Source organism: Myzus persicae, unplaced genomic scaffold, assembly GCF_001856785.1.
Source record: "Myzus persicae strain clone G006 unplaced genomic scaffold, MPER_G0061.0, whole genome shotgun sequence".
Classification (NCBI taxonomy): domain Eukaryota; kingdom Metazoa; phylum Arthropoda; class Insecta; order Hemiptera; family Aphididae; genus Myzus; species Myzus persicae.
In genome coordinates, this window is record NW_019103602.1 from 268,256 (window position 1) to 395,195 (window position 126,940).

The window sequence follows — 126,940 nt, forward strand, 5'->3', positions numbered from 1 at the left end:
ATACCCATAAATCATGATGTAAAATTGTATTTTTTTTTCACTTGTACAGCCCTTAGTTTTTAGCAATTACAGTAATAATATTCGATAACTACAAATCGAACACATAATATTATATTATCGTTATAATACTGATATAAGATATAACACCAATAAGGATGTACACAAGCAGAGGGTTAGTGAATAGATTTTGAATAGCTGTAGGCTAAATGAAATCATGAACAATATCCTAAACACCAATAGTGATGACCGGTAGCTACTAAATGTTGTGTTTATGGGATATTTTTTTTTAACACAATATAGATAAAATCATAAATCGGATCAACGATTATAATTTCCTTTGCCACTATTACCCTAGAGTCTTGTGAAAAACTATTACTAGATTGTTCTTTATTGTTTACGAGAACAACGATTTACGATTTATGAAAATTAATTTATTAATTATATATTTATGTAAATGGTACATTTTTTTAAAAAATTCAGATTTCTTAAACGTAGTTTACGTAGTCTGAGCACATATTTGTATAATATAACAAGCAATGTATCAAATTTTAAATTTTTATTATTTTAACATTATTTTATATTTATAGTGATATGTTGTAGTTTGATACATTAGATGCCGCTCATTAGACTCACTATGGTACCAAAGCATATTTGAGTCAATAACGTAAAAGTTTCAATAATAAAAACATATATATATATATTCTTATATACACTGTAATAAAATATAAAATACGATTTGGCAATGTACCTACTTATAAATATTCATTATTATATATTTCATAATATGTATTTTGTCATTCATTAAGGTAAAATAAGTTAAAAAAAAAATTGCAAAAATACATTTTTTTTCAAAAATGTTGTTTCGTAATGAATTTAAGTTATTTTAAAAAAAATGTTTAAAACCGTTTATACTCTTCGATGTGATGAGTGAGGAAATTGTATATCGTACAAATATATTCGTAAAATTGGGAAATATGCCTTTAAAAATACACACTGACACTAACCGGTGTGGTAAGTTTAATGGGCGAATGTTTTTCTGTGTGTTAATCGAGACCAGCCTACCGTTTGAATCCAATATGCGAATGAGTCAATTAATCGTGTTCCCATTAAGAGGCGTCCATAGTACCTAATTGTATTCATATTTTCAAAAATAAATGAATTAAAGATTAGTATTCGTAATGATTTGCAGTAAAAAATGCTATTATTTCATTTTTATGCAATATTGTATTAATGAACTGCGAACTAAAACTATTATTTTCGCGTGTTGTACCAGTACCTACATTCTTATTTTTATCATAATTATGAATATTAAAATAATAACCGGTTATTGCTGCACCGTACTCTGTGTATCAGACATCTCCATTTGTATGACATTAGCTTATCTCACAGACAGAGATATACCCGGTTATCGTACCAAAATGTAAACAATATTATTCAGAAAGTGTAAAAAAAGTATTTTGAAAAAAAATGGAGATATATCTCAAATATATTTCAGCTTGCACAGGATCCTTTAATTCGAGGATTTTCCTCTTCATCTTTATTCTATTCAGAAGAAGTTGCAAGTACTTGGTTAAATTTGGAAAAGATGAGACAAAATTGCAATTTGTGTTCAATTAGTTCCTTTAAAAATGACATATACAATGTACAATTTATTGTTTATGACTTTATGAGGGTATTATTTTTAAATGTACGTATTTTAATTATTATTTAATATTCATTGTCATTAATAAGGATTTACTATATATATTAATGTTTTAATAGAACTTGGGGTATAATCTCCCCTATATCTTTATCCGTTGATGCTCTTCAATATTAAACTGGCGAGGGAGGTACAGATAGTTTGCATTGCGAGTGAATTTTAAATGGTAATTTATTTTACTCCAACTTCGAGTTCGGCAATCGTGAAAATTATTTTTGCTTCGATATCGAGTTAGGTAACCATGGATATAGTTGCTCGATTTTTAAAAACGAGAAAGTAAAAATGTCGGCTTACATCGCGTGCATTTTTCGTATCATTAAGATACTCGTTTTAAATAAAATATATTATATACCTACATCCAATTATACATTTTTTTCGCCGATTCTTTTATCGTGACCTCGAGAATAAATTATTGATCACTATATATTTATTCTTAAAATCGAAGAGAAATCATTGAGAACAAGCGTTTTACTGAATTACTTCGATTGGGTAAAAAAAATAATATACGCGTCCATCTGTCGTTTTACTCGTAATTTAATATATTGATATACTTAATAAAAATGACCGATATTGGGCAGGATAAAATTTACGATGTACGTTCTCTATATTATGTTCATTTACCAAAAATGAATGTAGTTTAGAACAGTTTGTTCTCGTTGAGTAGGTTAAGACTGTATGGACAATATGGTTGGATGTCAATACATATATTATATTAAAAATGGTTAAATTAAATTAAAAAATACTATTTTCTGTATCGATAAATAATTCCCATGGTAAAATTGTTATTCCTGCTTGGCTGCTTGTAATAAATTATTGAATCTGATATTTATTTTATTACGCATACGCTCAATAGTGCGTGGTGCACAGTTATTTATGTGCATTTGAAATTATTATTCTACGTTTTAGAAAAGTTGACAAATTATTTTAATTATAATATTATCGATATTATATTATAGTGACATGTTCCTAATACATTTCTTAAAATATTATGCTTTAAACTAACGCATAATTTTTAAACCACTTTTATATGACACGACGTACGTTGTCGATTATCTTTTCAATAAAAATTACAATTAATCAGCATTTCCGATCATCGTAGCGTAGTAATGTAGCTTATTTAAAATTCGAAAGTCGTTTGAATGTAATTAATTATTACGCTTTATAAATATATTTTAAATTTCAAACTGATGACACGGACGATTAACAAAAAAAACAAACTAAAACACTTTTTATCAAGAAAATATTAATTTTACTATAAACTCTGATAGTTAATCTAGCTTTTAAAAGGTTTGTAAATCGAACAGCACTATCCTCGTAATATACCAATTAGTATTAAATGTAAAAAATGAAATCCTTATGTATACTCGTTATATGTTTGGATCAAAAATCCGTACAATAATTGTATTTTTTTTACTTACTGTATTTAGCAGTGCACCTAGGTACCGAGTAGGTATACTGTGGATATTTTCTACCTAACAGTTATTTTCTTTGTTGGAAATAGACGAATACATAGTCGATGTTTAGAAATTGAGCGTAAAACGAATAGTTATTTTTTCGCAGTAATTTTGAATTTTTTTCTCTCAGATTTTTCGGAATGCCATTTGCGATGTGTATACAAAAGATACAATTTTTATAACAACTGAGGTTGACAGACCACTGGAAATTTGCATATGTGCGATTGTACATCTAACATAAACAATACCTATTCGTAATAAATCAAAGAGATCGACGTTTCACTAATTACTATCGTTTTGTATCACTATACACAATAGCTGGTTATAGGTATATAATACTATGGTCATAGGTACCATTGCAGCTATCGTACATTCGTACCTATAGGTACAAGACAATTGCATAGGTTATGCGTACCGCATAATTACTACACTGCGATAATATGCAGTATTGCATGTGTAAATATGTAGGTATTGTATTTCTAACATATATATATATATATTATAAACGTACCTACTAATCGTAATACACCAATACGTATAATTAATTTCACACCGTCCATCGTTGTCGCGACACACGGGACACGCGTAACTATTGCCTATTGGCCATTATATTATTATATGCGGGTACTCGCGTCTATATGCATAATAATATAGTAATAGGTATGCGGAATGCGAAAAACAGAAACTTTGTGCGCAAGACACGATGAAGAATACTGCCGGGAAAATGCACGTTCTTACGTTTTGTTGCTTTTTTTTTTTTACTACATATCATTTCCTCTCTTGACTCGCGCTCATCGCTGCGGGACGTTGCTAATAACGCGGCCTCATGCACTATCCCTTTCGCGATTCGCAATAAATTAAAACGTATCCGTATAAACTATATACGTCATGTACGATATCGATAGGTAACTAAATAGATCGGTACATTACACGGCAAACCGAATCTCTCCTCTCGCCGCCACCGCTTCGACATTTATTCGCCGTCGTGATCTAGCGGGCGGCCTCGGGCATTGCCTCGTAGCCGCCGCCGCCGCCGCCGCCGATGACGACGACCACCGCGACGCGCGCCCGCGAGCCGGTGACCGGCATCGCCGCCGCCGCAGCCGCGAGGCTACCCTCCACACCGCCACCGCTCGCACACCGCAGTCTCGTTATACTCCCACCACCGCCGGCATCGTCGCCACCACCAACGGCCACCGCCACCACCACCACCACCACCACCACTGCCGCCGCCGCCACCACTACTACTACGACTACTACTACTATTTACTACACACTATTCTACTACCAGAAGCACTGCGCCGCTCCGGGCTCTGATACTCCCGCCGCTTTTTGCCCGTGGTCAGACGTTTGCCGCCGCCACCGCCGCCGCTGTGCCTCTAGCAAGAGCCGTCCTGCCCGGCAGTGTATCACCACTTTTCACTAGTAGTAGGCGGTAGTCGTAGTGCACAGTTGTCATTGCCGCCGTGGTCGTGTGTCGTGTATGTTTTCCGATCGCGCGTGTGACAGACGAAAAACCGACTCGGTTTTATTTTTGCGTCGTTGATTTTTGTTTTTTCATATAACCCGAGAAGGTTGTCGATATATTGCCAATTGTTTTTTATCGTTTTCTCGAATCGGGCGAAATAATAATTTTTCGCTTCGTCGTCCCTGCAGACGACGTGCAGCATCGGTGCTCGTATATAACATTTCTCCTTTTTTTTTGTCGAGTTTTTAATTCTGTGCGCCGCGAAATCACGAAAAGTTTTTAGTGTACCGAACGAAACGTACAATATTGAACAAATACGGTAAAAAGCCACAAAACGTTTCTACCGAATATTAATTATTAACGTCATTCCGCCGCCGGCCGCCGCCGCCGCCGCCGCATGTGGAGGTTACACATGCGGCGGAATCGGCGACCGCCGCAGAGGAGCCCACCGGCGGGACGGCGATCTCTTCGTTGCCGTTGACACGCTCGTCGATTATCCGCTGCACCGCCGACGGGCACCACTGGCGCCCGAAGCAGACGCCACAGCCGCTATGGCCATCACCGCCGCCACGATCACCGCTGCCAGCAGCAGCAAATGGGTATGGCGGCCAAGATGGACCGGGTGGACGACGACTTCGCGGTGTCTTCCAACATTCTGCCATTGCGAGGGTCACGATGACTGCGAAACCGACGACTCACCACCCGCCGGCCATCCACGGCCGGTGCGCCGACGTACAAGGCAGCAGTCATCGTTCGGGCTGTCCAAGTTCGCGCTTGCCATCATCACTATGTTGATGATATTGGCCACTGCGATCGAGGTAAAGTGTAATTTTTTTTTAGAAATATTTTCTCACTACTCATATTGTAATAATTATACCGATATCGGCCGTGGAGTTGTCGTAATGTTAATTAATTATACATACGCACACTGCGATAAACCACGATGCAAACGTGATCAGAAAATTGATTTCAGCGAAAAAAATATCCCGAGATTTCAATTCAAATATAAATAGTATACTATTCTACAAACGCGCCGGCAAGAATAAAATACCATTCGGAACAAAATTCAAATTCAATAGACAAATGAAGTACTATATCATTTTGTTGATTTCGTTATACCTAAATACCTATAATCTCTATTATTCTATTAATAGTAGCATATTACATCATATTGTAACAATCTTTTATTCCAGAATTTTTTATTTACCATATGATATGCCATATATCATTAGATTACACAAGTTACAAAATTCCAATGGTCTATTTAGTCTTCCCTCCCCCCTTCAACAGGCGCCTTTGTAATTGTTTCATTTCAAGTCCGTTTCCGAATTTTATCCCGACCATTTTACTCATCTATATAGTACCTACGAAGCAATATAATCGTTTTTCCGACGCTTGTCGTGTCGTGGTAATGAATCCGTATAGGGACACCAATAATAATAATTATACTACACATATACATTATATGGAGGAGAGTACACGGCAATATAACAATAACGGCTGTACATTATTTTAGTATCGCATATGTATATTGTGTATTTACGACGACGACCGTCGGATATGAACTTTGCTCGTGACGACTTTTTTCGACACATTTAATTCCATTATTATTTTTTTTTTTTTTAATTTTATTGCTACGATAATCGAGCGTTATATTATTATTATATACCTATAATGCACGGCGTTTGTGACGTGTTTGACGCCGTGTAAATGACGTACGCGATATGTGCGCGGTTTATGTGGCACGCATTTACACGCGCGGTACCTATATATATACCTATAATATATATTTATATAAAAAAACTTATTTTTTTATAGTTCTCGTCGAATTGCAGACGCTATCCACGATTGCAATATATATCGTGTTTATGGGGGCGACGGGGTGGGGGGGCACGGCAAGTATATGTATACACTGGTCGTTTGACGACGGGTTCCCACGACTGTCGCCAGCCGTGTGTATTTAAATTAAACTAAATTAATATTTGTCGTAAATATCAATTACTGCTATCTCTATAGTTAGACATAATAATACAACGTGTATATTAGTATTATAATAGTGCGTACAAATAATAACAACAACAACAATAATAATTATAATATTTATAATAGGTAATAAGTATTTTGTTTCATGTAATACAATACATGTATTAGGTTTATACAAATATTATAGTGATAAATAATAATAGTACTTGTCTTAGTATTTACCACTCATATAGGCTGAAATAACTATGAATGGCGAATTTGGATGCTTGAGATACTCATAATATTGTTTATTTTATTGTTTTTCATATTATCTCCATATCTTAACGGTTGTCCTACTTTTTTTTTCAATTTCGATTTATCATTGTACTTAGGTATAATTATTGACTCTTGTAGACACAGTTCGGCGGCTCGATGACAGAACGAGGCGGCTACACACACAGATAATGTCTTTCGCCGCTGTCAACATTGTAGAGTGTGATTAGGTATACGCGTACACCCTGTTGTTATAATATTATAGATATCTGACGGGTGCGGTGGTGTGCAGTTTTCAGGGAGTGGCAGATCGATGTACATATAATGTGGATACGTGGGATCGGGCGGCTTGGTAGCCGATAGCTCTTTATAATATCATGGCTTATCTGTTTGTTTTAAAAATCAATGGTATAAGTAATCTGTGGTGTGTGACACCTGCACCGCCGGGGCCGAACGAGTATAATAATATGATGTGTGGCGGGTGTTTTTTTGTTTGCGTGTGTGCATTAAATAGTGTTGAGCGCCGTCGGCTGTAAGTAGATATGATTCTCGTACGTCCAATAATGTTGTTGTGCAGGCGTAATATTTTTCATTCATAATATTATAGGTATATTATGACTGTTACAAATTGTGAACATTTTTTTTTTTAAAAGTTTATTAAATTATATGTAAACATTGTCTTCCTACGTGGAATTTTAAAAAGTGAGATAAATATTGTTTTTCATAACAGTCTTATTGAAAGTCATCCGTACTGCACCGTATTTACGCATCTTTTCTTATTTAACCATCAGCAATTATTACAAAACAACTAGTTCGTAATTTTTATTTATTAATTCAAAAACTATTGTGTGTTATAATATAGTAACATAATGCATATAATTGATAATATATATATATTAAAGCATTTGTGTATGTATTAATAATGAGGGGTTGAGTTGAAACTGTCAATGGAGGGGTTTCGATAAGTAAGCCGCGATGCATGTTTGGGTGGTATTACATTTTTTTTAGAGCTCGTTTGAATGACATTTGACAACCTGTTTGAGTAACGAACCCATCGAAAGATGGGATAATAAGAAACCCTCTTAAAATTAATTTGTTTTTATAAGTTATCTACGTAAGTGCTTAAACTTTTTTCTCACTTGAAAATAATTTTGTATATATTAACTGGTTTGATTATAAATAGTAATATTATGATAGCTTTTTATTTTACCAATTACTAATATTTGAATAGAACTAGAGGTCTAAAAGTAGTTTAAATAAACCGATTATATTTTATTGGTATACAATTTTTGGTTATAACAGGTAGTTTTTACTAGTTTTAAAAACATTCAAATGTTGTGTACATATTATCAAAAAGGTGAATTAGGTAAATAAATCATAATTTCTCAAATTTTTAAGGTCTTATAATAATTTGTTTCATTCTTATACTTCGGTTAGTTTTTTTCACGTTCTTCAAGTGTAATTTATGACGATGCTAACCGTGCTTTTGTTGTCTCCGTCTTACAAACGTATGATACAAACAATTTTCGTTCACTATAGTTTCACTTGTGTGCTGATGTTACTTGTTTGTTTTAATATTAGAGTAAAACTTAAAGGTAAGAAGTTTAAGCGTTGGCTTTTATTTAATGTTTCAATTTTCAAGCGAGATATAATTATTTTTAAAATTTGAGATTTCACATATTCATATTTTGCTTGCAAATTAAAATATTAAAAAATCACTGATGAAGTTCTGAAAAATAAACGTTAATCTTAATTTATATATTTCAAGAGTTTTGATTTTTTTATTGTTTATTGTACATAATTGTTACACAATGGTTAAATAGTTGAATCACTTATGCAATATGATGGAATATGCTTATCACATTTTTTCTATTAGAAAATTAACATTATGCTATATGCATAATAGAAAAAAAAATGATAACAGATATACATAATTTTTATTTACATGAATAATTTTAGGAAGAGGGCATCCAGTAATGAAACCCAAACTTTTCACCTTAACCGTGAACTTTTATTGAAATTGTTAAACAATATAGTTTTGACATTTTATTATCGGTTGTTGGTTATGTTTTTCATCTCAAATATTATTTTTTGAAATCAGTCTGCTTGATTTATTAATATATCATAATATTACCTCAATGGTGAATTGGGCTGAACAATATAAAATTGTATTTATTTTTGTATTAATTTATTAATATTGCACAATATGTAATGTAATTAATTATTCTTGAATTTTTTTTTGGCCAATAAATATTATCTTACCTTTTATTATAAAAATAAATATATAATAAACTAATACTTAATTATTAAAATAAATATTGATTTTTCATGGAATTTTATCATTTTTTATGAATTCAATTTCGTGAGTACTATATTGTTAAAATATATTTACTTAGTGATTTTATTATTTTATTGAAAATAAAATGTCTAATCTCATTTTATACTATCAGTCTGGTATATTGATACCATTATAACTATAGGTCCGGGGGTAATCACATTTTTCCGGATTCTATTTACTGTTCATTGAAGCGCGCATACGATTAGTTGAGCTTATAATTTTATATTAATTTTTGTCAATTTTCTGTTAAATAATTATCTGATTATTGAAATTAGTAAACAACTGTACAGCCTGTATAAAGAAGTGTTGTGTATCTGGTTATAGTGTATATATTATCCTACTATAGAATTCATATTTATACATTTTATACATAATATATTATATTTAAAATTGAGATTACAATATACTTGGGTAAAGAAAAATCGTTTTTGTTGAACATACGTCTTCGTTACCTAACGTAAATAAAATATAGGTAATTTATTAGTGTTTACTATATTTCCCATTTTATTGGTACCTAACTCGAAGAAAAACTTTTAACTATTGCTGATTTATTTTGGTAGGTAGGTGACTATTTTAAGTGTATAGATCTTGGATATATTTTCCTACTTCGATATGTTTTTGAACTTTAGAGTGTGAAAATATTAACGGGAATAGTTAGAATGTTATAGATGGACAGGGAACGTATTGTTTTACAAATGCTGAGTGGACAAATTTGAATTTATCTGTTAGATTAACGTTTATTAATCTGCGTTTCCAAAGTATCTGCGGCTCTAAAATTTAGGAAGTTCTTTAAATCTGGAAGTAGTGAGCGAAATATATATAATTTCTGTGTTAGTATAACTCTAGTATAGCCAGTATAGGTGCTGTATAATAATATATTATCGCCCCTCTTTGGACCTGAATGGTGTTTGGTCGCTATATTTTTGTTAAAACTTGTATCGTGGGGTCAACCGGACGTTTTTCCCGAACATCGTCTGGAGGACTATATACTCGTATTATAATATACCGCCGTGTAAGTCGTGTTTGGCCGCGTCACATAACATATTATAGTCGACCCATTCGTATAGAGGTATATTATTAATTTATACCTATTTATATACGTCGCTGCCTCCGATACTTGAGTTTTTTTTCTTCAAAAGTTTCGGTTATTATTATACACGCACACGGCGATAGCGACTTGATACGCAAAACAGTGTACCTAAATCTCGCGTGAATTTCATCCCGAACAGCCGCTGTATATAATTACGCGCACTGGCTGTGCGTGTTGTTTTTTTTTTGCGCGAAACAAATTCGTGTGTATAATAATAATTATTATTTCGGTCGATAAAACGTTTACACATACACACACATACACACGCACACACTAACTCATACACACACACACTTAAACATGCACGCACACACACACTCGTACAAACACACTCGCGCACATGCACACACGCTTAACCGTACTTGCGTACCGGTTCAGTCAGGTGGCAGTATTTTCCCGCGATCGTTTAATAAATTTCTATACAACCGTCGACCACGTACCTTCTCTCACTGTATGATAATAGGTAGGTACCCATAGCAGCAGCAGCAGCATCATCATCAGCGACAGCGGTTCCCGCAAACTAGGTTTCTATCTAGTCCCCGTTGGCTCGTTATAACAATGTAGAGTGAATAAATTTATATTTTATAACAAACGGCGTATATATAGATACCTATATACCTATACGTGTACCCAATGGGTACAGTTGTAGTGCACTCACCGGTGGCGTAACTAGACGTTGATATATATACCTACCCGTGATGGCTAAACATTTAGATGCTCCCTGCTCCCCTCCCCCCGACCCCATCGATCACCGCCGTGAAGTATAAAAAGGTATCCTGTTAGCGTATATGGATCATGGACATTAGAGTACTCTATTAGAACACTATTGTGTTCGCGGCAAAGATATGTGTACAGATACAGACGCATAAATATATATAGATTAGTTACATTGCGGGCTGCTGCGATGGATGTTATCTCTGCGTGTGCCGACCGTCGCGACACGATCGTCGTGAAAGATATACAAAAGAGATTTCTTAAATAACCCGTTCATATATGTATAGTATATTATTACGTTACACGCGTATGATAATACTTCAACAAATACACCCTATGCAAAACCGAAACGTATATTTCGTATATTTTTCAGTGGGTACCTTTATTATATTACGTGAATTGTTTCAACTAACAATATAATAATCATTGTAAATCCACATCAAACGCGGATAGTCAAAAAAAAAAAAAATAAAGTAAAAAAACCTAAAACGGATCTTGCGGTTGGGCCCTATAGGTCTTCAGGGCCTAGTAAAAGCGTCGCGCCAGTCATGCACTCGTGCCACCCTAAATGTACTATTGTGTTACAGCACTGGTACATGCGCGCGATGTTTCGTCAGGACACGTGTAAATATATTATATTATATCACGGCAGGGGAACGACGAAGACCCTCCTCGGCCGTCGGCATACGATTTCAGGATCCACAATAATATCGAGTATAAATGTATATTGTATAGTCAACTCAATAGTGTTATAATCTACGAGCGATAATATAACAATTGTCGACGGCTGTTGTTTTTCTTTCTCGCCGTCGGGATCGCTGAAAACTTTCGGCAAAACTTTAAGTTTCATCACTGGAACATATAACTAACATTGTATTTTATTATACAGTTTAGTGCGCGGTGTAAAATAAAGTAAATTCAAAGTTTGCAAATCACGCGATACGTTAAAAACGCTCTTCACGCTCGCGCCGCGCGCTTTGCCGGCGAAAGACGGTTGCAACAGGGTGGGATGACGCACGCGCGCTGTCCGCTGTCAACGGCCGCGGTGGCCGTCGACGCGGTTGCGGGGGGAGTGACTTTCGTTCTGTCGTCTCACGGCCAGCGCTGTAACTTTTCGCCAGGCCGCGTCCGCGGTATACGCGCATCGTCACGCCGCCCAAGCCCCGCCCAGACGCGGTGGTACCGTCGAAATGTTCGTGTACCGCAGCGGTGTTAAGCCCGGCCCTCTTCCCCGCCGCCTCGATACTCCGGCCGTGTTTTACGCGCAGTCGCCGTGTATATATCGCGTTATTATTATTATTATTATTATTATTAGGTACCTTATTATATACCTTCTATTATTCTAAAAAAAATGTATTCCATTTATTTCTGTTCTATTCTCACGTCGTCGACTCAGAAGCGGTGAGTGGGGTGGTGGGTGGAGGGCGGCGTATTTATTCGTCTCGCCTATTACACACGTCATTGCGTTTCGCCCGTACCTATGCAACCCCACTCACGGCCAGACCATCGCTCCCGCCGTTCGTTTTGCCGCTTTTTACATTATACTTTGGACGGACACGCATAGTTATATTCTCCGATTTTCCACGGTCCGCCGCCGTCCTCGAAAATCATTCGTAATACTCGCTACTGCACGCGCGTGTACATAATATATATGCACGCATTGTAGAGTGTACCAAGACGACGACGGTATATTATGTATAATATTATAAATAATGATATCGAGAACGCGAATCGTCGTTCCTATATGCATAATATATAGCTCTATACCACGGTATATGTCCACTCTTGCAATGTGTACGCATACCTACGACGTCCACGTACAAACGCAGCGAAATTCGGTTAAACGTCGTGTATACGACGACATCGTTTTCTATATAATGCAATGTATAAAAATATATAATAACACGGTATAATAATATATTATATTATATCGCTGTGATGTGCGCGCAAGTTTCCTGCCGAGTCGTGACGAATAATAATATACGAGTCGCGCGGGGGACGGTGAGGAGAAGGAGGTGGAGGTGGAGGAGGTGTACGCAGCAGCAGCGGAGAGATGGATTGCCGAGCGAGAGCTTGTGAATATACCTATACAAGCGCGAGCGCGCGCGCGCGCGTCTACACGCGTTACGTGGGCGGCGGACGTGGTGGCACGCACGCCGGGACCGCGTGGCAGCCGCCGCAACGCGGCTGACCGGCCGGCACGCAACCCGTTGTCGTCGTCGTCGTCGTCGTCGTCGTCGTGTATAGGCCATGTCTTCGTGCGCCAACACCAGACACACTGCGCTCACACACACACGCACACGACTTCATACACAAAACCCCTCACGACGAAGTGCATTTTTTTCCTATACCACGCAAAAACGTAATAATAATAATAATAATAATAATAATAACGCGATTAATATGGCGGTCTAGCTTGCGTGTTCATAGGTTAGGATGATTGTTTGAACGACGGCAAAGGAGAGGTTCACGCGATTGTCGGCGGAAAATATATTTTATAGTTATACTCACGGAGACATATTTTTACGTTTTATTTAATATACATATTAGATATAATATAATAAATATAGTTACGAACACCACATATATATGATATATGTATAGTTATATTATTATAATTAGTGCATTACGAGCGTATTTTATACCTACAAAAAACTGGATGACATTTCGCAGCAACAAATTTTTTTTTTACTCGAAAACGCCATCATTGTCGTCGTCACGCCGCGCAAATATTGTATCCAGTAATAGATCGCGTGTGATTTCCCGCACAGACACGCGCGGGCTGGGTAGGTACCATGGTACCTACAGAGGAGAGATCTGGTCGTGCGGGGCGATATTTTTTTCCATTGCCTCCCCGACCACCCCGCTTATCATGGCAGTGAGAATTTACGTGTAACAAATGGCTAGCACGTCGCACACACTATATACATATATATATATATATATTATGCATGACGTTGATGATGATGATGATGACGACGACGTCGATCCGTTTAGCGTGCGTCGGTGATCGACAACGACGAGACAAATCACTCGATCATTTATCATTTTAATTTTCATTATTATCGCGCGTGAGTGTATTTGTGTGAGCTCGTTCGTCGCGTCGTCACGTATAACAATCGTTTTCGTGCCCCCCCTGTCCGCGTCCTGCCACCGATGACCCGAAATAAAGTATCTGACAATGGACATGCACTTAGTTATTGTGTTCGCGCGCGCGCTTCGTTGTATTTATGTGCAGAGGCCTGCAGGTAGTGTCGGACGACCTTATAAGCGATAATTAGTTATATTATATTGTAATGGTGTGGTATTGAGTTCGTTTTATGCACAGTTTAAATAGGAACCTACCTATAATATATGTAGTAGCAGGGACCGGATACCGTAAGCATATTGTAACTGATGACATACCTGTCCACTATAATTAGAATTATTCCTGAATAAACAAACACGAAAGGACCAAAAAGTGTTTTTACGAGTGTACGACCGCGAGTGTTATATAGTATTATAAGTATTGTAACAATAAGTGATTGAAGCGACTTTTAATTAGCACAGTTTAATATATAATAATGGCTCTAGCCTGCGGATTTTCTATTGAAAATATAATGTATTTTTGATCACCTATTCTTCGTCTATTTATTTTTGACAAAGATAATTTACATGGAATTTCTGAATTAAGGACAGGAAATGTGCCTAGTATATTTGTGTACACTGCAGAACTTAAATGAGTATCTACAGTAGAAAATGCGGATGCCTATGAAGGCAGTATAGGTATTGTTGATGATATAAACAATATACTTTCCAGCTTTTTGTACATAAATACAAAAAGATCCAAAAGATATAATGGCAATTAAAAGGTTATCATTTATATTAATTACCAATTTGCTGTATAATATAAACAATTATATTCTATTTGAAGTGTTTATTAATGTTCTTTTGATCACACACATTCTCAAACCGATTGTATTCATGAAATGTAGTGCGCCAGAATAACGCACACAGAGTACAATCTATTAGGCAGTTAAATATCGTTGTATACCTTCATAGTTAAATTTAGTTCTATTAATTAAAGTATAGTTATACATATTATCTCGTGTCATGTTTATATTTTAATTATTTTTAAATCAGTCGGCTAATAACCTAACATCTTACAAATTGACGTTTAATCCGTGTGAATATGTGTGCGGTGTTAACATAATATAATAAAAACCCAAAACATAAAATCTTAATTAACACTTTACCTAACTGCCGTCTGCCACAAAAAGGTACTCCTGCACCACCTACCTCGTCATTAGCGTAACAATATGGAGTTTCATGAGAAACTATTTCGGCGCCGCCGCCGCCATACAGCGCATTATTAATCATCTCTGTCTTCGTGTCGTACGGCTCACACGTATATGGCTATATGCGCGGTGGCGAAACGCCGATTATTCGAATTATCGGAGCCGCCGCCCCGACGGGCTAACGGATTTGATGCCCGCGGGGATATGCGGCGGAAACGATATAATTATACCACCCCCACCCGTTACCATCATCAACGAAAGATGAGAATTTAGAGTCCGAAGGAGGTGCAGGTTGATGTATGTGCGTGCACCTTATTACATATAATATAAGTTTATAAAACATAATGTTCAGCAGTGCTCTCAATTCAAAATATTACATATACCTATACGCCGTGTCCTACGTGACGCGGATGATGACATGAAAAACAAAACAACTTTATATTCGTTCGTTCGCGCGACAAACAGCATAGTCAGAACAGAATTTGATCGCGTTCGCCGCGTTCACCGAGTTCAAGCAGGACATAACAATAAGGTTACATGTTGCATACGGTATCTCTTTAAAAAAAAATCTCCTTCAATCTGTTTAGGCGTAATACAAATTATTTTCCTTGCACTGCGTCTGCCATGTGCCCTTTTATAGTATTCTGATTGGCCGTTGCAATCATGGCATAATTCATTAAACACTCTCTACATTCAATTTCTAGAGTTGCGGGGAGAGCTCAACTTTTGGACACGACACGACATCTAACTTGACTCGGCTTACATACTAATTTGAATAGCGATTTTTGTTCTCCGAAGTATTACCACTAAACCACGATATCAACCGTATATACATACACAAGCACACGTACATACATAGATACATTATTACTGTCGTTGTTTTCTCACATATTATAATAGACTTTCACAATAGTTGCTAGATAGTCGAATTGCATAATCATGGTATACAGGGTACAATTGACACCAGGATGATACGATCGACCGAATATTATACTTAACTGGCTACACCGATACGACTATTATTGTTATTAGAGTTTAGAACGGATTAAAAAGATGACGTTTGATGGTCATAACAATGACGTATATTGTTATATTCGTATAAACGTATAGTACGACCGACTGTACCATTACCACCTACCTACTTATAGGGACGTATGACGGCTGATCGAGCGAACTGATTGGTAAGTCCGTTGTCGGTTGCCGTCCCCGCGTTGCCCTCTATGTCTTGTTATTGTTGTTGTTATTGTTGTTGTTATTGTTGTTGTTATTATTGCTGTTAAATTATACAACTTATATGACGTATATTATAATCATGGAACATACTAATACCTGTATCACATTAAAATATGGTAAATGATTGATTTTCTTAACGTTTTACACGCATTCAGGATGTTCGGGCACTGGGATTTTTTGAGCTGCAAATACTGGAGATCGAAAATTACCGCGGCCAACTGGCCACGGGAGAGTGTTGTGGCAGCGATTCCTCGTCGTCCACCCAACAGCAATCGTCATCGGCACAGCGCAACACGTTGCAGTGTACCGGTGCACCGCAGTGCAACACACTATTCCAAGTGTGCTTGCGCGAGTACCAGAGCCGACAACAGCAGCAGCAGCCAGCGGGTGGGTCGTCCTCGTCCGCGTTGGCCGGTGGCAGGGTGGTCATCGGGGAAGACGATTCGTCAGCCGCGGGTTCCAATCACCACCAAACTCCCAACTCGCACCTACACCACTGCTCCTTCGGTAATGTCACCAGCCCCGTGCTCGGCGGAAACTCGTTTACGCTTGGCGGTGACGCTGCGGCTGCAGTTCCGGACACCAATTCACCCGCAGACGTCAGCAATCGTGGCGCTGCCGGCGGAAACCTGGCATTACAGTTTACCTTCAGCTGGACGGTCAGTATTTTTATACTTTTTATATTTGTTTGTTATATTTATTTGTTTGTTTATAATTCATAGTGTTATTATTATTATTTTCGGGGCTTGTAAGTCCGTGTCAATCTCGCCAAGTTAGCGGTAAACCCGAAATATACATAGTATATAGTGTATAGTATATACCTTATACCTATAGGCTATAATTAAATTAACGTAATTTTATTTTGACTATTTATGCATTTTACCGAAATGCTATTGTCTTATTTCTTAGGAATTTTCCTGCATACCTCAAAACAGTCTTTTAAAGTACCAACATCTACTAGATTTGAAAACAAAGTGAAAAAGTACATAATTCAACTTTAAATTGATACTTTTGTATTTAAATTAATTCTACTTATTATCCCATTGATTTGAATATTACACATGGTTGAGTGTTGAGTCGAAGGAACATGCATTATTTTAAAATCTGTCATTATAAAACAAGATTTTTGAAAAAAAAAATAATTTTTTTTTTCTTTTTTTTACTCACAACATACAACTATAATTCCTTGTTCTAAAGCAAAACATTTTTTGGAATACTTCAATGTATAACAATCAAGTTTAGGAAGAATGTTTTATTACTTATAAGTATTTAAAGTTTAGACGAGAGCAGTAGATTGGTGTAGGGGTTGATCCACTACTCCGCTCATCAAACTTTAAATACTTATAAGTTATAAAACATTCTTCCCAATATCGATTATTTTATACATCGAAGTACTTCGAAGTACTCTAAATAATATTTGTATTTGGTATATGAGATTAAAAAGACGTATATTAATATTCAAAAAGTAAAAACGTTAATAGTTTTTAAATAATGAGTGTTCTTTAATAAAAAAAAAACATCACCTGCTAGTATGGTATAGACTTTAGTAACGCAAGTACAATTTAATCGGCTTATTTCGATATTATATTTTTATGTTAGCACGCTGTAATAATGTATCGGTACATTTATCGAAGATGTGGATCCGTCTAATGTGGCCCTAATGATACGTTGTATACCAGCTATAAAGCATATACATTTATTTCGAAACTCGAATAGAAACGCATTAATATTAATTGGTTTTTTATATTATTCACAAAATATACAGACGGGCGATTTCCCGGAAATACTCGAGCTTTGTAGGTGGTGAAATCGATATCTGACCTCACAAATTGGTTTTATTTATGATCTTATAACATAATAATATTATATATTACTGTCGTATAGAACGGTATTGGTGGTATTATTTCTTTACCTACATCGCGCGGTTTCTTAACGAGCATACTACTAGAGCCTTTCAGTTTTAACGGATATGGCACACCTATTTGCGCTTATTTTACACATTATAATAATAAAGAAATATTATTACTATGTATTTTCTGTGCATTGACCACCCCGTATAATATAATCATCGACTTATCGTATATATGAGATAATGATATGTGCCCCATTTAAGTCCCGAGATTATAATATATTGCAATAATGGCTGATTATAAAATTTCTATTTGGCACTTAGCCAACGATATAATAATATAACATATAGGCAGGAACCCATACATCGGACATTCGGGATCTAATGGACATAACTGCCGACTTGTTGTTAAATTGTTGCACAATAATACAGTGTCGGTCGCGTGCAAGCACCGCGCTAGGTATTATTATAATACAATATAATATATATAACACTGTATGGCATTGTGTGGATATAATATAATATATATATCTCAAGCAGTCAAGCCTATATTATATATAAATAAATATATATATCGCGAAGCCACTACCGAACTACCGATGCCTTTTTATAATATATAATATCGTTGTGTATATAATATTATGTACTCGCTTCCGGGCATAATATACTTTAATACATCGTTCCCGATAATTTTCATATTATAATATAGCGTGTGCGGTGTTATTAAATTTTAATAATATTATTGATATTATACGCGAGGGTTATACATATTATTTACTATTATAGACGCGCCGGCGATAACGACGGCAAAACGTTTTTTTTTTTTATTCGGCAGTGGCTTATACCCCACACACAAATACACAATATTATTATTGCCGCTGCAGCTCAAGCGCCGATCTATTATAATGACCGCGCGGCCACCGTTGTGGTGCCCGTCCGTCCGTCCGTCGAACGGGTCGTCCGAGCGTGTGCACGCACCGCGGCCGCGGCACAGCACACGCACACGCGCACGCAAGTACACGCGCAAGTAAAACGACCGAGTCGGCGGCGGCGGGATCGACAAGACCACCGTCCACAAAACTCGTTTAATTCCCGGAACGCATTTAAATATATATAATAAACGTACCTGTGTATGTATGTATGTATGTATGTATGTATGTATGTATGTATGTATATGTGTGTTATATACCCGACTTCCCCCTCACCCACTACCTCCCCGACAACCCATCGCCGCCGCGCCGTCCATCTCGTCGACGTTCATATCTAACCGGCGTACCGTTTCTCGTTTCTTAACCCCTCGTCCGCCCGCCGCCGCACTACCACGTATTATAAATACCTATATATTAGGTATATAATATTATATTATCGTACCCATACGGAATAATATATTTTCGTTCGTCCATGCACACAGGCGGTTTTTCAAGAAAACGAATTATAATTATTCATCGTCGTTTACGCGTATAATATATAATATTATAATATACGTCTTCTTCGCCGCGTTTAACTCGGTCATCGCCGCCGCCGCCGCCGCCGCGAATCGTCAGCAGCAGTTATAATAATATATTATTGTAATAGGCATATTATTATTTAGTAATATACGCCGGCGGCGGCCTAGTCCAGGCGTAAATGGTAAACGGACGGGGTTTACCCCGTCAAACGATTGAGTGTACGTTTCGTCTACGACACGTATTAAGATGTAGGAAATTAGGCTTAGTACCCGGGAATTTAGTTAGCCGTACGACATGTTCGGCCCCTTTGGTTTTGATATACAAGGTGTAACCTGACGAATGCTAAATGAAAAATTGATGCTAGTTAAACGTATGAAAACATAAGTACGAATATTACACCTAATTTAAGATTTACACATCAGAACATTTCCAAAAAAAATATTGATACTTTAAAAATCGAAAAAAATAAGCCACGTACTTCACTTAAATAAAAGTCTGTACCGTGAACATTGATTGTTTTGAATTAAATTTTTCCAAAAAAAAATTCAGTAACATTTAAAACTATTGAAAAATAAAAAACAATTATTTTACACTGAGCTTGTAGCGAGAGTTAGTTTATAGTTTACTATCTAGAAACTAAACATAAAAAAAATATTGATTAGTACAAAAGTTATTTTATTTATCAGATCATTACTCATTCTGTTACACTTTGTATACCAAGGTATCTGAAAATCCCGGTTTGGAATTTAATGGAATAACATCTATTAGAATTGAAAGATCTAGCTCACATACATGTCTACCTACACCACGTCAAATTGTTATTATATTAGCACATTTTTAAAACATTTAATTTATGACTCATACGATTATATATTAAAATAAATTTAAAAAAAACCCAATTTGACCAAGTAAATTAAAAAATAATGAATTAATTTCCAAACTTTACATTATTATTATCATCTTACTTTTTAAATATTACTGAAGAAATTAATAAAAATAATGATTTATAATTTCCCGGAGACCCGAGTTTTATAATCAATATATGCTGAAGACAAAATATCCTATTTTAATATTTGTTGATGACGAAACGTACTTAAACTTATTTTTTTGAAACGAACGAGAGGTCCGAGATTTGTTGTAAATATTATACAGGCTGGCCGCCGGATTAGGAGGGTTTGATTCTCCCTAAGCCATTTTATTTCCTTTGTTGCATGTTGGGCTCGACTCTAGAGTCTTACAGTATGCATTTTTGGAGCATATACCTATTAAACAGCAGCAGAAAACAATACATAATATCGTACACGCACTACATTATCGACAACGGCCGTCACCGTTACGCGAAAGCGCCGTTTACCCGATCGTGGTTTTTACCTTTTCCTCCACTGCCTCCGTCGCGTGCGTTTTCTGCGTTTTTAATTAAAAAAAAAATCGAGCACGACCGTAGCTGTCGCGTGTGTGCAGTCGCCGAGTTTTCGCGGCCTATGTCGTAGTTTTTTTCCTCCGTCTCATAGGGTACTGTACTTGTGTTGTGGCTGTTAATTGTATAGATCTTTCTTCTACGTACAACGTTTGTCGTGTCGTTGTCGTCATCGTCGTCGTACAATACTCGTAGCGAGCATATTATAATAGTAATATATTATTTTTTCCTATCGAAATTTTCTCTTCCGGCACCGTCGGGGGGCCACCGGCGAGCACCGTGCTTTATACCGTACACGGCTCGTGCCGTGTATCCTATATACATATACACAATACATTATATACCCACATCAAATGCGCAGAGGGGCAACAGGGTTTTCGTGTCTAAAACGCGCCCCGCTAACTCGCAGATCCGCGAGTGACTGAGAGAAAAAACTGGGGTCACGATCTCCGTATTTATTATATTATGTACTTATAAGTACATATAATATATAGATGCCGCCGCCGTGCGTAATCCGCTCGCCACGACCGGACGCTCATTTATTGACCAACGACGATCGATACACCTCGATCGATACGATAACGACGACGACGACGACGACGATTATAACAATTGTAATAAATAATAACAATAATAATAATAGCCCGTCGTGTACCGTACATAATACCTATGTAGTATATGTATATATAAATATATATAATACATAATATTATATATTTTATTATAATAATATAATATCATAGTCGACCGACTGCGGCGGATTGTTTTAACCGGCGGCGGACCGCTTGACACATAAATACACGTGGCGCGCACAAAGAACTTTCCGAGAACCGTCAATATATTATAATAATATAATATATTACTACGACGATATTTTCGTGTCAATGATATTATACGCATTATATGACGTGTGTGTTTTGAGCTGCTGCAAGTCAGGTATACCCCGCTGCTGTTCCGCTGCCGATGTGACTGCGCTCGCTCGCGCGTGATTTGAATATTCAAATGTCCCATAATAGTATAATATAATACTATTGGAATTTATACATATCGAATACATAATAATAATAATAATAATAATAATAATAATATTATAATGTATAATATCATAGTACCATTCGAATTTATATAAATAATGCGTGTGTGAGTGTGTGAGTGTGTGTGTGTGTGTATACCACCGCGACGTACCTAATAACAAACGCAGCATTTCTAAAAAATGTATAAATTTATTTCGGTTTTTTATTTTATTTTCAATGACCGCCTGTACACACCTGTCGCCGCCACTACAATGCCGGCGACGACGACTATACGACGACAACGATTTATCGTACGATTCGATTCGATTTCGGTATTTCTCGTCTCGTTTTTTTTTATTTTTTAATAATACTCGTAGTCTTGGTCGCCGCCGAGGTATTTCTTCCGATTATATTTTTCGTTAATTGGCTCGGGTCTCATGCCGCGCGCGTTAGTCGTCGGCGGCGGCGAAACGAGCTGGCAGACCGGTTGCCGCCGTCGTCCTCTCTTCCGTTCGCGGTCTCTTTCCTTGTCCATCTCACTGTTTCTCACTTACTGTCTCTCTCCCTCTCGTACACACACTATCTGACCGCCGCGGTCTAGCCGTTTTTAATTTATATACACACGCACTGGTGCAGGCGGCGACGACGATATACGGCGGGGTAATACCACCGTGGTCGCCGTCGTACGGCAGCAGCAGTCGATTAAAAGCCCACCCTTAATTAAAAAAAAAACGAAAAACACGATCCCGCTGAAACGTCTCCTCGACCTATAGGACGCCTGTCACGTGTGTCCGGTGCACACCGGTCACCGATAGCAGTGCTGATGGTGGGGCGTGTGCGGGCAAGAGAGAGTCACCTGCGACGACGGCGACGATCGTATAAATAATATAATGTATATAGATATAGGAAGGCAGTAGTGTAATAATAATAAAATTATCCAATTTTTGTCGTTTATGCGGCGGTGAAGGTTGTCGGGTCAATCCGATCGCCGTCGCAGCCGCCCCGAATTAAAAACATTAAGTTTTAATGACCTGGAACGCGTATGTAGTCGCGTTTACTCGTCATTGTCTGGTTGGTTTTTTTACTGGTGGCGGCGGTTGTGATGATGATGGATACAAATATTTTTGTCGCCGCCGACGTCCACACATGCCGCACTGCCGCCGTTAATTGGGTTTTTTCTCGCGCGCGCGTGCGCTAGGCGGCTGTAGTCAGCAGCGGCAGCCACAGCAGCAGCAACGCATGAGAGACGAGACGACACCGCCGCGCTGCATACCTGTTCCGCTGTTGGTGATGCGGTGTTGTGCAGGTTATAATAATATGGAGGGCAGTCGGAATTCCGCTGGTGGTGGTGGTGGCGTGCACAGTAAAAAACCATCGCAGTATTTTCCGATTAATTAGTGAATACCACAACGACGACGACGACGACGACCAACTCTCGTCGGCTTTTCGTCGCGTCTAACGGCCAACGCCGCTTTTTAAGCGTGTGCCGCCGCTCAGTCTTTAACCCCCTCGTCGTCGTCATTATAAAGGTACATTACTATATATGTTACATACTCGTTATTTTCATTATAATTTCCGTTTGTAGCAGTTACACATAGAATAAACTTCTGCGGCATACTAAACCTATATAATATTATTGTTAAGTGTAACAACGCACAAATAAAGTATTTTATATACGATCTGGCACGCTGCAAAGGGTTAGCCGTTTTTCACTACGCGTGTGTGTAAAGTGTGTATAATATACACTACTGCTCAGTGCATTATAATATACACGCGTATTATAACTGGCGGCGCGTGCCACTCCACCGCCCCTGCATCAGTGACCGCAGATTTTTTTTTGCGCGACATGTGCAACCGCTACATCGGCCGGGAAAGGGGGTCAGAAGGGCGTATATATATAATAATACATTGGTTAATGACCCGCGCGACCCCGCGGGATTATCGTTCGGGGCTATATTGTTTTGAAGATTTTTTCTTTTTACGACTCCCCCGCGGCAGTGTATACTATAATGTACATAATACATACACACTGGATACGTATTATACTATTATAGTTATTATATGCGCGTACATGATGACCGGCGCACTTGACTATCGACGCGCCGCACTTTGCGCAGCAGTTTTTTTCGGCTATTGTCGTCGTCGTCGTCCCTCGCGCAGGGATGGCACCGTCGCTATTATGTAGTCGTCGTCGTAGTGCACGTTGCGTTATATTATTATATATTTTATATGAATGGCGCGCGAAACAATACGACGATAATTTCGTCGTCCTCGTCCCCCGGTCATCTGTCAGTCGGATTTTTTTCCACTGTTAATCCATACCGCCAACAGCTGCTGCTGTATCACACAACACTGTATACTCTACATATTATAATAATACTGAATAACACACGACGTGTACGAACGCGCACGTGTGACGACTGTCCCGCCGCCTTAATAATTATCATTGTTTTTTTTTTCACCATCGCCGAACACATTTTGTTATTCGTATAATAATATCATGATATACATAATAATATAATATTATAATATATTACAACATGCACACTCACACACATATATTATAATATGTATAAGCGTTGTGCGGGTGCTCTTGTGTGTGCAGTGTGTTGTCACATAATATAATGTTCGATGACATAATGAGCGCGCGCGCGAGGTCGATACTTTTGTCTATACGTTTTTTTCCTCTCGCGTCGAAAAACAAAAACAAACAAAAAAAAAAATTGTTTTTTCTTTTAATTTTTTACTTCGTCGTCGTTTCGGCTGCGGCCCCTTGCCGAGAGCGACGTACGCGGTTCAGCTACACAGCGTCGGTGTAGCGGTGGTGCCTCGATGCCTCCGCGGCAGATGCACCGCTCTCGCGTCCGCCCGTCGGTGTTACGTCGCCGCCGTCGCAGTTCGCGTCAGCAAAAGCCCGACACGCTGCAGAGGCTATGGCGTCTTCGGACTCCGGAGTCGTCGTTGTCCTCGTAGTCGTCATCGTTGTCATCGTCTTCGTACGTACGGCGGCGCCACCGAGTCGTCGTCCGGCGGCACGTACGACGCCGCCGCTTAACCATACGACGACTGTCGAGCTATATGAGACCTGAACTGCTATTATAAGTAAAGCGTATACATTACCGCAAGTATTAGAGACGTTTGACCCCGCGGCGGTCGATTGAATCGTCGTCAACAGAATAAATATACGGTGGATACTATACACAATATATGAACGGCGGCGGTGGTTTTTTTTCCGCTGATTTTTTTACCGCGGCGGGGTCGGGTGAGGTGACCGCGTTTCTTTTATTCATAGGCCGTACGACTACGACGACAACGGCCGACAGACACTCGTCGTCGTCGTCGTCTTGGTGGTGACGGCGATGGTGACGGTGGCGCGGTGGTAGTGGTGGTGGCGCCACCACCGCACACCGAACCCGCCGCCGCCGCTGTTGCACTTTTTTTTCTCGGTACGCGACGTGCGCGCACGCACGCGGTACCGACTGCGGCCGCCGTTACGTACTCGGACGTGGCCGCCGCGCGTATTGTACCATCGTCGTACATATATTCCCGGTAACGACTATACGCGAGCGCGCGCGCGCGCTCGCGTAATAAATCAATCAAAACCGGGACGGCGGCAACGTGATTGCTGGATAACCCCCCCGGCGGTGGTACTGCACCGCGGTCTCCTCCTACGCACATGTTAGCGTCGTAGTCGTCGTCGTCGTCGTCGTCGTCGTCGTCTTTCTGTCGACTTTCAATGGCAGTTATTATTATTCTTCCTATTATTATTATTATTATTATATTCCATCGTCGTAATTACCGTTCCACCGCGTTATCCGTGTAACGCGCGCGCGCGAGCGCTTCTACTAAAGCTGTATATTATTACGTTTTATAAACCTGCAACAGTTGTGTTCTACGATCGATTCATATTATATGTATACCTACGTCAGTATGATATTATTTTATTATAGCAGTCGAGATCGATACGGAACTTGGCCGCCGACGACGTGCCGGATTCGTTACCTTCGTCTTTATCGACGAGATAATATAGGTATAGGTATAGCCGTATAGGTATAGGTATATATAATATGATAATTGGTATGTATACGCGGTTTATGGTCATCAGCGATTTCGATGACACTCCGTCGTTTTAGAGAACACTCACACCGTGTGGAATACATTATAAACGGCATTTATTTATTTCCACCATTAACGAACGTCGTGATACCTTTGATCACATTTATAGGTTTTATAGAATACAAAATTTAACGATTGTTCGTTCATCATTAATCGATGTCAAATTTTAATGTATGGTTAGTATATTGTTATTCATAACAATTTAAACAACAAAATAAATGCGTACGATACAGTTAAAATGAAGAAAAAAATGTGACACTTATAGAATAGTTCTCCTGTAATCAGATATAATATGCACGTCTGAATTAACAGAACCAAACTACACACATTTAAAAAACAAAACATACTGGTCGGAGTTTATGGACCTACGTCTAATGAATTATAAATGTGTTTTTTGAATTCTTATATTATACTTGTGAGTTGTGAGTTGTGACTGATATGGTGTGATAGTTAATTGGTATTGGACAGTACCTACTGTATACCTATAGAGGAAACTAGTCTAAAGGAAATTAAAACTCACCTGTATAGTAGACAAGTTAAATTATAAAAATATAATGTTAATATAGATCAATATTTGAAATAAAACGATTAAATAATAATATATAATATACATTTAGGATTTATAATTGACCTGTTTTGGTTCACGTAGGTAGGTGTTTAATTTAGCACTTAACATTTTCATATGCCTAAAAACATATTATCATTAACCGCAGTAGGCACAGTTAATTTGTCTAACCAAATTAGCTCAACACAATAATTTGTTATTTATATCTTCAATTATTCTGTAAATGAGTTTATAGCACCATCTGCAAAGAATTAAATTAAAAAGCATTTAATCTCCCGGGGTAGATCGTGTATACAAAATATATTAATTAAATAGAAGGGCAGATGGTTTGATGGTCACACGGTGGACGGAACACCGTGAGGCGGAAGTTAAATTAATTGGAATGGTTTCAAAGTTATATTGTATTTTACGATTTCAAAATAGTATATTATTATCGAAAAAAACATACATTGGAGCGATATTAAAATATTAATACGGTATTATATTACTTTTCCCAGTTAAGCAGTGATTAAAAAAATTCTCCTATTGTAATAAATATCGGTATAGGTGGCTATAAGCAACCATAGATAATAACAAACAAGTATTCAGTATTCACAATTATTGTAATAATTTAAGTATGATCAACTGCGGTGTATATTATATAGCTTCTCTATGAAATCATTCTCTTAACAACGACGACTTAGTGACTATTATCGTCCTCGTGGACCTCAGTCCCGAGGTCTCTTGACTTTTATGAACTGTGTGATTGTAGATCGAATCGTTTCACAAACCTCCGGTATTACATCAATGAGCTTTTATATTATGGTAACAATGTTGTATAGACATATTGTGTATTTGTAGGGAAGTATTCAATTTAGGATGTTCATTCAGTAAAAGCGTCCCGGTTAAAACGGGATTGTCTTTTTTTGAGCATCAGGATCCCTTGTTTCGATAAATTTCGAACGGAATGCTTTTCATCCCGTCTTATTCCTGTTATCTCCCCCTGTATAAGGTGTAGTGTGTAAAAGAATAAGTCTAAAAGGTCCCATACTCAATTATGAATTATGATAATATATTGATATCGTATTCATTGGAATCGCATTTGAACGAAACAAACCGGTATGTTATACATTTGTCACATATTATGGTTTCGATAAAAGTTCTGGAATCCTTGTTATGCGTGGGTTGAGTCTTGAGAGTGATTCAAAGCCCTGGTTGATCTAATCATAATTGTATAAATACACATGCATACATATAACATATACGCGAACAGCCACAACGGGAAAAACTGGTCGTATTATATTGCACCGAGACCCTAAAAAGACGAATTATACTGCGCAGTCGGTTAGATTAGCTCACCATACGGCAATATTGTTATACTTGGACCAGCGTGAACAAAAACTGAATCTGTTACCATGGCCGAAAACTTTCAAAATTCCATCAAATTGGGACAAAGCTATAGTTCGGCATTATAAAAATATAAGGTCAAAGTCATTCGAAACAAGCTCAGTATGATGACAAATGGACAGTTTTTGGTTTTATTAAGTTATAAAACAGAATCGCAGAAACTCTTTTATTGTATAATATCTTTGAGGTAAAAGGTATTATACCTTGGTATCTTTACTTGATGAAACTAGTTGAAAATGTTCATTGCACAATACTGTATCTGCGAAAACAATGTGCGAAGATAATAGTAAGTACCGCAGCTTTCCATCTCCACATTTTAATAAAATAATGCTCAATCATTTCACCGAAATCTTGACAACATTAATGTTTATCAGAAAAAGTGGAGACGGCCGATAGTTGGATTTGTGGAGCACACGAGTCGGATTATTGTAGTGCCCGCGGTCCAAAGGGACGACCCAACACCTAAGCTAACACATCACCTATCCGCATACCACGGACTTCCGAACCGCACAAGCCAATAATTCGAGTTTCGTTATATGCAGTGGATGACTTATTTCGGCGACGCCGTCGTGCAAAGCGGAAGTGCCTGTTGCATTGCCGGATCGCCTTGTGTATTTACAACCTCGTTAGCGGGCCCGTCCGTCGGATCTCTTAATTTCCTCGTTGCGCGCGAACGGGCCCCTCCGTGGTGATTACACGCGAGTCGTCGTTTATCATATCGTGGCGTCGTTAAACTGCCGCCGCCAGCCCAGACGATATAATAATAATAATAATAATAATAATAATGGATATTAGGTCCCGCCGCGGCCGTGTGCGGTGGGCTCGTTCGCGGGACGACCTGGCCGTATAGCACCCGCCGCGCGCGCACAATATATAATACAGTCGTCCGCGACCGGGCAATTAGTCCGCGGCGTGTACCGCAGTCGTTAGTGTATATGTGTACCACATAGAGCGTAGAGCGGTGGCGTGACGTAGCGGAAAAACGCCGCCGTCGCGGCTTTATTATTATTATTATCATCATTTTTATTATTATGATTGTTGCACCGCTGCAGCCGCCGCGGTGGTGACCGGTCGGGCACGCACGCGTCCTACGCGCCGGTGACGCGGCGGAAAAACGGCGGTGGACGGGTTATGGCTTATTTAGGCGTAACAGCCGAAGATTGTGATGACGTGACGGTTTCTTTGCGGGCGGCGACGGTAGGCTCGTAAACTGTAACGTATGCAATTGGAATTTTTTGTCAATCTCGATATTTTAATATACATACATATTCAGTGGAAAACGGATGCGTGTACCGTCATCATATTACCTGTAAAAACTTTTTAAAATGCGAATATTTTAAATATGTTATGTTGCCGATCGAAAACCCAACACACCACGTTTCAATTTACAACCGACAGTGGAGTATACACCCTTAGGAGATACAATGTCGACTTAATATATTATTTTTAAACCTATTTTTATGAATTAATGGATACACCTAACTAAATATTACGATTATTAGAGTGCCGACCGGGGAATTTATGTATATTTACACCTATATAGGTATAGAGAATTGCTATCAATAATTACTATACCGACTCTTTTTCGTCAACTGCGACCAATGTCTGTATTGATACATGTATACTTTATAGTGCAACAAATATTTAACATTTCAATATACATTTAATCGAAATACTATTAATATACATCCGAAATATAAAAGTTTAAAATTTAAAATGTAATGTTTTTTTTTCGAATAAAACTTCAAAGCTTAAAGTTACCATACACGGTTTCGTTGTCCATACGATAGTACGATGGATATTTTTTAAGATATTGTACATAATCTGAAACTTAACGTCCCCTCACCACACTGCTATGCAGAGTTATGACTGCATCCGAGAACTATAATATAGGAACTAAAAAATGAAAAACGGGTAAAGTGCGCGTCTGCAGTCACCGTGTGCTAGGTTCCTATCGATCGTTGTTAGACTTGTTACGAGGTATACGCTCCAGAGTCTCAATGGACCCTATATACCGCCCGCGGTATAACATGTTCGCGGCGGTTTCCGTGGTGCAGCAAATTGTGCGCGGACCGTTTATAATATTATATATAGGTAGAAATCGTGTCTGCCGTGACAGCGGTGCAGTGGTTCGCGTAGGAGTTGGTCGTCGTACTTTTTTTTATAGCGTACACACAATATTATAATAATATAATATAATATACCTGTATAGGCGTGTGTGTGTGTGTGTGTGTGTCGCAGTGTTGTTATAATATCTCGTGTGTTTTAGTATATATACCAGTACGCGTATATACTCCTCTGGTTGCGGTTTCTCTGGTCGCGCCGTCCGCGATGATGATTTATCGTTGAGCTCGCGCGCGCGCGAGCGCGAGCTCGACTCGGCGGCGGCCATCGTCTCGACTACGACAAATATCGTACACGGTCACGGCGGCGGTCTACGACGAGGGGGTGGGTAATGGGTGGGGGTGCAAAAACATCGTACGCAAATGTACGTACGTGCAGCAGTGCGCACTTGTATGTATATTGTATATTGTATACGCACACACACAAACGGAGGAAGAATGTAAAAATAAGCGGACTCGGCGGACATTTCGTTCGTGCGCGTGCGCGTGTCCACTGCATATAACATAACTGCAGCAACAACGTCGCCGACGACGATAAAATATAAAATACGTAATTTATCGTGGTTTCTTGCTCCGCCGAGTTGGTTCCGCCGTCCGCGATATCGGCGTACGGCCATATCGAGCTCGGAAGACGCGTTTGAAAATCTTCAGGTACGCACCGCAAATCGGAACAATACTGCAGTCCGTCGTCGAATACGATGATAACAATATTATAATATGATTGTCGTTTAAATTGTAAACAAAAATTGTAGTCTGTACAAGGTTTTAAGAGCATAAAACTATTAAGACTGCATAATATTAATATTATCATACCAAGAATATTATTATTATTGTATAGAATAATAATATGTGTATTTTATATCACTAGGTATCTAATGGTTTTATTGGTTTTTTTCTGTTGCAGAGATCGTTTACGTTAGTATTGCAAGCGATGGACTACAACAATTACACGGGTAAGCGGCCGCTGTGATATTTATACTAAGCAATAGCAATAAGCGCAATAATAATTAGAAAAGATATTGTTATTATAGTCTACATAATACTTGTACGGCAATAATAATAATATTCATAATATATCTCGATTGAACGTGGTATGTATGTCGCGAGCGCGCGAGTCCATAAAACGATAATGTCACATAATATATAATAATATAAATACATCGTTATTATTAATATATTATTGTCGTCGTTGTCATTGTATATATGGCTCGACGTGACTCGGCCGGCAAATATATATATATATATACGGTATACACACATATACGATACGCCCACGCACAACGCATACACACGCACAATGCGAACGAGTTCGGTGTAATCGTCGTCGACCCTCGTCAATACTATACGCGCACATATAATATTATACGGGATGAGACGATCGAAGACGTATATTTTTGTTATTGTTGTTGTTGTTGTTGTCGTCGTCGTCGTCGTCGTCGTCGTCGTCGTCCGGTTGTCGGATTATGTTCATATATATTCTGTACTGTACGTATTGATATCGGGACTGCGGTGGGTAAGCCCATCATCATCACAACAATCGTAGCCGTCGTTTCGTCGCGGTATTGCGACGGCGGCGGCGGCGGCGTCACGTCCCATTCCACTGGGGCCACATACGCTGTTGCGACGACGAGCGATGGCACGGCAACGATGATATTGTCGTATATTACCATCATCATCGGTACTTGTACAACTACTAGTACTTATACAATATAATAAAATTATTATTACTATACACTCCGGACACTATATATTATATTATTATTATTACTTATAGCTATAATAATAATAATAATATATAATAGTACAGCGTTCGATACGATTCCAATTTCCAATTCCGTGTAGGAATGCGGCGGCGGGACGGTTTTATTACTATTGTGTTGTTATATTTTCATTATTACTATATTACTCTGTACCTATCTATACGGGCACTATTGAAAGATTTGTCGTAGTATATATTCTTTTTGTTTTCACACACATTTATATAATAATAATAATAATAATAATAATAATATGATGTATATCGTCCGTCCGTTCGTCCGTATGTCTGTATGTGTGTGTGTGTGTTTGTGTGTGATTGTGACGACGACGACGCCTATTGTTGTACACCTACCTACGGCGGAGAGATAAACGCGCGTGAACAACGGAACGGAGGAAAAAAAAGGGTAGCCAAGGCGAAACGCCTAAGAAACGGACAGAGGAGAATAGAAGAAGGAATAAAAAATCGTCTCAATCAATTCCACGCGCGTCGTTGTTATACTAGGTATTGTTGAGCGCAGGCGCGTGCGTGTGTGTGTGTTGTCCGTTGCAACTATTATTATATATATGTACAACATAACATAATAATAATAATAATAATATACAACATACAACTGAGAGAGCGGCAAGCACCGAATCGAATCGGCGGCGGCGCGGTACGGGCTTTTCGTCCGGTGGCGGTCGAGTCGAAAACGTCCGCGACACGGACAAAAAAAAGAGCAGTCGATTCCGTAACACAGGAATAATAGGATTAACCATAATTGTATAATTATTACTGTCCGTAACAACTATACAATTTATATCTGGTTTACACGAAAACATCGTTATTTAGTCAAATGATTATATAGTTATTCCGATCAGAAACCAACCTGCAACCACGTTATTAACTTAATTTGACCGATTATTATAATTAATAATCACAACATAAAATATGTATAGTAAACATCACAGATTCACAGACATAATATTATTATAATTCGGACAAACTTTAATATTATTATACTTAGGTGTTTACTATGTAGTCATAACAGTTTAATTATATTCTAATAAATAATTTCACCTATAAAGAATAATCGTTCTTCTATAATAAAATGTATAACACATAACACATTGATGTATATAATACCTATATAAATAATAAGTGTTTTACTAAACGTTCGTAATTATTTTTTTTCCGTGAACATGAATAAATTTGTGCGAAGGATTCGATCCGGTTGATGGTCGTGACGTAGATACAATTGAACGAACACCACGGTATTAATATATTGGCTATTATGACCATCGAAGTATTTTTCATGTTTTCTTAGGTGCTAGTAGTAGCTAGTAGTAGTAGTACTGAAAGTACTGTCTTTTCTATGAAATAAATAATAGAACATGTGTACTTGATCATAAGTTCCTGCCTATGTATTATACATAGTATTCTATGATAAGTTTTATATTTCAATTTTTAAGAAACACTATAAATCTAAATCCTTTTATTTTATTTTATTTTACTATTTCAAAAACAGTTTATACCATACATTTTTCTGGAGGAGGAGGTATAATCTATGGTCTATAAGCCGTGCTCATAAATATCTCCCGATATCTTGCAATATGAACGACAATCACATAATTATTGCGCTTTTGATATAATTTGTGTGCTTATCGTATGGAAAATACTATTTATACTATATATTTAACAATTATAACGAATTGTACTCGAAAATGAAAGTGTCGAGTGTTATTATAACATATCAATTATAATCGTGAAATGATATATACACACCCAACTATTAAAGCAGTTTGATTGTAAAGTTGTAACTCATCATTTTTATAATGCGTATTCCTGCAGGCTTGTTGTCCGTTATCGAAGAGGCCACGTATTCCGGTATCCTGTTGCCTGGCAACGAGTGGAAAGCTCTGTCACACTTAGGCCACACAGCTCGCATGGCGTACAGGGTCCGGGTTAGATGCGATCGCAACTACTACGGACAAAATTGCACGAAGCTTTGCAAGCCCCGGGACGACCGGTTCGGCCATTATACGTGCGGCGACACAGACGGCCGGAAAGAGTGCATACCCGGCTGGCAGGGCGAGACGTGCGACAAAGGTAAGTGACTGGATTTTCTTAAATTTACCCCCTCTCCTCGTTAATTTTAAATAATTTTACTATATAAACGATAGTTAAACGGTTCACTATATTTAGTGTTAATATTAATCACGTTTTTTAAAATTTTTTTATTTACAGCTGTGTGCAAGACCGGATGCAATCCCGTACACGGACATTGCGGTAATCCCGGAGGTTGCGAGTAAGTATATACATATTATTGTAGTTACAGCTGCAGCCGTTATATATGTACACTTACAATTATATCGAAAAAACCTACGCGTGGTTATTATAAATATAATAATAATATACGACGACGGCGACGATGCGATGGCGGCCTCGATGTTCGGTGTGCTGCCGTCAATGTGTCGCCGTCAATGATAACAGTAACTGTTATATTATTATGGTTGATAATGCGTCGTCGGTGATAATACATGGAAAGAGGATATAAAGCGGTCCACCGGCAATTGCTGTTCGGCCATCGACTTAAAATGTAAAGGTTGCGCAACTAGATATGTGACAGAGTGGTCGCCGAAATGAATCCTGCCGGGTATATCCTCTTCCCGTTACGGTTATCGCAATCATATTATGTGCACCTATATAATATTATGATTTATCAAATTATTAACGCAATATTTATGCCCATCACTATTCACTATATTGTAAGAGTTATATGTGTTTCAAATATTTTGACGGTAAAATCGGACAGCCATTTCCGTGGGACTGCAGTAGCTACCCGCGGTGCACATTGCACAACTTATAGGTACAGATCCTGTGATTTATTGCCGCACTGCGGCCACTTCACTGTCCCTCGCTAACACGTAAACGATGAAATGATAATGTATAGGTATTGGTACAATTAAAGACCATCCTTAGTATTATGTACACTGGTTCTACACCGCCTACATTTGGGATGTTTCCGGGTGCGAACGAAGGTTAGAAAACCATTGATAAAGAAGACCGTTTTTCATTTTATATGCATAAATCAATATGGGTAGAAATAGAATTCGAGAAAACATTATTTGTTCACTGCGGCATTGACCCTTGCTGGTATTATGTTTAAATATCTATATACCAAATTTAACACGCTTTATGCATAATAGTTGCCGTGTATTGCGGCTTATCGATCCACGTATCGGTACAATATTAGAACCATCTACCCTTGGGGAAGGGGTGGTTTAAGCTCCACAGCATGCCTAACATCATCAACAAAACATAAATCAATAATAAATATATCAAATCCGGCATTCGTAGGTAAATCCAAAACGAATTTCGGGGTACCCCTCAAGGCTCCCACTACTCCCCATCTGCATGTGGTATCTGTTGCCCGCCGTCATACTCATCATCGCGTATTCGTATCATGAAAACCGCCGTGTGGGCATATATATAATATAATATTATATCGTAAACACGACGCCGTAGTCACCGGCGGTACGGTTTCGTCGTCGTTGGACTCTGGCCAGCACACGGTCCGGCGGCCCGCCGCCCTCGCTTGTTCGGCGGGCCCGGGGAGGCGGGGGCGTGGGAAACGACGGCAAGTTTTCGAGAGTTATCGCGGCGGGCTCGGTCGCCCGTCGTCGTCGTCGTCGTCCTGGCCGTGGTCGTCGGCGGCAGCGGGGGAGTACGCCGGCCGAATTTTAATAAACGCAACGGCGGCGGCGGAATTTCGTCGTGTAGTCTGCGAGCCCCGTACAGTTCTCACACAACGGCGTCCGATGAATACGAAATGCGTGCATATAACGTGTGGTGAGGATGATGCAGGCGGCGGTCACTGCGCTGCGCGTGAGACTATAATATTATTATATTATTAATTAATTCGATACGATATCATTCCTCGAATATAATAACATAATATAATACTATTATTGTATGCCTACTCGTGAGCCACGCGTTTTTGACAATTTCGTCAATCTGAAAATCGTCATTAAAACCGTCTCTCGCACCACGGCCAAGCCGCTCAAATACAGCCAAGCCTGGCGCGGCGCAGAAACTCTGTATAATAAGACGTAATACCAATATTATCATTTATTTACCATATTTTTTTATGTGGATTGTAGTGCGTAAGTCCTCATTTTCCGCTTCGAATCTGTAGATATAGGTAGGCACTTACATTGTATTCGCATCACATTGCAGGAGACATGGGTAGCTCAGACCACAGACTAGTTAACCTAGGTTTAAGGTCACGGATATTGAGTTTTCCGGTATGGGGCGTAAGAATAACTTTTTAATAATCCTCTCGCACTGCTAGTGCAGCTTATAGAAGCACTATTTGATGCCTGCATTATTATGTAGAAGGAAAAAAGTGTTTCGAATGTTTCAATGGACTGAACAGTCTTATTTTTTTAAGTGAGCTGATGATTTTGTTGTGAACTAGGATAATCATGTCTTAGAAATTAAGTCATTAAACATCAAAGGAAATTTAAAAAAAATAAGATCTCTTAAACGTTAAAAAAATTTTAAAAAATCTCTCATATTTCCTGGTTTATGATAAAATAAATAATAATTACCTTGAATACATCATCGAAATTCTAAAATAATTACTTTTCCTATATAACTCTGCTAAAATTGTTTAACTTATGTTAAAACAATATAATAAACGGTTTATTAGTCAACAAAAATTTAAATATTTTCAATAAAAAAATTGAAATTAAAGTTGAATATATATCAAAAAGCTATTTTTTAAAAGATTTTGATGTAGTGCTTAACAATTCGATTGAATATTTTCCACTAGTAAGATTAAAGCCTAGAGCATTTTATGTGATTATATATGACAATCATAATAGTATGGTCAAAATGCGAGCGACCTTCCCCTTTAATCACGCCAACAACTTATAATTAAACAAATTCATTTTTTGCCGTTACGAAACATTTCGTGTATTTAATTTTATCTTTAAAGTTAAACTAACGAATATTATAATAATATTAAATATTTAAAAGTCAGAGAGTAGTTATAATATATATTAAAAACTCAGTTTATTTATTTATATTAATTTTTGCCGGGAAGGATTAATCTTCATATAGAGGAATAGAGGATATTGGTTCAAATAATTTTTCCTAAAATATTCTCTTCTAAGTTATGTACACTAAAATGTAATGCTCTAATTAGTTCAAAATGATAACACTTGTGACAAATATACGTTTTACTCTTCTATCACGGTTCATTAACTGGACCTGATATTTTCATTACACTTACAAAGTACAAACAAGGTGGCACATCGCCGTTATCGTTATATTATTTACCACAAATTATCTGTGTAAAATTTATAAGCGTATTAATACAGATATTTTTGTTTAAAATAAAAATAGGTGCCGGAAAGGTTGGCAGGGTGAGCTATGCGATCAGTGTATGACGTATCCTGGATGCAAGCACGGATATTGTAATGGAACTTCTTGGCAATGCATATGTGACGTAAACTGGGGAGGCATATTATGCGATCAAGGTAAGTGTTTTGAATTTATCGCAACGAGATGTAGAATGCATGTAATGTTATACCTTAGCCGTATGTTTATTTAATTAATTTAAGACATATTTTGGTTGTTACGCTCATCATAAATCAATTCTATAATATAATATATTATTATCATTTATTAGAGGTAGTTATAATTCAGTTTATTTCCGAAAACTGTGTGCTGTGTCTAACGTTATGTCGCTGTTATGATAGTATTGTTGATAAATATAAATACATTCGGGTTAAAAGAATTCGGATATTTTGACATATCTACAAACGGTGCTGCAGTGTTGGGGTTGGCCATTATTGTGATTTATTTAGGTGCGGGACAGCGCGACGCCGGCAACCTGTTTGCAATAAATCCTTTGGGGTTGAACTATTGTACTTTGTATGAACATTTTATATTTTGGATATCATATTATGAAATGTTATTTATTGGCGCCAAAAGAAATACTTGCCTGGATGTATCGTAATATCTTAATCCGTATATCTGTCACTGGACATAAATATTTTCCTTTCTATGTATACACCATTCAGGAATCAAGATCATGACTAAGAAATCAATACAAACGTTTGCCCCAACGATGATATATACCTGTATACATTTATACATAATATATATAAATATATAGTGTCTTCTTTGTTGATTGTGAGTCATGACGTGGTATTTGGATTATTTTTACCCATTCATTTAATTAAAAGAATGTGTATAAGACATTTTATCTCGCATGCTTCGTATTTTAACATGGAATTATTTTACATTACGTACTGTTTTTTTTTTATTGCATCGTACATCAATTAAACTGCATATTTTTTAGTGCATTTTCCGTTGCATATATAAATATAAAGGCACTAATGTGCTTTTGATTTTTTTTATTAATGCCATTATACATTCACAGCCCTGATTATTATTGTTATTTTTTTTTATTTATTTTTTATTAAAATCGATCTCGAGGCGGTGACTATTATATTACTGCAGAAGATATATGTATACCTAGGGTCCGTTCGCCGATTGTGACGATTTTTTTTAATGATTAGTGGTGCGTATCGAATCACCCGCCGCGGCGGCAATATCGGTGGTTTCAATCGACAGCTTGGTCTGATAAAAAAATATATATACATTATACACCTATATACAATATACATGAATAAAAATCGGATAGAATAATAATAAAACGGTGGTGATGGTTGTGGCGATGTCGGGAGGGTTGGGGACGCCTAGAGCTCATAAAAATTATAATCCGTTCCGCGCGACGATTGTTGTCTTCGTCGTCGTCATTTTTCGTTACGCGCGTTTCGTATTATAATATAAATGTTAGATTTTTTATGGGTATTTTAAACCATTGAGTAGTGTATTGGTGTAATAATCGCCCTCCACCGCTTCAGCGTAAAGAAAAATATATGGATATGCAGTGTGTGCGAGTGACATGTCGTTGAATGCATTCAATTTTTTCACCTATAAAAATAATTATTCAACACACCCTTAAATTGAAGTGGTAATGATCGTCGTAACAACTCGCACTTTCGTCGTAACTCGTAAGATTATCGCATTTGATAATATAGTATAGGTAGTGACATTATCATAAATATTTTTTTCGTTTCTCATTATTCTTGGCAGTCGTTAATAAATAATAACGCGTATAAAATAATTTATCATAACAATATAATACATAGTATAACTAGTAAATTATAATATAATATTAATACATGGTTATATACAGTACTCCGTTGTATATATGGCGGCGGTGGTACTGCACGATTGACTTTTTACAATAAAAAATAATATACCTATGTATTGTACATAATATATTATTCATATACATTCATACAATATAATGGTGCTTGAAAGTTTTTTTTTTAGAAGTCGTTTGGTTTTGGTATTGTACGGTCGCTGCTGTGCTGGGAGGGAGTTATAGTTATTGCCGTCGATAACGATTGTTATTATTATTATAATATTGATCACATAATTTGCGATCATCGATCAATCGACATCGTGTCGTCGAGTATTTATTGCCCCCGCTAAATTATTATTATAATTCGACTACAACTGCTGTACATACAATTTTGCTATTTGGTATATGCTAATTAGTATATAACATGCTAATTTACCTAACTATTACATTATTATAATTATCCGATCACACTTCACACAGCCTGTCCTCGGAAAAACAGTATTTGTTAATTGTTGAATTTTTGTGATTAATAATAATTTACCATAGTTTTCATAGTTAATTTATTTGAAATATTAGTTTTTTAAAATGGGCAAACATTTTTGAAACATTTTGGACTTTAAAATGCTAATGTATGATTTATTGCATTTTGAAACATCATACACTATACCCCATAGGCACTCGTTTGTCGCCATAAATATACTTGACAGCTTTGGAAATTCTTCTTTTCCTTTAAATATATTAAACAATAGTAGGATAGTAGGCAGTAGGAACCTATTGGAATTTCTATACATAAATATAATATATATAATATTCTGATCTATAATAATTCATACAAAGGCAGTTGTTGTGAAAAAACTAACTATATACAATAATAAATGCCTCAGAAATATAATATGATAATACTTATTAGCTGTTCAACTTTAACTTATGAAAATACGGTCGGTAATTTAAATCTCTCAACTATGTGCTAATTATTAAAGACGTACCCAATTGTGTTACGAAAGATCTTAAAAATATTACTATTATTTGATTGTTGTGGTACCTAGTTCATTTCTCCGTTCATAAATATCGCATTCCGTTGACTATTTGAAAATCTATTGATAAAGTTTTGAATAATGTGAAAACGTTCCGTGTCAACAACTATGATACAATAAATAAAATTAAGGAAACCCTAGATAGGTATATAATAATTAATAAACATCTAGTTTTGTATTACGCTGTAATACTCGTATATAATTATTAAAGTATTCACTATTTTATGTTTATATTTATATCATATATTATTATTTATTACACACACACACGCACACACACATATATATATATATAAATATATATGTGCGTGTGTGTACATGAAAAAATATAGAAGACAACTCGGACCTTTTTAGTCGCGAATTCTCGATAGAATGAAATATGAATAAGGTCAGCGCCAAGATAGGCGCCAACTATCGTGCGAAGTATAACAATAATAATAAGCTTCATGGTCTTGGTATAATTATATACCTATAATATAACTAGTAACTACCTACAGAACTTATAATAAATAATATTTGTGTGTAAATCTTTAGTACAAGAAATAGTATATCGGAGCAAATTATACATTTGTTACATATATAAATATATTATTCTACAATGAGTACCTGACACGAATTTAAAACTTAAGTTTTAAGTGCATATAATATTTGTTGCATTTAGTGGATATTTCAATAATGATTTTGTTTCTTAATTCTGTTAACCAACTAATTTTCTTTTTAATTGTTTTTCTTAAATTGTTATGTATATTATAGTTTTATAAAACATGGTACAACAATAATAATGCATTGAAAAAAAAAACTAGGATGGAAAAAATTATTGCCGTGAGACTATATACGTATTTACCATTGTCGATAGATAAAAAACATTCCGGTATTATATTTCTCCTTATGCAGTCGGAACATCGTGTTTATCGGGTATTTTATCTTTATTTATTCTTTTTTTATCACTGTTTTTTATTTCAGTAATTTAATTTAAAATAATGATATAAAGTATAAACTATAAAAAAATAGTAAAAAATAAATAATTGTAGTATAAAAAAAAACATTTGATTTAATTAATTATTTATTTATATACTTACACTTTTGGTATTTTTTTAAAGAGAAAATGTTAGATATTTTTTAGGCTAAGAGCGTATATTCGACCATTGTTTACTACATTATATTATTTACATTATATTTTTATATATTACATAATAATATAATAGTAATAATAATTTATAATGTCATATTATTCGGTTTGATATTGTTTCGGTGCGGCTGTGTCGTTGTCCTGAGCGATAGTACTGTTTAGTGTTTACCATATTTCGTTAAAAATTTATAACAATATTTCCGTTTCCGTCGCATGCTGCTATAGCACCACCAACACCGGTATTAACTTTAATTATATTAAATATTACAGTCGATTATCGGTGGAAGACAATGTTTTATAATATGCTAAACTAATAATATACATTACGAAACGTAATAATAATAATATTTGCGCCGCTGTCCCGCGGGGCCCCACTAACACTGTCGCTTTCAACGTACAGCGAATTCCGATAGGGCCCGCCAGCGGGCGCGTAAAAATCCGACCGACGGTCGCGCCCGCCACTGCCGCCGCGCATTAATCAAAACGGCAGTGCCGCGTAATAATAATATAATAATAACAGTGACTGCCGCGCAACACACATTATAATGTTATTATTATTATTAATTCGCACGACGCGCGACGGTTAAGTTTTTCGACTTGCTCGCACAGGTACCTATCCTACTTGGCGTGTACAATATTTTAATACAATATATGTATACATCGGTCCACCTACTTGCCATGTACGCGTATAATATAGGTAGGTTTGAGCCGTATTTGCTCGCGCCGCCTCGCGGGTAATAATCACGCGCGCGCGTAATCGTATTCTGGGACGGTCGGATCACGATTCCACAGCCGCTGCAGCCGCCGCCGTTGCACAACGCGGCGGCGGCGGCGGGGCGCAGAGTCGCACGCCGCCGCCGCCACCGCCTCATGGTTTTAGAAAACTCGTTTTCATCAGCGGCTGCGGCGGCGGCGGCTTAGCGATCGAGGACCCGGCGAACGCTCGCGCGCGAGCCCGCGCATTATATACCTATGGTTATTACATCGCTCTGCAACTGAGTATATTAAATTATTACTCGTCGACGAATTGATCACACGGACATAGCGGATAGCGTATATATATATATATGTGTATATACGAAGAAAAAAAAAACACTAACCCGCCCTGCTTCCGCCCCACCTTTGCCACCACCATCACCAAACACCGCCACCACCCCACTACCGCTCGCCGAAACAAAAACAACAACAACTACCTGCACGCACCCGCCGCGATATCGTTGTAATTACAATAATCTCAATCGTCGTCGTTGTATATAGTCGTCGTCGTCGTCTCGTAATATATATTATATACCACACCGAAAAATACCGTGTCTAGTGCACAACATATAATAATATCATCGTACCTACCTTTACCTACCGATTATACGCCGCGCCGTCCCTCTATTACTTATCGTCGTCGTGCCCGGCAACACCCCGACCGCCGCTGTTACATACCGCTATCGTGCCGCGGCCGCCGAGGTCCGGGTGAACGTCGCGGCGCACGCGAGCGAAACCGAAAAACCCGCGCGCGCCCGTTACCCGCACGGCATAATATTGTTATGATGCGTATAACATTTCAAGCCGTCCATTGCCGCTGCTTGAACGCGTTACGTTTTGTGTTTCAGACTTGAACTATTGCGGAACCCACGAACCGTGCCTGAACGGAGGGACGTGCAAGAGTACGGCCCCGGACAGATACACGTGCACGTGTCCCGAAGGGTTCGGAGGCGCCAATTGCGACGTGGTGCTGAATCCGTGCGCCACCGAGCCGTGCGCCAATGGCGGAAAATGTCGAACCGTGGACGCAGTCACCGCATCCGGCGGTGGTGCCGGTGGATCCGGCTCGGGTCTGGCCGCCAGCGGTGCTCCGATGTTCGGCTCCGTTGCTCAATCCACCCCGCTGCTGGTGCCCAAGCAATTCCACTGCGATTGTCGGCCCGGCTGGATGGGCAGCACCTGCAATACAGGTATATAAATTACACACATCTTATTCCATGTCGTGATATAGATATTTTACTTTTTATATAAACGTACCTATTACTTAGTTAATATTATTTATATATAATTGATATTGCTATATATATATATATATATATATATATAGTCAATAGTCATCCACTGAAAATTACATTCATTTTTTGAGGGCTTTGAGTTTCCACTGCTTAGTTGCGTGGTTGCGCTTTGTAAAATGAATAAATTATTTCACGTTTGATATCATATCATATACACAACACAAAGTTGGTACAAAAAAAAATATGAAAAAAACGCCTAAAATAATTATTTTGATAAAATATTTCTTTAGTAAAAAAAATATGATATGCCCTACCAAAGAACTAAATATTTTTACTAATTAATTTTATTTAAAAAATATATTACGTTAACTACTCGATGTCTCGATGCGTTGACTTTTTTATTTAATTGAAAATATTTGTTAAAAAATTAAAAAACATGATTTTTTATTTTGGAACATAAGTTACATTTAAAATGCAATTTTCACCATTAGAAAGACCGGGTTATTAAATATGCAAAAATCTGATTTTATCTAAACTAAAATAAACGCCTGATTATAGTTTCTAGTAATAAGCAATTAATTTATGCATTTTTAGTCTATTTGATATTTATTTTTTTAATTAGATTTGAATGAGATCTTTGAAATAAGGTTATAATGAGTTTATTTTTATTTTCATAACAACTGACCAAGAAAGGATCCATTAATATTATTAGGTGGAAAAAATGTACTATATAGGAACTTCCTGTTCATTTAATAAATTAATATAATAGGTATATAGCGTGTTTTAATGTTGTACTTATATGAATATGATGGTAGAGATACTTAAATGTTTCGTTCGCTGCAGGAGTGTAAATATACACTAGAAGTACTATATAGCATACCGTATTGATATAGTTGGAATATTTTTATGCCACTATTGTCTATCATTTGTACAGGTATACACCGGTTTGTTTCCCGAGTGTGTAGTACATAAACATAAAATAAAATAAGGCCAATACTATGGATTTAAATGAGTGAATATATATATATATATATATATATGTAACATGAACAGTATATATAATATCTATTAGAGTTAATTGACCTTCTATTATCGAATTTAATGATGTGAATATTATCTGAGAGAGATGATCTCTCGTCCATTATTTTTTTTTTAGATATCTTAATTTTAAAATGTGGTATTTCCAATAGCTTATTAGTTTATTAAAATAAGCAATTAAAAAGGAAACTTGTATTGAAAAAAAAAATATCGGAAAAAAACCAAAGACAGATCACAGATAAAATAATATGTTCTTTCTATTTAATATTTAAATTTTATAACAGGTCAATTAACTTTAATATATATAATACATTAATCATATAGAATATATAGGTAATATTATAGTTCTGGTTCTACTGCATGTAACAATGTGACTGGGATGAGACGAGAGAGAGCAAAACAGCAGTGTGTGTGTATAATGTATTGATGTGTAATCTTAATAATCGCCGTGATTATACGACATGTGCGAATATCCCGAGAAAACAGCCTCAGCGTTAGTCGAGAGACTTTAACGAAGAGTGGCCGACGGACTGTCGGTTGCTATATGACGTGGGCATGAGAGGGGAAGTAGGGGGTGCTGTCTTCAAGTGGGTACTCGTCTACGAATTTTGTCGTCGTCGTCGTGTGTGCGCGTATACTTACGGCTAGTGGCCCGGTGGGCGGGGAGGGGATCGCTCCGCCACCGCACGACGATGACGAATTATTATTTAAATCACGCGTGATATTATTATTCAAAATTCCGATTCCGAAATTATTACACGCGCGCGCTCGCGCTCGCGCACAAAGAGAAAGGAGACGAGTCGTTGACGATTTGTTGTGTGTTTGTTTGTTTGTTTGTTTGTTGGTTTGTTGCGCGTGTGTCGTCCTGAGACGTCGTTATTGTTGTTATGGTAAACACGCGGGGCTCAGAGTACCACCGCTGTTTTATCCGCAAAGTCATTACAGCGGCGGCGGCGATATATGTGTACGTCGCGCGCCCACACGTTATTAAATAGTACATACGAGGCGATGGCAGCGGTGGCGGCGATGACAACGATGACATTTCGGTATGTCACTGGCATAGTGTTATAATTACGATGACTGTACCATGATGACCGGAGAAAAAATAATATTATTTATAAAAAAAAAAAACGTTTTGACGTTTTGTTTTATCTCGGTCTTGTTCATAAGTAAGTGCGGGTAGTCCGGTGGGGAAGTGGGTCCAAAAAGGGTTAAGAGGCAGTCGACGACTCAAGCATGTGCGGCACGTGTGGTGTGCCGTAAACTTGAGCGGCGGTCATATTACATAATAATACTGTTGTAGACTTGTAACCCAATGGCACATAGCAACACTAAAGCCATGTATATATGTATTATAATTTACAATCTACTCTCTTTCGTGCGGAAATGTACAATTATTTAATAGTTTTATTACGTGGTGTCCACAGAAATCGACGAGTGTGCCACTCAACCGCCCCGGTGCCTGAACGGAGGATCGTGCATTGACCTGGTGGCCGATTGGCGTTGTGCGTGTGCGGACGACCGTTGGCGTGGTCGCCGATGCGAAATCGGTATGTTTGTATAAAATATAATGAAGATTTCGAGTTAGGTATTATTCAAAAGTAACGGCGACCACTATGAGACTTTGCCTGCTTTTTTGTTATTACGTGTAGCTTGTCGATATAATATTGTTATAATATCATCACAAACTTTTGTATCGTTTATAGATGTAGACGAATGCGAACGACAGCACAGGGAACGGCAATCGGGTGCAGTCGAGCATCAGTGTGGTCCTAACGCCGTGCCATGCAGAACGAATGGGGGTGGAAGTAACTTCGCTGCGACCACGGAATGCGTGTGCCGAAGGGGTTGGACGACGGTGGCGGCAATGACGGCTTCTAGGGATGGTCACAATGGAACTTCGGCGGCCGCCCTTGCGTGCACCGTGAACGTGGATGATTGCGCTGGACCGGACGTGAAATGCGCCAACGGTGGCACTTGCTTGGACTTGATCGGAGGCTACACCTGCGCGTGTCCGGTCGGCTTTACCGGTTAGTAATATAATATATAATAACTGTTAAGTAATTAGTAAGCAAGTTATTATAGTTTGAGATTCCTCAATATCAGTATTTTGCTAATGTTTTATCGAAATACGAGTAGCTATTATACCTAATATTATGGAGACGGGGTCACTAACTAATTTGTATGGAGGTCCGTTTTGAAACTAACCAAACTTTCTGCTGTACCAAACAGTTTTAATGATTTTTAGATTATCTAATAAGAACATTTTCTTTTTTAAATTTGCATTATTTGCATCACTCATTTAAGTAATTTTTAATATTCTACAATAGAATTGTGGTAATAATATATCAAAGGGTGGATGTTGGGCGTGATAATTTTTAAGGGGTTATGTATAGGCAATTTGTTTTGCCATAATGGTTGGGCGGCTTGCTCGTTTGCGTAAAAGCAATCGAACGTTGGTGTGCATGCTGCGTGATTCGTGAGGGCGTGGATCTAACGCGTAACCCTGAACAATAAGATAGCCAATACTTGTTCACACGCGCACTTAAATAGTAGCAACACACGAATAATAAATAAAATTGGATTGTGATGAAAATTGTTGAAAATAGTTTTGCAATAATAGTGTCATAAACCAAGAGGTTGTTGCAGGTACAAATCGTTGTACCAGTTAAAATGTATTATTTATAGTTTCTGCTATACCTATATAATATGCCGTGTTTTTCGTTTATGTAATATGCGTGACCACTTTGTTGGGTGGAAAGAGTGCGCCAAAGTTGTAGCTCATAGATCGATTAGGTATTGGACATAGATATTTTATACTTTTGACTTTATACAATAAAATCATGTGAGATATTATAATCACTACGAAATCTATTCACAAAATTTGTCTCCAGTTATTATCTGGATACATTTTAATTAAGAAAATATTTGTATGTTAATCATTTTTAATTAATCGTGAACTAGGTATTATATAACAGTAGTAAAACATTTGAATAATATGAAATAAGCTGAACTTTTATTACAATCGTTTTTTTTTTTAAATACAATAATCTATCACACCTTTCAACTAGTAAAATAATAATATATCATTAGTTGAGGCGAGTGGAGACATGAAACGATCTCTCTACAACTAATATGTGGTCAAATTAATCTTTTACAATACGTTGATATTTAAAATTAATGTAATCATGTAACTTATGGAAATTATTAATAATTTATACGAGTGGTCTATAGATCAATCTCAAGAGACCATAATAATTTATAGTTTAATTTTAAATTGTGTTCAAGAATTCTTTTCACACAAGCATATCGTTGTGTAATTTAATATAATATCGAGTGAACAAAAGTTATGTCAATATTATTGTCTATGTAAAAACATTTTGATACTGCTCCTCTTAATAACGTAGAATGTAGTAATACTATTATGTACATCTTGTATAATATGTAAGATAAACCTAATATAAGTCACTGAGTGTATCTATATTGCAGTTCATCGTCGTAGTACAATAATAATTATTACATGCCTATACATTATATAATTTTTAATATTTATTTTCGTCATTCAAAGGTCGGAACTGTAGAACTCAAATCGACCCGTGTGGTGGCGATAGCGAATCCGGTGTGGCTGGCGGTGGGAATCCTTGCAAAAACGGTGGTGAATGTGTACCGTCACGACGTTGGCGTGGTGGAGGAGGGAGTGGAATGTCGGCCAAACAGCAACAGCAACAGCAGACTTATTCCTGCATATGTCCGTTAGGATATTCAGGCGAAAACTGTGAGGTAAGAGACCCTGGCGAATTAAAGGACAGGTATTAAACCAGTCCAAAACTTAAACCGTCAAGTCAGAATTGTTAGAAGCTTTTAATATATAATTCATAAGTCACAACCCTTATTTAGTTTGTGTTTATAACTTTTCTAAAAGTGATTATTTTCCATAAAAAATCTACTTTCTTATAAATCAATTCATATGCATAATTATAATACAAATTACAGCTACGTCTAGGTGGCAATCATTTTCAATTGTATATTTTGATATTTTGATGCAATGTAACAATATAACTGTAAATTTTTATCTTTAATTTCATAAGAACTATACAGTGATTTTTTTTTAAAATTAAAACTTCGTACTAACTAGCACTGAGTCATTAGTTATTTTTTTATCTTTACATCGTGGCTTATCGTTTTGACAGATCGACAGGGACCATTGTTCGCCGAACCCATGTCGGAACGGTGGCCAGTGTCTGAACACGCCGGATGATTATTACTGCCAGTGCAGCGGGGACGGTTGGTCGTGGCACGGCAAGAATTGTACCGTGCCCGCTGACGGCGGCGTCGCCGGGGCCACCAAGTCTACGGCCTCGACCACGACGACTACGCCAACAACCGCGAGAACCACGACTACCACGACCACGACGGCCGCACCGACGACGACGACAACGACGACGGTGGCCAGTACTAGACCCCCGTCGACGCCACCACTGCAGCGTAGCACGGCGATCACGCCGGTGGCCACTATACGTCGACCGGGCGCCGGATTGCCGGGGGCGACGACATGGCGACAGCAGCAGAAGCAATATGGTGACGAAGACGACGACGACAGTGCTAAAGGTGAGTGCTTTTTTCTCGAACTTGCTATTAAAGAATTGTTATAATTTTTAAACAATCATCTTGGGTTTAAATTAATGAGGGATGCTACAGCCCTAACCAAAACTGTTTATTTAAAATAGCTAATAATATCTGATATGATTGAAAAGAACTTATCATCAATTGTATGTCTCTAGATGAATTATTATAAGTATATTGTGCGCATATTCTATAGTTTATTATATTGTGTGGGGCTCGATTGAATTGTTATAAGTAATGAGCATGCCGTATAATAATGTCCAGTTATATTTATGGTAATATTTTCGTGCTCTTTAAATCCGCAAATTATTACCGAATAAAATTATTTCATACATTTACCTGTTTAACTTATTGGACGCTGATGACAAGTTATTTAATCCATAATTTATAACATGTAATATGAATTCAGAAATGCAGCTTAGAGAATTACGAGTTATTAAGTTGGCACTACAAAGTTAGCAAGACTCATGAATCATGATCATGAACAATTCATAACAAATATTGTTGAAATTTAGCGATAGCGCCTTTCGAAAACAAGCTGAGATTTGTGGTGCCAATAATATAGTTAACGACAAACAGCACCGCACGTCAGTGTTTAATAATGTTATGTCGTGATCACGTCTCGTACTTATATGGAGATACTTGTTCGGGTGATGTACCTGTATCTGTCATAAATAAACTATTTACATATATATATATATATATATATATATAAATATACACAGCCATAAACGAAAGGATTGTTTTGTGCTCTCTATCACTCCTCCCGGAACCATCACATGATCTCCGAGACCCCAACGCGTGTATTCGATGATTATGTGAAAACACGCGGACGACGTATTTCTAATTTACGTACAGTTTTTTTTCCTACCCGTCATTCATATATTATATTATTATTATACATAGCCTCGCGGTATAATATTATAATATAGTGTATATACGCAGCATGTGTATATCGATTTTTTACGTAATTTATTATATATACTTAAAAAAAAAAAAAAAACGTAAACGAAATCTCGTTATTAAATGTGCGCGCACGCCGCGGTGCAGTGGTGGTGTCCAGCGGGTAGACTCGGCGGTGTCACGCTGGGTCCGCGCGCCGCGCACTATTTTGAGCTCGCGCGCGCGCGGCCGCCAGAATCGTCCGGTATAATATTATGCGGCGGCAATAACGCTCGTCCGTCAGCAGCGGCGGCGGTGCAGCACGTCATCGGTCGTCGTTCGTCTCTCCGCGTCGGCGGTGCATATTATAATATACGTAATATTATATTTGTACGTATTTTTTATGTTTGAATAATGTATAAATTCGAAACCACCTCCGCCGCCGCCTCCGCCGCCGCCGCCTACAAACAACAAATAACGGCGGACGAGTAATGTTAATAATAATAATAATAATAATAATAATAACCCGCTCCCCGCTGCATCCACTGCGTCACCTAACCCGCCGAATAGCTGCACCGCACGTCGTTATAATAATAATGACCGCCGTCTCGCGGCCGATCCGTTTGTGAAAACGTGTGCGGCCGCGCGCGCGTCCGTGCGCGTGCGTGCGGTGCAGCACGGCGGCGGCGACCGTCGTAAACTACGACGGCGGTGGTTTCTCATCGACGGCGTGCTGCTGCGCGGCCGTCGTTACGGCGTCCGCGGGGGTCTAATGGGAAAACGTCGTCGTCCGTCGTGCGCCGGTCTCGTCCCGCGAGAGCTGAAAAACAATCGGCGGCGGCGGCGGCGTGTAAGCTCCGTCAGTTCGGCGCCCCGCTGACTGGACGCGGCCGCGACCATCGCCGTAGTTTTACAAGCGCGGGCGCGCGCGTCGTGTTATTAATACATATTATTATAGATATGCGCACGTATTTTTATATATTTATTTCTTTATTATAATATATGCGCGTCGAGGTTTGAGTTTTTTGGTACGAAAAGAACGCACTTCATCGCCTGCGTCCATCTAGAAACTGAAATATTACACGGTATTGTGTTATCGTTACAACGCTCCCTACACCTTGTCCAACCCCACCCGCCACCCATCACCCACTGATGTAAATGTAATATAATATTTCATCGACATTCGCTGCAGTTTATTGCCGTCGACAAATGCGCGTCTTGTTGTCATGTTACCGTTCGCGGTATACATATGTTATCAATTTATCATAATAATTGTAACGCCGGTCGATTAATTTGCATCCATGTCTATTTGTGTCGTTACAGCGTCAACAGTAGCGAACTCGGATCAACAGCAGTTCGACGATGACGGCGTCACGGTGATGTGCGGAGGCGGTCGTCATAGGCGCAAACACTGGATCGCCGACGACGGTTGCAACGAGTGCAAATGCAGCTCTAAATCGCCGATGATCGACAATATTGATGACAAGTCGGCCGTGATGTCGTGCACCAACATGTGGTGTGGACCAGCGACTTTCGACTGCCTGAGCGGTGTTATGCCTTGCACCGGCACCAACCAGGTAACTTTCACCACGTATAATTATCACACGTCTTATATGCATTTGCGGTCAATACAATGAAGCAGCGAGGCGTCGTCTGCATTGATAATTTCTCAAAATCTCCCGAATTCCATCAAATAGCCGTACTCTAGAATACTATTTGTATTTCCCATATGGCCCTTACCGGTTTTAATGATTTGATGATATGCTGTGATCCGACTAAAGTTTGAAAGTTCAAAATGATCGAAATATTTGAGTAAAAATTTAATTGATCTGAAAAGGTTATTGAAAATTCAAGATATAATTCGTGTAAATAGAATACCCACCCAATCCTGACTGATGGTTTTCCTATTTATTAAATAAAATATGTCTTTGTGTTCTTTGCAGGTGTGCGTACCGATCATAGACGACATGGACGACGAGGAACTACTTGAAGATGACCTGGACAAGCGAGGAGAGACCGACGGAACAGCCACTGCGGTGGACACTCTCCTTTTGTGGCGTCAGTGTTTGCGCCCACCATGTGGTGGCGTGGACGCGGATCGTGACAGGGATGACGTTCGGCTTCGGTACGGTTACGATGACGACGGCGGCCAGGATGACCACAGTGCTTACGTGGCCGTGGGTTCGTGGCCGAGGCGCCGTCGCCGGGGTCAGTGCGCGACCGCGGTTGTGGACGACAGCGACGTGGACGACGATCGTGATGATGACGACGACGAGGACAGTTCACCCACGACGGTGTGGCCGTCGGTGGTCCAACACTGTCTGCCAAACAGCGTGGCCGGTGACAAACGTCAGCCGCACCAGCAGCATCGCCGTCGCCGTGGTGACGCTTGCGGCCGGTTGCGCATTACACTGGATCCGGCGCGTCTTAGGCGTGGTACTCGGGTATCGGCCGTATGCCATAGTCTCCGTCGATTGCTCGCCAGGGAATGGGTTCGCAGTGGCGAAGACGACGACTTGAACCAAGATGACGACGTGGAGTACAGAAGAAATAGAGTGTACGTTATGTGCGAAGCGGCCGAGGATCAGCGAGATAATAACGACGACGACCGAATCGGCGGTGGTGCCGGAAGTAGTGGCAACACCCGCCGACGACGCCGACGGCGCCGCGTCACCATTCGAGTGTCTTTGGTACGTATAATAGCACGGTACAACATGATTGACCGAAACTCGTTTTAAAAATCCCAATGTTTTTCAATAAAATCGGGAAAACTAAATTAATAAAAATAAAAGGAAATTAAACTGGAATATTATCACAACACCGGTTTATGACGAAGTTAATCTTATTTTTAAATTTAAATAAAAAATGTATAGCGTATACTATATAGTGTACATATATTTTATTTCGTGAATATTAGAGATTTTCACTAAATATTTATACTAACATGATTTTTCAATATTGTTTTAGATCTTTTTGTACTTGGTATTTATATAAACATTTGAAATACCTAGTAAACTATTTTAAATATATCTTTATTTATGTTGACAAACATTTTTTCTAATTACTTATGCTTGATAATTTAAAGCAACTTTCTTATAACGTTAAAAAAATAAAAAAATAATATAAAATAAATCTTATTTTAGAAGTTATAATGACCATATAGTTATACAGTCATTATCATTATAGTGTTATAATAAGACTGTGTACGTTATCAACCTTACCTGGTATACATACTTTTGAAATTAAGTTTTTCCAGACATTTTACTATCCCGATTAACAACAATTATGAGCCCTTAAATGTTAGTTAAAGTTTTCAATCCCGGCGTTTGAACACCCGAATATTATATCCGGCACCAGAAATCTGAATTGTTTACTTATTGTGTGAACCCATGTTAGGCGGTCGTGACGGATAAGCAGCAACAGCATCAGAGAAGAATCACAGCAACGGTGGCAGAGGACGACGATGTTGATGTTGCAGCGGTCGTTGGACGGGCCGTCCAAACGCTTTATAAACGACTCAACGGAGGCACTATGGCCGGATCGACGGTGACGTCAACGAAAAAAGTTCAAACCGCTGGTCATCGTCTTCGCCCGACACTAAACAGCGGTGTTGACGACTACGACGACGCGGCAGCGCTGGCGTTCTTAACGGCCGCCGTAGTGGACGTTTCCCTCGGAGGCGGTGTGATGGCGGAATCCCATTCAACGCCCGTTCCGGCCAATTCGTCCGGTTCTTCAAACGATGGTAAGTATTAGCGTTGAACGATATTCAAGATAGTGGCGAGATACATACTTTACAAGCACACTGTTTGGGCGATATTTGTATTTTGCGACCACCCCATTGAATTTCTGACATATTTTAATCAGCGACCGTTTAATAACTAACACTGTTTAATCGATATACCTACAAGCTAATGGCCAGTGCTTAGAGGAGTCAAAGGCTGAGATGGACAAATTAATAAAATGCACCTAATAAAAAAATATCTTATAATATCACACAATTGATATTATATTAGTAATTATTGTTATTACCTATTATTAATATTATTCTTATAGTTTATTCCCCGATGGCTGATTAATATATGGTTTTTGATTTATGAAATATTGTTGACATACGTAGTTATGAAGGCATGTATTTCTGGTTGATAACTGAAATGTAAAGGCAATAATTAGTACAGTAATATTCACCCACGATTTATTACGAGTACTTTGTGTTCTTTCTCTCATTTCCTTGGTCACCATATATTATATTGATGATAAGATGTGCAAAGTGCTATCCATTGGTTTATAGGTATGTGAATATATGTTTTCGGTTACTGATAAGGTTCCAACGATACGAATTCTTAATACCATTCAATATTTATTTATTTTTTATGTTTTATTATAATTTAACACTACCAATAACATTATTATAAAAAATACAGTACAGTAAATATAACTTTTTGCACTCAAGTGGTGATATTTGAGCAATCAATTCAATCTAAATTAATAATTATAGGCCACCAAAATACTCCTTTTTAAATTGTTTTATTCGTCTCAGCTAACATACTGTTGTATGGACTTAATTTATATGTTATCAAATGTCGTCAGCTGACAAACCGTGGTTATTCCCACCATCGGGTGCTCGGTAATAACACTAATACCAGACTTGTGTTTTCACAGATTACCGCCATTACTACTATTACTATTGGACGATCGGTGTAGCCTGCGGAGCGTTGGCCACTGTGCTGGCGGCCGCGGCGTTCCTGTTACTACGCTTCCGGAGCAGCGCCAGGAGGAAATCGAACGGTGGACAAACGACGTCGGATTCTTCATCTGCTGTCGTTGACCCTTCGGTGGCCGGTGGTGACAGTTTGATGTTGTCTCTGGTGCGACGTCAAAACGAGGAGAACCTCAAGCGGTTGGTAACCGGTGGAAACCGGGTTGCCGTGACGGCCGCCGGGGGTGACTACGGTGGAAGTGGCTGCGGACGCAATAATTTGTCGGCGGGATCATCTCTGAGTTGTTCGCGTGTCAGCATTGTTCACCCGTTATGCAATGTCACTTCAGCTGACGACGGATCTTCACCTGAACTGCATCGGAAACAGCATCTGAACGGAGGTGGTGATGTCGATGGAATGAATGTAGTCGACGAAAAGAGTGGAGAGAAAACAACAAACGCAGCATTACCACCAATTGCTGCCGTTAGATCTGTAGCTATAGCCGTACCTCGACAACAACAACAACCACAACAGCAACAACCACAACAACAACAACGGCCATTGGCCGCAGCAGCACCACAACCATTATTGTTGTGCAAAAAGACTTTGAACGTGGACAACGAGCAGCGACGACAATTGCAATTGATGCAACAACAACGGCAACAACAATCACCGATACACCAGCAACCACACCAACAACCGTTACACCAGCAAAATCAACTACCACTACACCAACAACAACAACAACAACAACAACAACAACAACTCGCTCACCAACCACATCAACTACCAGTACATCAACAACTTCATCAGCAGCAGCAAGTAGCAGCGCAACAGTACAACCGTCGCAGTCGTGGAGACGTTCTTAATCAACATGTACAACCTAACCAACAACAGTATCATAATCAACAGCAGCAACAACACTATACAGCGTCATTATTGCACTCAACACCGACTAACAATAACAGCAACAACAACAACATCAACAATACCAACCATAGCTCGGAAGCTGGTGACGACGAAGCTGCTCCACCGTCGCTCACCGTTTTGGTGTAGGAGATATTAACTCTTATTAAAACACCAAGTTTTGTACTTTTTTTTAAAAACTGTTTTTGTATATTTACAAATCATCAATATTATTAATTACCTGTAGTCATTACGTATAATATATATTTGTATTATTATTATTTATATATATTATATTATGATGTGTAATACCCGTATATTAGTTTTTTTTATTTTTTTATTATTATTATTATTATTATTATTATTATTATTATTATTATTATTATTATTATTATTATTATTTTTATTATTATTATTATAATCCTTATTATTATCATGATTATTAGTATGGTTAATTTCATAATTTTTTTTTTTTAATAACTACCGGCGGTACGCTTGCCATTTACTATATACGTATACGTCGCGTCATGTATGTATTAGCCCGCAAACGTGTGTGTTTTGACCTCTCTCTCACCCCTACCCAAAACGCAAGCCTAATTATATATTGTACGTGGACTATTATACCACAATATTATTTTTACTGATTATCATTATTATTAATTATTATTTTTTATTATTAATATTAAAATACATTTTTTTAATTTGTATTATTGTCTACAAGAATGATAATAACGATTTTTTCTCCGAACAACGGTTCATATTTGTATATATATATATTATATATTGTACGCCTCGCTATGCACGTGAGTCGCGTGTCTGTATCGTTTAAACTGTAAGATTTGCAACAAATATATTCTATTCGTTGAACGACAAGTGCGTTGTTAGATTATTGTAATTTATTGTTTACCACATCGCATACCCACTATCCTCCCGAAATACCTGATGATCTATTTAATAGTGTATAGTAATATAGACGAACGTCATCCAAACTCCAATTATGTAACGAACACTTGAAAATGATATTATAAGAAATATTATTGTTCTATACGAAGAATATTTTAGGTTATCTATATTAAAATATGATATTTTAAAATAATATGTGTGACGATGCGGTTGTGTAGCTGTTTTGCCTATACATTACGCCGCGTTATCAAAATCTGCAATAATAAATCGAAGCATTTAAGTTCTTTTACAGTGGATATTGAGTTACTCAACAATATACGAATATACCTAATAAGACTTTTACTCTTGGAGTATAATAGTGCTAGACCGTGATCATTGATATTCTCTGACATTATATACTAGTATATTAACACCACGGCTATGTCCGTTGTAATTTTTAGTTGAATATAAAGAAAACTGACATTTTTTGAACCACATTTCATGTCAATCCGTTATAAAAATACGAGTATACCTTTAGTCTAGAAATTATCAGTGATAAGTGATAAATGATAATCTTATTTTAAGGATTCGTTATTATTTTCTGAATGATTACATCAGCGGTTCTTAACCTTTTGTAAAACACGGACCCCCGATGAAATATTTTTAGAAATCGCGGACCCCTCTACTAATTTTTTTCCAAATACCTTGTTTTACAAAACATATCAAATTATCATAACCAAAATTATAATAACTATTTTATATTACAAATTATAGAAGTAGACATAACAAAATATACACATTTAAAATTATTTTTATTAAACTTAGTTTTTAATTTTAAACTTTAACATCATTAAACACTTAAATTTTAAAAAAAACCATGACGTCGAGATAATCATAAATGCATATACCTACGATATCACGGCCCGCCGTGACAGACAATATAAGATTATAATTTTATATGAAACAAAAATAATAATCCAAAAATATTATAATATGCACTCATGTCACGTATTAACTTATGTTAGGTGGTAAGGCTGCCGCGGACCCCGGCATGAGTATTGCGGACCCCCAGGGGGTCGCGGACCACAGGTTAAGAACCGCTGGAATACATCATTAATACATTTTTGTATATTCTTTAAATAGCAATACTTTTTGCATTGTATAATTATAGTTGTACTTATATTATAAAATAATTGTTGGACAGTTTTATATTACCGAATCACACCAAAACAGTATAATATCAATTTATATCACAGTATAAAATTATCTACGTAAGATATCTAAAAGTTGCTATGAAACCTTTGAAGAACACATTATAAAAAGGACAGCAAATAGCTTGTGACCACACCAAAGAGATCGAATCCTATGCAACATACAAATCGTATGTCAATTTTACCAACTATCCTAGTAATGGAATACAACTTTTGTATGCCTATTTGAAATTTTCATGAAGCTAACTTGAAAAAAACTTTGCCACTTTTTAATTTAATGATTTAATAATAATAATAATAATAACTCAATGTGTAACAGAGCTAGTTTATAGTCGGAGACAATTAATAGTTAATTAATATGCCAACTACAAATAATGTAGATTACAAAATACATAATATTATCGTGAAAAGTAAATATTTTAATTCATACATTGGAGAATTTATTATATTTTCAAAACAAGTTGCGTAACCAGTAAAAATCAAAATTGTTTTGAAATTTTCTGAGAACCGTTTTATTAGATGTATATGTTACCGTCAATGTCGTAAATTCAGGTAATGATGATATTGACTAGCCAATTAATATAATGCCTGGGTAACTTGGTCATTATCTATAATCAACATATATTTGTAACATTGACTTGATAAATCAGACGATGTTATAATTTGATAAATTCACTAGTTATTATAACATATCCTATCGTCGTGAAGTCAATGTTATCTTTTATCGTTTTAACTTTAAAAACCCACGTTAAGATTAGGTATATGTTTTATAACGAATAATAATAGGTATCTTTTATAGTTTTAATACTCACGGCAACTAACCTAACATAAGTATTGTTACAGTCTACGTTGTACTTTCGTATAATATAGTTTATAGTTTTGTATAGTTTTTCATTTCGAAAAGTGTTGAATTGTTTTATTAAAAAAATGAATTCAAATGAAATGCGTCAAAAATTTTACAAAGCATTATCTGATTTATTGAAAAATAAACGTGAAGATAATAAATCATTTTTAAACAAAGAAGAATATATGTTAAGATTGCAAGAAGTTAAATTAGCTAAGGAAAAAATTGGGAAGAAAAGTGCAAAGGATTACAGATACATTCGTAAGTATGATATAATAACACTCAATGGGCAAGAACGACTTATTAAATCTATAAGTAATAATTCAGAAAATGTACACTATTATGTATCAAATGACGAATTATTTGATATTTTACACGATAGTCACATTGCAATAGGTCATGGTGGTAGGGACCGCATGGTTTATGAATTAAAGACAAAATATTGTAATATTACCAAGGAAACTATTATGATATATTTAAGTCTTTGTATGCATTGTGAAAAAAAATCATCGAATCCAAAGCGAGGCCTAGTTTCTAAACCCATACTTCATAATGCATTCAATTCACGAGCCCAAGTTGACCTTATCGATATGCAAAGTCAAAGTTATAATGAATTTAAATTTATCATGAACTATCAAGACCATTTAACAAAATTCGTTCTACTTAGACCTTTAAAATCAAAACGTGCTGAAGAAATAGCATTTAATTTGATCGATATTTATACTACATTTGGTGCACCTGCAATACTCCACTCTGACAACGGAAGAGAATTTGTAAACACTATTATAACTGAGCTTAATATGATGTGGGGTGATATTAAAATAGTTCATGGCAAACCAAGGCACAGCCAAAGCCAAGGGTCGGTAGAACGAGCGAATCGCGATGTTGAAGACATTTTGGCAACATGGATGGCTGAAAATAATTCTAGAGATTGGCCATCGGAAATAAAATTTGTTCAATTCAGAAAAAATCGCGCGTTTCATTCAGGTTTGTGAATTATAATTATTAATAAAAAATGTATTAAAAAATTTAAATTTTATGTTAAACGAATATGTAATTTTAATGATAATTTAAAAAGTTGAGCATGAACTAGGTAGGTAAATAAAAAGTACATTTTTAATAATATAAAAATTTTTAAAAATATTTTATATTATTATTATCGTTTTCACATTTTTTTAAACTTAACCACATTTATTATTTAAATAGGAATTGGCAGATCACCGTATGAGGCCATGTTTGGGTGTCCTGTAAGACTTGGTGTAGCGTCAGTTGGATTTCCACTCAATGAAACCACTAATTTAAACCAAGAAGAAGATATTGAAGAAATTGATATCATTGGCGGTAACATATACATAATTTAAGCTTGAGGGACCTTCAGAAATAAGAAATTTTTTTTTCTTGTCGCCTTAAAACATGCCTAATATATATGTGTATTTTACTAATAGAAAGTAATATTGATACTCATTAATTATTTCATAATTATGTTATATATTATAGAATAATGACTTCCCTTAATTTAAAGTACAAAAAAGTAAGTAACCTTTTGAAAAAGTTTAATTACTAAAAAATACATTTAGTACATCTCAAAATATACAACAGTCGATAAACTGTACAGTGCGAGTATATCTGACATATGTTGCTATTTTTAAGTTTTAAAATATATGCATCAGTTGATTTTTTACTTTTATCTCAAAAACAGAAACAATTCAATTTTAGGTAAAGTATAAACTAAGAAATTTAAATTTAAACTATTACTTAATTTAATAAATCTCGTAATGACCTATCCAGTATTCAGTATTCACATACATTTTTAAATTATTTGATAACCACACCAACGAGGAAATGAAGTTATGAACTGGAAGAAAATCCATGAAAAAGTTTGGCACTATGTATTGTCAATTATTTTTGATTGGGATGTTAACAAGTTATGAGGAATCTGAAATAAAATAATGTTCTAAATAACAAATTAAGTACAAGAAATGCTATTATAAGCATTTGGTGAAAATGTCTAGTATCTACGGTTGTTTGTTCCGAGTTACTCCAAAAAAAAGTAAAAACAAAATCAATTTTGAGCAAAATTTCAAGTTTTTCTCAAATTCAGATTCTAATCCAGAGTATCGAATGACTGAAAGATTTTACAACGATGTGTATTTTTTTTGTCTGTCTGATATCAACATTTGGACAAGTAAAAATGAGCAATTTCCGACATCAGCATATTTTTTTGATAAAAAAGTGAATCTAGTTGGTACTATTGAGAGGTCAAAATTGAAAAAGTCCAGTTATTTATGAAATAGTCTTGAAAAGTAAAAAAACCATTTTAGATTGAATGAGACGAGATTTGAAATATTCTTACAAAATGAACACCTACAATCACAAGGGAAATTTAGAACTTGAACTTTTAACTTCGTTTTCTGTGTTATGGTACTAAAAATATTATTTTAATAAATCTACAAAACAACCAAGTATCAAAAATAAGAAACGACTTAACGAATGAAAATAATAAAATAAATAAAAAAAAAGTTAGTAAAGTTAGAAATTGGATGAAGACAATTTTAAATAATTGCACATGATTTATAATTGTGTTTGTATTACATTCATAAGTAAAATATTATCTATGGAGTCTTAGTCTTAATTTACTTAAGTCTCAATGTAATATTAATATTAATAAGTGGCGAAGGTTGCGCCGGAATTCGATAATGTGCTGCAACTTAACATAGTTCAATGTAATCTCAGACATTTCTTTACTAAATGCAGATAACTAGATAAAGATGGCAAGGTACATTTGTAATCTATCATGATGGTTGATCAGAAAGTTACTTTTGCCTTGCGATTGTAAATTTTTGGCCAACTTAAGATGATTAATGTGATTAAGTAGGGTACAAATGTGTAGTTGAAGTCTATAATAATGTTGGATAATAATATAATAATTAGACAGCAGTACAACATTATCACATAAAACATTTTTCAGGCAGGTATACTTGTTATTTGTTATATTAAGAAACTGAAAGTATATGCAAAGTTTAGGTTTATTTAAATTTGGTATAAAAACAGATTTAAATTCTGAATAATTTATTCTGAACGGTATCATGCAGTAACCTATTGAAATTGAGGAAATAGTTCGCTTTACGACAATATTCCTGGTCCAGTTAATACTTTTCTTATTGAATCCCTGTTGAAACATGTTAAGACTACATTTTGAAAAACTTTGAACTAGATAATGAACTTTATTTCATAAAAAAATCCAGTGTTTAAATTAAGTGTATTTTATTTTACCAGCATCTGTTAATTCTGTTGTATCTGACTATGATATGAAATTTATTTCGTACTCGTTTGATATCACTAAATTTTTGGCTAAAAGGTTTTTTGCACATTTTTAAGACAGTTTGTACATCCGTACACAAGTTGATATCGTTTTCACTTAGAATAGAATAATATAATATTCTTAGTCTACGGTTAACGCCATAAACTTAAGTTAGATAAAAAATAAATAAATACATATTATTTTCGATATATTCTAGGTTTGGCAGTACATTATATAATTTATACATATTACCATTGATTATAAATACTATAGATCGTCCATTGCTGTACAATATACGCGCTGAATTTGCTAGCGATCTTGATGTTGATATCTAGAACTGATCTTATGACTGAGTCACCTGATCAGTTTTGGATATCAACGCTAAAATTGACAGTAAATTCAGCATTTCGTAAATAGCGTATTTTGTACCGTAGTGGGCGATCTAAAATACTTATAATCTACGATATCACTGAATACCAAAGGAATCATATTAAGAAATATAATTAAGTCATTACTTTTAACAATTATTGTCACCCTCATAATAAACATCTTTAATATTAGCGGATGTTTGTGGTTCCAAATTCTAGTTCCTAGCTCAACTAATATAAACGATGGTTAACATACGATCTACATTGCTCTGGAGTGTTATTCATCAATAAAAAGTGAAACTCTTCAAAATTTCGGTTGAAAACTTACTACCCTACGAAAACAATATTAAGTTATAGCAGAATATTTCGCAGTTCCAAAAACTAATTTAAACAGAAATTGTGATTTTTCTAATAACCAAATTAAAAAAAAAACTATAAAGATTAATTGTAACCCTTAATTGTTACCTCGAACTTACAAACATGTCTGTTACAAATAATATGAGAATGGTTTAAATGAATTATAATTCCTAGTATTTTGATCTTACTGATGGCTTATTTAGAACCCAAGAAAAATGTAATATGTATATACATTATTTAAAAATGTATTATGTGTAATATGAGCAAGAAACTTGCATTAGTCCGATTTAGGACCTTTGTTTGAAAGAAAAAAATGTAAAAACATATACTTTTCAAAGCATCCAAGAAATTATTATGAGGTTTTCATTTTATAATGTTTATTTACAGATGACGCGGTCCGTGACATTCGTAAGTGCAAGAACTGCAGCGTACCGCATTCGTGCAGGCTGGACGTACCGTCCGATAGCAAAAGTTGCGACTTGCCTTTGTGACGTACTGACGTCCTACGACAAATAATCTGGTCCGTGACGACAATGAACCCAGACCGGCGGTCAGCCAAGTCTTTTCATCAATCATTCTCAGTGACCGAGTGTAATTATTAATAATTCGTAGGTATAAATATTTCGCTCTAATAAAGTCAAATTTACTTACTACATTCAACTTTGCATTTGGTCTTGTATCCTCAACTCTCACACATAACTGATATTTCGATTAGACTGCAACTATTGACTGAATTCATCACAGTCCTCGAAACCGTTTATTCGTATAAATTGACGTATTGTACCTTGATTGCCTATACATTACGCCGTCATAAACATAGTTTAAAATTTAGAGGTCTCTAAATTAATAGTTAAATTCACGGATACACGTAAAATTAAAATTCACGTACCCAATCATGTGAAATAAATTCCCGTAAATTTAAGAATTTAACTACACGTGAATCCGTGAATGTTGTTATTAAATCATGCGTATATTATTGTATTTGAAATTTTATTTTCAATTTATTTAGTATATTCCAATGGGATTTTTAGTTTCCACATAGCAGTAACCGGTGATCATGAACAGAACATCTTACATACGAATATTTTATGTGGTTTTTTGACAAATGTTTTATTGTGAAATTTATTTACATTTTACATAGATTTAAAAATAATTGAAAAAATAAACAATTTGAATAATGAAAATACAATTTCATGAATTTTGATACAAAAATTACGTAAATAAATTTTATTTATTTTGGATAAAAAGCAAAATATTTTCACATGCACATTTGTGTAATATATAATACGAGTATATTGTGTATTATATAATATAATACAATAGTATACAATTAATATAATATTACGATAAATTAATTATATAATATATGTTGTAGTTTAATAAATCTCAACAGATAAATAGATATTCATGTGTACGTTGGTATTTTAAATTATAGTAAGGTATAAGAAGGTACTATACATGCTAAATGAAATTGAATAACAATAATTTATATTAAAAAAAACATAAGCATTTTTATTCTAATAATTTTCTACTAAAAAAAAATCAACATATATTTTTCGACAGCAAACAGTGTCTTTTTGGTGTAACTATATTACCTGCTTTAGGAAAACATCTTTCCGAACTGACTGTCGACTGATGTTGCCGATATTGTCAAATATTTTAATGACAACTTAGCTATAGCTGGATACTTATGTTCCCGTTGTTTTCCACCAACCTGATGGATCAAAGTCAAATTTTAATTCTGTTTTTGATAGGTAGTCTTGAATGTAGTTGAAACTGATCAGCTATGTCATTCTCGGGAAGATTTTCATTACAATATAAAAATTTGAGATCGCTATTGCCGAACGATGTATGTTGTTGTGGCAGTTGCTGATGGACACAGAACAACAAAATAATTTAATAAATGTTTAACATGATAGCGAATTTCTTCCCTAACATGAATCGGTTCATGTTCCAGATCCTTATATCTATAGAATCTACGAAACTTGAAATATGTCCAACAGAAATTGTTTACATTAATAAACATGTATTGTCATTTTACTATAGTATTGTTTATGAAACATTTATTTTTAGAATATTAGACATAAATATTTATAGTTTTTAGTTTTTTACTAACATTATTAACATATCTTTTTTAAATAATTCACTAAAATTAAATGTGTTAAGTAAATATTATGTCTTAAGCACACTTGAAGTAAATATAAGTGATTTACTAATTAATTACACGTGAAATAAATTTACGGATTTTTAATTTAAGTAACAAAAAACACGTGATTACTTGAATCTTAATTGACGTTCGGAACATCTAGTTGAAATAATTTTTCTAGCTAGTTACTTTGAATATGTTCACAAGACTTGAACGCAATTGAAATGTATAAAATGCACTTATAATAGGTCAATACGTATGTAAATTGAAAAGTACCAACAAATAATTATGCAAGGGTAAACTATAGTTCTGCATTGATAATATAGTACTAGTTAAAATTAAAATTAATGATCATTTTAGTGAGTAACAGACATTTTAAATAATGGTGTTATAAATAGTATATTAATATTATTTATTATCATAATAATTTTTAGATAAGAATATATTAGGCAATATGTCTAAATTTCATTTAAAAATTGTTTAAGTTCTAAACTCATAATTAAAATATTATACTAATCGTATTATTTTAAAATGCGTTGGGTGCTTACTATTTTTTCTTAACTTTTATCGTGTTAGAAAAACAAATACTGCACATAGAAATACAAACCATCAATAAACCAATTTAATGTAGCAAATGTAAAAACAGCAATTTTTAACCATTTTGAAAAGTGAGATAAAAGTAGGGACATACTTAACTCCATGTACATACATATTAATTTTATAATGATTTTGTTTGTCTCACCTCAAAATAGATAACTGTCTGTCGCAATTAAACATGTTTTATATACTCAATGTGAAAAGACTTTCAAATAACAGGTCATGAAAATAATAACTAATTGTTCAAAGTTAGTTTTATGATATAATAGTATTATTTCAATGTTTCATAAAATTACACTTAAATAAAAACAAAAAAATAAAAATATTTCATGTTCTTGATTTTTTATTATTCGTCATTTCTTGGCTATTGTCACACATTTCAAGAATACTAACCACATGTTTCTGTTACGAAAGTTTAATGCTAGTATTCCAATAAGTTGCGGTAAACAACTCTTAAAAAAAAATTTTTTACGATATTTTGGAAAAGTATTTTACTTTTTCCCGTAATTAGATTAAATACTAGTATATATTACCTAGATGTAAGAATATATTATAATCACAGGAGAATATCAATCATACATTTCAAATTTTTAGATTAGATTATTTTGATGGATGGTCACCTGATGACAAAGTGATGAATATCAGAATATTATAATCAGTGGAGGTGGAGTGATAACTATTTATAAGCTACTACGAAATAACAATGATGAAGTTAAGTTTCGATTAGATCTTACAATTAAACAGGTAATTTTAGTAGATGTATTCAATTAGAATTTAATGATAAATAATGGTTTACAAAAATAAAAAATCGTTGCGAAGGAGATGGGGGAATTTTGAATCGTATTTTCAAGGTTGCTTACTGAGAAACAAAATTGTAAGTTTTGCACATAGATCGTAAAAATGTAAAAATAAATCGATTATTTAAAATACTATGAAGATGCTATTAAGTCTAGAAAAAGTAAACATGAATTTTTGTGGAAAATTTCAAATCACAATATTTCTTAATTTATAAAATAAAAATAAAAAAGGAATATTTTGTTGAATAACTGGTGTTGTGTTTGTGTTTGTTTTATTTTTTTATTATTTTCTTAGTTTATTCCTGTTTCAACAATCATTAATTAATAATTATATATACATTTTTTTAATTATTATTTTTCTTAGTCCAACTGATGTCAACTAGATGAAATATTTTAACAGAGCCACCAGTCAGTTCAATATTGAAGGAAACTGCGATGAATGATTTTTGGAATGCAAAAAATTAATGAAACAAACACACATAAGTGTAATAATGTAATACAAATCGGAATCTAAAATGTAAAATGCCAATACCTGTAACATACAATTAGATTTAGATTTTCATACAAGTCAAATTTCGTGATTTATGAATAAAATAAAATATACTACTAGGTAGGTAATCAGCAAAAGGTTTTATTAGTTTTTAAACTTTTTATATATATATCATAGTTGGATACATTAATATGGTTGAATATTATACATACAATTTTGAGCACTGATAGCATATGCTGTATCTTGTAACAATCTACGTTATGGGGCGCTTATTTTTATTTTTTAATCAAGTTGTCAACATTATACATATATATTTAAATGTTATATTTTTGACTATAAAATTATTTTAGTCGTTTAATTATAAAATATATTTTTCTTCTACCTCTTGTGACCCGCTAAAATAATAACAATTCCAATTAAATTGTTGGCGAGAACCTTCAAGTAAAAATCTAAAATTAATCATAGTCACACAAAGTTGTATAGGTATAGACTTGTATAGTTTAATTTTTATTCATATTAAGTTCTAAATAGTATTTTTTCATTAAATTAATATCTTATGTTTGCTTAACAAATTATTAAAGTATTAAATATAGTTACTTAAGAATGTCTTTATAGTTAACTACATAATAACTCCCATCTTTTTAGAAATGCATGAAACATGTTAAAATAATATGTTTTAAACACCATATTAAGAAATAAGAATTAATAGAACGAGATGAAATTTATTATTTTCAATTATCATATTTTATAAACTATTTTTCATGGTTATTGAACACATATGTACAACACAGTGTTCAATTCAGTTCTATATTATTTTATTTTGATATTTAATTAATTATACTAGCTGAATTACCCGGCGTTGCCCGGGAAAAACTCCTTTTGGGTGTAAAACGTTGTGAAAGCAATGTCTTTTTAAGTGTAAATTATATAATATTTTTAAGTGTAACCACATCAGTCTAGAACTGAAGTAGTGTTGTTTGGACACCCCCTTCCATGAAGCCGTCCAACTTTCGTAAATTAATAACCATATAATATTACTTACTGTATAGTATAATAGCTGGTTCACCCGGCTTAGCCCGGGAGGTATTCAACTACATTATATAAAAAAAATGAGGATGAAAAAACTACAATTTTCTTTAATTATCTCTGTACGAATATCTATTAAGGTTATAAAACTTCTTTGTAAACAATATTTTTTGTTCTTTGGTGAGGCGCATACACATATAGATTTTTTGCCGAGCTGACACGGGAGCAAGCAACATAAAATTATCCATGGGTAAAACAGGGATTCGTAATGTCAAGGCCTGCAACCTTCAGTGTCTGTCCCTGTGCCTTATTGATAGACATAGAAAAACAAAGCTTTATAGGAAATTGTACTCGTTTAAATTCGAACGGGTATTCATTAGTAATCATCGATATCCTGGGAATGAAAACAACATGACCTTGGGCTGAGCCTGAAAGAATTTTAGCAAGTCGTATAATAATTCTCTGTAAGTATTTGGGGCTATCGACATTCGCCGTTGTACTTCGCTCACCGAATCACCCATGAAATATATTTGCAAAAATTTCGGTTCGTCGGGGTTGTTTGGTAAAATAGACCCATAGCTAAATTATAGACTTGACCCTGAACTTTAAATGTAGGCATAAAATCACCATGTCTGATTTCATTGGCACCGAATGAAGTCATTTGGAAAGCAGAATTGTAAACACGAATCATATCAAGAAAATGTTAAAAATCTCGATGAGAATGATTCAAAAGACTTTTTAATGGTTCCGGTGGATCAGCAATTTCTGCCAATAAAACTTTTCCTCCTGAACAGCAGAGACCTGGTGGTTCTATAGGCCATTTGAATGCACGACAGAAATTGCACTTGGTATTCATATTTCCTATCGAAACGTGAGAATCATTTCTATAATCAATCGATTTATTATAATTGAAGGCGGACATAAAGCGTTGGCACCATGGGGCTCGCGGATCATTTTGATTATTGTTGTTATTGTTATCACTGGTATTGCCATTATGCAGGTTGTTGCCCTTATTGTCAACCATATTTTGATCGTGCATTTGCGAATGATTGTTCCTAGTTAAGCGCATCCTTTTGGCACTATTTGTGGAGCGGCCAAGTTTTGATTTCCTTGTCTTGGACACAATGTGACCAATAAAAAAAAAATCCTTCAAAATTAACAACTTACCCAAATCCTAATTAATTATTAAATAACTTAATTAAAACTGCATGACAATTGGATAAGAATATTCGAAGCCAAACCTTAACAAAGATTTCCTCTTTTGTTCTTTTTCTTGTTCTACCGAAAACGATAGAAAAGTATTACACAGTCCATATAACGAAAATAATATCAGCGTACGGCGATGTTAAAATAAATACGGAAATCTATACCTATATCTGTGGTTGTCGAGTTTGATTGTTTTTTATTTACAGCCAGCGACTATGTCTTACTAAAAAAGGTATATAGGTATACAATTTACACATTTATTTTAATTAATAATAACTAATGATTAATTAACATTATCGGTCTTTATTTATGCCTAAAACCTGCTCTGTGATATCCTCTTTCGTTTAAAAAAAACTGCATGACAATTGGATAAGAAGTTTCGAAGCCAAACCATAACAAAGATTTCCCCTTTTGCTTGATTTCAGTTTTATATTAATTAAATAAATGTACTACCGAGTACTATCATTTTTAATTTGATGTTGCTTATTATTAGAAGGTTAAATACATAAATTAAATAAAAAAACATCAAAATTTGCCTATTTTTTAAGCATTTCCAGCTAGTCTGAGTGTAAGGAATAAAGATAAAAATGTCTTTGGGAAAAATTATCCTAGCAGACAAATATTCTAACGAAAAAAAAGTCAAAGGAAAAATATCAAAAATAAAATATACACATGTATCTAAGTAATATCTGGAACAAAAAAGTTTACACAGCATTTACTGTTTATTATTATTATTTATTTAAGTGGATTTTTAATAATTTTATACTTTTATTTTAGAATTTTTTTTTATTCAAATAGATTATAATACGTTCTATTCTATTTTAAGTGGCTAAGTCAAGAATTTTTTTCTCTATTTATAGTTTTTTTTTTTTAGACAAAATAATCCATGTAAATGAAGTAGGTAGGTACTGTATGCAATCATAATATTACTTTGAATGTATATACTGGTTAGTGGTTGGTTCCAGATATTACGCATTTGGTTTTTTAATACTTTGATAATTTTTCTGTTCCCATATTGTTCCGGTTACCATGTGATTATAGCTTATAATATCAGATCATTGTTCATTATAAGTAAAAATATATATAGGTATGCCAAATTACATACAAATAATTTAAGAAATTTAAGAATTAAAACATTTAAAGTAACTATATATCAATAGTGAGATAATGGTCGGTTAAATATAGTCCTGTGGCCCAGCCGTGGTTAATTTATTAAATTTTAGTGAACCATTAAATTAATCAATTTTTTTCATACAAATCGGTAACAAAATGTTATTTTAAAAATATTTTAGTATCGAGTAAATTTTTATTGTGTATTCGACAAAATCTAAATCCTAATATGTAAACTATAGATCATCGGCTTTCTAGTTGCACCACTAATTTAAATAGTTATAATGATTCATTAAAAGCATCTTGTATTTACAATAAAATCCTAGCTAGTAAGAAGTGACGTATAGTGTTGACTGATGAAGATTTAATGTAATCATTAGTTATAAGTTGAAACAATGACAGTGCATTTATGACCTTCATTATGCCATGGACTGTGTTAATTAATTACAACTATCACAAGTGATTTATCTAATTACATAGTTATAATTAACGTCTTAAATTTATATTATGATCTTTTGCTAGGGCAATTCTACAGTAATTTAATAATACGTGGTTTGTGGACTGTGGTAAAGTATAATTCACTATATAAAATAAAATATTGAGATAAACCTAAACCTATTTCTACTAATATTTCGTTTAGATATTAATTTTAAGCAAATTGTACGAAAAACTTTGCATTCGATTGACCTATATCAATATATATATGTTATATGATTTAATAACGCTGTAGTAATTACATCTAATCCAATTCATTTCAAGAAAATTAAAAAATGTATAACCTATTGTAATTTGATCACTACATTTCAATAATTATCAAAAATATTACAAAAATATTTTTCTTAAATTGTTGTCACCAAATTGGAACAAATGATTCGAAAAAACACTTTTAAAAATATTGATCTTCCACGGAGATCCTTCGGCCTTGAAGTATTTAAGCATTTTTAAGACATAGGTACTGTAACCATAAACCCATAAAAAATAGTTAGTCAAGTAAATCCAAAAGGTTAATCTGAAATAACTCATTATTCAAACATTTTGATGTTGCTACTTTAAGTAATATCAATAATTATCATTTATCACACTTAGATGGTTGAACCCATAATTGTAATTTGAATATTACTGAATTAAACATGTTTGTTTTAGGTATAAAGTCCATAGTGTGATATAATAATATAATGATATAGTTAATTAATATTTTATTACTAAACAACCAACATTAGATTCATTAATATAATGTAAATATAAGTATTTGTATGTATAAGTTAGACATATGATTAATACATAATATAATTACTGTGTGTCATGTGTATATCATTTTTCAGTGGAAATTAAACATTTATTTGAGCGGTTGAATTGTGCAAACCGTTTTTTTTTTTTTTTTTGCTTTTTTCATATTTTACAGTGATTTTCGAGTGTATGTAATTAAGTTGTTGAGTGCTATGTTAGCCACTTGTTTTGATGATTTAAGGTGATTAAGGTCACTAACCCTGATCATAATATTCTTTGTAAAATTCTGAAGGAAACAATTTGTGATTAATAAATTTTCGAGTACCTAAACATTGTAATCTACATAGCAGGTTTTCCACCCTAATGTACATTGTTTGAAACGATATAAGTACTATTTAATTAATTGTTTTTTTTCTTTTAAATCTGCTCACAATTGCTAATTCAGAATTTGAAAAACTTTGGAATAATGTTTGATTTAGATATTTAATATTAATGCCATTTCCCAAGTATAATAGATGAAAAATGTGGCAAGTATCATATATGCTTCTTCAAAACGATTTTTCAGCTCTTTCATGTTGCTACAGTGATATGTGATAGCTGGTTAACAGAAACTGAAGATAACTTAAATTTTAAAGTAACTATATTTTATAGTCTTATAAATAGTTTAATATCTAGTTTTAGATAGTATCTAGCGATCAGCCAGTCTATAGAATATCTATACAATATTAATTATTAGTAAAAACCTATTAATATTATAATATATAATTATTACAATTTGACTATATATTTTTCATAAGACTTTTATTCGTGAAAAATTGAAAATGTGGTTTACTTAAAGAGATTACTGTTCAACATTTAGTGAAATAAATATTAAGGAACCATGTACCTATCAATGTTTACCCCTCCCCATATTTTCATAAACTATTTATTGAAGACTATTTAGTATTCCTGTGACCGCATTATCAAAGCTTTCTTGTTAACTAAATTATAAATCTAACATAACCTTCACAACTTACATGATCAACATCTATATGTTTATCATAATTTTTATTAAATATTGAAAAACTTCATACTTAAATTGTTTGTATTCATAAATTGATTGAGATATAGTTGTACAGACAACTTAGGTCACTCAGAAGTAAAAAATACCTACCAGCTAATTTTTAAGTTCTTTACTCATTATTTGTCGCATCTGTGTTTTAAATTTATTTATTTATATTTGTCGAGGTAATTTTACAGTTTTTTTTAACTCTATTTATTTATTCATAAAACTATACGAATGAAAAAAACCTAAAACTCGCTCTTTAAAATTATATAATAATAGTGAAAATGTATTACAATCTTGCTTATGCGTAGGTACATATCATTATAATTTATATCGTATATTGTTTCATGAATCTTAAAAACTTTGACTATAACTTGTTATATTAAATATGCTATATATGTGCTTCTCAAATTTCAATTTCGCACATGGGCCTTAATTGGTTTAGTTACGGTACTGGAAACCTAACCTGTTTTAAAATTTACGTTGTTTATAATATATGAATAATATTTTTTTAATTAGCCTTTATAAAAAATTAAGCTCAACAATAAAGTATCTTATCCTATTCTGTCAATGTGTTATATTATATATCATATATTATGAATAAAAATATAAAATAATACAAAACTTTTTTAGTGAGCGAAATCAGCGATGTGATTAACATTCAGACTGGTATGTTACGTGCACGCTTTTTTATTTTATTACGGCAGGCCACGGCGCTCTTATTCATAATATTTTACATCAATCTTGCTAAGTCATGTATAACATAGATATACGCTGTTTTGTAGCAAGACAGTGACAATTAATTAACGCAAACAGAGGAAATATAATAATAATAATAGTTAAATATAGCATATAACATTACCCTTTTAAATAGCTTTCTTTTTTTAAGCATTAGCTTTTTAATTTTCACGTATTTTGTTATTGATATACAAATATATTGTTTCTTTTTTAAATTTACTTATGACAACTGTAATTGTTATACATTGAGTTAAATATTCTGAGATTGTTCGGATTGTTGACATGTGCAATTTAATATACGGTATACGTCTAAGCGTGGAATAGCCACACATTATATATAGGCATATAAATTTAAGGAATGCCAAGCTAATTTGCTATATACTTGTAGGTACTTGTATAGGTAAAATTCAATCAACAATTAACAAAAAACGATTTTCAAAAGGAATTACATTTACCACGGCCCCCACCGAAACAGCACTAGACATTTTTATTAGAAGATATATTATAGGATATAAACATTTGAGATTTTGTAGATCACACATCGCCACATTGGATTCCAACGAAACCTACATAAACTTATCGAAATTTACATTTAAGGGCAGATAGGTAACTATGATGGCCCCAAGAGGCAAAAAAGATAGTATACGCTTTTTTAAAAGAATTTCGGATGAGTTCTAAAGGTAGGTACAAATTATAAAATTAAAAATATTTATGTCCAATGAATTTATTGCATCATTTTTTAGGTTCTCGAGCTCGAGATTCTAGCATCTTTGTGTGGTGTGCGGTATATAGGTGACCTACGGGTAATTTTCTTCTCTGCATAGCAAAAAAGTGGCTATTATTCACCCCTTGGGCCCCGAATATTATATTATATTATACCGCCCAGTAGTCCTCCTACAATCCTACCCATAATATACCATAGCACAGGGATGGAAAACTTTTTGAACACACTGCGTGCCCAAAATTAGTAATAACCTTTTTTTTTTCTAGAATGAAAAAAATATTAAAAATATTATATTTTGTTACACTATATAATTTGATTGTACAATTAATGTATTAGTATAAAAAGGTCAGTTTAGGTTAGGTCCTATAATATTTCTCGGAAGTAAATGCGAAAGCAGTTCCCGCGGCGTCGTCGATTTAAAAAAAAAAAAGGTCCTATAATATCGCATATACATATTATGTAATATATAATAGTAAACATTTTCGCGTGCTATAGATTTGCCATCCCCGCCAAAGCATATCGCCATCAGACGCCATGTAGGTACCTCCTATACGTATACCTATACAACCACCCTGCAAATACGCGTCATACCGTGGTACTAATAGTTAAGCGCGATGTACGCCATTGTTGCCACGCGAGTCGCATGCACACGCGCACACGCACGCCACGACGCCGCCGGCGGACACCGCTGCGCCATCGGCGACGAGACAACGCCGCGGCGGGGGCGTTAAACCCGCCAGAGACGGTATTTACACGCGAGCGCAATCGTCCGTCGAGAGCGGGCGTGCGGTAAACGGCCCGTGTAAAACCGCGGCCGATATATGGACCGCATCGCCTGTGCCTGCCTATATACGCGATATCATATGATGGGCCGCGCGTATGCCATAATATAATATATTACACTCGGCCGTCCATCGCCCGCGCCGGTGATTTATCGCCGCTATTATTATATATATTATACGACTCTGTGTGCGTGTGTGTGTGTGTGTGTGTGTGTCACGCTCACAGTGCAGGTTGTGCGTATTTCGGGAATCGTTATAATGCTGCTGTGCAGTGCTGCTGCTGCTGCTGCTGCATTGTTCTCGAGGTTATTTTCGTATGACGTGTCTGAGTGTGCTTGCTGCGGATTATGTACACGTAGTACCTGTATTATATTATTGTGTATTTATAAGAATACTTTAGCTGCTGCGGTGTAACTCGGTGAGTATCTGTGGTTGGGAATAATAAAATATATAAACGATATGCATGATGCGTGATACATAAAAGCTGAAGGTGCCCGGTACCAATACATTGAGAGAGTCTATATAGTTGAAACTTGAAATTATAGTTTTTTCATGTTGGTGGCAATGATTTGGCCGTCAGAGATGCACGTCTGCAGTGTATTTTTTTGAATGTAGGTACGTTTTTAAAAATGTCGAATGTCAAAAGTTTGAATATTTACGTCATCTGTATAGTTATCACCGGGGAAAATGTGTACCAGGTTGGGCAATATTCTCCGATGGCTGCAGTTACCATTTGGCATTTTATGATAGAAACTAATTGTTTGATAGTCTCCTCTTATTAATTACATACCACTAATAAATAAACAATATCGTCAGTAGTAGTATTTAGTATATATCGACCGCCATATAAGCATAATAAGTCCCTAACAACAGTTGGTTATTTGTACCTACTCTGTAGCAGTCGAAATCCATGGCTATCATATTATTTTAGTTAAAATAATTAATAACTGTTATTTACCGATACCAATAATATTAAGAAAAACAAATTTTCTCATTTATTTATTATTTGTACCTATTTAAGTTGAAATCGGGTTTCTAATTTATTCTTAGCAGTATAGTGAAATCACAAAAATTAGAGCCTCTTGGGGTTTGTAGTGCCTTTGTCACTCTAAGTCACTTGACACATTTGCTTTCCGCTTAGCATGAACTTTGTAGGTAGGTGCTAACCGGGTAGGTGTTTCGGGAATCGTCGTAACTTTTATAATCTATATATATAAGAATCTAACTTGATTTTGGAGACGAAGAAACCCGGTTTTCAACCCTCATTATAATTATAATAATAATTATCTAATGACCAATTATTTTCATATATTCACCGATAGTGATGTCTGTTTTTTTTATAACTTTATAATCGTTGTATTATTTTTATAGCCAAAAAATAGTCTTATGTTTTTAAATTAAATTATAAAATAATAATTTCTTCCGGAGGAAGGTCGGGCAGCTAGTATATTATAATACTGCAACAATGTGTCGGTACTCGAGTAATATTTTTTTCTCGAGAAAGAGTCTTCGTACGAGTTTCTATATGCAAGTATTAGATACTGTACTGCAGTCTGCAATATATACCAGATTTAGGGAATTTTCGACACGGGTCCCAAAAGCTTAGAGTTTAAACTGACCACTATATACATCGTACGTCGTGTTCCGCATAAATATTTGTGTAATAATAATAATAATAATAATACTATGTCATAACTTTATATGCGTTAAATCATATAGGCGATAAAAAAATCTGCCCTTCGCTGTGCAAGGCGGAGGAGGGTCTGTTGGCTGTTGCACGTCGGGTGGATTTCGTGCAGAGTGGAACAATCGGCGGTGGTGGTGACGGTGTCGGCGAGGACGACAACGATTGGTGGTGGCAGTAGCGTTTCCGTCGCCGGCCGCCGCTGTGGTGGGCGGGGTCACGGCGTCGCGTCGTGTTCCAGCCTCCTGCGCTCCCGTTGAACCGTCGCCGTCAAGCCGAGGACCCCCACCCCACGCGTCGGTCTCACGGATTAGGTTAACCGACCGTCGTAAACATAATAATACGATAATGTGTTATATAGTGTTAACGCTACGCCGGTAGTCGTATTGGCGCGGCGCAGTGCATAGCAGTGTAGCGACGACGACGGCGGCAGCTCATACGCGTGCATTTCGACCTGTGACCGTTACATATTCTATTCTATTATATCGTTTTGTGTATATTTTCTTACACGTCACGCGCGGCCACAACAATCATCGCATTATCGCTTAACAATAATATCGCATCGTTATAATATATCGTCACAGCGTTACGTCGCGGCCACGCATTACAGCACTGCACCGGGGGACAGTCGACCGTCGCGTGTAGGTACGCGCACGCCAGCGCTACGGTTACGGATACGGTACGTTGCTACTCGCGGCGCGCGCGATAAACGTTTAAACGCACGCGAGCGCGCACCCGTGTCGTCGCGTCTTAACGGTCGCGTTAATCGCCGCGGCGGCGCGACTAAAGCCATACACCGTGACGGCGGCGCGCACAGCACCGGTAAAATCCGAGAAAAATATTCGTAGTTATCGTCCGGCGGTACATCCGCGACGGTCTTACCGCGATCGCGGTCGATGCGCGTCACGTGAAAGCAGCGAGAAGTGCGTATGCTGCTGCCGTTGCTGCTGTTGCTGCAGCCGCTCCGGCTTTTCGCCCGCCTACGAAGACGATGCTGCTGGCCACCGACCGATAACAGAGCTGGCCACACCGCGGGGGGCGCATGGACTTGCAGCACCGACAACTGCGACACCGTCAGTCACCGTCATCTGATCGCCCTACAGGTATGTTCTTATCGCGATGATATATAATATATATATAATATTACATACTGCAGTGAGTTCCAAAAATTCTCAGGAATCTCATGGCGTACAAAGGGTCATTGTGACTGAGACCGTCACGCTTCAAGATATTATATTTAAATTCAGTTTTTACTTTTTTAACATTACGTATAATAATTATACAGGAAACCAATCCGAAATTCCTCTGTTGAAAAAACAGAATTCGGGTGTATCGATTTGCCTTAGGGTGGTATATGGGCTTTTTCCGGTTTATACTCTATATTTTTAGAATAATGTGTGAAATACCTATCGTAGGTACCTGCATAGTAAAATATTTATGTTATAATTTATTCCGAGTTATGTCAGGTACGGGGGACGTTAGATTTAACGTTTAAGACGTTCATCGTTATTCGAGTTTCATTAAATAAAATAATTTGAACGAAGCCTTATGCTCGATGTCGATCCCTCGTATCTATACTTTTACAGTGTATATTATGCCATACCCGGGAGTCTTTTATAAATATTATTAATACTGATAAAATCAATAGTACACTGCAGCTGAAGTGATGGCTATCACGACTATTTTCACGTGCTCGTGTTTTCAATCGGGCTCACGCGCCGGCAGTTGCAGCTCATATAATAATATATAGTTTATTAATTATTATAATAGGTTTAATTAATATAATTGTTAATAATTAATAATGCGTACACCTTTGGCGGTAAGCAGATTCCGACGCTCAAGTAGATTCAATGCTTTACCGAATACAATTCGCTTTGATGAATAAATATGCACCCGATAAGAGAGCTGACCGGACCGTCGTCTACCATTCGACCCACTGTAGTTTGAACCGGCGGCCGGAAAAAGCGTCTGTAAAAATCGGCGGCGGTACGTCTGTAGATGAAGAAAAAACGCGACAGTAATATTGTGTAGAATAAAAGTCGGAGGTGGCCGCCTTTTGTTGTTAATCAAATAAATATATTATATATACATTAATTCAGCGTATTCACAGTTCATCGGTTCACGAATTAATTAATTAATCGCGCGGCAGCTTCGTCTTATCTATCCGTACCACCACACCGCAACCGTCTTTGGCTCATCGTCGTTTTATAATAATAATAATAATTATTATTATTATTATATACAACGGACGGAAATGAACCAGGGGCGGCTGATTATTTTGCACGTAGGTACGTATTATAATGTTTATCGCGTAATACCTGTAAGCAAGAAAAATTGTACAATATCAGTCACTGTAACATATTATTACATATAGGTAGCAATAATCGATTACACGTCATTGTGCCGTCTACAGGTATAAATTATGACTAAATGCATAATAATAATGTTTATGTTATATACCTACTCCGCAAAGCAACACCGCGTATGAACATTTTTCGACGGGTTCACGTGAACGCAGCTAATTAATATTAATAATTTCATATTGCAGTACATCGTGTTATAGTACATTTATTATTATTGTTTAGTATAAAATACAGTGATTTGTTTTACATTGTTATTCTTCAATGAATAATGTATTAAATATACATATGTATATAATATATATTATGTACTAGTTTATATATTTGTGAGCTGAAGACCATAGTGCGTTTAAATTATGAATTATATAATATGATTTACATAATAACACTTAAAGTATAAGTCATTACTAGTGTTTTTCTTTCGAAATTCTTCGAGCACGAGAGCGGAAAAAAAAATAATAACGAATCCGTTTCAAAGGGATTGTCGCTGTCGTCGTGGTATTAGCGCGTGTTTACGTTTCATAATTACGCGTGGGCGGCGTGGGCGTACGCGCACGGGAAACAAACGCATAACCGTAATAATCATAATCGCGTGTGTAATCATTTATAATTATAGCTCCGGCCGTCACAGATTTGTCGTCGTGGATGTTGGCTCGACGCCCTGTCGCGTATGATATAAGTGTTTTTTTTCTCTTTATACTCGATTTTTTTTGTTTTTTTTTGGCCGTCTATTATAATATTATACGCGCGAGGCGATATAAATAATACAACACAGGCAGCAGCCGCGGCATATTATTTTTTTCGAATACGCGCACACGTCGTGTACACTTATAATAATAGGATAAAAATTATGAAATTCTATTACTAGATTTTTAAGCCATTATTTTTGCGGTGGCATCGGCTTTTCGCGCCATACAATGCATCTCACACATCATCAAACCTATAAAATTGTTACTCTTTACCACCACCCCAAGTATTTTCAAAGAAGACGGTAAATATGAAAATCACTTTTTTGTTCTATCTAAATACTTATTTTATTACGTTGTTTTTTATTTTAAATCGTTAAATTTGAGACATTTTTGATTTACCAAAAAATATTTAGAAGATATCTCGCTTAGCGGTGTCACCGTCATTTATGCCCTCTCAAAATTAAAAGGTATCACGAACGTCTATGAATATGATATACAGTATGATATAAAAATCATATGCTTACCCCAATGAATTTCTTAAGTAGGTAATACGTTTTTTTCAAATTTCACAGAATTTTTAGAATTTTTAAGGACCATATTTTCACTTATTAAGTTTTTTTATTTAATTTAAGGAGCGTCCTGTGTTGACACAAACTTCTGTAATACCTACTAATTAAAACCAATTATTTTACTGAAAATTACTAAGCAAATGATTTTTTTTTAAATTTTAATGTATCTAAATCAAATTGTTAACTCTTTAGTAGATGAGTTTGTAGTATGTAGTATTTACTAAGAAGAAAACCCCTTAGAAATGGTTCTGAAAAAATATATAATATATATATGTAACATTGGATTTCTATGTGATAATAGGTACTTCCACAATTTTCACAATTATAAAACACGAATGAAGTTTTTAAATTATCATAGCACACATTAGTACTTATAAGTATATAGGGTATATAGGATTCATAGGTAATTGGTATGTATCTTCCAAACAATCGTGGACCCATATATTGTCATTACTACCTGCACAAAGATAAATAACTCAAAAACTACTCATTTGAATTTCGATTAAGATACATCAACATTTTCAAAAAAGTCATCCGAAAAACAATTTACAGGAAAAAAGATTGATTCTCGACCAAAAAATAAGGTTCCACTTCCACCGTAGGACATTTCTTATAGGAAAATGGGATAAAAAAATCTAAGTACTTATTTGAAAAAATTATTATTTAGCTCATTTGGCTAAATATCAGAATTTGAATAAATTGATTATTGAAGGGAAATGTGAGGGTGAGTATCTTGGTGCGATTCACTCTGTATATAATATTTAGTATAGTAATGTAGGCTCGCATTTTGTACCTATATACAATATACTAACCACTAACGTATAAGCGGTACTTACACATATGTACAAATAAATGTAGGTATATATACCCATATTCGATACGATTTATCCTGCTCATCACTTAACTGTGTGGTAAACGAGAGCGGTCTGCAGTAGTCATGTTTGCGCTCGTTTGTTTGTCGATTTGTTTGTGTAATACCCGCTGCCGCCAAAACAGCAAACATCGACGGCGTCGCGACGACGGTAGCACCGGTACCGCCGGAGGCTATTAGCACGGCTGTGAGGTATATGCAAGGTGGCAGCGTATTAGCTGCACATAGAAACACAATATCATATTATTATTATTATTATTATTATTATTATGATTATCCGTCATGGAAATAAACCTTTTAATTCGGACGCGACTGCTGCGATAACATTGTACACGGATGACTACAGTGCAAACACAATGGGTCCGCAGTGGCAGTGATGGACGAGAGTAACACATAGGTACCTGCAGAGATATTATTACGGCGGATTATATTGCTATGTCTGCGGTGACTTGGACCATAGGTCATTCAGGATTGACCCCGGCTAAGCCGAAGTCCTCCGACCAGCGTTTCCTTCTCTGTCTCATTCTCTCTCTCCGTCTCTCTCACTCTCTCTCTCCTCTCTCTCTCTCTCTCTCTCTCTCTCTCTCTCTCCCTCGCGCGTGGCGATTCCAGCGAAACGTACAATATAATGTAATATTTTACAGAGTAGCCGTCGTCGCCACCGGCGCCGGAAGTCGGTTCCGTCGTATTTACAAACACACATTGTGGCGTCTATAAGCCGCGCATAACAAAATATCATACAATATAAATATAGTGCGAAGGGACAGCCGCGAAGTAGCAGACAACGGAGAAGACGGTCGACGCGACGGCGGAAAGACACACAATATATCCAGTGGATGTCGTTTGTGTAAACCCTAGACACCGCCGCCGCCTATATTTCGTGCCGTAATAGCTGTATAACATAATATAGGAACGAAGCCGTTTCGACTACTAATAATATTCGTAATTATAATTGTAACGGGGATCCCTCTGTTGTCGTGTATATTATACTTTAACCACTCCTCAGCCCCCGCCGCTGCCCCGCGGTCGTGCGTGAAAACACGTGTAAAACACGCGCGGGACGGTGGTGGTGGTGGCGGAGGCGGCAGCAATAAATGAGACGCGCGGCGCACACTGCAGGGCTGCGGGGACGGCGGTTGCGGTGGCGGTTGCTGCAAAGAAACAAACCGGCTAATTATAATGTAAATGTGAAAATGAGCGACTGCCTTCAAAGGGACGGCGGCAACGACCACAATTATATTACACGACTGTGTGTACACCGCTCCTCGCGCCCCGCCGCCGGCCCACGCGGGATCGCGAAGCAAAATATATATAATAATATCGTCGCCGCCGTCACCGTCTTTGTTCTAATGCCGCCCGCCACCCCCCCCCCCGTATTCCACCGCGTCGACCGTCCACGGGCACATATTATACACACACATCGGCCGAGGTTGTCGTCAAATTAGTTTGCTACTGCTGCACCCGTGCGTGTGTGTGTGTGTGTGTGTGTTTGTGTATGTGTGAGTGTGTGTGTTTTTGTGTATGTGTGAGTGTGTATACGTGTGAGTGTGTGTGTGTGTGCGTGTGTGTGCGCGCGTGTGTGTGAGTGTATAAGAACAGTATCATACGCCGAGGAACACAAGAACCGGCGGATAGATGACAGCAGCAGTAGATCACATCGGCCACAGCGCCGCCGCGCGCGTCTAATGTCGTGTCTCGCGGCGTGTGTGTGTGCGTCGTTTTGTCGTGTTTGTCGCCGACGCCAATTAATTATAATCATCTCCGCGACTTTAAAAAACCACCGCCGCCGCCTCTCACTGTTGTACATTTTTATTTATCCGGCGGCAGCGGTGCCTTCTTCCATTATGATGTGCGCGGCTCGTTTCCGTCGGCGTTTGTCTCCCCCCTCCCCCCTACCAACAGTTCCGGTTCCGGTTCCGGTTCCGTTGGGTTTCCCGCGAACCCGCAGCACCGACGTGGGTTGTGGAAACGCTGCGCTCTTTTCTAAAGCAATGTTTGAATTTCCGTACTCGGGTTCAAAACTGGTAATCCTCGAATTGCACTCGATCCGATAATACAGTATAGTTATTACTTATTACAAGACGTAATTGTCAAATTTGAAAATAAACTAAAATACCTGTATACATATATTATTTTGATATTAAACATATATGCATATATTGCAATTGTAAACATTTATTAGTTTTTAAAAAGGAACTCATTTTGTATTGTTACTTTTAAATTTTAGTTATATGTAACTGTTCTGATACTAAGTTAGGAAATCTTACTCTGCGAGAGTACTTAGTTCCTGGTTTCTAAACATATTTTAGTTCATCTACGAAGTAAACTATATAATTCCATATTATACAACTTAAAAAGAATTTATAAAACAAATTGCTTTAGATATTAAAAATACGAATTGTTATTCCGACCATCGACTGATATTCATTGATAATTAGGTTTTATATATTAAAATGATCAGAGCAAGTGCAAATTGAAGTTTGAACATTGCCATTTACCTTTCTCTGCCAAGAGTGCGATTCGACAAAAATAAGTGAAATTCGGCCTTATCTAGCCAATGATGTACGTATATAATCGCATAAGCGTATACGGTATACTGCATAGTCATGTATAAGATTTTGTTTTCGGTGCAGCACATATTTTTAACCGGTTCTGCAAAACAACAAGCTCCCCAAAATTTTTCTCTCACTATGCTAACATGTGGTAAAAGAGTGTGCATGACTTTTATCATTCGATAATAATATGACAGAGTAAAATACTAAAATATTTAGTATTAACGCATACAAATGGGTTATTGACTTATGGTAATCTATCTATTAAGAGCACGCTACCCAGATAACCGAAACCATGTGAACCATCAGCAGAATACGCTGCCGAATTACGGGAGGGTATCAACTTAATTGGATCCTTTGTCGTTGCACAATGTCCCGAATCCTGAGTGAAAATCGGTAATCTTATGTAAAAACATAATAATGTAAATGGATGTATATTTGTAGTTTGTACGTAAGACCATCTGTATATTATGTATATCTGTCGTACAAACAAATGCTCGCACTGATTTATAAATAATTTGATCAACAATGTGGAACATATATTTTTATTTTATTTTAAATTCAATATTTTTTAAAATTATACATACATACCACTATGAAAGTCTATGAATAAATATTCAGCGGTCCATACTAGACACAAAATAAATTGTCAGGTGCACCGCACATGACGTAGATGTGACGCGTGTTACGGGGGGGTGAGCACTGAACTGCACGCGTGCGAGTACATTTTTGGAATACCGAAAGTCGCGGGTGAGAAGGTCTATTCCTGCAGCAGTCCATCGTTTTGACGCAGAAAAGGGTCGCTTTTGAGTACGCTGCAGACAATACATATCCCTAAAATACCTATATGTGAACATCATATTTGCACCCCGGACTCGGCACTCTTCTGAGGAAGCGTACAGCAGTGCACCAAAGGACATAGGTTAATAATATTTATAATTGTGTGCGTATGCGGCAGCTGTAGCGCATTACGTCTATACTATATATACCTATACATAGTAATACGCAGACAAGCAGCTTCTTCTTTTGCTCTGCAGATCAATAATTAGGATCCGGCAATATACTTTAGGTTATATCTGTACATACATATTGACTTGGAGTTCGCTCATTATCTCAATCTGATTCTCATTATCTCTCGTCGTATAGTCCCCGTTCATTTGCCGAACCTATATATATATATATATATATATGCATGTCATAATAAGGGTTAACCATCTAAATGACACATTCGGCCACGAACGTTATTCTGCTGCAGCTGCCCAGGGCGAGTGTATACATATGCATGATGTTACTGATGTATAGGTAAGTCTATACACATCGTGTCCCGTGCTGGGCCCCTAAGAGTTATTATAGTCTGCAATTCTTTCCCGTTTAACTGACATAATATTATATTATATTATTCTGTGTAAATCCATATAGTATATAATATTTTTAAATGCTATGTTCTATAAAGGTAGTTCTGTATAAGATTGATCGTGTATACATGGATAATTTAGAAGCCTATATTTATTTACTTTTTAATGATGTATAGTTTATAATATGATTATTACCTTAATATTTAAACAATATTTTTCAAATCAGAGAAAAATCAATACAATTTTCTTTTTTACTCATAATTTATCGATATATATTTTACTGATAAATCATATTATATATCAATAATAATTATAATGTACATTCAAAATATTTCCAAGTTTCCATAATATTAACACTCTTTAATTTTCAAGTAAAAAATAATACATAAAATTGATATACATCCAAACCTGGACATAAACGAGTTAAAAGTTAAGTTAACCTCAACTTTTTAAAATTTAATTTTCATTAATTAATTTTTAGCATAACTGATTTTTATTGATATAAACTAAATAAATAAAGAGTTAGCTTTAATAAAATAAAATTTAGTTCACTTATAAATAAATACAATACAATTATTATTGATGATATATTATATTGCATAAACACTTACTTTTTATTATTTTAAACCATATAACTATACATCTTCTATATAAAAAAAAAAAAAATAATAACTTAACTTAAGTTAATAAGTTAACTGTACATTTTCAAGTAACTTTTAACTGAGTTAAAAAAATTGATTTAACTATTAACTTTAAACTTTCTAAAATGTATTCTAACCACTTAACATAACTCAATTAAAAATTATCATTAACTTCAATAGTCTTGGGTATATCTGGGCTTATATTTTTCAATACTTTCACCATACAATTTTCCAAATATTTTTATTCGTATTAAGTTATTTAAAGGCATATGAAATTTTTGAATTGAATTAGTTTTTTTTACATTTATGATTTATGTCAATTAAAAAAATCGTCACTTTATCAAAAAACTTCAACATATTAGGTTCCATTTAAGTTTTTGTTAGTGTAAAATAAAAAAAGTTGATCTTAAATTCACAATATTTTTTATTCAGTGTCTGAGCGGTTAGAGTCTGATAAAATTCGTCAAAATAATTTTGAGTTAGAAATTAATAAGCATTTTTTTTCTTATATCTAAGATTTGAACATTTTATACACCATTCCCCATACGTTTGCCTTTTTTTAACAATAAAATAGTGTCTACGCAAAATGAAATTACATTTTTACGAGCGTTTGAAGTCCAAATTATAACATTGCATGTTTACTCAATTTCTCATGGAACAATTTTCTTATTTTGTTGTGATTCTAAAACGAACATACGTAAATACTTGAAAGTTACACCAATGTTTATTACATAATTTTCTATACTCGATGAAATTTTAAAAATATATTGATAATAAGTGTCAATCAGAATTGTTTATCGTATACGATAATTTTATACCATTCAATTCAAATTTAAAACGCTAATGTATAGCAGAGCGTTACCCACGTATTCATTTTTTTATATTATGCGTTTGTATACTGGTTTTTCGTCGTCGCCGGTGGTTGGTGGGTGGCACTGTGAGATCGGCGAAGGCGTAGCGTCTGTCGATTAACTTTGTCGGGGTAAAAAATATTAGTCACTACCCTAGTTCCCCCTCGTTGTCGTTATTATTTGTTATGGTACAACCCATTTTAGGCCAAAACTATTTTTATCGTAATAAATAAGGGTGGATATTGGGTTATGGTTTTTTTTGGGAGGGGGAATATTATAATTACTTATTAGAATGATTATACAGAATAGGTAGCACAAATAAATAAACTCCTTGAAATTTATGATTTTTGGATACTGAAATTTATATAATTAATTATTCGTACATTTTTATGTATACTATTACAATAGTTCTTAGTTATTTTACCTTTATTTATTAATTTTATTACTATTTTATATTTCAGTTAAAGACGTTTTAATTTGTTTAATAACAGTTATGAACCAGTATTTTATCATTTTTAGATATTTTTAAGTTGATAAGTTAAAGGTGTTGTACTTTTATATAATCCAACACCCGATTCGCAATCAGTTTTTAATTATAAGAATAATACGATTTAAAAACAATAACTGTAATAGTACCTATTATTGTAGAAACATTTTTCAAGCATAATAATATACAGATCTGAATACTCTAGATTGGGATTATCATTTAAACATCAACAGCAATGACACACGAATACATGATTATTTATGCTTATTATAAAAATCTCTATTGTGTATATATGGTGTAAAATCAAAAATGTATATTTATGTTTCATCAAACTGTTAGACTAAAAAATATATACTTATACAGCTAGACGTACCTAATTTTACAATATCTCTTAACAATTATAACAATTTTATCGAGTTAATTTTCAACGACTTTCTATTTCTATTTTTAGTATTACGTATTTATAAGCAATACATTATAAATTCATTTTATAGAGGTACATGGATTGTTAAATTTAATACATAATATTATATTAATAATATTGATTAGCAATTTAATGACATATTACAAAGTCTAAAAGGTATGTATAAAGGCCAAAGGGTAATATTGTCAATTATTTGTAACAATAAAATAAGTTATAATACTATCATTATAGGTAGGTATATGATAATATTGTTTTCATGTGCTAAAATTTACTTTTATTTAATGCTTAAAATCGTTTTACTGTCAGGATATACACAATTCAATATTTTATAAATTGTATTTTCTATACTTTAATTGATCATTTTATTTATGTCACACATTTCCTTTGAACTTTATTAATTTTAGTTTAAAATAGGATGTCAGCGGGTGAGTTATAACTTCTTAAAATATTTAAAATGTTCATAAGTATCGGCTTAAAATTAAAACATCAATAAAATCTAATTATATAGACGCCATAGATAATATTTTTACATTTAAGTTTGATACTTTGATAATAGGTCATTTCACTCTAACATTAAATCTAACAACATACAGTTTTATTTGTAGCTAAACGACAATTTGATGTGTTGCGTCTTGTGCTTAGTTTAGAGAGAGAATACAAATAGTGCATAGACGCATCCTCAGAAACATAACTCAGAAATACAATATGTTTATAAAATTTAAATTCAAAGTTTTATATAATCTCGATTTTCGGAATCTAAAGTTGTATCAAAATACAGGTCCCACTTAGGAATATTAAATCTATACATTAAATCTATTATCTATATATATATGTTCTATATATACCCATTATTGAGTATATTTGTTTACCCTGGACTCTGAATCTACATCTATCTATGCATGTCAATACTCCTAGATTAGTACACTGGCGGGAACAGCTGACTTATCACATGCATTTACTGTCATTCCAATACACAACCTAACTACCACATAAGCCGTGACAATTATTTTCACTCTTCTATTATATATTGCCTGGGGCTTGAGATAATTAATATAAAGGAACATATTTTTGTATTTTCCAGGAACGTTCAAGTATATGTTTATACTGTCTATATTGTGTACAAAATACAAAATGTATAACACGTGTGCAGTTTTTTTTTGTGTTATAAATTTTTTTATCACTTTTTATAAATGACATAAAGAGATTGCCTTTAGATCACCTTGATTTATTACAAATTTTACCTCATCTGCCAGCGAATACCTTCGGTAGTAAAATGGTTTTCGAATGTCAGCAAATACAAGCATTAACAATCACAGAGATATGTATAATATATTAAAATAACAAATTTAGTGATATTACGAGTTGTAATAAAATATTACGTACTTGCATACAATACATAAAATAAATATAATATTGCACAGTGGGAGTGGGTAACAAATAATACTCATTCATATACAAAAAAAAGCAATTTTCACCGTGAATTTTAAAATTATTGTTAAAAGAAGATTTTTAAAATGTGAATTTTAGAGAATCATTTTTTAGTGAATCATAAAAGAAACCAAATTTCAAACTCATAGCTTCAACGGTTCCGGCTAGACGATGATTAATCAGTCAGTCAGGACAAGTTCTTTTGTGTATTGAATAGGTATAATAATAATATACATATTCAAAATTGAAGTAAATTAAAAATGTATTTAGTATTTACAATAAATTGACACAATATCAATTAAATTTAAATTTAAAAAGCAGGTGTATACCACCTCTACCTACACGCAGTGGTGCATATATTGTCATATTACATTTTTTAGATGGGAGGTTCACCCTAGGTTACTGCAGTGGTCTTGCTGGAGATCCTGAAATTATGTCAACACGTAAAAATAAACTATTAAACATTGCATTATGATGTATTACATTATTATATGTGCTTTGATTTGCATCTGATGGTTATTAAAAGGGGGGGGGGGGGTTGGAGGAGGACCCCTTGATGTACTTCGTCATAAAATATTTTAAACACTTCTTCGCTACTGCTTACACGGGAACCCAGCTATATAGATGTTACAGTATAGTCGTATAGATTAAGTCGTTGGCTCCTAAGTCCGATCAACAAATGTGCAGCTACATACCATACGATATGGAGGATTTTACAAACGCTCATTCAAATTGTTATTTAAACTGTCAAATTTTCCATAATCAGCTTAGTAAACATTCTGTATAGTCCGTAACGCCGCCTATCAACTGTATTGAAGCTTTCATTTATATTATAATGTACATTCATCGTGTTACTGTTGTTGTTGCAGGTAAATAGACCATTCACGCGTGATCGTATGCATATCACACATGATATACACATTATGTATGTACCGTGTCGATGACTCCCCACCGTTCATAAATAATATCATATTAGTACCATATCGCGATTTCACCAAGTTTTTCTTCAGTAGCAGTTATACGGCGGCGTGCACGCGTCGTCGCGTCGTTCTGCTCTCTTTTTTCGTATCATATTTTGTTGTCTCTGACTAACCGACGCGCCTTCTTTGCGCCGTTGACGATTAATATTTCACGTGTATACCGCCGTACATATAATAATATAATATTACACGGCGCGCATGCATGACGCAATGATACTTACGCACGAAAACTGGTTATAATATAATATGTACACATGCATACTATATAATATACATATTATTATATTATGGCCGCGTATTATAATATCATACGCTGCGGTATTATAATGCAGTGACAACGGCGAAGTTTTATTTTTACGGTGACGATTATTAATCTTCGTACGCGTCATTACGATCTCGGTACGGTCGACTTGCGAGCGCGTCTCTATTATAGACTCGACGGCAGCCATCCGGGTCCGATGCCGGCCGCTCCGCACGCCACCCCCTAGAAGCATGTCCCCCCCCCCCCAACCCCGCCCGGCGCAGCCCACACCGCCGCCGTGTAATGGATTCGTAAATGACGCGTACCGCCCCTCGGCGGCGGCGGCGGCGGCGGCGCTGGCTACACACACACACACACACACACACACGCACACTCACACCAGTAAACACGCACACACGTCGGATAGATAGAGCCGGGCGATTGTAATTATTTTCTTGGCTCGCCCGTCCGTCCGCCCACCCGCTCGCGGAGGATGCGCCTACTGTATACAGTTATTTATACGCTCGCGTGAAACGTGAAAACGGGAAATAAAAAAATAATAATCGACCTAAATGCACAGCGGCTGTATTATTATTATTACTATAACGAATACCATACCATATCATAATAATTTATTGTTTATGTACGGCTAATAATAATTGTACCCATTATGTCGGCGCCGCACCTCGCGTATGTGACGTGAACATATTACAGTAATATGGGTAATAGCATTTTTACACCCATCACGCATTGTGCAATAATCGTACAAGAATATCTCGATGATTGGTTACATTTCTTGTGAGGGACTTTTAACTTTCTTGTATACCAACTCATGTCCGTCAATATTTTTCACGTTCATTATGCCACGCGTTTTCCAAGTCCTCTCGTAGAACCTCTTCTGGTGGTTTGATACAAAACTGTACAGAATATTTACTGAAGTAAATTCAAATAAATAAATAATTGTATAACGTTAGTATAATACCTCTATGGCTCCATGTACATACGAATATAATATATTAGAGTACGCGCTGTCTGAATCATCTGAATACTTAATTGATTTCCGGATTTCAATAAAAGCTGGTGTGCAAGTTTATATAATTTACATTGGCACTGCACAACAGCGAATTCTTGAGATGGTAATGGACCAGTAGCTGGTTTTCTCGAAATCATTCTCTGCGCTTTTATATATCGGTATACAATAGTTATAAGCTGCAGTGGCGTTAGTCCAATGGCGTCACGAACATTTTATCCACGAGGACAAATATTGGATAGCTACCCACCCAACCGCAAACGTGCGTATGTATAATTTTTAAGCCACGTACAACTATGGTGTTGGTGTATATCGACTATTTATAACTGTATAAGTATGAAAGTCCATGCAACAATTCTTGTATTCTTGATTCCATTTCGATAGTTGATAAAATGATAACACTACACGTTACGCGATTAAGTAATAATGCCCAGTGTTTGTGTTTTTGGCTTGAATTAAAATCTAGCAGAGTGCTATGGACATTTTTAACATGTTACTAAGATTTCAAATTTTAAATTAAAAAATAAGTTCTTTTGCTTATTTCGATGATTTTTTTTAAGTGCTTTTTTTCTAGAATTGTTTTGCTTTTTTTGTTTATTAGTACTTTGGGGTCACGCAAAAGCCTGATTTTTTGTTCTATGTTGTGTCTTAGTGTGCATATTCTGATAGTGTGTAATTTTTGACTTACCTATAGCTGTAGGTCTGTGGGTACATTAGTACTCAAGTCATCTTTGTTTATTTTTAATAACCATTGATTGCATATGATGTTTTTTAACAGATGTATAATATTTAAAATTCCATTTAGGTAATAACTTCAATGTCTAGCCTATATTATTATTTATTTATTTGTAATACATTTACGAGTTGCCTCAATTCAAGAATGAAACACTAAAATAAACAAGCAAAAGGTTTAATAGATTAAAATAGAAATAGTAAAAATTACATTGAAAAAAAATAATAATAATAGTAAAATTACAATACACTTATTATAATACAAATAAAATAAAATAATAATAATTCAAAAGAAGAATGAAGAGTTCTCGTTGGCCAGCATCATTATCATGTACAAAGGTTGTTTTTAAATAAAGTGTTGACCTAAGTATGGAATAGAAAATAATGGAAATGCCGAAGATTCCGAGAAGGGACAAGCAAATTGATATTAACTAATAACAGTGGAGCATCTATATCAGAATTTGTATATTTAGACAGAAGAATAAGATTATTGTCAACCCTTCTATCTGGAGGTAATGATTTTAAGTCTTGAATCAAAAAAACAGAGGTTATATATATGTATATATAACATGATACGTCTATTGGCGCCTATTGCAGAACTCGAGGTCCTGGTGGAATTTTATAGATCTTTCGGTTCGGGAAGCTGACCCCGTGTCCCCGTCCTCTCTTGGGGTGGAAATAGTCAACCTAAGGCAGGGGAGACACCTTCTTGGTCTAAGGGAGGAGTGTAATACTAAGTGAACACAACCGTTAAACGAAATGGAGTCATTACCAGTAGGCAGTTTGACAAGTCTGAGTGACAATTTCTGAATTCTGATTGCATCGTCGTCCTTAACTTGTTAAAATACATAGGTTCCAAAAAAAAGGGTCACCCTATTAAGTAGTTTTTTACCAAAAAATGTGGTTAGTGATACCTAAACGATAATACTTAAGCATCTGATATGGTAGTTAGTTATAGGTACGCATTATTGCTGACCCGGCAATGCTTCGCTATTGCAAGATTTCTCAGATATTAATATTTATTAATATTTATTTTCTGGATGTTAAATAATTATTTTTATGTTAGACCACTTTTAGTCGCGTCTCCGTGGTAATGTAGCCATATAAATTTAGCGTCGCCATCGCGGATTCTTTATTATATTGTAAAAAAATTATATCACTCATAAGACGGAAAAAGACTGCCGTGGTAAACCTGACCCTGTACTTTAAAGGTAGTTTTACTTTCGTCTAGGCATTTTCAAAAATGAGAGTAGTACGTTAGTATTAACCTTCAATCAAATGTACAATCAATTACGCCTTCAAATGATTAAACCAACCAACAATCTGAACAATCAACAATTAATAAATAACAATCTAAATCGTCGCCAGACAACGCGAGAGCACAATTAAACCTGCCGCACAAAATGTATATATAGGTATACAATTTACAAATTTATTTTAATTAATAATAACTAATTACTTTATCGAAATTTTTATGCTTTAAACCTTCTCTGTGATGAAATTTTTAATTAAAAAAAACTGCACGACCATCCAGTAAGTAGTTGCGGAGTTTATGGCCCGAACAAAAAAAAACGACTTAATTTTATAATAGTAGTATAGATTTGGATATTATACTATTATTATCGTACCCCACGCTAGGTAAATACTCTATATGAATAATATTTTTTATGACGACTGTGGATAAGCCGTTGAGTGGCTATAAGTGCAATAACTCAACCATCTTGGCAAGCAATTTGTGAAAATTCGATTAGTTATTAGTTATTTTTTTTACAAATAACTAATGTAACACCATTAATTATAAATACTAATAATAGATAATCAGATAAAATTAATCGTTTTTTTTTTGATAAATATTATAATAATTTTTTATTATTTCACGTTGATACCGACCTGCCTAGAAGCATCTGTGATTGTCGAGTTTGATTGTTATTTATTTTCAGCCAGCGACTATTTCTTACTAAAAAGGTATAGGTATACAATTTACACGTTTATTTTAATTCATATTAACTAATTATTTATTAACTTTATCGGACTAAATTTATGCCTAAAACCTTCTCTATGATGTCCTCTGTAATTTTAAAAAAACTGCACGACGATTGTCTAAGTAGCTTAAGAGTTTACCCTGAATATACAAACAAACGCTATCATTTTATATATTAGTATAGAATAGATATAGATAATGTTGAATACACACAACACAAAAACATATAACTTGTATATAAACAGTAGTTAGGCCCCTGGAAAACTGTTTGTATAACGCGATGAACTACTGCACCCATCAAAAAAATGTGCCGAACAGCTGTGATGAATAATTCCTATTATTACTTTATTTAATATACAGTGTAACAATAATATTTACTGATTACTATTATAATATTAAAATTGCAATTCAACGTGTCGACACATCTTAAGCTCATTTAAAAGGTTACTACTTATTTCCTTCCCATATACTCCACCCAGTCCGCACTATAATAATTTGTAACTAGGATTCAGGTATTTATAACCTGATGACGTGAAATTATCAAATCATGTCCAGAAAAGTTAAAACAATCAAAAGTTATGACATTATAAAATGGGTTAAAAATAATACCATTCATTCACAATACACAATACAATTTTTAAAACTAGTTTTAGTAATATTGTATCATTTTTTTGTTTGGGTACCTTATACTTATTAAAATGTTTTTGGAAATTTAAAAGTAAAAACAAAATGACTGGTAGGGGTATATAATTTAAATAGGTCCTATTCAATAGAAATCTAACCAACCCTTGCTTTAGACTAAACCCTTTCCCGTGAAGTGTCTCTTGATTCTTGAAATAAATGTTTCATTCGCATCATTATTATAATAATGCAAGTATGTAACATAACTCATAAGACATAACCATAAAAATTAAAAATACAGGCTGACCTCATGACAATACATAAGGATTGGAAACAAATAGGATCTATACATTATTTTGAAGAGTTGTATTCTACATGATATTTAATTGCCCCCGAATAAAATGTATCTTCTAAAAAAGATCTGAGAAATACCTATTATTATTTTTACAGTTATCTAATTCATTTTATCAGCGGTTCCTAACCCACAGGCCTCGGCAGCGTAGTACTGGGCCGCGAACCATATAAATATATAATATTTAATATTATATATATATATATATTTAAAATAATATTATTATATATTTTTAGTATATACCTAATAATATTTCTGGTTATAATAATATTTATCAATATTACCTACACTCTATAGTGTCAAATTAGTGTATAATTAACGCAAAATATAGGAATAAATTGAATGTTGAAAGTTATTTAATTCTAAAATCATTCAGTTTTCATCCCGATATTGACTTTCTCATGAAAGGCAAGTAATGTAGCTTGTGTCAGTCAATTTAAAATTAACAATGAAATTATTACGCAACATGCAACATACCAAAATAATTTATAAATAAACAAAAATACCTACATATTTTTATATTTTTATTTTGAAACTATAACTATGTATTTCTTGTTTAAACTGTAGCTACAATTTAGTTTTTTTTTTAAAGTCATTTTTATATTACTGGCTAGGTAATGTTTATTTATTTTGAAAAAAAATTGTTACATAAGTAATATATTATTGTTTTTAAATTTTATATAGTACATAAGTGTAATATTGTTGTATTAAGAACAATACATTTTAGATATCAAATACAAATTATTCTTCCGACTGTTGGCTAATATTACAGGTTAATTAATACGTTTTATGTAATGATCGGAAAGAGAGCAGTACGAATATAACCTTTTTGAACCCAAATGCAATCGACCTTACCCGACGGAATCTATAGTTGTTTTAAAACTACACCTCAATACTTGTACAGTTGGAATTAATGCTATATATTTTGCAAAATAGTTGTGTCTCCGTGGATCCAATGTATGGGAAATCCGTTGATCTTGGCGGATTCTGGATTCAAGATCTAATAATTGTATTATAGGCTTAAGCCATCTAATGTTTATACAATTTATTATTGCATGAGTTAAATATTTTTAAACGCAATAGTGGTTATGGTTTTATTGTTGATAGTGATATGTGTTTGATAATTATGGTGCATAACTGTTTTATTATAGTGTTGTCATAATCTGTTTGTATGATTTAAGTTTAGTTAAGCTATAAAATTCATAAGATGGGATATGAACGTCGGTCAGTAATATAATTTAATTTAAAAATATATATAATTTATCGTCTGAATATTAACGCTTTTGAAAAAAGTTTTCTTGTATAATCTGAAGTAATTTTAATGTATTTGAATTTATATTTGAACGGATAAAAAGGATCTCGGAATTTTAGGTGGGTTCGGTAACATTGACAAATATTTATCGGACAGTACTCTCTATGTCACATCAAGGTGTTTTTGTTGCCACAAGTTAAAAGTATATTTCAAAGTTTAAATGCTCAGCTGCATACTTACTGAGTCCCAATAAAACCTTTAAGAACAAATACAGTCCCTGGTTGTTTAAATGTATATATTAATTGAGTCCCTAAAAATTTTAAATATAGTACTAATTAAGTCCGTGTTTTAATACTAACTGAGACCCGCCCAACTTCCTTCAATTTTTAACGGGCCTAGGAGTTAGGAGAGTCGGTAACATAAAATTATACAGGTATGGTTAGATATGTTTATTTTTATTATTTTTGAAGTATTTTGTAATATAATAATCTATGCGGTATGGACATTGGACATGGATATGGATTCTATGGGCATGGATATAAACTGTGTACTTTAAAAACGTTCTATTAAAGTTATAACAATGTTAAATGATATGATAAATGAACGATCTCACATAGTGACTATAGTCATCTCCATTACTATGTTATGGTTGATTTTATATTTTACTCAAAGTAATCTTCAGACTCAATTAGAATATTATTTTTTTCCCATTCAGGTATTGAGAACCAATTAGTATATAGCAAAATGATTGGAGTGCGGAGTGGCATAGAAGTTTGATTGTTTGCAACTCTCCAAAGGCATACAAAGTTTGAAAGTCAATTAGTATATACCAACACCAAAATGCTAAGAAAAAAATTCTGCTTTTGGGTTTGAAATTTAAAAAATATTATGCTGTCGTTCAAAAAATGGTAACTCAATTTATTCAAGATAACTTAAGATATTATCTTCGAAATAATGATGATGGATAACTGAAAAGGATACGCCCTATATAATAATATAATAATATAATATATTAATATATTATGTTGTAATTATTACCCTGACTAGTCCCGTGTTCAACAAACAGACCGGTACTGATCTGTACCATATATTCGTAAAAACATGTGTGTAATTACGTGGAAATCCGATCCATAAATAAAAAATCTACCGAGAAATAACACTATTGACGTTTTGCAATACGATGTTCGCAACGACAATATTACCAGGGGGAACACATCCATAAACTACAGTGATCGATTGTTATTTCATCATGGATTGAGGCATTAACGCAACTAGGGTTTCAAAGGCAGAGGGAGGGAGTCCATACTTCGTTTTATGTGCCGAACATTGCGAAATGGTCTTCATAGTTGTATTATCATCTTTGTTATATTATCATAATATGCGAACTATCACTAAATCGTAATTAGTTAATAATTTGTCCATATTATATTCTATAGGTCAAATAACATATATTGTTCATAAATTACTTTATACAGCCTATGGCCCCGGGGATAACTTCCCCTGTTTTTAACTCTGTGATTTTACTTTTGTAATAGTTAATTAGCAGGTGTGCAGAATTTATTTAACTTTATTCGGGGGTGCTATTATCATAATTATGTAACCAGCCTCGAAAAAATAGTAAACTGAGCTCCATACATATAATAATGAAATTATGTACAAAACTGCTCAAGTTAAAAATAATTAACTCAAGTTAAGTGAACACAAGACCATTAAGTTAAAAGTTAAAAGTAAGCAAACATTTAATTCGCTATATGTTTAAAGTTAATATGGATTCAGCTATGATTCAACTCAGTTTAAAAGAAGTGAATCAACTTATTTTTTAATCAATGCATGAATTGCATAAAGGTATTTTTGCTAATAGGTAGTAGTATTATTACTATTATTGTACAGTGGGCATTAAATTATTTTTATTTAAATCTGTACGCATACTGTCTAATAACTGTATAAAACTATTATAACCAAAATTGCAAAAAAAAATGTTTGATTCTAACGTCTGAATGGATTACTTGTAATTATCTGGAAAAAATCTCAGTTATTTCAATAACAGTCAATTAAACCAGTCAAGTTTGAAAAAAAATATAAACATAAACTTTTATCAACCGGTGGATTGCGCTCACATTTGATCGTGCGCGATGTGTATTGTTTATGGCTAAACTACAATCTATGGGTTGCGATGAGAATAGGAAAACGATGGCGGATAATGTATCGCCGCCGTCGCAGCCTCCGTCCCGGGTATATATTATAATAGAGGTGTACGACCGCGCGATGTACGTGCGAATATTCGCGTGCCGCAAATCCATAATGCATAATATTATAACACTCTAAACAATATAATGGTGTGTGTGTGTGTGTGTGTGTGTGTGTGTGTGTAAATTGTGCGCAATACACCTATACATTTGAATGTAATGTAGCCACGCGGTTTTTTTTAATGAGAAATTTGAGCCGTCCGTGTAACCCGACTCTCGGGCGGCGGCGACGGTAGTCAAAACAATATTAAATACGCACGCACACTAAAACGATATGGCGTGTGTAATGCGTGTGTGGATACCATGAGTGCCTATATATTCTTGTACATTATAATATACGATATATATGTGGCAATACAACATTAGTATACTGCAAATTACATTATAGGTTATATTATGTCACCGGAAATGTATAGCGCAGTTGAGCAATATATATTATTATGAGTATGCCTGTGTATTATATATTTAAATTATTTATATATGTAACAAATATACAAAAACTCGTATTATGCGAACCCATCGAATCGTTCTATACGGTTGTATACAACAAGTATTATCTATACCTGATGGCCGATCGGTTACATAATGAACAGTGGCTTCGGGTTAGCTTTTTCTGCGGTAAAGCTCTGTAAGTGTACTTGTCGGCCGGCGTTGCTGGCTCCCAGATGGGTGACCACCCGAGATTTTTAACATAAAAATCCTTTGCCACACACACACACACACATACATTACGTGTTCTAAACGAACAGCCCCCCTCTACAAACAGCCAATGGTAATTGCCGTGCTTCGGTTCAATAATAAAAAATAAATAAATAAATATAATGAACAAATATCATCGTTTATTTTAACAAAATGTAACGGCAGACTGCAGAGTAATAATTGGTGAAATGCCTTGCGAAATTGCGTAATAGGTAAAATATACTCTCTCTATTAAAATACAACACCCGCGATGTCAAACATAATATTTTTAACCATAACGTACCGGTTACATTTAATGATAGCTATATAGAAAGGTATTCCAAAAATATTTATTATGATGAAAACAAAAAATTTATATACTTTTATGAAATGTATGATATATAGTTGTCATGATATTGAAAATTGTATGAACCTAAACATAATATTATTACAAAATGCAGACCTGCCTATTACAAATTATCTACAAGTATACTTATTATACCTATACACTCCGCCCATATATTACCGACTACATATCAGTAGATATACAGATATTCTTTTTATATGATGTAGGCACAGTAACAACATAATTATATATGTGTAAACAATATAATAAGGTATAACGTATAAGACACTAAAGTTTATCCAACCTTATACCATTGATAGATTTTACTGTTCCAACTCTTTTCGGACGATTTTACGTCTTGAAACATTGTAATTATATTATATTCTATTTAATGTGAAAGCCCATGGATTGGAACATATACCTACATAATACAAAATACACATCTCATATAGGTGTATTAATTCTATGTTAATGTATTCATAAAAACCAACTTCTATTTTTACACTATGGCTTAAATTTCTTGCTCCGGCCAGAGAATTATAATATACTATTGTATAAATTATAAAAGTGATACATTTGTTAAACATTTTGTTCATAATTCAACCATAGATTTTATTTTTAAAATTAAATTAAATTAATTATAATTACAAAAAATATTAGTTATAACTAATAATATTAAATATTAGTTTATTTTTTGTTGAATTCTATTCAATATCTATAACAGACAAGAGCCAAGTCTACATAACTACATAAATATTTAATAGCCTATTAGCCTGCAGGTATTGAAAAATGTTTAATGATATTGCTACGTGGGAATAGGAATTTTTATAAAATTATAGTAATATATTGTATTAAAATTTCAAAGTTTAAATGGATAAAATAGTAACTACATATTTATTAAGTATACTCCACATAAATTGTTTCAGTAACTTACGCTCATACTTTCAACCATACATGATTTTCTTAACTTGTCACAATGTTGAAAACTTTTAGTTACCAAAATAAGCTTGAAACTTGTTATAAATTTGAAATGGATATAATCAATCATATAAAATAAGAGTAGTATATAATTTAAAAAAGAAAAACTAAAACTAGAAAATATATTTTTTTTAAAGGATACTGCTCCGCTATACACAAGGTTACAATCAGGTCACTATAATGAATGATGTTAAATTTAAATTCAATGATATTATGTCAAATTTGAAACTTTAAATGCTTACCAAACAAAAACTGTGTATATGCATCTTTAACATTTTTTAACTGTTATTATATAAACCTATGAGGAATTCTGTGCTCAATTTTCAAGATTTTTGACTCAACCAAAAAAATGTTATTGACATTTATAGAAAAAAAGGTGTAACTAAATAGCTAAATAGCTTAAGACAAGTCAAAATGTTTTGAAATCACTTATAGACACCGATAAAATAAATATTTTAATTACACCAAAAAACCAAAATCGATTCTGTCAAAAATTTGTTCTACGTAAGAAACCCAATTTTTCCTTAATTTTGTATTTGTTTTTCTCGGCGCTTTTGAAAACTCCTGGGACTTACAATTTTTACCTCTCTAAAGTATCAACTAGATTCATTTTATTACCAGAAAAGATACTTGAGTTGAACATCAAAGAATTTTTACAACTATAATTGTCATATATACATACACCAAAAAAATCATCATTTTATAATGAATACACTCATCTAAACAACTCACATCGGAATTCAGGGTGGTCCTTGGGTTTTTTCTTGAAGTAGCTGTGTGATTGAAACTCCGTTTTATTCCAAAACAGTACACAATTATTTTACTGACGAAACGTAATACATAATGAAAAGTACATAGCAAAAAGTAACTCAATGTTTCTAACGATTATGATATATTTCTGATAAGAAAGTGAATCAAGCGAGTCAAAAGTAAAAAATTCTGATTAACATTCAAAAGCGTCGGGGAAAAAGAAATTAAGGAAAACTGGAATTTTTCAGCAAATATAATTTTAATTTTTGTTTTAACTCCAAAACTAATAGCCGTAGACACTTTAAATTTTCACCAAATGTTAATATGACTATTTCTCATACATGATCACACGGTAGAAATATTTTGCATCTTTTTAACTATTTATAATCAAGAAAAAATTTTTATTTTATTATTTGCTTTTTCTCAATTATTGTCGATATTTTTCACTTGGTTAAAAACTACGGCATAAGTTGTTCAGAGAGAAAAATTACCCTTTTACAATGGTTTTGTGTCATTTTATTCAAATCTTTCACAATATCTATAACAATGACCCACAAGACATGTAATGTATAACAGAGTATTGTGTACCCACTTGTCCACCTTTTTATATTAGTACTTCATTACTTCCAGCTTATGCTAAATATTAATGCAAACCCAAATGTGGAGAAGTCTCCGCCAAGGAGATCTCCTTTTATCACGCCACTGAATTATAAAATACTCAATTACATTAATTAAAAACACGATAATGCATTAATACTTATAACTGCGACATTTATTACTTTATTTTCATTTAAATACAATAATGTACCCTTCCTGTGCATTATTTTGCTTCAAATAAGAAATGTTTATGTTTTCATTATTGGAAAATTAAAACTGTAATTGTATAATAATTAAAAACGTATAAGTATATTCATTATTATAGAATTGTTATTAATTATATACAATCGTTATAACACACTAACACCATCATAGAACCTATAGACCATAGTATGATGATTGACATAGTATATTATGCCTTTTAACTTACTGTACACGTAATAGGATTATTTTGATAATAATTGATTTTGTTTGCAGAATTACATAATCGGCTCTCTCAAATGTTATTGGAACCACAGCAGCAACACGGTGGTGTGGACGAGGGAGGCAACGAGCGGCATCGTCGCCATGGTCGGCACCATCATGACGAGCACATGAGTGACGGCGGTGGTGGTGGTGACGAACAGCAGCAGCAGCAGCAGCAACAGCAACAAATGCTGTTACTACATCAACACCATCTGAACCAGCAACACTTACAGCACCAACAACATCATCCGCATCAGCAAGGCCATCAGCCACAGTTGCTTCAACAGTTGTCACAACACCAACAGCAGCAGCAGCAACAGCACCAAGACAACGAACTGCAACAGCACCAACAAATGCAGCAGCAACGCCAACATGAACAGTTGGATGGCCACCATCATCCACATCACCAATTACATCACGACCAACAGTTGCACGATCTCCACCACCAAAACCTACAGCAACACCAGCAAAATCTTCAACAGCACCAGCAAAGTCTCCAACAACAGCAGCAACAGCAGCAACAGCAGTACGGGGAGGTGAACCAACTTGGCGGCGTGTTCGTCAACGGGAGGCCGTTACCTAACGCGGTTCGCGTGCGCATCGTCGAATTGGCACGAGTCGGCATCCGGCCGTGCGACATAAGCCGTCAGCTGCGCGTCTCACACGGTTGTGTGTCCAAGATCCTGGCCAGGTACCACGAGACGGGCAGCGTGCTACCTGGGGCCATCGGGGGCAGTAAGCCCCGGGTGACCACACCTAGGGTGGTGGCGTACATTGGCCGGTTGAAACGCAAGGACCCGGGAGTGTTCGCATGGGAGATTCGGGACCGACTGCTCGCCGACGGCGTGTGTGACAAGTTCAACGTGCCCAGTGTGTCCAGCATCAGCCGGATACTGCGCAACAAGATCGGATCTGCGGGACCGACCCAAAGTGCGGTATCTCAGCAGCCTGCGACCGCCATGACCGGTGGTGGTGCTCTTTCGCCGACGACCGCTGCAGCGGCGCACCACATGTATGGACCGTACCATCACCACCATCATCATCACCCATCTACGTCACCACCAGCCGTAGCCGCGGGCTATCAGCTCCACCACCACCAACACAGCCAATATCACCACCAACACCACCAGCTCTACCACAACCATCACTACCAACAGCACCAACACCTCTGTTCGCCACCACCGCCCCCACCTTCGTCGGGTCTACCAACCGTCGTGCCGCCAGTGGCAGGTGGCCCTACGTGCTGTTCGCCGACAGTACCGACCGTGGCCTCCAGGTCCCTGTCATCACCGCCACCGGTGCCACCGCTTCAACCACCAGCACCTCCACCGCCGCCACCACAACACTGCTGGCCGAGTCCGCACGCCGTCACAGACATACTCGCGGCAGCGGCCGCCGCCCAGCAACAGCACCAACACCACCAGCACTTGCACCCCTCGCACTCGCATCACCTACACCCGTCACAACACCACCCAAACAGTCATTTTGGTGTCGGCGGTGGAGGCGCTGGTGCCGGTAGCAGTGACACCGCCGCCGCCGCTGCCGCCGCTGCAGCTGCAGCAGCTGCAGCCGCGGCGGCCAACTACGACTCGACGGCCGGTGGCAGTGCAGCAGCCGCTGCGGCCGCCGCTGCATACAACACGTACTGCAGCAGTTACTACCATCACGCAATGGTATACGCGGCCACCGCGGCGGGAAGCATCGCGGCCTCCGGCCGCCATCCGTCACACCATCTGAGCACGACGCCAACGTGCACAGCCGCCGCTGTGTGGCCCCACTCGATAGCACCACCTCCGCAACCGTTGCCACCGCCGCAGTCACCGACGCCTTCACCGCCGGCATCAGCAGAGGTGACCAACGCGTGACCATTACCGTGGTGGTGAATTCCCAGAGTGGAACACCGAACAGTGGAGATGATATCAATCAATGATATCTTAATTTTTTTTTTTAATGGGGAACAAAAGACACTTGTCCGCGATGACTGTTGTATACGCAACTCCAACCTGTTAATAATGTTACACAAGTTAAAGACCACCAAACAAAAACTAATTATGTGTATTAATATGGACACATTTGTGTAATTTCATTCATTTTATCTTTCCGTAATTTGCATAATTTTTGAACACACTAATTTTTCTAACTAAAACTGATCTTATGATTTATTACGATACATCCTGTGTTGGTATTTAGGTATATTATACGAGTTTATCCAGAACAGTCTTTGGCTGTGCAGGGTCCCTTGGGGCTTGGGCACACATACTTTAGGACCCTTTTAAAAAAGAAAAACAAATGCCAAAGAAAACATCAAAATGTCCATTAGCTTGGGGAGGGGACTGGACGCGTGCCTCACGTGGCCTTAGGTAAAAGACGCTTACCTATGAGTTTATCACACGATAATAGTGTGTAAATTCATTAATAACGACCACATTTTATTTTGTATGTACGATTCGATTATTGAGAATAAGTGGTAGAAGAAATGTATGTAAAATACCGCTCTTGCCGCCTATTATGAACATATGTAGGTACCTTATATACATTGTATTTATCTGTACATATACTGCCATTATATTATTATGTATACATATATGTTCAATATATATTGTTTATTTAAATATTTTTTTTGTTTTATGTAAGCGTTTATAATATGTTATTAATATTTTACAACTGTGACTGTAGTCGTTATTTTATTGTTACCTAACGGTCGTTATAAGAATCGTGCATATACATCATTAAATACTCATCATTTTAGACGTAGTTAAAAATTAAAGTGCCGATACTTCAGTTATATCTTTAAAGTTGACTGCCACCACATTTATTATATATAGTAGCTCTCACCTGGAGATTATAACGATATGGCAATTAAGGGGCCTGCCAAGTTTATAATTTTGAAATTGTTAAAGTAACGGTTACTCAATTTGTATAAATCTGAAAAAATGTATGTACGGGCAATTGATTCAAATAATTAATTTTCATCAACTAGTAGAAAATCAATAGGTAGTGAAATATAATTATTATTATCTGTATAGGCATTAAAATAAAAAATGTAGACAAGTAGTTAACCATTCTACTATACACTTGAAGTCCAGTGTATCTTAATGTTGGGTAGGTAACTGTAATGGATAATACATTTGAATTCAATGATACATCATTGCATACGAAAAAGGATTCTGAGCCAAGACTGAGGTCTGTCAGCCTTTATTACTAAAAGTATATTTTATAGTAATATTTATACTAATTATACTACAATAATATTAATAATACAGTGTAATTGTATGAATAATTTTTATTAAATTTAATAGCTTAATGTTAATCTAAATATTTTGAAAATTACTTACAAAAAATTATAATAATCAGCGTAAAAATTGAAATCTCCATAAATATTTTTGAATAAACTAAAATGTATGTTCAAATATCCATTTACGTCAAAATTTGATATTCAATTCTTCATAAAAAATGTTGTGACTAATTTTTTTTTTTAATTCCAATAAATTAATTTAAGAGGAATGTTGTTTCTAATTTTCAAGACAAAGGTATGCACATTTACGTTTATAACTATAAAATAGTTTTCATAATTTTGATGAATTTAGTTAAAACCTCAAATATAGTTCTTAACTCAAAACGAATATAAAAAAATGTGTGAATATATTTTTAATATTTTTGTCATCATTTATACTATTTAATATTTCATTAAAATACTACTCAACTTTTGAGAAATCTGGTGTTATGTTTTTGATTTTTATCAGCCCTAAAACAATCATTTTATAAATAGAGGAAACTTTCTCGGTTTGAATATTTATAAATACTACAAAAAGGTATTAAATATTTTTTGAATTAAGTCATGTTTAGTTAATAATGATATGAATATTTGTTAAAAATTCAAGTGTTAATAGTATCACTTATTTTTAAATAACATCAATAAAATTAAATTAAAACAAGGTTTGCCGAAAGATTCTCGGTTTTACGGATTATTTTGAAAAGGACTTAGAATTTCCTTTGGAAGGTCCAATTTGCTAAATTAAAAAAAAAAAATAATCAAAATTTGACAGACAAAAGACAATAGTAATAAAAACACAGCGGTTCAATACAGTCATTTTTAAAAGAATTAAAATGTTGAATCTTAAATATATGTCAAAGAGTTCAAGGTGTTTCAAAAGTGTTCCCATGTAATTCCCTCCATTTTTTTGTGTAATAATGAGGTAAGCATGAAACAGTTATCATCAGATTCACATGACAAAATATTTTTTTTGTATAGAAAAGAGTAACTGGAAGTTTATTTTAGTTCCTCGAATTTGAAAGTTGAATAACTTGGGAAAGGGTTGAACACACAATAAGATTAAAATCACAAACCAGCACATCCGAATAGAGTTAATTATGTTTCTAAATTCCGAAGTGGGGTAGCCGAGGACATAGACCTAAATTTTCTCACTACATAAAAGATAATTTTATCTGTGTTGTAGAGATTTTATTTTTGTGATATCAGTACTCAATAATTTTAAGAAACAAATGAAAAAACCATAGCAAGTTTCTCTTTATTTTTGCTCCACGAGAAAAATTCATGAATTATAAATATGTTTTTGTTAATAATTAACCATGACAACGGATGTTTTATTAAAAATCAAGACATCTAACTAAATGAAAAACCGTTTTTCCAACCATAAATATTTTAAATTCCTTCTACCATGCATAATATATTATAATAAACGAAAGCGTATCAAACATTTATTTTTAAATCATTGTTTATTTAAAATTGAAATAATTAGTTATATATATATCTTACCATTCATATCAACGATAATAATAACAATACATTTTTCCGATGAAACTGAAATTTATACTAAACGTTAAGTGTAGAAATATTATGATGCCAAGGCCAAGTGTAATGTCGAAAATAATGAAATCATGAACTCACTAAATAAGAACTATTTTAAATTTACATTGGAATTGACGATTATGTATTATTAATAATATTTCACATTTCAATCCAAATAACTCTGCACATTATATTTATTCATCATTATTCATTACTCCTTACTATATTAAATGAATATTCAATATATTTAACCACTGCTTATAATTATTTTTTAATATTTTGTTAGTAACTTTTTATTAAAAATAATAATTCCTATAACTGCGACTTAACCGAAGACCTGCTTTAATTATCATTAATCACATTTATTCAACATAATATTATAAATATAAACGATACACCATTATCTTAGGTCGAAGTATACAAAATACGAATTCACAACCTTTTTTGAATCTGAATTATTATTTTTTATTTCCGATTAAATTGTTTTGTGAATAAAATGTTTTTATGAAATCAAAGCTACTACAGTAAACTATAGTACACAATGTTGGATTTTGGATCAAGTATCAAGTTTTAAAAATTTAAGTGTTAAAGTATCATTTAATAGTTGGAAGCAGTGCCGTGCGTCTGATAGTAGTGAACAAAGCGTACCTTTACATGCACGTACAAAAATTGCCTATTCAAAACGCCTTTATATTGTTATATTTCTATCAGTGTACGATAATCATTTTTAGTTTTTATTCTATTAAAAAATATGTTTGATACACATACGAATATCATGGAATGATAAATTATTTATATTTATATCAAATATCATTAATTTCTGAAAGAACGTAATCTATTGAAAATCTATTTTATGTTAACTTCGTTAATTGATAAATACATAATTTTGTTATAACTAACATTGAATTAAATAGAAATTAATTACTTCAAATTTCAGTAAGAAAAAACATTTTAGAAATAAAAACAACAAATTGTATAACAATAAATCTACAAATGAAAACATAATTTTTTTGAAAAATACAATATTTAGCTCAAGAAAAATTATATAGACACATTACATTGTGCACCTACTATAAAATACTAATTATTGTGTAAATTACAAATATTATTGAACAATACGAATAAGACAAAACATACATAATACATTTTATCGATAACACTCGTACTTACATCATATTATATTATATGTGACATGTGTATATAATGTGCAAGGTAATAATGTTTATTGTGTACCATAGTTAATTGGTTTTTACTTTTTAGTTTGTACTGTATTCAATGTTATTTTTTGGTTACTTTTTAATGTAATGTTGTAATATTTTTTATATAAGTCGTATGACCTGAGATCATGATTTTTTAAAACAATTTTAACTTGATACCTCTTTGACAAATCAAATTTTATAGTATTAATTTATCGGTTGAAAATATATTTTTGCCGAATTCTGTGATGTACTTTTTTAACTCTATAGTTCAAACTGACACTTCTTTAGCTTTTAACATATTGGATCTATAGGTTATAGGTAACATACAAAGACACAGTAGTGACTAGGGAGGCTTTTAGGTTTTAAGCTTTACAAACATTTTCTACATTTTTTTTCAATTTTTTTCCTTTTTTTTCAATATTGTTATTTATTATTAAATATTTATGGATGTATTTTTAAAAATGTATTAGTTTATCTATATAAATAAGTATTATATATATCTATAAGTAAATAAACTTCATTTATATATCTTTAGTTTAGTAGTAAATTTTTTTAATCTAGACTCAACGTCAACTAACACTGTATTGATTGCTTTGATTGAACATTTCACACATGGGTAAAAAATGGGTGGTCATTTATGGTAATTCCTCACAGTTATTGAGTAATTAAATAATTATAAATCGTTAATATTTGATGATAATAGCTACAGATCACTTTTAATTATTTTGTAATTACAATTAAACAATAATAATAATAATAATAATAATAATAATAATAATGATAATTGAATAATTATGAAGTTTAATGAACAGTAAATTGTTAATGTTACATAAGTTGATTTATTTTTTTGTGATTAACTATAGATACCAAATTAAATTTGAATTTAACATAATAATTAAATGTTATACTAAACCAAAAAGTTATAAATATCCCAGATAACAAAATAAATGTATATTAACATTTTATATCCTATAGGTACATTGTAAGCGAATATAAGAAGAGGAAATTTAGTGACACCTTTCAAGTGTTGCATGCAGCATCAGACGAAGCTGAACATGACTGAATAACATGGATATTGATATATTATGAAGACTACCCACCACGACGTTACCATTTTAATTTTAATTTTAATGTTAATTCAATGTATATTTTACAAGGTGGTAATATTGTATTTGCATTTTACTGCACGGCCATAAGAATATATTATGATATGTATGTGTATACAAATTATGCAAAATGTATAATTTTTGAAAATGCATGAACGGGGGGGGGGGGGGGTAAGTCGGAGAGCTGTCCCGTCTACTCCCCAAGTATGTATAAATATTTGTTATTGTCAATAAACGATGGCCAAAGCAGTTCCCTCGGCGTCGTCGACAAACAAATTGTACCTATACAAATTATATACCATTAAAAAGATAAAGCAATTAACTCTGGCTCTCAAACCTAGATATTGATCTATGGCGCCTTTATTTTATGCATTTAAATAATTTGATTTATATTTTGTTTTATCTCTACATTTGTTTAATATCCTATTTTATTATGCATATATATATACAATATTTTTTATTATGTATTATATATTATGTTGGGTAGCATTGCAGAATGTGATTGAACTATACGAAAAATAAATAATTAATGTTATTAGTTACTAATATTTCTAAATATTTTGTGTATAATAAAGTATACAAAGTCCGTACTATACTACTGCACTAGCAATATAAATAAGTAAAAATATTATCCCATACTCCATAGTGCTTATATACATTATTTTCTTGATTTTTTAAATGTGTATATTATAAAACATTTACAATTAAAATAATATTATTAGTGAATAGGTCTGAAATCGGAATAAGATAAATAAATAAAGTACCTCCTTTTACACAACAAGTAGAATCAAACATATAGGTAGATGGGTAGGTGAAACGGTAGGCTATGAAAATATCCTGTATATACATAGGTACCATATAACAGTAGGTTTTTATATGTGTTAGTATGTTGATGTTGCTAACATTATCCACCAATCGAAAGACTAAATTATCATATAAAATACAAAATATCTGAAATGTTATATAGACCAATAAAAATATCAATAATTCTCAAAAAGTTTAAATTGGTACTATTTAAGGGTTGAAATTCATAACGAAAGAGTTTTAATTGACTATAAGGTTTAGATCATTGTTACTTGTTATCCTTCGTGCGTATGGTCGAATGAGAAAGTAATACTGATCTATGAAAGTTATTTGGTGTGTTTTTAATTGGGTCAAGGACTCAAGGTTAACCACCGGAAATCGATTCACTGTGAGGATGTAATCAAATAATTCATTAAAACTGCATATAGCTGGTTAAATAATGATATCTTGGAATACCATGGTTATATGTTAATATTTATACTGCATTATATATGCATATATAAATATTTATTTATATAAACTTTATTATGTATAAAGACAGCACTTAACATAATTAAATTTTTTCAATATTTCGTAATAGTTGGGAAAAATATTCTTCATATATTAAAGAGTTAACGTCAAGTATACAAAGTTAAAATTCATGATCAAAATATAAATAATTCAAATAGAACAAGCTTATTTATAATTTATCATATAATAAAAGCAAAAACAGCCCAGGGGGGCAAGTAGTGGCCGTTCCCCAAACAACTTTCTGGACCAGTAAATCATAATGATTATTAGGTCTGAGATTTCAATGCCTTATAAAATTTCTTTAAGCCCCAAAAATTCTGAATAATGCACTTAAAAATGGGCAACATTTTTCATTAGTTTTAATTATTTCGAAATAAATTGGAATATAAATTTGGTATGAATAATAATATACATTTGAAAGGATTGTAAAAAAGTTTTACAGGCAGAACTCATCATTATTTTGGACTTTTTTAATGCCCTAAAAAAAATCACTTAAAATATGCTCAATCATTTAAATATCCTTCTAAAATATGTCTTAAAAACAAAAACGTTTTGATTTCATTAAATAAATCAGAAAAATATTTTTACTAGTAAGACTATTATAAATTAATAAATTTATGTTATAAAAAATACATAAATACATAAATATACGTTGTCTAAAAATCAAATTAATTTAAGTAAAATATGCAAAATATGTAAAAAAAAATTACTGTAGAGTAATAATAATAGTTCATAATGATATTATGAAACAGATTTCTATATTATTAAGGTATGTTTTGAATGTATATAAGAAAACATGCAAACTCCTATTTATTAACTGCAATAAATGTATATTTTAAGGTTTTTAAAGGCATGAAGTCACCAGCAGTAGATTTATAAGAGAAAACAAAAAATATCACAAAACTAAAATAAAATCATTTTTTTTTTTACCCGGTATTTTAATTACACTCGATTATCAACGTCAGAACTAAGAACGTCCCTTTTCTAGATTCATGACATGTCAATTGTAATGATGGGCTAAGTGCAATGTCAACCAAATGTTTACTTTCTTGATAAAAAAAACTAAATGCTCATAGATATTCGATTGCATACAATAGTTTCAAGTCAGTGGTATCAGTAACTAGAATAAAGCTAGAAAAATTTAATTTTAAAAATAACCCAAAATTATCAAATCAATGATAACCATTTATTTATTTAAAAAAAATTGTGTTTGTTAATTTAAAATTACATATTAATCAATTCTGTAAGATCCATAAATAATGTTTACATTTCCTGCTTATATAAAAGAATACACGCCACAAACAATATTTCAGTAATCGAATAAGTAGTGAAATAAAAAATTGGATAATGAGTAATGACAATACTATGACCCCCCCCCCCTTGCGAATTCTTGCAATACATTGTTCTAACATGTATATTTTATATGGAAAACAATATAGAAGATAAGCCATGGAGTTTATCCTGAATATTATCCTGAATCACCTAAACTTATGGTTATAATAATGCTGAATATTTACACCTGTGTGTATACCCACATGACTGTAAGTGTTAAGCCTCGCTCTTTATAGGTAATTAATAATAATCAATTGAAGTTTACGATTAACATTAATTATAAGGACTGTACGAATTAAAATTAGATAGTTATTGCTGCTATTTTTTTTCGTGGGTCCTAGAAAATAGGAATAACATTTTTTGTTATGTTGTAATTCTTGTTTTAATATTAAAAGTAATAGAACGTGAGGTTTTTCGTTACAAACAACGGGAAGTGCGATGACCGACCCATTATGATTTCCTGCACGAGACAAACTAATTTTTTTTTTGTTTGACACCGAGACTATTATGTGAATATTAAATATTTAGAGGGCACGCGTACTTTTTAATGGGAAAATGTGGTTGTCACTATTGCAACGTGACCGAAATCAGGAAGAAGATATTTTTAATACATAAATGAATCTTTAAAAAATCATAAACCAGTGATTAATATAATACCTGATATACCTATTAGAGATACTACTATTAAAAAAGTTGTTATAAAAGATATTTTTATTTATTATGAATTCAAATTACAGATATTCGTAATAATTAAGAAGGTACCAGCTAAATATATTAAAATAGAATTGTACGTTTAAAATTAAAATATCATTAATTCTTGCCAAACTATATAACAAACAAAAAAATATGCATAATTTATTATGAATAAAATATAATTTGATCTATGGTTAATATTTAATTTCTTTTGCTAAATCGTAACAAAAAAGTAATTAAGTTTGTAGGTAATACAAAATTATCACTTCTGCTCCATAGTAGTTCCAGGTGTAACTATAGTTATTGTGTAGGTCACAGCTGTAACGGATGTGTTTAATTTGAATTATAATAATATAAGTGATCGCAATGTACAAAAAAATATTCTGAGCGAAGAAGGTAGGTGTAAGAGCATTTTTTTCTAAGCCTAAAGATATTTTATATTGACTGTATTATATTTATATTAAAATGTCATTGAACATTATGCCGTTACGTCGTATAGAAAACAATAGTGTCAATTCAAAATAGCAAAAAGTTTCAAGATCTAAAACAATTTTTTTTAATTACAACAAAATAATGATAGTAAATAATAATAATTATAAAATAATAATATTAAATTAAATTATTAATTTAAACGAATCTATAAAATGATTAGCTTCAGAAAAAAATCACTCGAGCATTTTAATCAAAAAATAAAAATGTTATCAACATAATATATCGGAAAAAAAATTATAATTAGATACGTCATTTCAAAAGTCTATAAAAATCAGAAATATATCATTTTGGGATCAAATTATTATTTTATTTTATTTATATATAAACTGATGAGGCTATATGTAAAGATAGTATAATGTACACAAAAATTAGAATTAATTACAAAACAGATAAGCAATGGTCAATACTCAATTGGCATAGAGATTAAAGAACAGAAATACATAAAAAGTTATATCGGCTGCAAAAGATTACAAACACAGTTTACTAATATACGTATAATATACTAATATAGTAATATGTAATACGTTTAAATTAAATAATGAAAGAAGGGACTGCATTGACGTACAACATGATTCGCAAAAGCGGTTAGTTGGAAAATAATTTGTAGGAGAATACCGGGATCCGTGTTGTGGTATCGTTTATCATCGTTATTATTTAGCAATAATAACTATACGATAAATAAGGTTACCTAGGTGAATTCTATTAGTACCTAACCTTACAGAATACGGCAATACTCATAAACAGCCTACTGAAAAACCGAATACATGTATAATTTTATATTGTTTTAATTTGTCTTGAGAATGATAATCAAAATATTTTAAGGAACTTTAGAGTAAGTATATGAAATTATTATTTTCCGAATAACATCAAAATTGATTTTCTTAAATAATATTCCCGTTTTCCCATAATAAGAAAAGTATTTAGAACTCCTTGAAGAAACTACTAGATCAAATTATCTACCAATTGATTTTGGAGCACATTTACTGCTTCGATTCATAATAACAGACATAAAAAACACATCATTTCACTCAGAATCTAGTATAAAATTATTCTATACTTTGACTAGTTTGACTGAATTTAAAATTTAAATTGATGTCCTTGGAAATACGAAACGTATATAATTGATAAATAATACATATGAACTAGGTATATAGTTTATTAGGTAATTTAGTATTTATATCTGTACATACTTTCAATATGTATATAAAGATGTTTCTAGATTGATTGGCTCATATGATATGAATAAATATTGAAACACAAACAATAGAATGAATAACAAAATTGTAGGTATGTTTCATTATATGTGTTCAAGAAAAATGTAATATTAATTAGTATGTCGCCATTGGATTTCCTGCGGATGTGTCTCGTCAAAGTATTACAATAAAATTATATATAAAAAAAAACATTTTTTATTATTCATTAAATATAGGAAAATACCAAATGACTCAATCACTTAGTGTTGTTAACGTTTTGGAAAACCTCAGATTCCAATCAACCTGTACGTGATTCGAATTGTACAATACAATATAAAATATATAATACTAAATAAAAAAATGTTAGGATTCATCATCAACATAGTGTCAAATCAGTGTACATTTTTGTGTTAAAAAAATATCCGATTTCAATGTTGTTTTCGAGTATGGCTTATATAAAAGCTAGATCTATAACAATTATTTTGTGTCAACTATTAAAGATCCCAACAATTATTATTGTTGATTACACTGTTTTACCTATTCAATATTTATATAAGATTATTCTCCTGAATTTGTGCGACTGTGCAACTATAGCCTATAACATTCTGACAGATGGATATTGTGGTGGATTGGAGAATTTGTGTTTGACCTATATAACTTAGGTATTACTAGGGGCTAGTATAATAGTAATAATTAAGCATCAAAAATAATGATACTATTTAATGCAATTAAAAAGTGACAGCAACGTTATAAGTTACTAGAAAATGCTAGGGAGAGGCATATTGATCACAAAAAAAATGTATACAAAACGTGAGTAAAATAAGTATGGTTATGTATATAGTTTATTTATTTACTTTTAAAAATGTGTAGACTTCATATTAAATGTTCAAAAATGTTTACTTAAATTTAATAATGTATACGTTTGTATTTAAATAAAATAATTAAAAATAAATAGTAAAATATATGAAATATAAATACTGCAGTAGCCATCCAATTCATACTGCTGATTTTTATGTGTTGTTATAATATAAAATAATTTCTTTATAATATGTTTAGATGGTTTTTAATTTTTCAACAATTTTTTTAATAGTTCATAACAATTGAAACTATAACTTCTAACTTGGCATTGATGATGAACACACAATTTCACAAATTACATCACACAAAATGTTGACAAGTAGGTATATAAATAGTGTTGTAGTAAACGGTCACTATAATTTGGATAGTTTTTTTTAGTACTTTTACATAAAATTACATAACATTATCAATAGATAAATAATTTTATACTATTTTATAAATATTTTATATTTTTTAAATTTATTTAAAAACATGCATTACACAATAAGTACATAAATAACTTATTACTCAAATATACTTTTCATCCGGTACTTTTTAAAAACATTTTTTTCCGGCCACTATACTAATATTATATTAAACATTATACAGTGCATAATATACAATCGATACTAATATACCTACGGTGCACGTGCTCGGAGATTAAACGGTGCTAATATATAATTCAAAAACATGCGTGGTATTTCCTATATGTAAATGATACTATTGCGCACCGAGTAAGTGTAATATCCTGTTGGGTCGCAGAACGCGACAAGACGACTATACGTTACGGTTGTTGTGTCTTATATATATATTAATTTATAAATTGTGTACACAGAAGGACAGAACATTTCTAGGACTAACTGATGCTGACACTGGAGCTATAGGACTGCTGAACCAACAGTTGAGTTGTAGCCGTTCATCATCGAATCTATAGAAACATATGCTAACATAGGTTTCAACGAGAATTGTAATAGTGTGAAAGCTATTAATTCCACCTGTAATATATTATAATTTTAAAATTTTCGATCTTAAATGATATAATCATTTTTGTTGCAAACAAGTATTCGCTTTTTACGCTATAAGTTTTGACTATATTCGTATTATACGTATATTATACATTTAAATATACTTACCTAATTATGTTAACATTCATTAAAACGAATGAATACAAAATTACATGATAATAGCTGCAGGTAATCTGATAACGAAATCATTTGTCTTATAGGACATTAATTATGATATAAAATCAAGTTTCGATAAGACACGTGTTGTCGGATTGTGTTATTATCAAAACTTGCAAGTATAGTTAAATTCCAGACCATAAGTGAAACAAGAACATTTTATTAGGTCAAATGATAAAAATGAAAAAAAAATTCTTAATAAGTTTTTTAATCAAATTTTAAATTTGATTAAGTCAGTATGGCTGACCCGTAGTTTCGCCTATGCCTAAGACTGCCTATATTTTACAGTGAAATCAAAACACAACATAACCATTTCAAATAAAAATATCCAAAGACCATTCACAGTATTTAATAAAATTATGTAGATATTTTTAATTGCTTAATTTTAATATATTACCATCTAATATTATAGATTACAATATACGTTTTTGCGCCCTACCTTCTATGAACTCCGTGAGGCACCATTGCCTGTACCTATGTAAGTACCATGTAGTGTACTGGTGTGTGTAGAACAGTTATGTACGACAACAATAATATCATAATTCATAATCCTGTATAATTTTATATCTATAAAATTGTTTTTTTTTTATTATTCCAACGAGAGTATTGACTGATCACTAAGAAAATTTTAAAACTCGAACAACCATTTGTACCTTTAAGTTTTAACAGCTTTATCCGTGAACCATGATTACCAAAGAATCTCATCCGATACCTATGGTTTAATATTTTTCACTTATTCAGTTACCCTTATTATAAGTTATAGCAGTAGTAGGTATTGTATAATTTAATTTGTTCAGTTCTTCAAGGTCTAAAATCTAAAATGAAGCCGAGGGCTAATGTGTAGCCAATTTTATTTGACCCTCTCGTCTGTATCGCAAAACAAAAACAGGCTAGCTATTGCCTATTTGTGTCTATGATAATACTGAAAATAAAATTATGTAAGATGGCAATCGCGGTTTAAGATATTATTATCACGGCAGTCATTGGTATTGAAATAAAAATGTAACAAGAAATTATGATTTAAAATTTAAAAGTACTTACTGTTTTTTCTATTTTTCAATTTATATGGGTCGGTCAAAACGCATGTCCCCTCCACCGAAAAATGACACATTGCATACCCCCATCCGGATCCGTCCGTCCGTCCCACCCACCCGTTACGCGCCGTCGAAAAAAAATTCGTGACGTTGCGTCTAGTGGGTGGGGGGATGACGGTGGAACTGGACTGGGCCGACAGGACGTGCACTGTCCTGGCCGTGGCACAACGATGCTCGCCGCGTTCCGTGTAATACTCGCGTGTTGCGCCGCTGGGTGTTGCGTGTGGCGGCGGGCCGCGTGCCTGTCGTCCGAATCGACGCCGCTGTACCTGCGGAGCGCGTACCCGCTGTGGGACCCCAAGTCCACGCCGTCCCATTCGGCGGCCGAGCCGCTACTGCTCACTCCGTACCTGCGCAACGGCAACATACTGAGGGCCAAGCAGTTGGCCAGGGTGACCGAAGTGTACCTGCCCAACCACGTGGTCAGCTACTCCGGTTACTTCACGGTCGACGACCAACACAACTCCAACTTGTTCTTCTGGTTCTTCCCCGCAACGGTAACCGTAACCGTATAATAACGTTTTGACTTACGATACGATTTAATATTTACAAAGCGTGTTGGGTGCATGTGCTGCAGACAATATCCTTCAAAAGAACGCCCGGAAAATGGCATTCTCTGCGATGGCCCAAAAAAACATTATTACTGTTGGGAGAATAATTATTGGTTCAGTTGTTTTTTTTTTTACAATCAATACTCTGTATTAATTTAATGATAACTTTACTTTTAAAACTTAATCATATAATATTCATAACCGACGTTATTTAATGCAAATAAAATGTGTTATACTTTTTGTAATATTAGTTGTACAATTTTTTTTTTTATTAGAAAATAATAATAAGAATATGTGCTACAGAAATTTAAAACATGAATAAGGCGAGGGAAAAAACCATCCAGTGATCGCAATTCCTTTTGCTTAAAATATACATCTATACGCATATTTCTTTTTTCTTTTTTTTCCTTTAATCATTACCATGATCTCTGCACCACAGTTGTAAAGTTAAAATAAAAGTTATGTAGTTCATTTAAATAAAAATATTAGGAAATCCGATTCCGGCTATGTTTTCTACAAAAATAAACGTATATTATGCTAATTACATCTATTATTCTATATTTATTAATGGAATAATACTTGTGAAAGGTGAAAACAAATTTGAATTCATCATGCAAGTGTGCTTAAAAATCGTTTTTGAACATATTTGAATTTTGTTTTAAAATTCTTAAATGTACATAATATCGATGTAAAAAAATTAGTTAAAAGTTCTAAGAAAGTCTATATAAAGTAAATTTCTAATTTCATGACAAATTTTAATTTATTTTTAGAACTTAATCGGATAACCAAGTCAGTCAGGTAATAAAATTATTAAAATTACCTTGAACTTCTTAAAAATGACCGATATCGAATCTCCCCAAAGTTAAAATAATAAGCGATAATTAAATGGATTGTGTAACGTAAAACATTAGCTTACAACCATAGATATTATATCGGCAGTTGGTAGCTACCTATATGCAAAATGTTTCACTATTGCTTGACTTCGAATTATAAACCAGTTAAGTACAGCGTTTCAGGTTTTTAAAACTAAGTTCAATATTTTTATTTTTTTTTATGCGAATGACCGACATTATCCTATACCGGGTAATACCGTTCAGACATAAATACATCATATACATAATATGTATCTACATTTATCAGACATAATTTAAATATATAACTGTTTTGTTATGGGTTGTGACAGAAAGTCGAAATTGGTTTTGTACGCAGTCAATGTAAAAACAATTTTAAACTCTTTCCTTGAAATAATTTTTTAGTTATAAAAATGTTACATCACATAAGTGATGAAAAAAATTAATAACAAATTGGTAAGAAATAATTTTGTTATTTTGAAACATCTGGTAAGGTTTCGATGAAAACACATAAAATAACTTGAAAATTAAAATTTCAGCTATACCAAATATAATAAGGCATAATATGTCACTAACCGACATTACATACTGATCGGTGGCCATTATTCCCCATATTATATTCAAGTATCCCATACTCGAAGTATTTGTCATCATTTTTTGCATTGAACTAATTTTTTGCAGTTTACACTCAAAATGAATGAATAGAGATACTGTTTATTATGGCTATAATAATGTAGCACGGGGAATCTTCGAATTAGAAGTCTCACGTAAAAATTAAGCCTTTTAAAGTAAATTATACTATTTATTAGAATATTGCTATTAATGTATTATGTACACGAAATAATAATGACTACAGCTAGAAAAAAAATATAATTTTAGTTTTGCTATTCTGCAATCCGAAGTTTAATTATATACGTTTTATGTTATTATTATGTTTTAGTGTCTTTACCATGAAATAGAAGCACCGTTAATTTTATGGCTAGAAGGTGGCCCTGGTGCCAGTACGGCGTTCAGCGTGTTTAAAGAAATTGGTCCGTTCAATTCCTCTTTTGACGGAAAAACCTACACAATTGACGAAAACCCATTATCTTGGCACAATAACAACTCATTACTATTCATCGACAGTCCCGTTGGAACAGGTAAAAAGAAGTATAATACTCATAACCAAATATATTTATTAATTTTTAACATGTTTAACTTACTATTTATGACTAATTTAATGCAGTACATACCTACATTGTATATTTTAAGCCGTAAAAATGAAAGTAAGAATCAATGTATGGTAAAGTATGGTTTGAAGATGCCTTACACTAAAGTGAATGAATATATTTTTATTATTGTCTTCATTTTCAATTGCATATCAATAGGTTTGATTGATTTTCAAACTTCTTATTTTATTTTTGCAAGTGCTCACATATTGACAGATTGGTGTAGGTAGTTACTAGTTAGGTGTAGGTACCTGTATTTTGACACTTTGTATATATTTCTTTCATATTTTAGGATTCAGTTTCACTGAACACATTGACGGTTATGCAACAAACTTCACGACCGTTGGAGAACAACTTTTTGAAGCTTTAACACAATTCTACACAATGTTTCCCGAACAGCGACCTAATCCGTTCTATATTATTGCTGAATCGTACGGTGGTATGTACAACACTCAATTAACAATAAAATAAATATACCTTCTATTCACGTATATATAGCCAATTATAAACTTAAAATTAATTTTGAACTTAGGCAAGTTTGCACTTTCATTGGCGTCATTAATTCACAATGACAAAACATTAGCTGATATAAAAATGGAAGGAATCGCAATTGGAAATGGATTTTTAGATCCTGAAACATTATTGTGTTATGGTGATTTTCTATACCAAATTGGTTTAGTTGATAACAATACAAAACAAGAAATCAATAAATTAGAAACCCAAGGCAGAAAAGCAATACATGACAAACACTTTGTGGATGCATTTTATGTGAGTATTCTAATCATAATAAAAATAATAATTCCTTTTTATTCCATTTAAACCTATAGTTGCCAAAAATATATGAAGTTAAGTAGGTACCCTATTTTACCTAACCTGCTTGTCCAAGTGGTAGAATTCAATTTATTATTTAATAGTTTCATTCAAATTACATACACGATACACCCATATCGGTACCCATATATAATATACAAGCTGACCCCGTGCACTTCGTTGCCTGTTAAAAATGCCAACTCTATATGGTTCAAACTTTGTTTAATTCGTTATTTAATATTCGATGTAATAGTATCCAAAATTTAATAATTTTGATCAACATCGACCATCTATTGAATCTCAAAATATTTGTGCATGCACCACTTTCAAATGCGAATTTCGGAAAATTCTTTCTTTGTGCACGCTTACATCGTGGTACGAGGTACCATGAAAATTGCACGAATTTAGGCTCTATACATTTATCAGTCAGTGACTAGTGAGACAGTCAAACACGTTGAATTATAACATATTATAGGTATCCCTCAAATCCGAGATCATAAATATAACTTATTATCACTTATTTTGTATTAATTCATCATTTTTTCTCGAGTAAAGTTAGATTATACTGATACTTATATCAAAAACCACTGCAGGATGGCACATTGTATCCAACCAGCCTTAGGTTGGATTAAATAAAAACGACAAGATGAGTATAACTTTGAAACATTAGAATTAGAAATTATAGACAAATTATTAGAATACGATCAATAGTAATAATTACCTAGGTAAAAATCGTTATGCATTATCCAATCAGTAATCACTGAGTTAACTACTCTTATTTTAAAATCTTGATGATTTCCTAGCGTGCTAAATAAAGCATTTGACACGGAATGAATAAGCAATTTCCAAGCACATCTAGACATTTAGACAAATTTAAATTTCAAATTCATATGTTTAACGTATTGAAAAATTAAGCAAATTCGTTAATATTTTGAATTTTATATTATTTTGCTGAATAATTTTTTTTATTATTATATTTCTACAACCCCTGATTTTCACTTTTGAGGTTAAATTTTACAAAACCCGTGCTTAGCAGACATCTCCTATGAGTCCTACCTACCTACCAAATTCTAGCTAAATATGTTAAGTAGTTTTCGATATTTAGTGTTTAATCGAAAATACAACTGATCCCTTTCAAATATAATTATCATATATCTAGTGTCACCAAAAGTAGATTCCTAAACCATCTAATAAAATGTAATCTTTCGATGACTTTCCAGCTTCGACATTAAACTTATATTTTAAAAAAAAAATCGTAATTTAGATCCAAAGAGGTATTTGTTCATTCGTCTAAACGCGATTTCACCCTTTTTACCTTTTCATCCCCAGAAAACGCAACATTATTTTGCTCCATGAAATTTCGGTGTTGGCATTTTAAAAATTGTTCTTCCCATTTTATAGCCTTAAGACTGACAATAAAATAAAACTGTTAGCTTGGTTAAAATTTGTGTCATATTAAGACAATTAGTACACAACGAGGATGGATCTAGGATTATTTTTTTTGGGGTGAGGGGGGGGGGCAGGCAACTCAATTACCATTAAATCCGCCACTAGTACAGTAAATATTAATACAGGAATAACTTAAATAAAATTGGTTATTTCCACAAATAAAAACTACAAAATATGTTTTTAGATCCTGAGAGTAATGATGAATGAATTATATTTGTGTGTAATGTGTGTTTTTTTTTCTGTCATCAACATTTGAGGTAATAAAAATTCTAAAATATTCAACATCAGGTTCTTTTTTAATAGAGAAATGAATATAGTTGGTGCATTCGGGAGGTCAAAATTGAAAATTCCTAGTAGTTTTTCGAAACCGTTGAGAAATACAAAAAAAAAATGTCAATATTTACTATTTAGACAGAACCAATTTTGCTGTTTTTCAAAAACTTTTAACCTTAGACACTTGATATTTTCATCAAATATTTATATTAGCATATTTCATACATATTTGTCTAATTTTTAAAATCATTTTTCAGTTAGAAATTCTTAAAGTTTTTCTTTTTATAGCTATAAACATTGGAAATTCTAATAAGACATTCCTAACAAGTAGAACCTTATCAAAAAAAAAAGTTCACCGGAATAGTTAGGTACGCTATTTATAGCCATGAGATGGTTTCGACTTTTTTAAATTATTAAATTAGATTATTTATACAAGTATCTGAACACGTATGCTCAGATGACACAACGGCTCGGCTCAGAATCGTTTTTCGTATACAATGATTTATCATTGAATTCAAATATAACATAATATCTATTACAATAACATGCTCGAAAATTTAGACTGTGTATAGCAAAGAGGTACCCACAACCCACTTATCCCATTTTTTTAATAATAATATTTTTCCAATTAATATACATGTATAAGACAATTCATTAAAATTTAAAATGACACAAACCAAACAACAAATTATAATTTTGTGGCACAAAATCATGGTTCCATTACTTTCAAATATACTTGTAGAGATATTTAATTTAGTTCTAATTTTGTCCAAGTTTTGATTATAAAAATTTCAATTTGTCTTCTTGTTCTTTTCGAGGTTTGATTGTATGATTTGTTTAATACTTTTAATTTTTTAATAAATTTCACATCGGATGTCTAACAATATATTAATTAAATATTGTATTATATATTTATATCCCTCTCCCCAGTGGCGCAACTAGGGGGCTAAATTGGCTAGGTTAGCTCCCCAGACTACGATTTAGTCCCCCCCCTCCTCACAAAAAATATATCAACTGTTGATTTAGATAAATGCCCCCTATGAGTTATTTTAGATTAATAGTTCTGTTAGGTTGACTGAAGCCCCCCTCCAAACTAGTAATTATAGTTGCGCCTATGCCCGTTCCTCAAATTCAACCGACTCATGTATAAGTGAAGGATGCATAGCACATGAAAGTTGTAAAATGTACAGCGGGTCGTGTGTTTGACATACCTGATGTAAATTGTGTAAATTGTGTACATGTTATTATTATTTAAAACAAATTATATTTTCCAGGCCTGGAGTGGTATAATGAGTACGTTTATTGAGCAAACTCAATTTCCAAGCCTATACAATATCATTGATGGTGACACGATTCCGTGGAATTCTACCAACGGCATAGGGGACGTCAGCTACATTGACTTATTGCAGACGGTCGATAGCAGGAGAGCTCTACACATTGGCGACATTGAGTATACTAGTTTGGGCGTTATATATTACAAAATGATACCAGACTTCATGACTTCGGTTAAGGAACACCTGGAACAACTAGTAACCAGTTATCCCATTCTGGTGTACAATGGTCAGATGGACCTGGTCGTGGCGTATCCATTGTCCGTCAACTTATATTCGAACATGAAGAGCCCTTACGGTGCTGATTACAAGAAGGCGATCAGAAAACCGTGGTATGTAAATAAAAAGTTAGCCGGTTACATAAAAACGGTCGGAAACCTCACAGAAGTGATGGTCAGAAATGCGGGCCATTTAGTATCCTGCGACAGACCAGAAATCTTGTACGATCTCATACACAAATTTATTACGAAACAACTCAATCAATAAATTGTAACCTACACCTCATGGCTTAAATATACAAGGTTATTGCACAAAGCCAAATTGTTATCAAATAAAAATAAAATGGCAGCGTAAGGGTACGGTCCATATCATAGGATATAATCATAATATAGCCTGTATACGTCGTCCCTTTACGCTGCCATTTTAATTCCTTAACGTGATAAAATGATATAGTGGGGGTACTATTGCAATAACCTTGTATATTTAAGCCATGCTACACCTTAAAAGAGTTTGAAATACCTACTAATAATGTTCATCATGATTCATGGTTACCTATTTATTTTTAATAAACCCCATCGACTGTACACTATAATTATATTATATAAACAGGTATTACTACCTAATTTGACTGTTTGTACCTATAATATTTTCTTTTTACTTATGTAAACTTTTTCATTACTGCCACAACCAAAATAATCTCTAGTGTGTTATACAAATTTATATTCAGAAACATTAAATGATTAGAATTTTTTTTTTAAATAATAAAAAGTTAAACAATTATAATCGACTTATATTATTATGTCTATATTGTTGTGATATATCGTCCATTCAATAAACAATATTAATAGATATTACGATTAAGTTTTTTATATGAAAAATGCACTCTATGGAAGATTATTTTGTAAAGTCTTGAGTTTTTTGTTTTATAACCAATTAATAATTTTTTTTTTAATTTGAATATAATTATTTTTTGTTGTATTATGCTTAACCTATTTCAGTTTTTATAACTGATATGTCATAATATTACCATGTAAATGTATATGCTTATTTTCTTGTTAGCATCACGATATTATGATATGATCACTACATAATAATATATATTATATATTAATATAATATCTACCTTTTGCATATTTTTAAATTTTGACACGTCATATAAACATCAGGATTCAGTGCTCCAGATCTACTCCACTACTCCTAAGTTCTAAATCCTAATCAGTAATCATACCAATAAGTCATATACATAGGTAATGATGTAAGAAACGAATTGTGGAAAAAAAACCAAAGACTACAATAAATTACTCACAATCATATAAAAATAATTGAACAATTTATGTATATTTCAAACACTAATTAGTGTAATTACCACATTATTGATAATAAATTACAAATATATAAGTTACAGTACAGGTATCTTTAAAAAAAATAATGCATGAAGTGTAGTAAATAGTTTTCAAACCTTAACAATACAATTTGGTTTTATATTACAATAAAATTATTAAAAATTAAACCTCTAAAATTAAATATTACTTTTCCTTTTGATATTTTATGTTTGATATTTTTAACTGCGAGTACTGAGTACCTACATTAAAATTTAAATCTACGGTTTGATAATTATTGTTATTTTTATTTTAGAATCTTTTAAATAATATTGTATCTATAAACAACAACTTGTAAAAAAGCCTTTTTATATTTACATTATCTTCAAAATATTATAGGAAATAATATTTTACTTCAGGGATTTAATTTTTACAGAATTATACATAACATCGTAATATAAAACAAAATATTAGTAAAAAATGTTTGTTCAATCACAGTCATGTAATCGTGAGCACTATTGTAGTCTGGGGATTTTTTTTCAAGGGGATTTTTATCCCGATTAGCGTATCTAACATGCAGACTGCAGAGGTATCTCGATGACGACTGTAGCGTCGTAATGTCATATCCCTCTACTCGCACTGTAGGTGGCCACTGGCCAGGTGGGCATTAAATAGTTAAAAGCTTAGTTTATTAATTTATTTAACTGTAACTAGTCACAATTTTCTTTAACGTAAGAACTAGATAAATATTACTGTTTAAGTAACTTAGCTTTTCATTCAGTTGATTTTAAATTAATCCAGCACGCGTATTTTTCATACGTTTTAGACCAATAAGCGGTGGTAAATTACACATACTTCGGATTGTCCGATTTAAATTTTTTATACATGTATGAGTTCGTTGACAAAATATCTAGGCTTTTTAGGAAGCCGATTTTTGATTTTCAATTTTATTAGATCTAAAAGTTAAGATATTTTTTTCAAAAATCCTGTGAAATAATTGCATTATATTTGTACTTATTTTGAGCATATCTGATTTTAAATTAAAAATCGACTTCCTAAAAAGCCTAGATTATTTGTCAACGAATTCGTACATGTATTAAAAATTCAAATCAGACAATCCGAAGTATGTGTAATTTACTACCGCTTTTAGTAGTTTTTATAGTTATGCATACAAGAATATATTTTCGTTTTTCGTAATTCATTGACACGTGCGTGTGCGTGTAAGAGTTGCTTCCGGCGCGAGGCGCGGCGGTTGCTCGGTGCGGCGAGACATCGATTCTTGGAAACAATTAGCGGATAAGGATTACTGGATAGGTATAGGAAAATCACTAATGGATAATAATAATCAATAATAACTATATTATTCCATAATTTAATACAACCCATATTATATTATAAAATATAAATAAATATATATAATGTTATATATATTAAATATAAAGTATCTATATACCGCCTGGTGCCTATATGAATCATTTGATTTCAACACTACACTCGAACACTCCGATCAGTAAAGTTGTTTGTAAGCTTCCATTGTTTTGTGTTTTTTTTTATTATTTTTCCAATGGGTAAGGACTGGCGTTTTGGCCGAAAAACTAGGTGCAAGTTAAGTGCACCTAAGTTGAAAAAATATAGATTGAAAAATTTACAATCAACAAAAAAAAAAAGTGACGAAGATCATAACTGTGATGTTCAGGTAATTATAAAAACATTTATTTAATTTAGTGGTGTCACATAAGGCAGCAAGCCAGCGCCCAGCAATGATAATGAAGACTGTTCAACATCATCATAGTTTTCATAAAAACTTTAGTGGATTTACGCTTAATTTTTTTTTTAATTTTACTTATAACAACTTTATAACGTTTTTGAGTAGAAATAATGCTATTGATTTTTGACTTCAACCTCTCTTTGAAAAGAAAAATCCATATTTTTGTTATTATACCTAATATTAAAAAACCCAATACCTACAAGTTTAC

General features: G+C 34.1%; 4 protein-coding genes across 4 annotated transcripts; all 4 read left to right on the forward strand.

Moving 5' to 3' along the window:
- The first annotated feature begins 4,467 nt into the window (after positions 1–4,467).
- Positions 4,468–55,963, forward strand: LOC111034836. The gene is made up of 15 exons (XM_022316228.1): positions 4,468–5,439; positions 16,664–17,167; positions 31,330–31,378; positions 34,012–34,269; positions 34,408–34,468; positions 37,573–37,706; positions 43,156–43,497; positions 46,008–46,130; positions 46,287–46,610; positions 48,149–48,360; positions 48,771–49,188; positions 51,409–51,662; positions 52,029–52,775; positions 53,482–53,830; positions 54,748–55,963. Exons 1-15 carry the CDS (start codon positions 5,173–5,175, stop codon positions 55,839–55,841), a joined length of 5,136 nt encoding a protein of 1,711 aa, XP_022171920.1. The 5' UTR covers positions 4,468–5,172; the 3' UTR covers positions 55,842–55,963.
- Positions 55,964–58,311: 2,348 nt separating this feature from the next.
- On the forward strand, positions 58,312–63,145 carry LOC111034860. Its single transcript, XM_022316262.1, has 3 exons — positions 58,312–58,889; positions 59,835–59,969; positions 63,042–63,145. Exons 1-3 carry the CDS (start codon positions 58,712–58,714, stop codon positions 63,143–63,145), a joined length of 417 nt encoding a protein of 138 aa, XP_022171954.1. The 5' UTR covers positions 58,312–58,711.
- A 13,429-nt stretch (positions 63,146–76,574) lies between these two features.
- LOC111034862 (paired box pox-meso protein) lies at positions 76,575–104,303 on the forward strand. The gene is made up of 2 exons (XM_022316263.1): positions 76,575–77,329; positions 101,715–104,303. Exons 1-2 carry the CDS (start codon positions 77,269–77,271, stop codon positions 103,565–103,567), a joined length of 1,914 nt encoding a protein of 637 aa, XP_022171955.1. The 5' UTR covers positions 76,575–77,268; the 3' UTR covers positions 103,568–104,303.
- A 12,614-nt stretch (positions 104,304–116,917) lies between these two features.
- LOC111034873 (venom serine carboxypeptidase-like) lies at positions 116,918–124,006 on the forward strand. The gene is made up of 5 exons (XM_022316279.1): positions 116,918–117,450; positions 119,296–119,494; positions 119,856–120,002; positions 120,096–120,331; positions 123,370–124,006. The coding sequence occupies exons 1-5, from the start codon at positions 116,962–116,964 to the stop codon at positions 123,910–123,912; spliced, it is 1,614 nt and encodes a 537-aa protein (XP_022171971.1). The 5' UTR covers positions 116,918–116,961; the 3' UTR covers positions 123,913–124,006.
- The last annotated feature ends 2,934 nt before the right edge of the window (positions 124,007–126,940 follow it).

Bases quoted from the DNA above. Each gene is read 5' to 3' on its own strand.
- LOC111034862 (XM_022316263.1), top strand. From the start codon at position 77,269: ATGGACTTGCAGCACCGACAACTGCGACACCGTCAGTCACCGTCATCT. The intron at 77,330-101,714 runs GTATGTTCTTAT...TTTTGTTTGCAG, and splicing joins GTCATCTGATCGCCCTACAG to AATTACATAATCGGCTCTCT.
- LOC111034836 (XM_022316228.1), top strand. From the start codon at position 5,173: ATGGCCATCACCGCCGCCACGATCACCGCTGCCAGCAGCAGCAAATGG. The intron at 17,168-31,329 runs GTCAGTATTTTT...TTTCTGTTGCAG, and splicing joins AGTTTACCTTCAGCTGGACG to AGATCGTTTACGTTAGTATT. The intron at 52,776-53,481 runs GTACGTATAATA...AACCCATGTTAG, and splicing joins TCACCATTCGAGTGTCTTTG to GCGGTCGTGACGGATAAGCA.
- LOC111034873 (XM_022316279.1), top strand. From the start codon at position 116,962: ATGACACATTGCATACCCCCATCCGGATCCGTCCGTCCGTCCCACCCA. The intron at 119,495-119,855 runs GTAAAAAGAAGT...TTCATATTTTAG, and splicing joins CGACAGTCCCGTTGGAACAG to GATTCAGTTTCACTGAACAC. The intron at 120,332-123,369 runs GTGAGTATTCTA...TATATTTTCCAG, and splicing joins ACTTTGTGGATGCATTTTAT to GCCTGGAGTGGTATAATGAG.
- LOC111034860 (XM_022316262.1), top strand. From the start codon at position 58,712: ATGAATTCAAATGAAATGCGTCAAAAATTTTACAAAGCATTATCTGAT. The intron at 58,890-59,834 runs GTAAGTATGATA...TTATTTAAATAG, and splicing joins AAAGGATTACAGATACATTC to GAATTGGCAGATCACCGTAT. The intron at 59,970-63,041 runs GTAACATATACA...GTTTATTTACAG, and splicing joins AGAAATTGATATCATTGGCG to ATGACGCGGTCCGTGACATT.